At 27.7% G+C, this 124719-nt stretch overlaps 2 protein-coding genes across 7 annotated transcripts; one reads left to right on the top strand and one right to left on the bottom strand.

Moving 5' to 3' along the window:
* The first annotated feature begins 2699 nt into the window (after positions 1 to 2699).
* LOC113555643 (kynurenine--oxoglutarate transaminase 3-like) lies at positions 2700 to 7272 on the top strand. Of its 6 annotated transcripts, none has more exons than XM_026960109.1 (9): positions 2700 to 2857; positions 2917 to 3139; positions 3892 to 4050; positions 4926 to 5076; positions 5165 to 5401; positions 5477 to 5723; positions 6164 to 6517; positions 6585 to 6748; positions 6816 to 7272. In XM_026960109.1, exons 3-9 carry the CDS (start codon positions 3998 to 4000, stop codon positions 6876 to 6878), a joined length of 1269 nt encoding a protein of 422 aa, XP_026815910.1. In that variant the 5' UTR covers positions 2700 to 2857; positions 2917 to 3139; positions 3892 to 3997; the 3' UTR covers positions 6879 to 7272. The 6 variants fall into 6 exon arrangements, with proteins under 6 accessions (XP_026815910.1, XP_026815911.1, XP_026815913.1 ...); XM_026960110.1 differs by having other exon boundaries at positions 2917 to 3156; XM_026960112.1 differs by lacking the exon at positions 2917 to 3139 and having other exon boundaries at positions 2700 to 2841.
* A 4496-nt stretch (positions 7273 to 11768) lies between these two features.
* Positions 11769 to 107833, bottom strand: LOC113555842 (adenylate cyclase type 3). Its single transcript, XM_026960405.1, has 21 exons — positions 107387 to 107833; positions 106727 to 107304; positions 38120 to 38269; positions 25289 to 25407; positions 22302 to 22413; positions 22049 to 22176; positions 21796 to 21954; positions 21569 to 21707; positions 21420 to 21482; positions 21222 to 21328; positions 19657 to 19818; positions 19499 to 19586; positions 18289 to 18405; positions 17969 to 18228; positions 16438 to 16513; positions 16138 to 16363; positions 15961 to 16043; positions 15752 to 15850; positions 15532 to 15655; positions 14073 to 14197; positions 11769 to 12661 (listed from the first exon to the last, which is right to left on the bottom strand). The coding sequence occupies exons 2-21, from the start codon at positions 107243 to 107245 to the stop codon at positions 12404 to 12406; spliced, it is 3114 nt and encodes a 1037-aa protein (XP_026816206.1). The 5' UTR covers positions 107246 to 107304; positions 107387 to 107833; the 3' UTR covers positions 11769 to 12403.
* Positions 107834 to 124719: the final 16886 nt, after the last annotated feature.

Below are 124719 nucleotides of genomic sequence, written 5' to 3'. Positions count from 1 at the left end.
ACCGTATACGAGCGTCGGCCTAATGATGAACTAAAATCGCACGCTGCTTGGAATAAAGTAATAATATATATTATATACTTATAGTAGCTACTAGCTATAGTGTTGCATTGTACATTTGTACCTAATATAGAATATCATACATCCACGTCAATTTTTGTTAAAAATATTCCCATTTACGTCAAAAGCATACGAATATAATAATATAATATAATTATTTTTTATTTGGTCACGAAAATAACAAGACATCAACCCAGTGGCGCAATTTAATAATAATAAGGGACTCATGTGAAAATTTTCGGACCGCTGCCCTTACCTAATAATAAAAATTAAAAACAGTTACGTATACCTTTTTATAACTTTCAAAAATATTGTTTTTCCACATTTCATAATTAATATAGTTATTAGTTAAATTTATTTTTTTTATAAAAATTAACTCTTTTTGTTTTCACGGTAGCAAAGTCATTAATGATTTTTTTGGTAACCAATTCATAGTTATCAGATAGTAATATAAAAATTCTATAGATAGATAGTTTTTTATGTCTTATTATCGTCAGACACATAATATTGTCAAGAGTCCTTAGTCATAACTCATGACTTACACACTACACAGTACACATACCAACATAATTATACATGAATATTAAACACATAATAAAAAAAAAAAGTTTCAAATTTTCAATTATAGTCAACTCACATCTGGTATCCTAGGTACCTGTACTGTGTTAGTGTAGATCTTGTCTCATGTCTGTACCTATTATGATACACTTAACTGCTTTCTTACATAAGTACTCGTAATTTGAATTATTCTCTAAAAGAGTAAAGACATAATTATTTATTATATTAAAACAAATAATATAATATATGTATATTATAGATTATAGTAGGAATATCGTACATGCAATTTTTAATCTAGGGGCACCTCAAAACCGGGGGCCCTTGTTAATTGCATCACACCCAAAACTCCCAATTATTGCGCCACTGCATCAACCGACTAATTAAGTTCCTACCTATATCCGTGTAAATTGTAGCTATACTTTTAAAAATATCCAAATATTTTTGTTCCTCGGAAATATAATTATATAATAAAATGATGTATTCAACGCTATCTACAAATCTATCACGGCAAACAATCTCAAATAATAAATAAGTAAAATAACGTGACAAATTCGTGTGTATGGCCGCAAATAATGTATATTTTACTCACTAGAAGACGAACAAAATATATATTGAATACTGAAAAGTTCCATTTTTTGGTAAAGGGTTAAGACTTAAGACTGTAAAGAGGATTTCAGCGTAAATGTTTGTTTTTTTTCTCTGACCTACTCGCGATACAGCGAAATTTTGTGCAGCAAAACTAGACCGTAATAATCTATTGCGTGTCGCTGTTAGCTTTGGTAAGTATAAAATAATATTATAAAAGTGAATTGACCTATTATTTGTTAAGTTGTTAAGTCAAGAAGTTCAGAACATTATCTGTGTTCATACGTTTGGTTTTTCACGGTACTTCAATTTTTACGCGACTATGTAAATTATGTCACAATTTAAAAATTATCATAACGCGACGATTAAAATAGATATTGTAAAAATCGGACGTTTGAATACAAATAAAATTCTTGACTTATTAATAGATCAATTCACTCTAAGTATACTAGTAGGTATTCTTCGCTCAATACTAAAGGCATAACGCAACACTAAGTTGGTGACTTTGTCATATCGCGCGTTGGTCAGAGACAAAACGAACGGTGTGCTGACGCCCAACATCCTCTTAAAGTCATTTTATCTATTAGTCACTTTTACAAAGAATAAAGTGCTAATTAAATAATATTTAAGTCTAAAGATTTAATAACGTCTTTCATAATAATTATGTAAGTATACGAAAAATAAAAAGCTACGTCACATTTAAAATTCCCTATTCTATAATTCAATATTTCTTAAACGTTTTGAATCTCTAAACTGATTATGTATAATTTATGGATGTTAAAACGTGTTTGGGCGAACCTAGTTTTTGGTTTCAATATTTGCGCGAGCCCTGTAAAGCGTTCGCTGGCAAGTTTTTTTCCTTAAAATGCTCATCTCTGCTGAATTAACTTCAACGAATATTCCTAAACAATTAATTTAATTGCGTTGGATCGTATTATGTGGAAGTAAGAAAAAATAAATTATATTTACTTAAATTTTAAGTTATACAATTTTACGAATCTTACGATCTCTCTGATTAGATACCAATTTTTACACGTAAACGTCAAGTGTAACCATCAAAACACAACGATCAGTTACGGCACCGCGTACGCGAACTATAGCGTAGACGTCATGTGTTATGCATAATTATATATTAGAAGTAGCTTTAGTAGGTACTTTGGTTAGTCATTAGAAATTATACTAATTTAAAATGTTTATCATTCTTACACCTATACTTATAAACATAGAAACTATTTTTTTTTTACAATTAAATTTTTTATTGAATTTTTTTTAGTACAATCATCAAGCTGTTGATAACCCACGGGTTACGACCCATTTATTTTATGGTCAACGAAACGGAATAGTATACGATAGTATAGCGGTTGAAAGGATTAACAACAGTCAATGTTATCACAGAATTTGTATATTATGATAAATAATTGATAACTCACTGATAACCCTTACCGTAAACTGTTATCTGACAATACTGTCTTATTGTTATATTTTTATTTTTTATAATATCCAATAGGTAGGTAGCTATTCGTTTTTATTTTAAATTCGTAATATTAACCGAGCTGTGAGTGGTTACAGAGTTGTTAATCATGATCTAAGCTACCAACGGACCCGTTACAAGCTTAGTCCGTGACCCTCAGGCGTCATACGGTAATTATTATAAAATGTAAGTCTGTGGTGTAAACTAGTTAAAAAATTCTTTTGAACGATATTCGTACGTAATAGTGTTCGATTTAATTGTACGCCGTACGAAGTTTACAATGACCAGTAGATAATAATGTGTTGGTTGGGATCATCAGATCGCATTTGTTGCATCAACTATGAACTAACACTGCTAATAAATTACAACAAGGAACAAATGAAGTGTCAACAAACCGTCCAGTGTCAACATAGTACAGTGTTGCGAGTGCGATATCGCCACTAAATGATAACGTTATTGTTATAACTCGTAAGCTAAATTTGCCGGTAATAAATAATAATTATTTTTGATTATCTCGACGTCGCCCTTTTAATAAATCGCAATTTATTTTATCTGAAACAAAACATTCGTCGTTATAATGTATTTTTCCTCGTGAAATTATAATGTTTGGATAATGATCCACACTTGAGTTCGCGGTACTTTGACTCATTATCGTTTTGTGACATTTAAAACTATAATTATTATTGAATTTGTGCATTATCTATTCCAACAATAATTACAATAATTACAAGCCACTCGAGTTAAAAAAAAAAAATAATATTAATAATAATAATATTTCAGTATCTAGTGTTAATATGTAAGTTTAAATGATTGTCTTAGTAAATTGGTATTTGAATCACATTAGAAAAAAAAATAGGTCGCGTATATTAAATTTGACATTTATGGCCATTTTCATATTATCAGTTACAATTACTGTTGTGAATTTAATTCACTACAGAATATTTCAGTCTTATGTACGGATAACGGTTGATCAGTCACATTTAACTAGTGGTTAATACTATGCATCACTAATTTATTGAAGTTGTATAGTTCTTAGCTGTTGCTTTGAGTAGGTAACACTTATGTTCTGTGTATAGTTAAAATAATAAAATTACTCATTTTTTGTAGTTAACATAAAGTACTGCCAAAAATATTTTTATTCCTATAATTATTTATATTAAATATTATATACTTTAATATTTGGTTTTAGTTTGTAATGCTTATTGTTGATTTTCATTTAGGGTAATACTGTGCAATAATATTAGAAGAGTTCAGTCTGTGAGAATAAATTCAAATTTTTTTCTAAAAAGAAATTTATACCAACCAGTTTATAATAATCAAAAGAAAATGGAAAAGTTTAAGTTAGCATCAAGATACGAATCTGGCAAATTCAACGTTTGGTAAGTGTTTTATTATATTATCCATTAGATATTAAAATAGTATGAGTTGAAATGATATTACATATTTTAAATTAATTTTCAATGATTCCAATAATTATATATTGCAATACAATTATTTACTTCCTAATTCCCAAGTATTTTCCCAAAACACAAAATGATATCAAATTGTTTGTGTCGGTGGTTTTGTACTTCATAGAATTAGATACAAATGTAATTATATATATTATTGTGTATAATATGGTATATATATATTAATTACTTAAGAATCTTGTATGTTGAAGCGAATACAATTTAGATTTCCATAATTTTGTTTGTTTAATGTCATTGAATTATTATTTCTTAAACATTTAAATATTTAAAATAGATTCTATTGTTCTACTTTAAGTGATTATTTATTTATTAGCAAGGTTATTACTAATAACTTATTATTTATTAATAATATTTCAATTTTCTGTAAAATTTAAATAATATTGAAATTAAATTAAATAATGATTTACTCTGAACAGAAAAAAAAATACCAATATTATAGGGCATATCTAAAGTTGTTTAACTTTTATTTAGTTATAATTTAGGAAGTTTATCAATTAAAAGAAATTTTTTGTATAACATTTTAAATCATTAAAAAATAATATTTTTCTGAATAATAATATTTTAACTATTTTTTTATTGTTATCATTTTTTTAGAAATTATTATTTTTATTTTTGATAACATGGATTTTTAGTTTCTTATTCCAAAGCCGAATAGTTTTTTAGAGTACTTTGATGTATAAAAATCGAAATTTTAGTACATAGGGGTATCTCCTAATATAAATAGTAATGTTACATTATATTGATTATTAAATATAAGTTCAATTTAATCCATTTTTGTTATTTAGGATTGAATATAACAATTTGGCTATGATCACTAAGCCTTTGAATTTAGGCCAAGGATTTCCAGATTATGAACCACCATCACGTTTTTCTAATTTCTTAGCTGAAGTGGCCTTGGAAAAGAATGTATATTTTCATCAATATACACGTGGATTGGTAATACTTAAATCAAAAAAAATAAAAATAAAAAAATATATGTTTACTTTTAAAAATATTAACATATATACATTTTTTTAATTAATAGGGTCATGTACGCTTGGTGAATGCATTGTCCAAACTATATTCAAACTTAATTAACCGAGAAATTGATCCACTGAATGAAATATTGATTACAGTTGGAGCATATGAAGCACTTTTTTGTACTATACAGAGTAATTTAGAGGTTGGAGATGAAGCAATTATTATTGAACCATTTTTCGATTGCTATGAACCATTAATACGTATAGCTGGAGGAACTCCCAGATTCATTGCTCTAAAGAATGTAAAAATATTTTTAAAATAATTTGAAATCACAAGAAGTTACAAAATTGATAATAATACTTTGTTATTTTTGAAGACTAAGCCTAACAGTTCAGTATCACATTCGAGCGATTGGAAACTCGACCCTGAAGAACTAACATCATTATTCAATTCTAAAACTAAGTTAATCATTGTTAACACACCACATAATCCATTGGGAAAAGTATTTGATTATGACGAGTTAACAATGATTGCAGATTTGGCCAAAAAACATAATGTACTAGTTATTTCTGACGAGGTATATGAGTGGTTGGTGTACGAACCAGCTAAGCACATAAGAATGGGTAATTTAATTTTATATAGTATTATTATTTTTGCAATCATAATATAAGTAATTACCAGGGCTTCCACAAAGGAGTGGCTATTGAAACTAAAGTATAGGAGCCCATTTAAATTAAATTGTAATTTTTGAAATTTTGATATACTAATTTTATATTTAGATTAAAATGATAAGGTTTATATAATGTCTAGCCTCTAAGCTAGATTTAATCAATATTGTGCTATATACATTGTCAGAATCATTTAAATAATAATATTGTCACAAAAATAACATTATTATTCTTGTCTTCTAATAATTTATGAAAATTATTTTAGATAGGTTCTGCAAAAATGTTTGATACTAAAACCCATAATTTGTTATGTATGTGGGGGGGAGGGGTAGTAATAAGTTATTATTAATAACATATAATAACACTTAAAGTATTAAAAAAAAATTTGTCATCAGCTTCACTTCCTGATATGTGGGAAAGAACAATTACAATTGGATCTGCTGGAAAAACATTTAGCATGACTGGTTGGAAACTTGGATGGGCATATGGTCCGGCTAACCTTATAAAAAATCTAGTTGTTGTTCATCAGACTGCAATTTATACATGTGCAACACCAGTTCAAGAAGCTATTGCAAGAGGATTTGAACATGAAATCAGTGTCCTTGATACACCAGAAAGTTATTTTCAAAATTTATGCAAAGAGTTAAAACCAAAAATGAATTTTCTTTCTAATGTGTTAAAAGAAACTGGATTCAAACCTATTATACCCGATGGTGGATACTTTTTAATTTCCAATTGGACATCACTTGGTTTGTTAATACATGTTTTTAATAATTATATCTTAAAATAAATTATGGTTATTATTTGTTTATTTAGAAAATAAAATAGATTTAAGCCAGGAAATGGATAAGTACAAGGACTTGCAGTTTACAAAATGGCTTTCAAAAAATGTCAAACTTCAAAGTATACCATTTTCAATCTTTTATTCCGAAAAAAATAAAACATTGGCCGAAGACTATATGCGTCTTTGTTTTTTTAAAGTAATATTTTTAATTAGTTCTTTCATTTAATGAAAACATTAAATTAAAATTTTTTTTTTGTTTATAGAAAGATGAAACATTAAAGGAAGCTGAAAAAATTTTAACTGCATGGACAAGCAAATTATCCTAAAACCCTGATAACTTACTAAGCCTTAAAATTATTTGTGGCAATGATTAATCATTTTTTATACAATGATTATTCTTGCATAAATTATATTCTATACGTTATCGTTTTATAAAATGAATTATACCTTATAAATGAAAATGTATTATTATAAATTAATTGAAATTATTCTATACATATATTTTAAAGTTTGTATTAAAAAAAAAAAAATAATTAAACTTAATGTTTACATCTTTGATATTCAACAACACTGCTTTTATTTTCTTCCAGCATGTAAGATAGAGGCACCAGTTAGTGTGTGAAGATTCAAAAGTAATAAATACAAACAATTAATTATTTAAAAACACTTGTCAAATGCAAATATATTTTGACATTTTGAATAAAAATTATGTTAATCTTATATAATTATTTAATAAGTTATTTGAATGTTAAACATCACTGTATCTAAAATTAACATCATTTTTAATTTATATAAAATAAAATTCCAATGAAGTGTAAATTTTGAATTATCCGTTTAATTTAATAAAATCAACTAAAAAAAGGACTCTCCATCAAATGATTCACCATATAGTTTTTTCTATCTATGTTTTAAGTCTCATAAATAATGGCATAAACTACTTTTTTTTTTAATCCTGAGCAAAGCGATACATATTATGTTGATTTAGTAATAGTACGTTGTATTTATGTGTGTGCGTTTGTATACTGTATACATGACATTAATAAAGTTGAAAAATGTTTCAATCTTCAGCTTTGAAGATGGATTTTGATAGAAAATTAGGTATTATTGAAAGGTCAATTACTCAAAGCTAAAAATGTCCATTAATTTCAAAAATAATTGGATAAATAAATAAAATAGAAATGAAAAATAGAAATTTTTATACAAAACCGTTTGACAAAAAATTTTTTTTTCTTTTGTTGTAATTCAAAAATGAATAGCTGTAAATACTTGAGATTTTCATCATTTATCTGTATTGGCATTTTAAGTAACATTTTAAAAATATTTTCTATTCACAAATTTTGGACATGTTTGTAAAAAAATAAAAATAATTTGTATAGTATTATTCTATTATTATATTTATATATATTATTTCCATACATGCTTTATATTACATATTATATTATAAAACTAGTTGTATAATACTACTAGTATTACTTGTATTATTCTATTGGTACTATAATATTTAGTAGGTTAACCTAATCTAACTATTATTTTTGAATTTTTGAAATATTTTTATCAATGATAGTCACGCACACTGCACAGGTGTATAATATAAGTACATATTTGTATTTTAATTTAAAATCGTAGACACCTATGATGCACCTTTTTTCGCAAATTTTTAACCTAAATATCTCAAAAAGTAATTTGCCAAAACAATAGTTTCCAAACCGTTATGACTGTTATGAGTTTATAATGGTATAACTATAGTTTATGAGACTAAATTAGGTATGTACATATATCTAATCTTGAAGTATATTAAATGTTTATTTATTAAAATTGCTAATTTCAACTATATTACAGGACTACTCAGTGGATTTGTGGGGATATTTTAAATCTGTGGTAAAAAATTATGCTAGTGATTTACATGATTAATTTATATATCCTAGTACCTAGTGACATTCGATACTAACCGTTTTTAAGGGGTACAATATAGGCAATTTTCTAAGTGTGTGCGAGTCGTATAAATGCGTGCGTAGTAAGTGAATATTTCTATTAGTGTAACTGTGTCTAGATTGGACAGGTAGGTAGGTATATATCGTACTATATGAAAATATATAACTGTGCATTCTCCGGACGTGTATGCTCGTATGTCATTACGGCTACACGAATATTAATTTTTTTTTTTTGTTTTTGTAAAACTTATCAATCTATTGCCAATTGTTGTAATTGTATTGTTAGTTATTCAAAAACATTTTGAATTTGCTATGAATTTTTAGTATTAAAAATTTTAAAAATGTAATTTTGAAGTGTGTAAGAGTTCAATTTCAAAAAAGTGCTGAAAATAAATTAGGTACTTTAATAGCAATACCAAAAACCATATAAAGACATGTACATAATATAGTGATATAGGCTGACAGACTGTCTTACTCTTCCCTCATAATTCATATTCATTTTTCGTATTCAATGATATATTATTGAATTTTAATTTAACCCACCACAACGACCCAATTGACATTTATAACAATTATAACTACTGTACTTACAGCAAATCGGTACCTACTTGCCTATCACCTTATTTTTATTATAAAAAAAATTATATAAGGTATCTATTACGCACTAGTTTTGGCCATTTAAAATATTTATACAACGATTAATTTAGTTATAGATATTAGACAGTTAATATAGATTTGCAGTTTATATTTGCTCAACTCAAATATTAGCGTGCATTTAAAAGAAAAATTAGTTTATTATTTTTAAAATTATAAAAGTGCTTTAATATAAGTAGGTAATAAGCAAACAACAAACAGAATCCGTACAATTATAAACGGAAATTACTTACTTTCAAAAATAGCACTCAACATCCAAGAGTTATTGATAATATACAAATAATAATTTTAATAGGTATTAATGTTAATTCTTAATAAAACATTTTTGTTTTATTTCTTATACATATATGAATGGACCCCGCAAGAGAACCCTATGAAAAGACTCGTGTATAGCCGTGTTTCACGTGGGACCTTGTTTTATGTATGATTATCAATAAGTCTAGCACAATATAAACTTATTTATGTGAATCATAAGTAGGAAAGATAACGTAAACGTCATTTTTAATATTATAAGCCACATATAAAATTTATTATACCTGAAATTCAACCGTATGCTATGGCCAAGAATCAAGACAAAACTCTAATAAACGCTATTGAATGTACCTATACTTATGATTTTGTTGGCAAAATATACTTCTGAAGTTGAGTCTTAAAACTTAAAATCCAACTATTATTTGTAATTTATTTATTTTATATTGAATAATCATTTAGTTTATAAAATTGCTTTTTGATTCTGCTTACATGACTTATCATGAGCATGGCACAGCACACAGACAATCAAATTAAAATCTGTCGTATTTTGTATTTTCGTGTCCTATAAGTATATTATTATATCGAAAAACTGTGTCAATGATGGTTGTAGGGGGTAAAGCCTCAAGCTATTAATGAAATTATTTATATAGATACAAATTTTGGTTGGAGTGGTATAGACTGCTCCGAATTAAAATTCCCGTTTTGTCTATGCACCAAGACGGCAAGACTTATATAGACTATAGTTTATATTTTGGGAATTGGGATAAAGATAAGTGACGAAATAAAGTCGAATACACATTCATCAAACTATCAATATTTATTTTATTGAGATAAAAAAAGTAAGTGTACATTGTACATATTGTACATATTATATAGAATCTATATAGATTTTGTACACCGAGAATCTCAATCATTGTCTAAAATGCATTATCTTATTATAAATAAGGATACACTAATAAGTAATAATAATAATATTTATAAGGTAACGTTAAAACCATCTTAATAACCATAAAAAATTTGATTTGGTTTTCTTATAAATTATGTTTAGGTATTATATTATAGCTATAATGATATATTATACACGACTATTAAAAACAAAAAAACAAAAAAAAACAAAAACAAAATATGTATTAAAAATTAATATAATAATATATGCTTCTTAAGAGTCATTAAAATTTTAAAAGCAACATTCTTACGATTAATAAATTGTCTAAACATTCAATTAAAATTACATTATACCAATAATAAGTAATTTGTGAACAAATGCAACTATTTATTAAACACGATTAAAAAAAAAAAAACAAAAAAAAAAACCATGAAAGTTTTAAATGAGTGCAACAGTATTTTTATTTTTATTATTTATTATTGTATAGACTTTAGTAGTTCTGTAGTTTAAATCGTTGATTGAAAAGTAAAATTTAAAATAAAATATTAACCTCATCTATTGGTTTTAAAAAATTCAAAAACCAACGTTAGTAGTTTGATTTATTCAGTATAATTGGTCATATTAACCATTAAGCAGAGTTGTACACTATTAAGTGTTCAAAAAGTTGAATAGAATAATTTGAAATGAAGTCGTCTATTGTATTTAAATGTTAATAACACGAATGCATAAAAACTATTCATAAAAAGTACCTATTTATGAATGATAGATCATTCGGGTCAGATGTAGATAGGTATAGGATACTAATTAGGTACCAACTATTGAGCCTATACACTAGTGAACATTATACAAAAAAAAAAACAAAAACATAAACAAAATGAATTACTAAAATATAATAACGATATTATGATGAACGATCATTCTTACGGCGTAAAAATGCATAATATTATGTAGGTACTCAATAACTATAGATTTGTGTATTTATTACTTATTAGGTATTGGACTATTTTGGGATAAAACGAAATTGTTTAACTTTATTGTTTAACGTGTTATTTAGTTGAACTGACAACAAATTACAAAATTTAAGAGTGGGTTTTATTTTTTTTACGATAAGCAGTTCAATTCTCATTGTCTGTTATAAAAATAATAGTAAACAAATCTACCGGCAAAAAAAATGTATAACAACTCTATATTATTATGATCATAAATTAGCAATAATGTTATACTAATCAATATAATATTATGTCTAGTGTATATTATGCATGTGAATCGCACTCATTCTATTATAGTTGCGGTAACAGTTAATAACTTCAATATATTGGTAGTAAATACAGTAGATAATAATAATAATAATAATAATAATAATTAAATAAAAAAAATCAACTCAAAATAATTCTAAATACAATGATGGTGATAATGACGATGATAATAATAGAAATTAAAATAATAAAATAATAATAATAGTAATAGTAATAATACACACATTACTTATATATTAATATAAACAAAAACAAAAAAAAAAAAAAACAAAGTTTGAACAAAATCACAACATTACTGTTGTGTTTATATATTAATCATTTGTTTTCGTGTTCAATATGAACAAATAAAATCAAGTCAGAGGGTTTTATCAAACGATTGCCTTGGTATGATTAACATCAATGGTGGTATTATCGATAGAAAAGAACAAAAAAATAGAAAGAAAACGTAAGTAAACAGAAACAGAATATCTAAGAAATAATAAAAATTATAAAAAAAGCTTGTTTAGCGAATAGATCAGTATAAGTGCACGACCGTAAGCGGCGTAAACACATATGACAAACATAACAATAAATTACACTTATATCGTAGTAATAGGTTATCGCAGGTAATAATAATATGACTTAATATTGTACAGGTATTTTATTGTAGAAAGTTATTATTTTTCGGCACATGGCGTGTAGATGAAATGGCCGGCGTTGTCACGTGACGTCTCCTCGTATGGCCTTTGCGACGGAAATGGGTAATTTAAATAATAATATTATTTATAATAATATATGTATTGTTGTACATTGATCGATGTCATGTTGACCTCGTCATCGTTATAATATAATAATAAATATAAAATAATAATTAAACTCATTGTCGTTGTTCATCAACCGGAAGCGGTTGCCGACCCGTTGTGATCGGTCCGGGGCAACAGCGCCTGCCGGACCAACATACACTCGTCGGTGTCTTCTTCCTCCACTTCCGGCAGCGTCTCCATGATCGGCGGCGGTGCCTGGCTGGGTTGGAGCCCTTTGCCCACCAAATAATAGGTCATCAGCTGCCCCTTTCCCTTGACGGCCACTAGACCACGCTGTTCGAACTTGAACCCGAAATGTTGCAGGATATTACACGTTTCTTCCGTTACCTATTAGGTACAATAAAGTTTAGTATAAAATTATTATTATTATTATTATTATTATTATTATTGTCAGTGTTGTGCTATAACATAATATATAGCAGTGGTCTTCAACCTTTTTAAACTCACGACCCACTTTTTGGGGCCTATATTTTTCGCGACCCACGAAAGCTTTGTAAAAATGCTAAAATTACTTTATGCTTTGCAGTAGTACTATTAAAACATTTAAAACTGAATCAATAAAAATTACATTTTAGTAGGTATTTTCATTTATTAATTTTCTAAGTTTAATAATTAAAAAATTATTTTTTTACCTTATATAATTTTATTTTTATTTTAAAAAGAAGACTTATCGTGACCAAAAAATGGGTCGCGACACACCGGTTGAAGACTACTGATATATAGTATAATCAAATGAAAATCGACAACATCTTTCGACTAAAGTAATAGCGTTACGTTTTGTTTTTTATACGGTAATTGATAGTAAACATACACATACGGGCAGAATATACGCATTATCATAATAATGGACTTATATTTAGGAAAACACGGGAAAAGTAAGTAACCGTTCGGCCGTATGTCTGTGTAGTATAGGAACTGACGAGTTATGGTACGTCATTGAGATGTAATGGATGTGTTAAATTTGAATTCAATGGTAAATCATTGCATAGGAAAAATGGTTCTGAGCTGAAATTTTCTGTAGGTAAGTCTATTTTATCATATAAATATAAAACTTTATAATATTATTACTGTATAATTTATTTCATTGTTTATAGTATAATACGGTACATACTATGAACAGGCAATAGCAATATAGCATAATATCAATATAAATGTTTTAAAAATACCATTGTGTACCTAAACAATAAAATATACCTAAGAATTTTTATATTCCCACTAACAATAGTTTTGAAATACAACAAAATTGTTTAAATATAGAATTTCGTCTAAATTTGAACTTAAATTGTCTATTAAAAAAAAAAAAATTAATACAATTTTTTGGATCCAGTATAAGCTCATCACGAGGAACTGTACTAAATGTTAAAGCTTCAATAAATTGTTACTACGAAATAATTTGTAAATGTTTGTGATTTTGAATTTTTTAATATTAGAACTTCAAAAACTTATAAAAAAGTATTATCTATCTTTAATTTTTTAAGTTTCTGAAATAAAAACTTATAAGGAACCTAATATTTAATTTTGAATTGTTTTGAGTGAGCAAAATATTGTTTTTGAAAATTTCTCATGTCTATAGAAGTATAGATGTTCAGAATCTAAAATAAAAATACATTATACCAATTTAGAAACATAAGCCATATAAACATGTTGAATATGCAATTTAATATCATGTTATATCGTTATTATTGTAAAAGATTAAAAATTTTAAGTTAAAATTAATTTTGAGAAAAATTGGCCATACTTGTATACACCCAGCCTTTCCAGTGCTCTCCATCCTCGACGCCACGTTCACAGAATTTCCCCAAATATCGTAATGAGGTTTTCTCGCTCCAATAACACCTGCGGTTATTGGACCATGATTGATTCCTAAAAAAATTAAAAAATTAATTTTCAATTTTTGATACATAAGAAATAAAAATTTATCTTTGATAAAGGATACAGATTGTTAAATTGGGTTTAACTATAATTTCGCGTTAAATTGATATCACTATTAAAGTACTAATATACAGTAAACATTTAGATTAAAGTTAATTGTAGTAGGTATCTACTGATTAGTTAGTTAACACTTAACAGTAATATGTAATATATAATTGTACTTTAAAATACAAAAATATCGATCGCTATTAAAATATTAAAAGAAATTCAGCATAGGTAATTAGATAGTCTATTTTGACAAATAGCCAAGAAGAATGAAAATTGAAATACATTGTATGCCTAGGTGTTCATTTAAAAATATTCTTTAAGTAAAATATATGATTGGCAAGTATGAATTTTGTGTATAGTATAAGACGTTTTTTTCTCCAAAACATTTTTTTTTTTACATTTTGCCAGTACAGATGATATTTTTAGAATAAATATAAATCTAAATGTTTTTATTTTATAGAATAATCTTTGTATATATTTTATATGATTGATCTAACATTTTACATTTTTATTATTGTTGTTAATAAAATATTTTTTTTTTCAAACGACACACAAATAAAATAAAACTGTTAACGAAAACAAATCGTTTTTCAATCACTTAACGAGTCTACAATAAAATATACAATACATATTTAATAACTTAATTCAAGTACTATTATGATCTAACAGAGGCCTTTAAAATTATATGACAATTTATATAAGTTAATTTTTTTTTAGTTATATGTAACTGTTTGCTAATTCATACCAAGGCGTAATATTTTAAGTTTTAATATCATGTTATTTTTAACCATCAAAGTATCCACGAATAAAAATAATACCAATTTATGCATTTATGTAAATATAGGTCGGCGAACTGGAAACATTTTCCCTAATCTGACATTTAATAAATTTAAGACTACTCTTGTTCTATCACACGGTGCTGTAGAGTTCCTATTGCGTGTATTAGGCTGTAAGTTGAATTTGTTTCATTTTTTTTTTTTATTATTAAGAAACATGTTTGGTTACATTGGCCATTGGAGTAATATCATTCAACAAATTATAAGCTTAAATTAAATATGTACGATAGATAAACAGTACAGACAATTGTTTTTAAATTGTAAATCTTGTATTTAAAGGTATTTTAAAAACACAATTGTAGAAATGGGTTTGGAATAATGTATAATATATTTTTTATTTGTATTGTTGTTAACAAAATATTTTTGGATTTCATAAGATGAGTTATGAAAAGGACCAAATCACATTCAAAATATGTGTCAAATAAAATAATCTTTACATACCCATTTTCAATACAAAGTGGTTAAAGCTTTGTTCATTTATTCCCTGGAGTGCTTTTTTGAGATCAAAAGCAAAGTCCACCAGCAATGCGAGGTGTGCCCATCTGACTTCAATGGGGTCTTCGGGCTAAAATATTAGATTTATATACCAACAAAATATTAAATAAAACGAGTGGAATTAAATATTATATGAATAATAATTACAATAATAAATCAATATTACCTTTACGACACGCGAAGGGTTTAATCCACTAGCAGCCATATAAGTTGAACCGATTGTTTTAATCTTAATAATATCCTGGTAGCGCGGTTGTTCCAGAAGCTGTAAATAAAATATATGCAATTTACGAATTAGTTTATATTGTTTAATATTTGTGTGTATAGTTATAATAGTAATATTGTGCAATTATGGTGTGTTTAGCGTTTACATACCGCATCAAAATCAGATATAACTTCGTTGAGAAATCTTAAGCACTCCAGGCCTTGGTTGTTAACCGTCTCCTCCGAATAGAAATCTAAAACAATTTTGTTTACGTACACATGATCATAATGTAGTTATTTAATAGTTAATAGATGTTAATTATAATACATAGCAAACATTTAACTTACCTGAAAAGTTTGGCATTGATGCAAACAAAACTCCAACTTCGGCATAACTCTGACTGTATAGTTCTTCGTGCTGACGTTTATAACTACCTAAGAAATGTTTGGCTACGTGCGGAGGTAAAATATTGTATACTAATGCTTCATTTCTTCTCCGTATGTCTGAAGCCCTTTCTCTCTGTTCTTCAACTTCCGTCCGCCATAGATAAAGAACTCTTGATGATTTGTCCATCTGAATAAACCGCAAATATTTCGTACAGTAAACAGGTATTGTGCTACTTTTATTTTTAAAAAGTAAAAGCTTACATTTCTAGCCAAAAACACCAGTGCCATTGTAACGGCTATGAGTAGAAACGACAATGCATACTTCGATGGCAAAACTCTGAAACGATTATAATTTCCCATGTTTATACATCTTAATAACTATATTTTAATTGTTTATGCGTTATATATGGTGTTCTGAGGTTAGGTTAGGTCTGAGACAGAAATTTGACTTTTTAGGGCGAATAATAATAAATTAAGCAGTAAACAGTTTTTATTAGAAAAATAATAGGTAAACACCAACTGAAAAATTTATTTTTATTATTGAATCGGAATATAAAGCCCAATTTTATTTGTTCTATAGGTATATTTCATGGAAAAATATTTTAAAAAGTTTTAAGTTTCCCGTTTTTAATTTGCAATTTTTAAAATTAATTTTTTATTGTCCACTTTTATTGTATCTATATAATGTATACTATCTTTTGTATTTTATATTCAGAGCGGAGCAATGAATATATTGATTTTACAATGCTGTGTCTGTTTTTTCTGTTTGTCATTACTTTTGATATGAAAAGTATCCATTATCTTTTGTTTGTATCATATTAACTTACTAGAATACTAATATTACTATGTTCAATAATAATGATCAAATTTTTTAGTTTTTGACCAAAACATTGGATGTTTAATGAAAGACTATAAAAATAGTGATTCTGAATAGACAGAACACACTGTAATAACAATGATTATAATTTATTTTCAGTTAAGATTACAGATGTGTTGTTTGTTTCTCGATTAAGGACAAATGCTTCAAAATTCGAGTTTTCCGATCAAAATTTCGAAAAATGCGATCGAATCATGGGATAGTGTTTATTATTGGACTCAAGAAAACGATTATTAAAAATAAGTAAGTTGAATTCAACTAATATTTGTGAAATCGGTAAGATCGCAGCTGTTACGTTATAGGTAATCAAATTAATTTTGATAAAATACTTATCAAAAAGAAAAATCAGAAGATAATGTTTACAAGGTAATAAGTGTAAATAAAGAAAAAATTAAACTAAAAATAAATTTATTTAAAAAAGGTAATACAAATATAAAAATGCTTGTTTTCGATTTAGAACGTGAAAGGTTATAACCTTCGAGTAAGACGAAGTGAGTCAGACGAATTTTTTTCATATATCAAATAGAAAAGAAGAAACAGCCAGTTTTCTAAGCTTACTGACATATGTGATTAGGTTTATTTTTTATTTAACAAACGAAGTAAAACCTTTACGGAAATCAACTTGAAAGTTTACCTAGGAAAATGAGCAAGATGTAGCATTTGAGAAATTAAAAAAAAAGTCCTTAAAATCAAGTAGTGTTCAAAGTTATAAATATTATGTATGTAAATAATATTATAATTTATATTATTTTTAGTAAGTATGCATCTTTATGGCCCCAAATAAATGTTAAAAATTTGAAATAGAATATTAAAAATCTTTTAAAAAACGGACTAATAAATGGCTTGCACAGAGATTATTATTAAAACTATTTTAGTATATTAAAAAACGTTATTATGTATTATTAATATATATACTTGAATGGCTTGTAAATTATTGAATCTTCGCAGTCAATAGCTGTGCCTACTGTAACAATGTTGACAACGCAATGCATCAGAGTAATGACGAACAGTATAGTTGCTTTGGTGAAATGAGATAATTGAGTCAGCATGGACGTAGCTATTAACGCCAACACCATGAAGTAAGTGAAATATGATGGATACATACAGTAAGTCGATGGATCGTTTTGGCCATGCGTGCAGTTGGTTAGTATTTGCTTGTCAGACCAACACGATACCTTTAAAAAGAATTAAAAAATCATAATTTTTGATCAAACTAGTACAATTGTTTAACTTACCAGTCCCACAAGATTGGTAGATGCTAGCAATGACGCGGCAGTGATGCCAAGTATACGTCGAATCCATAAAGAGTCATTTATGGTCTCACTGAACCATACAATTTTTGATGGCAGAATCTAATAATAATAACATTTTATGTATGAATTTTGATTTTAATGATTTTTGAAATTGTTCAATACATTAGGTAGATCTTTTAACATATGAAAAGTTTATTCATTTAGTTTGGACATATGAAATATTATGGATTAATATTTTTTTTATTTTTTTTCGTAAATTTATTTTGAATTGAAAATATAATTATAAATTTAAATGTTATTATACATGGTGATTGACCAGGCATGATTATATCTATTATAATTTTAATAATAAATATAATCAAATTTTGTTTTTTAAATGTATGAAGTATACTTAGAAAAACATATTTATAATATGTAAGTTTGTAGTTTTTGTACACTATTTAAGAAGTGTTCATTATTAGCGACACAAATATATTTTTTATTTTTTTTTTTTTTTAAATAAGACTCAACTTTTTTATTGTAAAATATAAATGATTCAGCAGCGAATGTTTTTAAAACGTTTAAAAATTGATGCAGCAGTAGTTGAGTTATAAGAATTCTGGTAAAAGTAAAATACCGGCATTGGTAGGATTTGAAAAAGTTTAACGTGATTTATAAATGTATTTATCTCTAATTCTATTCTACAAGCAGATGATACTGAATTGAAAAAAAAATTCTTTATCAGTAATTTAAAGGCATAAAAATGGTTGGTCTGATTGGTTTAATATTGTCTATACACAAATCAATTTAGAGTATTTTCATTATAGCATTTTTTTAAACAATTAATAAGGGAAAAGGTGACCTTACAGGAAAACCTAACTATCACTCTTTAAATGGTACAAAAACATTTGAGCATTTAAAAAAATATGATTTTCAAGTTTAGTTAAAAATTCCAAGACCCAATCATAGGAATAAGTATGATTGTTGAATCACATATAAGTATCTTATGTCAAATACAAATAATTATTACTTCATAGCATTAGAGATATTTTAATATTTAATTATATGAATAAGTTAAAACCCTACTTCAATTAATTAATATTAATGGTACTTATATACTGTCTACATTACGGCTGAACATATATTTTTATTATATAATAATCGATTATTTGAAATCATAATGTTTAAAAATTACAATGTTTAGTTTACTTACTCTTGGAAAAATGTCAGCGACTGATACTACTACAATAATCAATAGTAATACTAATGCAAGACAACTGGACATGTAGCTTAAAATATCTCTACAAAATACAATATGAAGTCTTATTAGATTTTTATAATTTTAACATATTGATTTTATTAATTACAAACCTGGGTAACATAATAATTTGTGCGGAAGACGTCAAGAAGAGTACTAACGGACAACCTATAAGAGACACACCAGATGCAGCTTCTTTGTGGTATTTGTATTCACGTTCTTTTGCTTCGTCATTAAATGCCAAGGTGAAAAATTTTGTATGTTTGTTTAAATCCCTTCAAACAAATCATATAAATTATTATTAGTATTGAATATTGATTATATTTTAATATTTAAGTTTTTAAGCTTTCATAAATATTTATAAATTTTAGTATAAACATAATATGTGATTTATTAAATATATACATGAAAATACAAAATCGTTTACTTGAATATACCAATACGGCTGTTACACTAATGAAAGTTGCATTACTTTCATTATAGAAGAAGGATCAACAAAAATCGACGGTGAAAGGCAGTAAGCAATAATTAAAGAACTTTTAAAAATGTTCTTTGTTGCATAACTGCATAAGGAATTGAAAATGTATGTTGTTATTAAAAAAGTAAAATGATTTAAAATTACGTAATAGAAAAAAAATATAATTAAAAACATTAGTAGCTTTTAAAATAATGAATATTCATTATTTTTTAATACAATAATCAAGTTAGAAATAAGCGATAGCTATTTGAATTATACTTATAATATCACTATAAAACAACCAACACACCGCCGCAATTATTGAATTGAAATACGTTTAAATCTTTTAGATATTCAACATTGAAGGATATTTTCGCAGTCAATTAATTATAATATCTCCAAAATACATTTTGATTTATCTATATATTTTTTTCCGATAATTTATTGTAATACTTGGTTCATGGAAATAATATATTAACATACTGATATAAATAGAAAACATATTATACTTATACCTTAACGAAAGTGAAATCAATCGTAGTATTCGTGGAAAATTCAACACAAAAACATCGTGGTTCGTCAATTTAGGACGATATTGAAATAACGAATGGAATTCAATTAGTCGATAAATTGGAATATTCGAAAACAGGGCTCATATTGTTTTTATGATATGAGAAATCAACTGTACAATCAATTTGCGCCGGTATCTATTTTATTATAATCATCTGATTTAACGGAAGAATGGCTTTATGTTCCCGACATTAAGGTAACCCGTGTTTGCGAAAACACTAAAAAAACTATTCGTCTGAATAATAATATTTATATTATGTCGAGTAAAATTTATAATAATTGAACCGTATATCGCACGACGTGGTTTTATATGTAAGGGAGAGGGGCAAAACGAAAATGTTAATGTATAAAATGTTTTAAGTAATTGGTTAAAGTCATGACTATATTTATTGAATTTCAAATTGTATTTTGTGTATAACTAATAAAATATTATTGTTTCCATAGGGGATGGATAAATTCGTAGTCTTGCCCTCTCGTTCTTCAATGGATCGGTGCCCATGCCCGGGCCATACTGAAATTTCAATATTCTAAATGTTCAACATGTCATAGTTGTAATCTTTAGCCCCTCGAAAAATGTAATTGGACAAAGTAAAAATAAATCTTATACACTTGATTGGAGTACTATAGTGCACTTATATAGTCTGAAATTACCTGTGACCATCTCTGTTCATCAAGTCCTTTCTTAATCGCTTCTTAAAGTTATCAGAGTCTTCTTTGGCCTGAGCTATTAAATCGGCGTCATCAATCGGTGTCGCACACTGTACACACACACACACATATTCACGGTAAATATAACATATCAATTAAGTAAGCGTGAAAACAGTCTACAAAAATAACATAGATACTAACCACAGATTCTTTACTAGCACTGTTCTGATCAGTCAGCGATCCGTTTTGCACATCCATTTTGAACTGCCACGAGAAAAGCAAAAAGTAATTAAAAAAAAAAAAAAAAACCATTTGCAATGTGAAAAATTTGTGTAAACGACAATTATTACCGGTTTGATCGTTTTTATAATGAAGAAAGTTTTTATGCTAGCCATCTTAAGCGCTTCTTCGCGGCGTTCGCCGTAACCGGGCTCGACTTCAAACTCTCCATTTAAGAAACTCAGAGTTTTCTCGGATATATGCACTCGTCTGAATACACAAAAATTAATTAGGTTTTTTCAAAAAAAAAAAAAAATGACAATTGTATATTTTTCTTCTTTCCCACGGGGATACATACCCCGGCATTCCACTGCTTTCCATTTTATTCGCCAATTCAACATCCTTGGAGTAAACGTCAAACTGCCACTGCCTCTGGCCCAGAACACCGGCCAAAACGGCTCCCGTGTGTATGCCCACTCGCATGTCTACCGGAGAATTCGTCGTCTGCTGTACGTATCTAATGTGGCGAAGAAATTTAAAAATTTAAAAACATATCGATGTGGGCATATTGACTACGCCGTCGGAATTCGTGCTGAAATCGTAATACTTACTTGATAGCTTTGACCATCGAGAGTCCCATGTGCACGCTGAGCACGGCGTGATCGGGTCGTTCCTTGGGAGCGCCGCTAATACAATAGTAACAATCGCCCAAAATCTTGATTCTGAGTTGTTGGTATTTCTGAAAATGGTAAAACGAACGTAAAATAATATGTACGATACAGGCGTTGAAATAATAATATATAGGTAACATTATGTATTACGGGTACAGTATATCGCAACAATTGCGGAATAAAAATAATTCACCTCGGACAGTCGATCGAATCTGGCGAACAGCTCGTTGAGAATTTTTACCAGGTCCGAAGCCGAGTATGTAGACGATATTGCCGTGAATCCAACGATGTCAGCATACAATATACTATAATAAATATAAACGATGACGTATAAATCAGAGTTATTAAAGAAAAAAACACGGCATCAAAATTGACGAAATTGATAGGTACGAAAAATAAAAAAAAAAAGTTTAATACTTTTTACAACAAAGGGAAAACAACTAAAACACAATGTAACGTAAGAAAATTCAATATGAACGCTTGTTCACGAATATGAGTTTTTTTTTTTTAACTTAACGAAAGAATATGAAAAATGAATATATTATATTATGTTGTATCGTGCGCGCATGTGGATAATTTAGGACAAGAGTTACATAATATACCTATAGCTAAACACGAATAGCTGTATATTTCCAAGTTATTATTTATTTGAAATAAATACTAGTTTTTTGAATAACTTTAGACGAAGGTTATACTATATTGGGTTTCTATAAAAAATAAACAAAAGCAAAGGTGAAAACAGAAGCAATTTCCTCTGCCGTGCTCTCTTTAAAAGTTGGGTTTACGTATTATAACACTCAACAGAACACAAAAAGTAACAATGAAATTAACCAGCGTACCGTTTAATTAATTTGTTTGTTATAGTTTGTGTTATATTATTATAATACAAAGTATTATACTTAAATTAAAAATCCATTGTTTTCATTTGATTAGCACTATAACTTGAGGTAAGAAAATATTTGCAGTACTAATTAATAAAATCACTTCATTAATAACGATCACGGGGAACGGCAAACATAGTATTTAAATCGAAACATTAATGTTGTATAGGGTCAAACAATATGCCTATTACAAATTTACAAAGTACATACATGTGCCACGTATCATATATAAGTAATAGTCGTGTATTTTAATTGATTTAATCATCGTGGCTGTGAGAGTTTAATGTTTTAGTTTTTAAGTTAAATTTTATCAAAATCCAATACGATAGAAGATAATGTCACAAGCCATATGGTATAAGTACGATTTGGGACTTTGAGAGACTGTGGGGATAGGGAGCTTAGTCTTCTCAACTATGGCACGATAATCGTGACAAATAAAATCATATTTTATTGCCTAATGGTCATTAACTATTTAAAATGTTATAATGTATGCAATTTTTAAAATAGATAAGAATTTTTTTCTTATTTATAATTATTAAAATCTAATAGTTGCTTCTGAAAGTTTATACTATCATCCAATAGTTATAAGCTGCTAACGATTTATATTTTTGATATGGCTTAAAATTATTACAATGCATCAAAACATATTTTAAATATTTCTCTAAATATATAGATAATAAAAAGGGATATTTCCAATAATATTTTTTCAGAATGTATTTTAAACGAATTTTTTAAAAAATATCGTAAGTTCTATTTTATAAATAAAAAAAAGATTTATTAATTTTGTTATTTTAATTGTTTAAACAGATTAATAATGTATTTTGTTTTTATTATGGATGAGTGTGTAGAGTGACAACCTTTATATTTTTTTATTTGGTTCAATAAAAAAGCCTATGATACAAAATTTAGCTAGATTTCAAAAGGTTTGAGACAAATATCGCCACTAGTTTCTCTGGCATATACATTTGTCCAGCTTCTTCAAGTTAAAGGTTGAAATTGTTTCTATCCAATCTCAATAGTTTAAATTATCCCAGAATCCATATCAGATTAACTGCAATATTATAATATTGCAATTGGTACTTAGATACAGAACTTTATTTTCTAATAAAATAAAGACATGTAGCAATTAAATTTATTTTTGAAGTAAGTATAAAAATATAATTATAATAAGTAGATAGTTATAATATTATTGAATTGTGTAGCATTTTCTCATTCCGGTATTCTAAATCACAAACATTAATGGATAATATTGCTATCGTATGTATGTCGCAATATATTGAACAAAATGTTATGTCCGAATATAACAAAACGTGAAAAATATCAAAGAAAATATATTGCCTTCGTATGAAGAACATTGCAAGTATGGAATTCCATTTGAATGAAACTCATTTAGTATAAAACGTTTGTGTGTTTGATATGTATAATTGAGTTGGGCTCAAATTGTAATTTGTAAGCTTCGTAATTGTTTTCCTGGTTCCGGAACTGGCGGAATATGTTATTTTTATTTCGTCAATGATAAACAATAAATGTTATTGATGGTATGCAATCTGTGTACATATTTCACAGTTATAAATATACAAAATTATAAATGTTCGCGCCACAACGGCGTGTAAATGTGTTGATATAAAACTATACCTATAACATTTATTAAATTATGTTTTGTGAACCGATCGAATTAATCGATCGCTCGTTACACCTTGTACAACGAATTATATTAATGTTCTAGCAGAGCTATACTGTTGATAAACGTAAATAATTGTGTAATATTAAAAAATAATAATAATAATAATTCAACAATCTACGCGTAGGTTAGGACTTTGGGCCGATCCGAGAGTGGTTCAGCAATACGCACGCGTATTCGTATTCAATTTGCCGTATATAAATATATTACAATATTTTATCATCCAATTAAAATAAAACCTCGACATTTAAAAGTATTATTACGAATACAAGGCGCGCGTTTGTGTTTTCGTCATTTTAATTTTTCGTATATTAAATATATACGATATATATATAGGAGACGGTGGCGTACATTTTAGTAATTGAATTTTCCGACAAAAGTCATAAGGTCATCACTTCTCTTGATAGTGATTTTCTTTTAACGAAATTCGACTTTCGTTAGGTATTTCATTATTAATATAACCAATAAACAAATAATATACTACCTATACATATACGTATACATATACAACGTATATACGCGTATAAAAACGTTCGTAGGCAAGACGGTATAGTCACCGCAGCGGTGCACTGTACATATATATTTATATATAAATAAAATATGTACAGGTATACGCACCTAACGTTTTCGTGCCTGCTCATGTATATCTTTTTGAATTGACTGTCCAACGCCTCACCCAAATCCTGGCGCATTTTGACGGCAACGTGTTCCGGTAACACGGACAACAACAGCCGTTCCTGATAAAAAATAAATAAAAATAAAACATCAATTATTAAACACATTATTATACCTATTATTATGAGCGAACCCACGCACGCGCATGAGACGGCAATTAATAGGGTTTTGTTGTTGTATCTTGTGTGCCTACTCAGTGCGCGTGCCTGCTATTAATTTTGCGCGCCGCCAGGTCAAACAATGCGGCCCGCAATGACCGTTTCTATTCAATTTATTCACTTTGTGTAACATCGTTGTCATCGTCATTATGCCGATCATCGAAACACGAAGAGTCACGAGTAAGTCGTAATGAAAACCGCCGGCGGAGGGATTGGAATACAAAGGCCAAAGGGTGCGAGGTGCTATTATATTACATAGTATCGTATTATTACATCCATATTTTTTGGCGTTGCAACGACTTCCCGAGAAAATTGTGATTGATTATTATAGAATCAGATGTGCGGAATACTGTTATATCGAGCAACAAAACTGGACAACTAAACGATTCCCTTTAATTCGGTTAAATTAAAAAGGGAAAAATTTTAAGTTAAAGTTGATTTAATATTTTAAATTTTAAATTACGTCGAAAAGAGTTTTATTTTTTGTTTTTAACACTAGAACGCTTTATTTTTACTTACTCAAAACTGTATGTGATTAATTGAAGTAGTTTTTCGTTATTAAACCAATTCACACCAATCAAAATCCAAAATATTTTTAAGATGAAAACCAAATCAATTGAAATTTAATAAAATAAAATCGAAAAAAAAAACAAATAAAGTCAAAAGAAAATTATTTTATTTCGTATTATTTCAAACAAAAATTAAGTCAAGTTAGTAATTAAGTTATCAGAAACCTGAAAGTAACTAGTGAAGTTAAAAAGTTAAAATAAAATCATATTTTTAACATAATCTTTACACACTTAACATTTCAATTCATTAATGCTCAGCTTTGCCATATGGTACATTACCATAAACTAAATTTAAATTTTATTGATACGCATGGTTTTGCAATGAAATTCTATTCTAGAAAAATTGTATTTGACTCGGTTCTCAGCGAATTCACAATTTTGCAGCGTTATAAACGAATGTTTTACTGTGAGACACTTAAGTTCCTATAATATAAATGTCTAATCAAATTGTATTATAGAGTCATAGGAGTCATAGGATGTATATTATTTTAAAAATTTAATATAGAATTTTTAGATTTTTAAGTAACTTACTTCTTTTCTAAAGTACTTCTATATTTTTTTTAAGAATAATTGTCAATTGTTATAGTTTTAAAGTACTGTGTCCACTGTTCACACTGTATTAATGTATGTATTATATTGAACTGACCTGTATGTAATTTAATATTAAGATTTATTTGAATATTTTGTGTGCATATTATAGTAGTGTATAAAATTATTATTTGTATATTAATTCACTGTAAAATATGTATAATAAATACATTTATTGATATTTATTAATACTTAACCTGTTCTTAATTTATTTTCGATATATTTTATGCGAAACAGTTGTATAAAAGTGAAATATTAAATGCATTAGTAATGTATTTTATTCGCAACTCAAAGTAAATTGTGTATAATAAGTAATTATCTTTACATGGCTATGTATCATATAGAATTTAAAAAAATTAAATACTAGCCCACGGATATGACGTAACGAGCGCAGTATAAGTTAATAATAATTATAATAGTTAAATTTCGAAAGTCAAACTGACAACATTTTTCTAGTACCGTCTATGATATCACAGGTGCGTATCTAATATTGTCTTAATGTTTTTATTTACGCGGCTTAAAAGAAAAATGTAACCAGGTATAACAACTAAAATGTTTTTATGTGTCTTTGAGTGTGATAATAAAAAATAATAACTTATGTTATAGTTCACGGTTAACAAACAGTTATGATTTTAGAGAACACAATAGGTATAGGTATTTTTTTTTATGCTTTAGTACTTTACGCGCGTTTTATAGTAATAAAAAAATCTCTAAAACCAAAACGGACGACTTTATGACGATGGGATATTATATTGTGCTGCATCGTCGTCTTTGACAAACATTCGCGTTAGGAGTTATTAAACAGACGAGTTTTATATTTGGAACACAAGTTTTCTTGATTTTTTTCGATGATTGTATAACTAATATTAATATTCGGTCGGCCGAGACATAAATCCAAAAATGTCGCAGATTACGCGTTACGTATAACTATACATTAAACTAGATTACAGGGTTTGGCGGTCGCGCCGTCGGTCGGTCATTCTCCGCTACCTCAATCTGGTATCCGTTTGAGCTTTCGGTTTACGACCACTCTCGCGAAACACACACACGCGTATATATTAAACTATGTGGCGGAGGAATTCGAAGCGCAATTATTTAGCATTACGTCCGAACCCGGCACGACAAGTATTATTATTATTACTACGTGATCGAATGGGCCGCAGACGCCGTCGATTTGATATCACACGCGGTCCGGGTCGTCCGGGAAGGGTCTCGTCGGGGTGGCCGACAGTAAAAAGTCGATGATTCCACTCGCAATGACACCGTCGTAATGGCGACGCGACAAATGACCGACGTTTAAATCCCATCGCAACTTTATGCTCGATAAGTGTATAAGGCACTGATATGCTATTTTATACACCGCATAACGCAGTATAATATGTTATTGTACTCGGCTGTTTGCGAAACAATAAAATGGGATGACCGACGGATCGAAAGGAACAGTATAATGTTATTGTGAGCCGAAATTTGCACCCGAAAACGACTAAAATCATAAGCGGTGGTAACGCGTGACGTATAATTTGCATCAAAATATTTGAAATACGTCCGAAATTCGCGCACAAATAAAGAGATAGGTATGCAATTTGCACCGTCTAAGGTAAGAATAAAATATGATTTGCAGTTTACAATTTGCATCGAAATTCGAATCGATTTTTTTTTCTATAGTACGCACATATTTTGATATAGTAGAGCTATAAATATAGAAGCTAATAACACAGAATTTTCCATTTTAGATTTCGTGTGGTTATTTCATTATAACCTTTTTACACGCCTTTCTTTGCAATACGTTAGTATTGACTATATTGACTTTAAAGTTACCTGATAACAATAATATAATATGAAAACCGTGTATGACGTTATAAATGCATTACTATATTGCCAAAAGTGTATTAATAATAGAACGCTGTGTAATAACACGTTTAAGACCGATTTTGATGCCGAACTTTGTAACGGTTGTCAAATAAGGTGGGGATGAATAATAAGAAATTCCGTTAAATGAATATTATTGTCGTTGAATTCGTCGCATATTGACGTCGACGAGGGTAACGACGAAATAATTCAGCACATAGATACTCGTTTTGTGCAAATTATATTTCTTTATTTTGGTGAAAACGACAAAGTCCCTTATTATGTATAAAATAAATAAATATCAAAACAAAATATTTTATTGTAATCAATCCTCCGACGTCTCCCCATCCCCTAGCTTAAACGAGCACTAAAATTACCGACTGTCTATATAAAATGTATAAATATTATCGCTATAGATTCTTAGCGGGGGCTTATAGGTTTTTGTGAGGCTTTTTATTTTTCGAGTAACACGCCTTTCTATTATATATAATATATAAAAATAGTTTCTATATATATATTGTTAATTGAACGTGGACGTAGTTTTTAGAGGTCAATTATCGAATTTTTCTGAAATAAATAATAAACTAGTAGGTATATTGCTCCATTATAAGGTCGGTTCAAAAAAATAAAAAAAGTAATCACAAAAGTGTTCAATCTATAATACGCGTGGTTGAAATATAATGTGAAACGGATGACAACCTTTGTGAATTTGATACCATTTTATATAGTATAAAAACGACCATAATAAAGTCCATTTATATATGTTACGTATTCGACTACTTCATTATTGACTAAACGAGCGCGGTTTGGGAAAAAAATACATTATATACTGTTCGAGAAAACTTTAATTTGTTTTAGGAGGTTTTTAATCTTTTTATAAGGATATAAACTATTAATGTTTGGTTTTTAGTGTCTATATTATGTTATTTAAATAACGAAATTAATGAGTTTTGAATAAATAAAGTTTTGGCCAGAGACGTGGTGGAGCTTTGTCCGAATACTTAATGCTACTCAAGAAAACCTTAATTAGTTTTGGGAGGCTTATTATCTTTATAAAAGGATATAAACTATTAAAATTTGGTCTTTGATTTCTACATTTACGTTATTCTTACGAAACGGATAGGTTTCGAATAGGTAATAGGTCTTAGAAAGAGATGTGAGGGAGCTTTGTCCAAATACTTCTATTATTACTAATTCCATTTCATGAAAATTAGAAAAAAATACCTAATATTTTTAATAAATTATAAATTATTTTTAGTGTTGTATGATGGAAATTTTATTTTTATTTTAAAAACTTCGAAAATACAAAACATTAACAGTTCAGTCATCGTAGGAAATATGGTTTAAAAACTAATTTACCAAAGACTTTATTCCTTATTATTCTACTTTCTCTGACTTATTTTCAGAAAAGCAACTTCATATCATTTTTAGTAATCAGATGAATTATACTATACCTAATTTTCTATTACATACTTTTCAAATTATTATTCACTAAAATTTCATATCACATTATGTTGTCAGAGACTCGAGGTTCAATAACAAATAGGTCATTTGTTCGTATGAGCAATTTGTTATTTTATTAAAAGTTTTTTTTTTTTTGAAACAATTTTGGCTTTGGCCTTGAAAATTGTACAAAACTCACTATAAGTCCTTATATAAATTGGAAATTTATTGCGAACTATCATAATATTAAAGGTTTGTATTTTAGTACTTGACTTAAGTTCTTCTAATGAAAAATATAAATTATTGACTATCATATAATAAATAAATAAATAAATAACAATAATAATAACCCAACTAAAATTCATGAATTCTTTTCATAATTAGTTATTTATTTTATAATAACTATCTAATATACTATTTATACTTCATATTAATTGAGTAATGTAAATTGATTTATTTCAAACTAAATACAGGTATCAATTTATTGTTTTAAGAATTCATTATTTTCTATTATATCTATAATGTGTTGCACGTGTTTGTTAGTTACTCGTATATATCTATACCTACTCAAAAAAATATAATTAAAATTCATTAAAATGTTTATTATTATTAGTAGTAGTCTTATTGGATTTTCCATTTAAAGTTTAATCTATACTGTATAATAATATCATCCTTTAAACCATTTAATTACACCGAAACAATTAATAACATAGACTTAGCTAAGATTTGCATTAAAAAATAATTGCCTAACACAGTCACTGCGTAGTGATAATCCATTTTTTCTTTGCTTAAGAACTTGTAGATATTTTCAAATTTTTCATTAACACTTTGAAACTTGAATAATATTAACTTTGTTAATAAAGAAATGCAAGTTAATAGAAATTGTTGTTAAAACTCTTGTTTTAAACACACTACTACTTTTAATAAGTTATTAGGTTTATATGTATAAGTACATAAAACACAAACTTTTTATTTTAGTTATTGTTTCAAATATTGTTAATCAGAATATTTTTATTGCATTTTAATTTTGTAAAAATACGTAAAATTAAAAATTTATTAAAAAACTTTTTCTTACCTCTAGGTTATTGCTGTATTAATTTTTGATTAATTCGCGTTAGGTTCATATTAAAAAGTTAGGTCATAATTTAATCTGTAGACATTTGAGAAAAAATATTTGTTGTTCCATAGAAATATATTTTTTTTAAATGTATGAAAACCCGCTATGGTTAAAATTAAGTTTATATTATACACAGTTTGTCTTTTAAGTCGATATATTTTATAACTCATAAACCGTAATGTATAGTTTTTATTTTACATTTTTTGGTATACTTACCTTCGAATTCATATTTTTTGTGTGAGCCATATTTTAATATTTTAAAAAAAACTGTTTTTAATGTTTATAAAGCATTTTTGTATTATCATAGGTATTTAGTTTGTTTGGGTATTGTTTATACATAATGAATATTCGTTTTATGGTCATAATTTACACGCATGACGTATCTAATACGCATCAAATACTTCATTACTATTTTTAATACTGTCTACACCGCATATTTATACTCAATAGTATATATTGTATAATTCTATTATAATAAAAAGAACAAATCGACAAATTTGTTGATAATAAAAAATAAAACTATTATTATATATTGATTAATTAATATTATTTTTATCAATTTCTTTCTTTTTATTTAAACAATATTTAATTTTATCTTATATTAAAAACGTATCCATATAATTATATTGTCATTCACTTTCAATTAAATTATGTATGTTCTAATTGCAAAATCAGTAAAGAAAAAAGAAAAAATTGTTTCATTATGAAAAAAAAAATATTTAATTATATTATTTTATTTATTTTTCAAACGAGGTAGGTACCTAATCATGCAAAAAAGAGATTTATTCTGCAGACAATCGATTTTTATTTTATTTTATTCAATTTTATTTGTGTTAAATTATTATTTATTTATTGAAAAATAATATTGTTATACCTAATATATTCAAAATCCCTTTAAAAATATAAATTATACATTTTTATTTATTGAAAATAATGTAAAAACGTAATTTAATGTTTTAGTAGTTTTTTTGCAGGTCTCTGATAAAGTGATAAAATGTGTAAAATAAATATATATTTAAAAAAAAAACAGAAATTATTCCAATAATATCAATGAATTTAAAAAATAAAAATGAAAAGTAAACCCCTAAAATATTATAGAACATGTACCTATTATCATTATTACTTATTAGTTATTACTGATCATTTATTATTGAATATTATTTTTAAAGGTATATGCAATAATATTACTAGCTTTTCTGACTGAAGTACTTGCATTCTTTCATAAATATATAAACGTGTTTTGTTGCTCGCAAAAATGTGTCTATTTTCATTTTTTTTTTATCTTGATGGTGGATTATTAGAATACACAAAAACATATTAACAAGTTTCGAAATGCTTTTTGAAGTTAAGAGCTTTTCCATTTATTTTATATGCATAGTACTTTAATGAATTCATAATAATGTATAAGAAATATTATTTTAACATAACATGATATGCAAATAAGAAATTTATTATACGAAATATAAAATGCTGTAAGGAAGTATATGTTAATATATTTTGTTCCACATTACGAGCACATATTTACCTACTATTATTTGCGTGAATAAAAAAGACGACCTTTAAAAACTATATATTATTAATTATAAACATGTTAAAAAAAAAATTAAATTAGCTAGACTTATTGTTTTTAATTTAAAATCTCATATTATATTTCATAGATATAAGTTGTGTAAAATTAAAATTGACTCCATATAAATCATGAGTTATTGGAAATTCTGTAAACTGTATATGAGAATTAATTATTATATTATTATTAAAAGGGTGAAAATATAATTTTAATTTTTATATTCAATGATTTCACTTATAGATTAATCATTAAAATGTTATAAGTGGTATTGATTTTTCAATTTAAAAACTTAATTTTTAACAAAAACGATTTAACTTAATAAAATGTATAAAATCCCTATATCATATTTATGTAAATTAATACAGCAATAAATTAATGTTTTTTTTTTTTTTTTAATAAGGTACAATGATATCAATGAAATGCTAAATTATATTTAATAAATAATAAAGTCCATTGAGTTACCGAACTCATTTTATTTATTGTTGTATGCGTATAATTAAACTAACAGCCGAGCACGTCGTTAAATTTTTTCAGGAATAATTTCTACATTATGTCTGTTAAAAATTAAAATTATTTATAACTATGTAATTTAGAAAATCTAATGAATTTATTTTTCAGTAGAATAATATGTACATCAGCATCCTTCTACATTGATTTTCACTTTACGTGTTTACTACGGTTGCTCTTATTGCTTCATTTTACCTTTTTATTATTACTAAAATAAAATTGTAGAGTGGCTGCTGCAGAGTGAAAAATAAAAACCTTTTCCTTAATATATTTAAAGAAATAAATTATTATTACTTATGAAAATTTGATTATATTAGTTTTATAAAAAGACTACACAGAACCGATGTATATTTTGATATAAATTGTACTTATTTATTAATATTATATTGATTTAATATATGATGTAACAATCATAATAATCAATTTTAAATATTTAAACTTTTTATGTATAACATATTTTTTTATATATCATCCTATTCCAAATTATCTTTTATATAAACTATGGTGCCTGAGAATAATGGATGCTCAATTATAATTATTTTCAAAAAATGAAATAATATAAATATATTATAATATTTATACTTTTGGATTGGTATGTTGTTAAGAATAATTAAAAACAATACAACTATAGACAACGTTAACACTCTATAAGCCATACCAAAAAAATTTACCAACATATCAAAACACTAAAATTAAAGTTGTCTAAGATAAAATATAAAGTAACAAAATTAATCACAATTATCTTAACAGTTAACATTATTTTTAGTTAATTATTTGAACAAGAAATTATTAGTTAACTGTTTAGTCATTAAAAATAATTAGGTATTAAATTAGACGTGACGATGTATCATCATTATTATAAAACTTAAAAAAACCACTTTTCGTCTACTTTTATTTGGTGAAATACATTTTAACGATGCGATTTTGTAGAATTAAAAATATCTGTTTCTTAGAATGGGACTAAATATGGGAAAAACAGAATGAAAAAAATAACAATAGATAAGTGGCTCCAAATAACAAAAATAGAAAAGTCGAGACAGTTTTAAATAGATTAAGAATTGTCCAAGTAACGTTAACTCACGGTTTCTTATTGGCTATAAAGAAGATCCTCCAAAATGCATCACCTGCAGAACTAATCTCACTACATAAACATATTTTAACGAAATGTCACCGATACAAAAGCAAAAGGGAAGACAAAAATTGACCTTTAAACTATGTTTACAGGATTTTAGAACTTCATACTGTTGCAACAAATAACATTTTTAAATTTTTTAAATGAGTAGATTTATACAAACGTATATAGTAATTTATTACAAAAATACTGATTGAAAATAATACAAATTAATAGAAAGAAAAGAAGAAAAATGTAAACTTGACAAATTATAATACAACGCTAATAATCTTTAATGTTGAAGCAAAATAATCAAGAAAAAAAGAAAACACTTTATAGGTGTGATTATCATATTTTAGTAACAATAAAAAATTTAAATTTTATTTGCGTAAAATCAATTAACACTCTACATGTACAAAATTGAAAAAACGAAAGTCATCTGCAGTGATATTATGCCTGTAACAAACGGATGAGAATATTTTTTTTCTTTAAACTAAATAATATTCTTCTAATCCTTGTAAATTAAAAATGTATTTTCAGTGTAGTCTACGTAATACCCATTTTGCCATCCATTAATCCGAGCTTTGTACTACAGTAGTAAGATGTCATTTAGAGAAAGCTAAGGAAATAATTTTAATACAATTATGTTCTACGCTATCGGTTTGAAAATAGCTGCGATGTGAACTTTAGTTGTAAAGATGGAACTATCGGCTGAATGTTACTATACAGCTAAATCGAGCACATTAAATATTAATAGTATGAATAAATCTCCGTTTCATGTTTACTCATTAATTTTAAATTTTTCAAATTTCAATAAAAAATCTGCAAAATGCTGTGGCGATATTATTTTTAAAATGTCACCGTGACGAAAACAAACTAAAATGCGAAATAAAATAGCGTTTCTTTTTTTACGGACTGACGCGAAAACATAATGGCCAGAGGGAGGATCGGCCATCAAACTATACTCAGACAATATTATTTTTTTCTTGTATGCACAAACGTAACGAACGCGCATTTTTTTTGTCCTGATCTTCTCAATTTCAATTGTTGTACAATATTTGTTGTATGCCATTATTGTATACACACAATTGTGTAGGTATGCACAAGTTGGGTGGATCATCTCGGTAGATTGCCCCTGCCTGTGCTTCTTTAACGCGCTACACGAATAACGGAAAATCCTATTGAAATTGATTTATAGTTTCGTATAAGCTTACCTTAAATTAAATTATTTTTCGTACTAAGCAAATAATAAGATCAGAAACTTAGTTCGAAACTAGGAATCTTGAACAGCCGAAAGAAAATATAAACACGTGAAATACATTTGAAAATCGTTGTCGATGTTTAAACTTGTTATAAGAAATTAAACTATGTATAAATATTTATATTATTTAGATACTCCTGCCGTAATTCATAATAATCATTAGACTAAAATAAATTGTGAATTTATATTTATATTTTTTTTCTATATTTTATATTATTTACATGTAGAAAATACCCAACAGGGTATTTATTGTCATTAAACCAATCGTTTAATTTTGCTTATCCTGTAGAGAATGATGCGTAAATTCAATGTACATAGAATACTTCTATTAATTTTATATAGTAACCATAAAATATTCAATGTCAATGATAAACCATCGTATTGGAAGAACGTTTCTAAGCGCAACTCGGTTTTTACTTTATTACAGTGTTTATGTGGTTTTTCAAATAATTTTAAGTACTCATAAAAATAAGTTACTGCGGTGAATAACAAATTCAGATATAGATATATATTCAGAGTATACACAAATATAATATATTATAGTAACATTTATATGGTTTGAGTAACGTTTGTATTAAAATGTTATGATTCACTAAAAATATGAATAACTACGTTTTTAAAATAAATATTTGTATTTAAATTTAATAAAACTTATTAAAGTTTTAACATTTAACTACAAACTTTGAATTCGCCTTATATTTTTCTCTGTAAAATGAAATATTTTTATAATAATTTCAAACATTCAATATTTAAAGAAAATTAAATCTTTAGTTTTATTTTTATAAATTAGATTATTTTATTTTTATTTTATAAATAATCATACATAATGTATCCTAATATATCCCAATATACTATTATTATAATTTATTTTATTTTTATGAATTTAATATTATAACCGTGTATTTTGAAAGTTAAACTATTCAAATACATATATATTTTTAATAGCATTATTTATATATTATCAGGATAATTTCTATTGAAGAACTGTCTTTAAATTAGATACTTAATCATTTCAAATATTTTTTAAAATTAACATTAAAATATGTACTATAGCAAAAGTTGTGTCCAGTTTAATAGTGACCTATTTTATAATCGAGGTGTATTCGGGGTTTTGAAAATTAAATTTAGAGACATTCTAAATATAAACCAGAGCTAGACAGATGATTTTCTTGGAGTATATTCCCAGAAAAAAATATGTTATGTTTTCTTGTGTTCTAGAGTTCAAGCAAAGCGAGTGATTTATAATTTTTTTTTTTTAAATTAAGCTCAGAAATATGTATCATTTAATTTCTATGAATTTGATATTGTACTTATATAAAAAAATATTAGTTATTTTTTTGATAATATAATATTTATATAATATGTAGTAAGTAAACTGAATTTTACTTGAATTTCACGGATTGTTTGTATAATATAAATTGTATTACCTACCTATTGATTTTAACCATAGAAAAATAATATATTTCATCGATGGGAAAAGTATGAATAAAGCTCAATACTCAGTCATAGAATCTGGAACATTTAATTTCGGACTATGCCTGATTAGTATACTCTTTTAACTTTTTTTTAAGTATAAACATGTCTATTTGATTTTACAACAATTTAATAATTATGACGAAAGCCATATTATTCGTCCAAACATTTCTTAGTTTTTCGAGAAAATCTAAGATCGTTTACTAAAATAAAAAAAAGTCTTTATATATTATTTATTTTTTTATATCAATCAAATATTGTATATTCGTACACATACATAAAAAAGTGACGATCTAATTTAATATTTGATTGAACACCATAAAATAAATAATTATGAGCGACGAGAAAGAAAAATAATAAATCATTTTTAAAACGACCTTCGTGTAATCGTGTGTAATATTTTCCGCGTCATATTCGACTAATAAGTGTCATAAAGTGAATCGAGATCGTAGATTTAAGTCTATATAATTGCATCGACCGAATTATTGATAGTTATATGTAATTACTTTCCAGTAATAATAATTAGATCAAACATAAACTGTGTGTGGTATAGATAGAAATAATAATTGATATACATCATAATATATAGGTTATTTTTATAACTATTTAATCGAACAAATAATATTTTACAAACAATAATTATTATGTCTGAAAAATCATGAACTATAAAGTCATTCGTTATAGTGTGTCATCAAAATGTTTTTATCTCGCGTATTATTCAATGTTATTATATTATAATATACCTAAAAAGATTTATAATATATAATTACTTGTGCACAATAACGTTAATAATAATAATATAATATTTTTTACCAGTAACAATTTAATTGAGACGATATTATATCGTGTGTAGTATACACAGTTTATGACGTTTGCGTTGTAAAAAAAATGTAATAGGTACCGTCCAATTATTAATATTATATTATTATATATTACTATATCGTTTCGCCGAGAATAACATAATAATTACTTCTATAAGTTGGTATGTATGAGTACTTATATATATATATATAAAATATTAAATGTAATATTTGACCTAACCTTATACCAACGTTATAGGTCGTTCCGTCATGAAAATGTCTCGTCGGCCTTTACATTATGTAACGTATTTATGATTATTATTATTATTTACCTGCTCGGTCGATTGTTCTTCTATGACCATTTTCATCTCGAGGCATTGCCGGGTTTCCAGAAAGGCGGTCCGCTGCTGCTTGTCGGCCAGGAAATAGGACAAAAGTCCCAAACAATTGGACGCCAAGAGGAGAACGCTGTTCGTGGCCAACTGTAAAATATAAATAAAAAGACCATTCTCATGTAATACGTACACAAACGCACAATAATATGACAAAAATCATGAAAAATAAAAAATGATATTATATATTTTATACGAAATGAAATCATTGTTATTATCACGAGTTTATATTGCATTGTATCGTATTATGTTTGTGTATGTGTGTGTACTTAATATCCGCACACGGTTTATTGGTCTATTGTGATGTGTGTATAGACGTATAATACGATACCGTATATTATACACGTAGTATGACAACACCCTAGCCGCGCGCATATAATATCATAACGCCGTGCAGGGCCTGCAGCTTCCACCGGTTACCGCGGTTACCGGGGTTCGGTCGGTCGGTCGTCAAAATAAAATAATAATAATAATACAATACAACTAATAATGATAACCCGCTAATATATAATAACGGATTACGTTAGACGGGTACCTATAATAATACCTGTAAAACACGCGACGTATCGCATAAACAGACGGGTATAATAGTGTGCGCGCGGATGTGCGTATTAGGTCGACGACAATCGTCATTTCACGGCAGATTATTATACCGACGACGACGACGACGACGACGACGAATACGAAACAAAACGCGTATCTGTTATACACATTACACACACGCACGCACGCCACGTCGAGACAATAGGATGTATTGAATTACTTATACACACACACACACACACACACCACTCTGATGGGGATTTATGACCGTGTCAAGAGCGCTTTCATTTTATTCCGCAAAAGCCATAAAAACCGTAAATCGATCAATGTCAATCGGCGGAACGACGTCGCCGTGTATACGAAACAATAATATAATATAGTGTATTGTCGCGAAAACGGTCTACATAAATATATTTCACAGATGGTTATTACCGCCTGTACACACATATATAATATATATATATAGGTAGGTGGGGTACATTCGGTTATTAGATTAATATTTTATTGGCCGCCGAGCCGAGCGCCGACGCCGCTGTGGGCCTTTTATTTTGTTATCAACCTCTCTCTGTCACTCTTCCGATACGCTTTCGATACAGAGACTTGCGCCCGACTGGCCGTGTACGCAAGACCGACTGAGCTGCATATTATTATTATTATATGTTGGCGTGTCATGTATACACCTATATATACGTACACTGTAGCTATATACGTGTATATATTATAATAACGCCGTCGCATAACAACATCCGATCTTTGTGAAACGCGAACAGATCGCACCGATTCTTCCGGCTCTCGAGTATTATGTTGAATTAATCACGTCGATGTTCGAACGTGTATTATGGCGAGCGCCCATACATAATATATAATAGGCTGCGAATCGTGAAATGTATTTTCTGATCTGTGCACCTGCGGAGGTAACGTACGAGCATTGTTTTAGTCATATAATGCGTAGGTTGCATATGTATATGATGTATATACAGTATGTATAGGCAGGGTAAATGATACCATTAAGGCATTAAACCGCACGGGTGAATATAAAGTTTTGAATTATCCAAAAATCGGTTTGAATAATTTAACGTAGGTATTGTATACGTGTATATTTCGTAATATGACTGCAGCTTACTTACGATTTACGAGCATTATTTATGGACAAGGGACGTGGTAATAACTGCGAGAAAGATAAAAAGAACCGAGTTCGTCGTGTACAACTAATTATAAATCATAATTATGATATATGTCTGTTAAAGACGTATTACGCGTATTTCGCTTTTAAAAAAACATGAAAATAAAAATATTCACATTTTAAATTTTGAAAGAAAAATACTTGTGTGGGGGGGGGGGGAGAGGGAGCGGGAGAATAAATGTTTTTTATGTTTTTTGTATACACACGATATAGAAAGTACCCGATTATAATTATTGTGGTTACATGTTAGATTTTAGATTTTTTTGATAATGTCTACAAATTATTTTTAAACTTACTTCGTTGTAAAATTTAAATATATAATGACCAAAAGTCAATCTGAATAGAGGATAATATGAATAAATATAACTTGGTATTTAAACACGACAAAACGAATATTTCGAGAATAAATGGTTATTGTGGTCCCGAAACGACGGCGACAAAGTATAACAATAAGCACATAATCACTGAGCGTTGGTATTCAACAATTTTACTGGCAAGGAATGGACCAAACGATAATACCGAGCGAATTCGTGAAATCTCTTAAAGACCCTACAAAATATAAATTTTCAAAATCCACTGATTGTATCATAAAAAATAAATATGGCCGCTCCCGCCACTATATAGTGAGACGAAAATTTGCAATTTACTTTATGACACGATATTTGAACATAAAATTATAGATAATTTATAATATAAGAGTTAAAATCAAAGATCATAGAAAGTACTTAAATTTAAAACGATATAAATAACTACTGTTTTGGATTCATTTGATTATTTTTTCATGTATAATTAAAATAATAACATGTTCTGTCAAACTCGGATGGATTAAAGTTGTACTAAAAGATTAACGCATTACGCTTTTCTAACTAAACACTAATGATGTGTGCGGAAGAAATATATAATTTTCTTGAAGGGCGAAAGAGCAAACTAATGGATTCCGTTTTGTAAATGTAACACAAAGATATAAAGAAAATACTTGTTAGTTGTTACTCATCGCTTTTCAGTGAAAACAATTGTGGGATGTCTTCGGGATAGACTGCGATGTACAAGAGGTAGGTACATCGCACGTTTTTCTACTCTAAATAATATTATTTCTTTATTCATCAATTCACGGCGTTTTAAAACCGTTGATTGGCTTTCGTGTTTAAAGTAAATTGTATATTATAAAATTATAAACGTGATTACCTATTGCGTCTGTACACGAACATTTGCATGTTATTTACATAACAAATTTATTTGGAAAACCGAGGATTTGAATATGATTATTTTTTCCAAAAACGTATGCCACATTAAATAGTATGTGACTCGTTGCAGTTAACAATCTTTATCAGCGGGTTACACATATTTAGTTATAGTTTGTATAAGTATCTATATTAAACGAGCTTGACGTGTTCGTGTTATATTACGCTTTTTATATTAAGCTTTTTTTATATACTTACTGTTTTACTCTTACGCATTTGTTACATAAATTAGTTACGCTTTTATAAAAGTATTTCTTTTTTATAATGACAGTTTTTGTAAGTGCACAAGGTGGATAGCACAATGTGTAGTTTCGTGTCAGATTGCAAAAAATAGACACATCAACTGAATGATGGTATTATAACAAGTCTAGAAAAACAAAGCCATTCGCCCGATCGTCCATTCGGGTTACAAAGTATTTAAATAAAGAATAAATATCAATTAATACGTACTATTTTAATTCTACGGCTAAAATAATACGTCAATAATATTGACAATATTATTATAAATATTTTACACATATTTTGATTTTTCCTAAATATTAATTATTATTTGTTATGTTGTTCTGTACAACATTGCCTGGAATCAGTTAATACAAATATTAGGTTAAGGACGTATTAGGTACTTGAAACCGAAATATATTATTATTATACATAGTTTAGTTAATTGTAAAATGACATTATATTTCCACGTCAATCGACGGACAGACACAGATTATTAGATGTCTATATATTGTATACAATGCGTACGGGTGTTGATAGATAATAATTATAATGCATTTATTTATTTATCATGAAACTCGGTAATAATAATTATAAGAATTAAAACGTTATATTATACGTATCGTAATGTTGAATTTAATTTCAAAATACATTTTATAGTATATACCATCAGCATCGTTGACCTTTGATTTTCAGACAATACCGTACCACTCCGCGCCTGCTTAATTTTAATTGTTTTAAAATATAATTTTACTAATTTGAAGTTACTAATGTGAATTCGATATATTTTATACATCAATAACCGATTTTAGACTTTTGTCAAATTCTCAGAAATTATTATTAATAATAATAATAAAAACCTTTGTAATAAATATAATAAAATACAATACGAGACGATTGCTAATTCCTATACCGTCGGGTCCCAGACGGGGTTTGGGTGGATTAAATACCAATGACGTATATTAGCGACCGTTTCAAATTGCTGAATATTGTCAGTTTATTGTCTAATAAAATATAAAAGACGGAGCTTTGAAAAGAGCAAGCCGACACGAGATGTATTCTACGGCAGCTTAATCTTAGACAATAAATCAAAAAGTGTCGTGAAACTGTACGTCTATACGAGATACTGCAGCGCGTATATATTATATATAGATTATAGGAGAACGAATTTACAAGATTGTCTTTGAACATAATGAATTTCCTATTAGAAATAATTATATGAATCAAATAATATGTTTACGGCCGTTGATCATAAACGGGTTCGTATAGCTTTATACGCTAAAAAAAGAATGAAATACGTACGTATCTATACGTCATATGCACTTAAACATTTTTAAATATGCAATATACCATGTCATTTTTTTTTTTATAAAATATTCATTTATTTGGTAATTAACAGCAAAAAATGCATAGTAGTTATTCATACATTTTAATAATAATAACTTTGGTTTAAACAAAAATTACATTTTTTAATTAAACTTTAAGTATTACTATAAAATATGTAAATTAATATTCATTTTATAGAAAATAAAACTAAATATTGAATTTATACTATGTTATAAAATACAGATGACCATGGGGACACACGAAGAGTCTTTATTTTTTGATACATTTAAAAAAAAAAAAAGATACGTTTTAATAATATATTATTTGATGTAAAAATGTTTAAACCGATTAAATGTCTACTATAATTAATTATTATGATACAAAATTAGTATTAACTAAGTTTAAATGAACATCATACTACATTGAGCATAATACTTAATATGATTGGTAGTATTCAACTTTAAGTTAATAAAATTGTTGTTTTATTAAAAATAAGTAGTTTTAAAAAAATAATAGGTAATAATAATGCATAAAAAAATAAAGTACATATTTTAATAAAAACCTGAGACTATAATTTTGAATAAAAAAACCTTATTAAGTCTAAATAAGATTTTATTTAACACCCTTATTATTTTATTTGTTTTCTAGTATTATTAAAATTTAAAATTGTCTTCCTATCCAATCTCGACCTTCACTATTAACCTTAATACTACTAGTATCTGGTTTCATAAAATAATAACTAGATAAAATTTACATGGTAACTAAAAAACTATGTAAAGTTAAAAAATAATAATAATTTACGTATAATTATAACCAATACAATTTGCACTCTTACACGAAATGTAAATAAATTATATATCATTGAATTTAATTTTAACACATCCATTATAGTGACCCACTAGAAACATAATGTACAACAGAGCAATAGCCACTTACCTACCTTTTTTGTTATTACATTAAAACTTCCATACAACAAACTTCTATTTAACGAAATTTTCTGTTTAACCAATTATTTTTGAGCACCACGACATTCATTGATAACCATGTGTAAATTTATCTCTGTATAAAAAATCAGATGTTTCTATATATGACCAATAAACTATTTGATAACAAACCCATTTTTGTAAACGAAATCAAAGCATTTTACGAAAATAGTACAATTTATAAAAACGATAAACAAACGAAACTCATTAATTATTTTTTAATAATAAATTAAATAAATATGTAATAAGATAATAAGATTTATTATATGGTATGTAATTATTTTGATGTTTATTTTTAATAATTTTTAATTTTTTTTTTTTTTGAATATGAAATACCTATGTAATTCTATTTAAAAATTCCTCTATATTACGAATTATTTTTGTTCCTCGCCCGATTTCATTGTATAGAAGTTTTACTGTATTATTTGTATATATTTTATGTTTTGCATTAATTACATTTTCCTATGTTGTTTAAAAACCTACCCTAATATTTTAAATCTAAGTGAAATTACTAAATTGGAACGATAAAAATTATAATATCTAATTGAATATAATGAGAAACTGTTATACATATATATTATAATTAAAATCATAAAAGATTATATTCTGTTTTTTTTTCTTTTATTTTTTCATTTATTATTTGTAATTTTATTGTTGAATATATTATAAATAATTTTTGAATGCACATAACAATATAATTAATATGTAAAATACCTATCTACAAATTTGATTTACTTTGTTTGTTTTTAAATATTTACATTAAGTAATTCGGCATAAAAACTGTCCATTTACATATTAATACATTAAAATGGTGTTTATTTAGCTATTATTATAATTTAATATTGTAAATAACCGTGAAGTGAATACAAATTATTTTAATTGACTTTTGCTTGCTGAAATATATAATATTTTCTTTTTTTTAACTGAGTGGAATAAAATATAACAACTAAGTACTAATTAGTCCATTTCAAAAGTAAAATTTGGAGTTTTCAACATAGTATTAGAATTTTAGAAAATTTAAAGTTGTATTTTATTTCTTATTAGTTATTACCTATCTTTTCAGATCTTATTATTTTTATACATTATTTTTTATTTATTACAGCATTTATATTTCCCACAGAAATATGACATTTTTGTTCAAAGCTTCGAACTAATGGTCAGATAGAATAATTTAAGCATTTATACCTAACAGTAATTGATCAAGAAATTGGGAATCAGTAAAAATTTGACCGACCATTTAAGAATTTAAGATGATAACAAATAAAAATTGCAAAAATTATTTAATACCAAAACAAAATTTTAATTCATTTCCATCTTTTTTGATAATCTGTTATATTTTACTTTTCCGTTTATTATAATATATAGTTTTAAGTTATTTTTTTTTAATTAAAACATTCGGCTATAATATATTATTTTAGATATAATTGTTATAAATAAATATAAAATATCAAGTTCCTACTCCCAAAAGTAATTTTTCATTTAAACCCTCCTATAAAATACGTCACTACTACTAAAAAATGTAAAGGATTTTTATTATTAATTATTATTCCGTCATTTGTACTATTCCCCAATTAATGCGAATAAACCAGCAATATGATATCTCTTATTTTCGTGTAGGTATTAATCAATTAATATACTACAATTATTTGTTTACTAAACTGATAATATCATGATCTATTTATCGTATATTTATCATATATATACACACATTTCCTGTGGTACTTATCATGACTTAGATAAGAACCGCGATAGTATTATTTTCTACCTCAGTTGTATTGTTTATTGTCAACTATCAACAATAACAACAACAGAAAAATTATACAAAATCATCTTCATAACAATACATGGTAAGTCTCTTGGAAAACATAAGAAGAAATGGATCTGCTGTGATCTTTATCCACCCGTGGTGCCATAGGATGAATAGGAGCTGGGAAGATACTTGGTATTGATGTTACCACTCCAAAAGCATCATGATAATGGTAGTGCCCAGCTTCGTCTAAGCCATCTTTCAATCACGTTTTATCAAATACGCTCTTTATCCTCGTTCACGGACAAAATGTCCTTTATCAACTTATAGAATACTCTGTAGATTCTTCAACCTCATTCAGAGTTGTAGCCCTCTCTGTTATTTAGCTGAGAATGTTTAAAAACGAGTCCACAGAGCAAATTTTACGTATCTACCTCGGCCAGAGAGCTCTCAAAACGATTGTGTAGCTATTATTGTGTCCCATCTTTTGCCAAAAAGATCCAGTTCTCGAGATGAGAATAAATGTCGATGATTTATTTAACTGATAATGTTGAGTAAGAAAAAGTTGTATAATGTATATTATAAAAATGCACATATTTTAGAGATAACGACATCATATATGAAGAGTTTTACATATTTAAGTAGATCTTATAGAAAAGTAATTTTTTGTTCTACAACTATTTTTTTTTTTTTTTGTTAGTTTAATAAAAATAAAACATTATTTAAAACCAACAATAACAATTATTTCATATTTATTTACAAATTTATATTGTAGGAGATTTTTTTAGTAAGATGTTTATTTGAAACACAAAAACAGCTTATTTAAACAATAATAAATGTATTATTAATAGTTATAACATTAATGTACAATATGTACATTAATGCAAATTGTTTTTTAATGTCATGTTGAAATTTCAGACATTATATCAATAAACAAAAATTTAATTTATCTCATCAAAAACTAACATTCAGTTTTTAATATTTATCAAAAAAACAATATACAATATTTTGGATAAGAGCAAATTTTTTTAAATAGCATATTTTTATTATTTTTCTAAAAAAACACATAATTAGACGAATATTTCTAAGATTTTTTATGTATATTATTTTAAGCTTTTAAAACATTCAAACATTTAAAATATACTATAAACTAAAAAATCTAGAAGTATTCAGGTTATCCTAACGTGTATAATATGACTTAAGTAAAAAAAAAATAACAAACAAAATAATTTATTTATATTATGTATATTAGTTATGTATTACTAATCATATATTACGTTTTAGATTTAAATTGTCAAAAAAATAAATCTTGTATTGAATTAATTTTCAAATGTTCAAAGCAATAATATTTAAAGCTATCAGAACAAAATATACGGGTAAATTTATTATAAGTTCTCCGTTTCCTTTACTTATTTTATTAAACTATAATTATCGTCTATCAATTTATGAGGAAAATAAAACAAATTTGATTTTAAATCAAATTAAAAAAAAAAATTAAAAATACTAAAATCTCAAACGATTAAAATATGAAAAGAAACATTTTGTTTATTTAAAATTTTTGTTGGATAAAAAATAAAAAGCTTATTATTCATTTTACTTATTTATATTTGTATTGTGCAATAATTAACAAATAATATATAATTTAAGTTCTGTGGTTAAGATATGAGATTAATTTGGGAATTGTTAATTTTTAATTATATAAATAAATCAAAGTTCTTATTTACTATTTTTTTTTACATTGTATATAAAATTATACGTTCAAGCGGGTAATAAATTGTGTTTAGGGTTTGAGGTTTGCGTAAATTGGTTTTTTATAAGTAATCGCCTAAATATGAAATATATATCTGAGTATATTCAGTGGTGTATTTTGTATGTTTTTTGGGGATGTCCAGATAATATAGGTATATACTTATTTGTTAATTGGTTACAATATTTCTGTTTTACATTTACTACCACTAAGCTCATAATATACTCATCAAATATTGTAATGTAAAATGTTTTATTTATTTAATTAAAAGTAGTAATTTTTATGTAATTTAAATCATACAGGTATAAAATACCTACTGTAAACATAATTTTAATTTAAAAATAAAAGCAAATATAATATAATATACTTAATATAGTAATATAATATTATTATGACATATTAATACAATAATACACATTAGTTACCATCATCGGTCACATTACTAGTTATTACTACATATTTTGTTTGTTACATTCGATACCAGTGATACTATAAGAATAACAGCTATATAAATAATTAAAAATATAATAGGATAATAAGTACATTGTTTAAAACTAAATTTATTTTTTTTCCTAATTAGTTTATGACTTTATATAATATTAAATTAGTTAATAACGAATCACATATTATTGTTTGCCAAATTCCCTTCAAAATTTATTGACATTAAATATTGAGTTTTTTTTTTGTTTGGGAGGTATCCAGACACCATAGAACCCCCCCCCCCTAAAAAAAAAATACGCTACTGAGTATATTTACTTATTATATAGAAAATTATAGTTGTATTATATTTTTTATCATCGAAATTCTATTATAATTAACACATTATTCTAGGATTTAATTAAGAAAAGGTTCAGATATGTTTACTAGAATTGAATTGTAAGAAATTTTACCTTTATTAGCTATATCATTATTACGTGTATTTTAATAAATTATAATAGCCCAAAACAAGGGGAAAATAATATTTTATCTGTACATTATCGATTTATAAAAATAATGTTTTGTTTATATAGTTACATTTAATGGAAAATTTATAATAATATTCATATTGTAGATTGTAAAATATAAATGTATATATGTTGTGTATATTATAATATAAATTTATATTTATTCTATAGATTCACAATATAATATTAAATCAAATTAAATAAGAGGAGAGTAATATTGAGTTATGTACCTACTTATATAATATATGTAATAGTAAATTACAGACCCAAAGTATACCATATATCTAGTAAATATTTTATTGACTTATTGTGTTTATTTTATTTTGAGAGGATAGTAAATATACCTAATGAACCACATAGGTCCTACATTAGTATTGGAATCAAGACTTAAAATATTAAAAAGCGTAAATATTTTTTTTACAAAATTTTATTGCAAAATTCAGAAATATAAAATAAATGTAGAGCTTTTACAATAAATTATTGCATTAAATATAAATACAGATTAGCCAAGGAAGTGTATGATAATGTTTTTGAAATGGTTGCATAGGGGAGTTCGAGAAATTATAACAATTTCGACAGATACTGACAGGTATACTTAAGAGCGAATAGTCTTCTTGGACAACTTTTTTGTTTTGTGTTTATATTGCGCTTAAATGTCCCGTAAAAAATATCATAATTTAGATGAAATTATTTGAATCGTAATTTTTACTTTTTTCTTTAAAACCTTATTACACACTGATTAGTAGTAAAAAATAAGTATATTTAAATTTATTCAATAATAAATAAGTTTGAGATTTTTGAAAAACCCCATCATACCTGGTTGGGGCTTGTTCTTTAATTGTAGGAGTAGGGTGCGCATGTTTCTCACCCGAGTGATCATTACACTTCTTATCTTCTTGTATATAAATAACATTGCACTATTTAAGATTACGTCATGGAAACAGCAAAGTTAGAGTATTTTATACTAAAATAAATTATATGTAAATTAATTAACTCATTTTTAATGCGATTAAACAGTTTAGATTTTTCGTGAACAACTTTAACGAGTATGGTAAATGGACTGTTGACGTCATACTTATTTTTAAATACACAACGGTTTAAAACACTTTTAATCAATTAATTGTTTATTGCGTTCAATACACCTACACGAACATGCTGTTAGTCAACGAAATATTATTATTTAACTTAAAGAACTTAATCGGATAATCTACTCCATAATTTACAAAATTTAGTTTATGCACAAGAAACAATAAATAAAAAATATTTATTGTTAGACGATAAAGTTAAAAATTTTAATGACATTTATAATTAATATTCTTAATAATATATATGTATATTTCATTAAAAATACAAAAAAAAAAATGAGTTTTAATTTTTAAATATTAAACGTGTGTGGTTATAATAACTTTCAGATGAGAAGCAAAATAACATAACCAATTGCATTCGATGGATCTATTAATTTCATATTTTTATATTAGTATTACCTATTTGTCCTATTTAGTTTAAATCCTAAACGTTGACTTATACATTAAACGTAGCTACATACTTGAAAAAAAAAACCATTAATTACTGTTGATAGTTTAGATATTATAAAATAGTTTTTTTTTTTTTTTTTAATTTAATTTATTCTATAACTTTATGATTTATACAATATACACACAAGATGGACAACAAATAATAACATATTTATCTAGTGTTTTAGTTTATAATCGTGTATTATAATATATCAAATAAAACATTGTTAAAAATGCAATTATTGTAAAACTAAATGCTTATATTTTTTTAATATACGATATGATAATCAAAAGATTTAACTGTAAAAAAATGTATTTAAATTTATCTTGTTTACTGTTATCGTAATGGAAGAGAGAAATTGGTCTTGACACGAATACTAAATGTTTGTTGATTGTTTATTTTAATTTTCTTTTAATTCAAATAAACGCAAGTAGTATTTAAAATCTCTCGGTTATTTTTATTCATTGAACTTATATAGGTAGCTGTCAATACCGAAAAGTGTTTACCGCTTGAAGCAATTTTAGAACATTGTTTGCAGACGATGACGCCAACTGTAGAGGGAATTCGTTTACATTTGAAAGGGTTTTTGATTCGAGAAATAATGGGTGTATCGGTTGAGAATACGAGCACGACGGGTCAATATTTGTAATAAATAATGATTTCATTTTTATTGCTTCACTAGTTCAGTGTCCTACTGTGGGTAGTTTAATATAATGAACTTTCAGAAAGTCACAGTAAGTTCCAAATTACACTACAAAGTAGTTTGTCAACTTAAATTACTATATTGATGCATTTCTATAGTGTTCCGCATTGGTTTTCATTGTACACAATGTAATATCATTTACTCCGAGATGACTGGTTATTTGTTTAGTAATTAAGTCGAGAACAAACAAATTTACACAACACATTTTTTTCTCCCGTTATAATAATGAAATATATTCATTCCAATCAGATGCATTATTATAGAGTTAAGTTTTGTCAAAACGAAATGTTTTATTTTTGTCATGGGAATATAAGAAAACAAAATATATTATTTACATATTATGTTTTCCTCCATTATTCTCAATTTAGTATCTTCAGTGAAGTTAGAAACATATTATTGTGAGTTATTGAATAAATTTGACAAACTGCGTCAAAGAATATCAGTGGCTTCTATTTTGGTCGTTCTGCTTATGTTTAGTTAATTAACTAGAAAATTCGTAAGAAGTGACAATTATGTCAATATAAATAGTTACGACAGTATTAAGATTCGTCACTCACTCTGTTTTATCTAATTGTACCATTCATAACGTTATAAAGACTATCCAAGAAAGGGTAGGTTCAATTAAATTTCTTGACAATCGGAAGGGTAAAATCGGTGGTGGATTTAAGGAAGTGGAAGTGAGAAAGACGGATGTCAAGAAAACTTAGCTGAAACATTTTATAATTACAAACAAATGTCATCAAGAATTCCCTCAGAAGACGTCTGGTGTCAAAGCTTTTGTGATAAATGTGATAATCTCCCCGTGTGTCCTGGTCGTTTAAGCATTTGATTCGTCATAGAATTCGAACCCTTCTAAACGATAGTTTATACAATAGTCAACTGAGAAAGTGACATTTTGCCACATTATGTATGTTTGGTATATGTTTTTTCACACAAATTTCAAGTTAACACAATTAGTACTAAACTCGTATTTTCATCACGATTTTTCTTATAAATAATTAATAACCTCGTTTTTTTTTTGTGTATCGAAAAATAAGGAATAGCTTAACAAATCTTTCTTTACAGAGACTCATCGAATACTGACTGTTGATATATCGACAAATTATTTAAACAATATTATACAACTTATGATTATGATATTATTAATATTATTATTGAAGATTCGGATGGATAATGAAGTCATTTTAATCATTTTATACTCTTATAGGTGAACTGGTGACATATGCTTAGGTTCATAATATATTTTCACTCGCATCGATGATGAGCTGTAATACCAAATAGAATTATAGAAACCTATAATTTTTATTTACACATTATACTTGTAATATACATAAATATATACATATAAATCCCACACAGATAAAATTATTGGTTTTATATACAGGTGTTTTATCTACGGTAAATCAATTTTGAAAATGTAAGCACGCCGCTCCAAAAGCTTAATTTAGTAAAGCTTATATGCAAGTAACATACCGCATTAGATCAAGAGGTTTGTATAGGTTTTAGGTACTTTAGATAGGTTAAAATAGCAAAAAATGAATAAGATTCACAACTTATTTAACTTTATACAAAATTGTTTATCTAATACAATGATAATTTTATGATAGTTTCACTTCTTACAAACACAAGCGATCTTTTAACATTCCCTAGCTAATTCTCTCGTATATATAATATGATTTAATTAAAATTAAATTGTCAAAACACTAGGTCTTTGGAAGCGATACTGTTGAATATATATTACCGTGAAGTTGAAAATTGGAAATATGTATTTTATTACTTGACGTTAACCTTACCATAAAAAGTTTCAAAACGTCAATATTGCAATTTTTCTTTTTAAAATGTAACTTTACCTTTTTATGCTAATACATCATTATTCAAACATGGAGTAGGTAAATTATGTATTTTAAAAGTTAATTTTTTTTTATCCTTTTTGAGACTCTGTGATGCAATTAGTCTCGACACTTAGTAGATAAAAATGAATATTTTAAAAAGTTAAAATACTAAAAGGTCCAATGTTCAAATAAGTACCTATCATAATAAAAACCTTTTTCGGCTATTCGAAAATAAATTAGTGGGTGCATTTGAGGATTTACTATTACATTATAATGTTAAAATGAAATAGATTTGATTCGCTGACTATTTTAAATGAGTAAATATTTATGGTATACTCTGAATTTAAATCTAAGTCCTTTTGTACTTGAATTTTAAATGACGATCATACATGTACCTACCTAATACCTATATTGAGTCGGCTTCCAATTATATTCGTACGTGCATGTACAAAATCCTATACAAACTATCCTAATGGCCAAAATGTTTTTTTTTAGTTAAGGATGAAAAAAATATACGTCCTTGTTAAATCAATAGTTTCTGTTGGCAGAAATTTAAATATATATGCTTTAGTTGATTGTCTATATTTGTGAACATTATATTAACGCATTTTTTGTACCTACCCGAATGTTTATAATTATTATTAGTGAATAATGAAAGTATAGTATTATTTAAAACAATAGTAGAAGTTTATAAATTATGATTGATTCAAAACCAATTTCAAAGATAGTAACAAAGCATTCATATTTAAATTATTTTCTGGTCATAGATATCATAAAATAATATTATGTACAATAACATTAACTTAATATATAAGTTATTTTTCTTGAAAATTGGTAAAATGACAAGACGTATAATGGTTAAGTAACGCCAGTTATTTCTTGACGTTATTAGAATAAAGAAATAAATTGTCTACTGTCAATAGTTAGTGATTTTTTAATGTGAGCACGTAAAGCTATGAAAAGGTCACTGAAGAATACGTAATATGTTTCTGTAAATATGTTATATACACCTTAAAAAGTTAGATAAGCTAGGATGACAAAACCTACAATATATAACTATATTTGCAACAATAAAGGTCATAGTAATGCATTCAACTGAGGAGCTGCGTACAAAATGATAAAACGGTAAAAATGTAATGTAAAATGAATAAAATATAATAAAATTGATAAAGATTCCAAAAGGAATTTATGGTGAAAATATGAGTAAAAAGTAAATTGATTCCAGGCGTTAACCTTTAAAAAAAATACGTTTTTAGATTATCCAGGTTCATAATATTATTTAGGTATTATCAGATCCAATTTGATTAATCTGAATAAATATAAGATAAAAGTAATATGACATTATATTTCTTTAAAACGAGTGTTGAAAAAAAATGCAAAGATGAAAAAGTTAATAAAATTACATACTAATCAAGTTTAAAAATAAATTCAAATTGTTTTAAATAATCATTAACTTTTCTGCTTTTTGTTTTTTACCTAACAACGAGAAAAATAAAAATAAAAAAAAAAACAGTAAAAATAAAATATTATAGCTAATGTAAATGTATACTTAACCGAATTTATTTCAGACTTCGATTACAGGTTAAGTAAAATCGATAAAAACAAAGAATAAAAACCGATTTCACATCAATAATAATATTGGTAACTAATTATTAATATTCTTATCTTATGAATTATTATATAGTTATAACATTTAATGTCTAAACATATGTTGAAATAATTAAAGACATATTGTTTTTCTAATTTGTTTTAGTTTTGGATTAAATATTTAAATACATTATTATTGTTGTTGGTATAAAAATTAATTAGCTTATGCAAAAACTAGTCGCTACAAGTAATTTTATTAAATTACAATAATTGTAATTAATTGTATTTTCCAGATAGAGTACTAATGCATATAATTAAAATATTTTATCACGAGAGAACGTCGATCCATTATAACTTATAATAAAATAGATAATCGAGAAAAATTTGTTTGTAAAAAAACATTAGATATTATTTTTATACTGAATTAATTTTATTGGTGTAAGTACACAAACGTATTTACGAATTTATTATGATGGTGACATAAATTAAATTATTTGCATATTGTAAGTATCTATTCTTAAGAAATTAAATATGTAATCGTGTATGCGTTGTTAATATGTGTATAATGAAGTATAATTTTAATATGATATAATACAAAACAGATTTTTGTTTTCACGGATATTGAAGACATAATATTATATATACATCATATAGAGGTACGCATTTCAGATATTTTACTTCTTAGATTAAAATTTATTCTAAAAGTTTTGGTTTAATTTCCTTTTTGTTTGAAACTAAAAATGATGTGTTAATATTTACAGAAATTTTATATTAACTATTCGGTATTGAAAACTCAGTAATAAACTTATAAACCGAGTTTTAATTATAATATTTATCTGATGATATGCACAGAAATACAGAATATTGTTTTTATTCAGCGGTAAATAGATACCTTCCATAGAATAAAACGTAATTAAAATTGACGTGACTCAAAAACTTTAAATAGGGAATAACTTGCTTACAATCTTTAGTATTTAGATATTCAATTTTAAATAAATGAACTTATATGAGATGAATAAATTTATGTGGTGCCAGCCTAATATGATTTATGATAGGCATTATTGTGAAATTTAATTTAATTTTAAACCAAAAGATTTTAGGAATTTACTGGAATGTTCCTATATTGACTACATTACCTATCATTTATCATGATATCATTATTGACATTATTGGATTTTGTTATTCAAGTACAATTTATCTGAAATAAAGTATTATATTAGTATTACAATATTACGTTAGTATGTCTATACAATTTTATTATATTATGTCATCTCAATCAATAAAATATTTTAATTCCAATTTATTCTTGGAAATACGCGTTATACATTTTAATCCTCAAAATTGTAATTCCCAATTTATTTCTAACAATGATATTATGATACTTTCGCTAAAATTCTATTCAATTTAGGTTGTAATGACCAACCATATAGGTAGTAATTATTATAATACATCTGATAATAAATATGCCATAATTTTTAGATTCGACTGTTAATCCTGTATTGAAATAACTTTGTTAATTAAATAATTAGGAACATAATTATATTAAATTTGATAAATTAACCAAAAACTTGTGTTTTTTTTATGCTTTAAACATAGTGTGTCAATTTAAAAAAAAATTATTTATTGTTTAACCTAATAAATATCTAATTTTTGATTTTAAAATTTAAAAACAAAAAATATGATAACATTTATTCAGAACATTTTTAGATTCTAGGTGGTGCAATTATAAATGTATAGGTATTAAGCAGCGAGATCAATAAGGTTGAGCTGGTTGAGTAGTATGGTAATTTTTTCCTAAGAGCTTAGAGTATTATGTAATTAAAGTACTGTTTAATACGTAATCTTTTTAAATCCGTTTTTTTATTTTTGTAACAATATATCCTAATTTTCATTCAAACTACTATAAAGACTATTATTATAATAACATAGAAAGTCTTTCTAATAGAGATGGATCAAAGACCAATTATTAGCAATCAATCTTTTGTTAATAAACAATAATTGTATAATATATATTTTTTAAGTATTGAATTTTTTTATGCTGTAATATAATACTCAATTTAATGAGGTTAGTTTTAAAAAAAATATAGCATTTAATTTATCAATATTAATTATATAAATGTATATAAGTCTTCATTTTGTATTTGTGATATCAAACTGTTCAAGTTAGACGTTCGTCGCTAATTATAGTGGTGGTTAGATGTAATTAAACTCTACAATTCATCACTTATACAGCGCTTTCTGTTTCAAACTCTCAAGATGTTGTTTATCGAATTGTCAATCGTTCTGAAATTGTCACCGTCTCCGAAAATCCAATCGAATTGGTTTCAGAGCTTCAGGCATATTCTATTACTTTATTGTAATCCTATTCCTTAAAATATATTGTTAGTTGCCACCTATCATTCATCGCCTCATCGGTTACTTAAATAATTTATGCATCTACTTTGCCATTTTTCAAATATTTTTTTTTCAATAAATTAAATATGATGGTTACATAAAATAATTAATTGTTATGAAGTATAAATATCTACATACATGATAAATATTATACTAAATTATTTTTTACTATTCTCGAAAATATTTGTTTATTATTATCATTAAATTTAAAAATTAGGTAATAATAAAAAATATTGCTTTATAGAAATACAAATTTTAAATAAGTCCAAAAATGTATAGCAAAATAATCCTATATTTTTATCTGGGTTATTATTTTTTACTAAGTTTCAATTATTAAGAAAAAATGTCGACGTTTTTATGAAATGTAATGTATAGATAATAATATATTATGTATATTATTTATAAATATAAATTAAATGAGCATTAAGCATTTTCCTAAGAACTTTATGAGCTTAGTATAACAGTTAAGGTAAATAAATACATATTGAATTTGCAAGTTAATATTTTATATACATTATATTTTCTTTCTGAACGATAATATGGCTCTTTATTTTGGTTCTTTTAAAAAATATACATATTATTCAGTAATGACTGTTATATTTAACAAACGAAACTCTCACCTGGCCCCGTGATAAAAACTATAAAGAATAAACCCATAATAAAGGAAGCCATTACAATAAGCAAACCATGTTTTATCTTAGTATTTTTATTTTATGAATATTTTTAAGCTTTTCTTCTATATAAATAATTGCGTGGCTATAAATTGGATGGAATATTCATATTGTAAATAATATAATTACCGAACGATAAAAAAGGTTTAATAGTCATTAATACAATATGTAAAAAATAAATGTTATACCTATATAATATTATATATTTTACTTCTGGTTCAAAACTAGGCTGCAGTTTGCTTTATTATAAGTATGCAGACATAATATTTTTTCATTACTTACTACTTACATAATATAATGAACTCATTATTTTAAGTGTACATAGAACACAGTTAAATGCACTAATTATATAAAATATTTATTACACAATTATATTTACGTATTGATATTATCTATTAATTAATAATTGTGTAGTTACTATATTTTTGTTATCACATACAAACTATAATTCATGTTTTTTAAATTATCTGATTAATGCCAATAAACATTTTACTAAGAACTCTTTTGTACATGGGATAATTTAAAATTCGAGTTTATTTTTTAATATTAGGTATCATAATATCATATAATACCATAGTTTTATGAATAAATGTATCCTATTACGAAAATAAATATAAATGATAACTATTGACTCAGTTGTATTTATTCTTAGAACGCCGATTTATGGCAGTTTAACTATCTCCAAAACTGTAATTAAAAAATGAACTAATTGCTCAACATCATTGGTATTAAGTATTAAATCATTTTTTTTTTCTAAAGAATTATCACATTATAATAGAAAGGTAAATATGAAAAAATATGATTTATAAAAATTTAATTTTAATATATTATGTAGGTACAATATGAATAAAAAGATATATATTATGTAATTTAAAATTTGCATTATCTGTATATATTTCATGAAAAAAAACTCATTCTATTATGTAGAATTACCTATGTAAGGTACTAAAGTGTCAAGTGTACATTGTATATATCATTATTGAGTAGGTAACTGTAATATAAAATAATAATAGAAAGTATAGCTTAAAACTTATTTAAATATTTTAAATAAAATATAACAATATACACGTAAGTTTTAAATAAATATAAATATAAAATATATATATATATATTTAAATATCAAATTACGTCGAAATATAAACTTTTATTATTAATATAAATTGTATAATACAAGAACTATTGTGTAATATATATTTTCTATATTTCAGGTGTCCATAAGAGCTACTTATGAGGAATCTTGTATTAAATTCTCAAACTTTGACTTTTAAAATTGAAAATTTTATACATTTTTTTCGAAAGACATTTTGATAATGATTAAATATAAATGTGAATATTTGATTAACATTTCACATCCCTAAAATTATCAATTTTTTGTTAAAAAAAAAACTAAATTGATTTTGTTTGAACTGGTTTTGCTTAAAAATAATCGTTTTTTCGTGATTTTTATTTTTTCCTGATGTTGTTTTAAAAAGTATTGCGATTTTTTACTAACAACTTACCCTTCACTACCAAATTGTCAACTAAATTCGACTCTATACCAAAAACCACTCTAAAGGTTTAAAATCGAAGGATTTTTATTACTTTTAAAGATGAAGTTTAAAACGAAAAAAAAATCAGCATTAGAAAATTAATACATACAAGTATTGCGATGTCTATGCTTAGAATCTAAAAGTTAAAATTTTTCTTCATTTAAATCAAATTATCAAAGTCAACATTTCGATTGAAAATAAATAAAATTATTTAATAAAAACTGTACTAAAAATAATATGTAATACAGTTTTTGGTTAATTTGGTATTCAGAATAAAGTGTCAGTACATTTATTAATTAATACTAAAAAACCAAATATACAACTAGTTATGCGTTATCCTGAAATAGTTGTGATAATTATAATTTATAACTACGTATATTTCAGAGAATTTGTTGGTAACATTCAAGTACAGTTTTGATATCAATATTTGCTCTAAAAAAATACGATGACATTTGACATTTATTAAAATATATTGACGTTTTTGGTCTTAATACCTATTGGTTATTGATAAAAGAATATAAAATAACAAGAGTTCATATTATAACAATATGACGTATTTTCCCCTTAATTGCTCAAAGTTTACATTTAGTGTTTGTATGCAACTCGATCCATAAATAAATATATTTTCAATACTCAAAGCATGTGTGAAGTAAATAAACAAAATACGAAGGGAAATGGCTGTGACAGAGAATAAAATCCTGTCAACAATACCACGGGGTTGTTTGAAAAGAGGGATCGTATTTTATAAAGATAGAAAATTCATTTTTCTGCTTGAAAGATTTGTCTGTGTATATCAATCAATCGTTTTGTAATATTTTTTTTCATGTGATTTTTCGTTTCTCATGTAAATTGTTCAAATAACTCCATGCACGTGCATTGTAAATATTATATATATATATATATATATATAGATACATTTTTTGTCACATTCATTTTCGTTTTAGATTTGAATATTATTTGATATTTACTCTACAGAATGTCAAAAACTACAATACGATTGGTTTAGAAAATGTAAATTTGTAACACTATCAAGTTACAAAATATTATATTTTTGAAAATATACTCTAGTGAAAATAATTAATTTGTTTTATTATCACACAATCCAAAATATTTTACATATTTCAAAACTTTCGTTTCGAATTAATTTACATTATGAATGTGTGGTAAATAGAAGTAATAATGCAAACAATAATTGAAGTGAGAAATTGCGATATCAATTTAAATAACTTATTAAACAATTTACATAATACTTATTTTCAATGATAACTTTTATTTGGTAAATTGAAAAAAATAACTAACAGAAAAATTAATATACATTTCTTGTATTTTTTAAGCATAGAATTGTATTATTACATTACTGCATAAAAGGGTTTGAAAAATAAATGAAAATTTCTTTACTAGTTAGTTTATACACAATGTATTCATTAAAAGCGAAAAAACTATATAAGTACCTATATACCATTAATAATTTATCAATATAACAATTATTACAGAATATTTTTGAATTCGTAGCAATTGGATTTCATACAAGAATTTACTACAAAATTACAAAAAACTTAAAATTATTTATTTTCACTAGAGTATTGCGTAAGTTCCATGCCACTGTTATCAAAAAAAAAAAAAAAAATGTTGATGAGTAAAAGAATAAGTAAAGTTATCAAAATAAAGTTATTTAATTTGGCTGTAGCGTAGAGAAAAAAATGTTCAATAATACTACGATATTACAAAAGTTAACGAAGCATTTTAAATTTAAATTATTAATATAAAATGTAAATTATAATATAACGTGTAATATTATTATGTTATTATCTTTAGTCGTAAAAAATTTTCTCAGCAGTGACAAGAAATTAAATCTTTAAGGTTTATATCGTTTTTAGATGTTTTTTATTTCTTAAAAAATAAGGCTTTATATATCTAACATAAGACTAGATTTTATGATGAAAAATTGTTTAAATGACTAATAAGCAACACCGTAAAATTAAACTCTTCCTAATATATAATATTACATTTTAATGTCAATAAAAATACATCTATAAGTATTCTCATCAAACTTTATTATATGTTTAATTATTGGGTTTTTTTACATAATTAACTTATGAAAACAAAAATGTAATAAGTCAGTTATTAGTTATCGGAACATAATATATGTATTATTTTAGTTTTCCCGATGTTTCCTTTCGTTTTAAGCCAATCAAAATAACATTAATAATTAATTTTCTTGTATATATTTAGTATGCTCACTGTTGATGCATGCCTCAGGAATTTTAAGTGAACAAAAATCTGAACAATTTACGAGGCACGGTAATAGTGCTTCGGTACTTAAACGTGAATAATTACGGACACGGTTCCATAGAAACCTCACGTTTTTAAATATCAATTCAACCTGAAGCAAGAATATTAACATTATTCCTGGGTATTATTGTCCCATTTTAAACACTAATAACAACCAATATTAACACGACACAAAGATAAATAATAGACGAGGTTTACGCGGTGGAATACATAATAATCTACGTTATAATATATAGGCATATTACATATACCAACCGTTTGTTTGAATACCTCTCTACGTCTTATGGTTTAATTAAATTTGCCCTAAACGCGGTATAGTTTTTAGCATATCCTCCGGTTATAATTTCAATAATCAAGTTAAAAACTTTAGCTTGTATGCAAGGGACATTTCGATTTGATAAAGGGAAAAGTTACTTTTTATGTTGAATTAGTTTATGGTACACTGAATACCCAAATAAAAATAAAAAAAAAACATCATGTATTATTATTTTTTATTAATAAAAAAAATGTTCAATAATATATAATATATATTATTCTTACGGTAGGTATAGGCACAGCTATGTACACAAGTACAGTTCAGAAATACATTTGTGAATAATTGAAGTAGATGGTATTTAGAAACTATACGAGTTTGATTTAATTTTATTTCACGAGTATATATCGTATTATAACGTTTAAGTCTGGACTGACTATATATATATATATATTGCGTTACGGTGAACCCGAGATAAAAGAAAAAATAAATTATTAAAGAATTCACCAAGCAAAAATATAATATATACACAAGCGCATTTTATAATAGCATTTAATTTCAGGAAAAAATAACTTTGTTTTTGTTTAAACATCCAAACATACGTTTTGTGAAAAGCGTAACATTTTTTTTTTCATTTTCAAGTGAGTAAAATTATGTACGCAGTATGAACAAATAAATTATGTTATAGCGATACATAGGTAACTATATATGATTTATTATATTCATCCGGTTGAATTGTTTTTAAGTAATCGGGAATTGCCGTTTTTTTATTTTTAATATATATATTATATAATATACCTAAATATAAATCGTTCAAAGAAACCATTAAAAATCTTATTATCCCATATATTATAATCAATGCGTTTTATCGCACGCTGAATCCTTAAAAGTTTTTTTCCCCGATAAAAAGGCATGTCTCCTGTAATTCCGAAAAGCAGATTTATCGCCGTGTTCCGCTGCGTCGTTATATTGCGTGTACACTGTACATGTATACCTAGGTAGGTCCCCGTCTTTCGGATAGTAAAATACTGCTGAGTGTCTTTTTTGTCACGAAATAAAATATGTCTCACGCGTGCGCATTGATCCGTGTTCGAAACTTGCGGTCGTTTTAAAATCGTCGCCATCACAGCAACACAACGATGATTGCCCCAAAAACGTGATTATAATAATATAGACAATACAGTTTTTGCATTTTTTATAACACTGAAATATAACTGAAGCTAAGCAGAGTCCAAAGAAGTAAATATAATGTCGAATACAGAGTGATGGGGAGGAAGTGAGGTGTCAGATTCTGTGACCGTATTTTTTAAGTGTATAATATTTAATGAGAAATGTTATACCTACTATCTATATACATAGTATTTATTAATTAATAAAACGATATTGTAAAAAATACGGAATTTAACAGAGTTTAATTATGGCCTCACTGTAATTTTAACTCATTTAAAATTAAAACTATAATAAACATCAAACGAGTATTAAATTACGTACGTATTAATAATTTATTCTACGCTAATGTTTTGTTTATACCAGTTAAACCAACTCAACTGCAGTCATATTTTATTATTTTAAATAGGCCGTGTTCTATTAAAATTTTGAATTTCATAGATGTAATAATATTATTGAGCATTTTTAATAAGCTGCTCGTATGTATGGGTTTATCTATTTTGATAACAGCCTTGTAAGTTATTATTATTGAATATTAAATCTACCTATACGGCTATATCGGTATTATTATTATTTTTGTTACACCTATGATTATTTCTCAATCAATATCCTTAAGTATACAATTCGGGCTTATTATTTTTTTTTTAGAAAGTACTTTGGTATCTTAAAGTTGGAAGTTATTTAAATTTGTATTTTCTAGTTTATAAGATAACTAATAAGCATGCGTAAACTGCATCCAAGACGACATCCAATATATTATTAATAATCATAGTACGCTACAGTATACTTTATTTTATTAATTTTCAATTTTTATTATTTTTATTTAACAAATGTATATTGTTATTTATTTGTGCAAGTTATTCATATCGTTTATTTATTTATTTTTAAAAAATATCTATAAAAAAAAACGACCAGACAGTATGAGTAAGCTTATACAATACTTTATTATAGTAGCAGGGAGCTATCGAATATACTAGAAAAATATATTAATATAAAACAAAGTTAGAGATGAATGAGTTTTGACAGACAATTTAACAAACGGGGCGTAGTTCGTTTTATACATTTTTAACAGAGATAAAATTTTGAGCATAAAATACAATACATACCTTTTTACCCAAATCAAACAAAAATGTTCAATTACTTGACATGTTCAGAAATCAAACTAGGAGGGGTCGTTAAATTTGTGCAATTATTTTTTTTTAAAAAAGGGACATATGCAGTTGCCAGAAACTTTTATTGAAACCAATATAATATGTTTGGCTTTAAAAAGGGACTTTAGAAGTATACACATGTTTATACCGTCTGTACCCATACATTTTGAATAACATGGTATTTTTTGAAATGGTCTATAATCGATTTTATATTTAAATCATCACATATTAGATTTTTAAAACTGTCAAATGCCGAGGAAAAATTATATTTCGGAACTCGACATTTTTATTACATGTTTTATAGTTACGTACGTGGTACGCGCATGTATCATTATTACGGCACACGTTTATATAACTTTCGTTATATTTGTTGTCAATATTATGATAATGATATCATACGAAAATCGGTAAATTTTTTTTTTTATTACTATTATTCAACGTCCCATCGCACACGCAGTATTACGATGTAATATTGTTTATTTGGTTTTTTATTCATCAATGTTGCTCACCCTTCCCCCCCTCCCGCCCGCCCGCCCGCCGCAAGACGATTAAAAATAATGTCTACGCCGCCGACACTCACACGACGCGCACATGTCGTCCGTGTGTACACATTACAATAATATTATAATTTACACACATTCGCGCGTTATGGCGACGACGATGATAGTGAGTAGTAATAATATACATAATAATAATGCATACATATTTTATAGAGCCAACAGTAGCAAGCAGCAGCGGCGGCGGCGTATATTATAATATTATATTCTCTACGGCGCAGACGTTAATTTGTCCGGTAATCGTTCGTGTGTTTCGTACGCGCCGTTTCTATTTTCGCCCGAGTCGTCGGCTGGCTGAACGCGCGCGCGCGCGCTAGCGAACACACAAACAAATTAAATTCGTACGATACAAATAATAATAGTAATAACGGCAATAATATTACACAGTTGTTGTACTACGCTATTATGTGCGCCATATTATATTATTATATATTATTATACACGCCGTACACACATATATATTATATACATATTATTATTTTATACGCACTTACACTACACATACGATATAATGTAACGCATTATAAACTGTACATCATAATATTCTACACGACTGCCGCGCACACAATAATAATACAATAGTACGAGTGTACCATCGTCTTATTATTATATTATAATATTATATATTAAATCGTTGTAATGTACCGAGGCGTACTGCATACACCGCGTGCACTGTGCAGCTCGTCCGCGTGTCGCGTGTCGAAATATTATGTGCATTACAAATGAATTCGGAATTATACGCGTACGAATACGTATTATAATATATATGCGCATAACAATATTATATGTACACGTCCGTCGGAATTCCACGAGAGATTCGCCCGGCACTTTATTGCGAAACGACGGCCATGCGACGACCATCGTTATATTATTAGTATTACATTTTTTTTTAGTTTTTTTGACGTACATTTTTGTTTTTGGAATTTCGTCTCCGAGTATCCGATTTTCCCGGACTGTCGTCAGATATTTCATGTACCGAAACGCCGAATAATATCACGAATCCCGTGTCTCTGGCACTCTGCTCGTATAATATTATTGTTGTTATTATTATTATTATTGTAATTATAATCTATACCGAACTCAATGTCATCGCCGTTATTATATTATTATAAAATAATACATGTAGACGTGCGTAGGATCGTCCCAAAGCCGCACGCGACTGCGGATAAAGCCAGTGGCGTTTTTAAAGCGTAGTGATGTACGGTGGCGAGGGGGTGAGGATTGTCGTCCTCGTATCCACGCTGGGAATTAAGCTTTGATTTTTCCATATAGATTTATAATTAAAATTGTCATTTTGGTATATAAATTAAATAAAAATGAATACTATTTCGAACAAAAAAAAAAAAATGTATTAATGTGGCAAGTTAATGGGATTTCTGTGATGACAATTTTATTCACATCCCCACCACCACTCACCCAAATGGTTGAGCTTCGGATACGCCACTGACAAAACCCAACAAAAAATCACGGAGTCCGACATGGGTTAAGTATGATTTTGACTTGTGGTATTCTGGTATATCCCCGGAGGCGTACAATTATGTGGCACTGCAGACTTGATGAGTTTATGACGGTGAGTCGGACGTGGAAGAGGTACGACGATGGCCGGCACGTCGCCTTTAGGCTCGTCGCCGTTGCATTTCGGTTTGAAGAGAACGACAATACACCTAAACCTATGGCTGATATTATTATTTACATCACGATATGCTGCTGACTGAGTTTATCCGTAAATACGAGATAATAATACTGCGACGACATATCAATTCAGCAGCCATTCAGTACGACCTGCAGTATCAGATTAAGGATGAGTTATTTCAATGCAAATTTAACTCCACACATGTATGAATGCGTGCACTTGTAGATGGTTTGATATGAATTTATACTACAACTGTGAATATAGTTTTGTTGTTGGTAGTTTCAATGTAAATATTATAGTCATGAAAATTGATTTTTTTCAGCGAAGGGAGAGGTTTGCACGCTTTTATTTTACCCGGAAAAAGCGATAGAAAAAGTCCACGCATACAACTCATCCATATTTTGTATAGTTTGTAATTGCTCAAACTTATAATTGAATAATATATTATCATTGTGATATCATCGAGATAATATATCGACCTACGGATCGTGGTTTTTATTTATTTCGTTTCCCACGCCGGAACACGGTTTTTTTGGCGATCTCGTCCGCTGGTGTCCGATCATATTATTATCGTAATCCTAACTGTTTATTTTTAATTTCACGACACGCAACTGCTGCACAAGCGGTGACCATCGCAAACGATAGATCTTACGTGCAGATGCGCGCGGTAATAGTTGTTGCGGAGTATAGCCCACGGGTGACGCGCGTACCTATATTTATATAAATATATGTATTATGCATTTCGCGTATAATATTATAAGGTTAGGCGTACACTCAAAAATGCACTTCGTTCCGTTTCGGGCGTTCGAGATACGGACATACGCATAAATATTTATTAAAATATACATTTCAATCATACGCGAAGTGCCGCGTGTGTATACTTAACTGTTTTATTATTCTTTTATTTTTTTCGAAATGCATTGGAAATGTTGTATACCTGCAACACCTAATATATTCCATATGATTTTAGTTATTTTTTAAGATTTTTTAGATTAGGAACTACATAAATAATTGGGTTTTTTTACAAGTAAAATGTTTGAATAAGATCTATCTAAATCTAATTTTATTTTGTATGTTATGCGGGTTACTATCGTGTTAATACGCCTTAATACCTATGATACTGTTCTGATTTTATGTAAAAAGATTGTAATATTCATATCGGAGCGAAAATATGATCGTTTTCTCTTTCGATGATCAAAGTTTAAGTTACCCACCTGTATTGAATTCTGAAACGGTAATATACATCAATATGACGGGCAAATTGTCCGAATGTCACAAACTACGTTGCTTAGAATGCTCAGATAATAAAATATAGTGTAAAATCGTTACGGCATTCACACGAATAGATACATAAGTATTATATATTTCGCAGACACGGGCGTGTATGCAATACGCGTTCATCGGATGAGCGAAATTAATCGTTGCCAATGCATAACCGATGCGTGTTTGCATCTGACGACGACGTACATCAATATATAGTGAAAATTCCACTTACGGACACCTCTAAATATTGGGTCAAATACCGGAAAAAATATCATCGACCGCGAGTGCGCAGTATGTTTTTTTTAAAGTTTTCACTTAGTCGTGATATATTATAGTATAGGCCCTTACAAACATCATAGTTGACACGTACACGGCAAACAACGAGATTATTAGTCCGTTGCCCGACTATTGGACGATTTTTAATATAGGTAATATGTAATAACTATATGAGATAATCGCTATTGCAATCAAACGAACCGTTAAAGATGCCAATTATAAAACAATATATCAATATCGAGTGACTAAATCATTAATATTCGGAAAACGTTCGGACGTGGGTGCCACGACACGGTAGAACAACAAAATAATATATAGTAATACCTAAAATGTATGGTGTAATCGATAACGTCAACACACTACACGGTATAGAAATATAGAATATTATGTTGATTTGTTTCCGAAAATATTGCATTTATTATATTATTAGTATTTAATTATAATAATATGTATTTACGCACCATAAAATTATAGTTATATTATTGTTATTAACTTTTGAATCAATAGCACCTTTACCGTAAAACAGTATATACTGGTACAAAAAAACGAAAAACGAAAAATGTATTATGTAAAAGTTGTAAGTCACCGCGAATATTGTTTTTTATTTATAGAAAAATAATTAACATCGTTATTCAGCATTAAATACCATATTATTTTATCTAATTTCGTATAAATTTAAACTAAGAATAACTATATAAAAATTGTGTTTCTATATTTTTAAATGCCAATGTGAAATATTTATGAAGAACATTGTGTTCAATTGTCAAACTTATATGTTATACCAATTGAAGATTTTATAACTTTTTTATAACAAAACATTTGTAGTTTGTAAATTTTTGTAATTTTGTAAACAATATATTTAAGGCGATAAACAATTCAGAGAAAAGGAATTCAAAAATTAAAACGGTTTTTTGACAAAATTCTCAAAGACTTTTGACTTATTTGACCGGAAAGAAATTTTTAAATCAGTGTATTTTATCTAACTGAGAATGCAAGAATTTTACAAGAAATGCCATGTTTAAAACGGTTTCAGTTATTCAACTGTATCTACTCATTGATGCATTTGATTGAAAAATAAATGTATGACTCCGCTAATAAATTATTAGAATATTATGATCCTAATTTATCTATTGCTTTCGCTGGTTAACTTTTAGAATTGAGGTATTGCTTTAATGAAAAAATTACAAAACGAATCTAGGTAAAGTAATTACTAAATTACTGGTTATAGAAACGCTATAGGTACATTAACAATTACGTTTCCTGAAATATGTATGCGTGTGTTCTATTTTTGACATTCATAAATGTAAATTTTGTCAAACAATAGAACTTTATTTTCGAAATTGAAGTTGATTAAAAATGTAATAATTATTCACGAATTACAATGTGTGAAAATAGATGAAGCAGTTTTGGAATTTTATCATTATCGGTAAAATTTATTGAGAAAGTCAATTGAATTCATTAAAATTAATAATTTTGTATAAAAGAGTAAGCGAACGAAATTTTAATTAAATTTTGTATCATTCATAATTTGTATTTAATTCAAATCTATTTTGAACGTTTTTCGTTTTCATTTTATGAGTAATTAAATTATTTTTAAAAATCGAATAAGACTGATTTATATAAAATTCAATTATTTTGATTTTCAGAATTCGTACCTACTTATTTAGTAGCGTTGAATATAATCAATGAGTATTTATTACTCAAAATTAAAACGTATTAAAGGAGCAATTTGTTTGGTGCACACATGCTCATGTATGGAATGAACCACTAGTTTGTGTAGTGCACTGGACATGCCTCCGCATGTAATATAGCTATTTCACTATAATATATTATCGTGTTGTGAATGCATTAGTTCGGACATTGAACATTTTGTATATAACATGTAATATCTAATAATATATTAATATGTAATAGAATATAGAATCAAATCAAATTAATTACCCGTTGTTTTTTTTTTTTTTTTTTTATCAAGTAAAAAATAAAACACTTGTATTTCAAAATTACTATCGCGCGTCTCATATCAGCGATATGTATACAAACGGGATTATTTTTTTCAACCACACAAATCGTAACACCGAGATATTTTCTTACATAATATAATACGTATAGAGGTACTTGTCTGCCGAGCTTGCTATGTATACAACGAGATCGTGTCTATACGTATATACAATATTTTATATACATGACGATGATCTCTTTCAATATAATCGGTTTTACGTACGTAGTAAATTATTAGTTATTTTAAATCTACCATAGTCCATAACATAATACATTTGTATGTCTTAATCCTGTGATACTTACATATCTAAATATATAATAATACTATACAGTATATATTGTTATATAACGTGCTCTTGCAAATCACACTTTTCAACATATTTTTGTGATAATATTTTAAAGTAGGTAATCTATATTTGTGACAGGTGTCACACGACGGTCCAGACCTATAACATGGAAATATTTATAACTGGATGAGTATAGAAAAATAAAAAAATTTTTTTATAAATATATAAATCACTCATTAGCAATCGTCGGTATTCAAAAATATAAAATATAAATAGATAGGTACTTGGTTTTGAACACCATATTATAATATAGTTTATATACGTACCTAACAGAAACATTTTCTTAATTCTTATATAATCAATAGTTCATTGAATCGAACCAATAATTGGCATCATTGGTTCAGACGTATATTATATATATGTAGGTAGTGTAGTATTCTTGTTGATATACATCATAGAACAGTAGTTTTTAGCCTGGTGAAGGGGTTGTTCTCCAAGTACGAATTTAAGTATTGTACGGGGTTAACATAGTAAATATATAATGATAAAGAATTTATTTCACGCGTAGGCCTATCTATCAAATAGGTTGAATCTAAATTCTTTACACTAAATAAACACTGCGGTATCATTATTCGATTATCGTTTATTATAGCGACGGTCGTTAAACCGTAGTAGCATATAATCGTGAACCTGACCTGTAGTAACAAAATGTAAAAAATTAATATATATATATAAATATATATTGCTTTAACAGTTAATAAATAAACAACGTTGGACTATATAGACGTTCAAATCAATACCAGAATATAAAAAAAAAAATCGTTTATTTTCCGGATGAAAGGGGCAGTACCGGTATGATTTCAGTGCTATTTCCGGCCAAAGAAAATGTAAGCAAGCCTTCGGTGTATATACATATATAATATCATATCTATGCTATTATAATAGGAACAATGAGGTGTCACGTCACCCTGCGGAAATGCAACGTTTGCACAACGTGTTCGAGGACGCGATCATATCGGTGGGGAGGTTGACGAGTAAATGATGTCCATCACGAGCACTCTCGCCTGCAGACCGAGATCGATACTATAATAATATAGATGTACACAAAATGTATTATATAAATTGAATTTAGATGGGGTACAGCCACTCATCGGATTATCATATTCTGACTTATAAAGTTTGGGACTATTGTAATTAAAACCGAATAATAATTGCTCGATAGACCCGGGCCGAGAACTGCGAACATTTGAATACGCAAGAAAAAAAAATCAATAATTGACACGCAACGGTGTTTCCTTTGAAATATAGACGGTTTGGTGTGTTTAATATACCTACGTATGCGAGTTTTCAGTGGTGGTAAATACAATCGATTAGGAGGTATACAAACATAATATTTTATATAATTTGTTTTGTTGTTTTGAGGCCAAAATACACTTAACCGATAGTATTACGTGTGTGCGTGTGTGTATGTAATATGTATTAAAAAACCTCCAAAGGTTAGGTATTGTATGGGTAAAAGCACTTAGATGGGATTTAAAACAAAAGAAAAATAAACTAAAAGTACCTATCATGAAATTAAAAATGTTTATCGCCAACAGTCGAGTTTTTTACCCCAATCTTATTGACATTTCAATAATATAACACAAATGGAATATGTTTATCATTTGGTTGATATTATAAATGAATAATATAACAATTCTTATTGTCTATTTATGCAGTGCATAAATAATAAATAATATGCGTTTTACACGACGTTACACTTGAATTGCTTATTACATATTGTATAATATATATATATATATATTATATTAAGGCGATTTAGTAATGTAAATAATATATGTTTGTAAATTATAATTAATATTTATGTAGGTATTGATGACAAATAATAATAAAAAAAAAAGAAAACCGAAAAAATGTAAATACAAAATCTTTTAAATTATTTTAAATCGTATCCAATAAGCCGGTGAGTTGCCCAATAATGTCCAAGTATTAAAAATATAAAATTAAACAAGCGGAATCAAGCGTGGACAATTTATTCCAATTTGTAATATAAATCATGTATTCATGTATACTCCAATTTTAAAGCTGTTCTATATCATGATTTATTTACACACCCAGACTGATATTTATTTTTATGTTATACGTCACGATGTCTTTGAACATCTTTTTTAATATTCAATACATATTCTATGTGATTTATTATCATCTATAAGCATTGGTTATTCGAAATTCCTATAAGAATTTTATCAAATGTACGCATAGTATCGGTGTATATTGTATATATCACCCAACCTACATCACACATAAATACATTCACACTCATACATACGAGTATTCAATAATAATACAAAATTTATAAATTCTTTGATCTCCAGTTGCTTATTGATCATGTCTTAAGTTAGACCAAATACATAGTTAAAACCTCTGTCAAATACATATTTTTTTTTATATATAAGACGTAATCCTAAGCTTCAATACTAACAAATATAAAAAAGCACATTCTACCTTCCGTATAATATTATTATTCGTTTTTTTTTACTCTGGTAAAGTTTCAAAGGTTAAAGGGTTTTTTAAAGATAAAAAACGTATAGACAATAAAAATACAGTTAATAAAAACTAAAATTTTATTTCGAATCATTTTTTTTTTTTATTTAAGAATTATATTATAGTTATGATAAATATTTTAAACTATTATAGACATATTTGGTCGATACTACGTGGATGATATATTTGTACTCATTTAATATGCATGGCAATAATTATTATTTATAAACGATTTAACGTATGTCCACTAACCAAATACCATTTTAATTAGTTTTTGTGATATTCTAATAGGTAGTTAAATGTAAATTTTATGTCCCATCTGTTAATGCTAATTAATGTTTTATTATTAAGTTTAAAATATTCCTGACTTAAAACGTCGTTTTATAAATCTTTTTAAAAGACACGCGTATTATTGAACGTGTTTAAATCTTTAATGTTTATAATTAATTATTATTTTAATAACAACTATGCAAAAATTATTTATAAAGTATAATATCGTTTTCGGTGTCTTTTAAGACTATTATTAAATCATTAGACATCCAATATTTTATAGGATTATTAGTCTTTAACCTATTTAGTATTTTACAAATAGGAATTCAGTGAACAATTCTATTACTAATTAGAAACTATAATATGTCGTCCAAATACTCAAAATATATACTATAGTATAACGATAATTAATAAGATGTATTCATTGTGTTACTAATTATTCATTGTTTAAATAAAATAATGAACTATAGGATTTATATTATGAAATTATTCTTATTAACTATAATAATTTAAATATGTTAATCTAAAGTATACGAAATAATCTGCATTTGATATACTATATGATATTTATGTAAAAGCTTTTAGTATAGGAGCTTTTAAACTTAATTGAAATTCAATTTAGCTTTTAGTTAGGTATATGTACTTATACCATTGTAACTACATGAATACGAGCATTTACAGACTATAAAATATAATATGTATGAACATGTTAATTATGATAATGCGTATAGATTGAAAAAATAAAAATAAAACAAGAAAAGATTTCAATAATAAAAATAAAAATAATATTTCCACGGGTATGACATAAAGGTCATCATGGGGGATAGGTGAATAATGTATTGAACCATATCAAATGGTTCGAATAAATAGAGTTGGTAATCAATAGGTTCGTTAATAAATATCTCATATACGAAATGGATTCACAAAATAAGTGTAATTCTAAACAGTTTATTATTTTTTTTTGCACATTTCCACTTATCTTATTTATATTTGAGAAACATTTTTAATATTTATCATATTAATATCTATATCGCATCGTATAATATAATAGTTCATACTATGTAGGTCATAGGCGCATATACAGAGATGTACTAAGGATTATGATGCCTCGTAGAACAAAAGCCATCTAACATTTTCATCGTGATCGTTACGTAGTTCTATTTAATATTTAATATTCATTATTTCAATAAAAATAGTTATTCTGATTTAATTATTAAAATATAAATATTTTGTTATGAGTTATTACTTTTTATTTTTGTTTACCGTGGAGTGGTTTTAAGTCAATAAATAAATACAATCGTAATAATTTACATCGGGCCAATAATATAATAATATAATATACATTCAATTTAACCTGCCTTAATTTATGAGCATTAAATTAGCTTAGGAACTTGGAAAAGAATATAAAAAACAGCAATATTTTAACAGACATTAAAACAACAAAAAACAAATTAAAATATTTGTTATTATCAACCTGCTGCATCTCATGTCAGCTCGTTATATTTTGATATAAGTTGTTTAACAAAAAAAAAAAATTACGTTTGGTAATGAAATAAAACAATTTTATAAGCACAGGTTTGTAAAAAAATCGTATGAATCAATATAAATAACGCGACAATGGTAATGGTGACCATTTTTTCACACCAACGTTTACTTTCATATACTGCATACACTTATAATATTAACGATAACGTTATTGCTATATAATTTGATAAAACTTTGAATTTAAATGAAGTTAATGCTGAAGATGGGAAAATATTAAGTGCAGCTTTTATAAATGTGTGTGATTTAACTTTTTTATTGACACTGAAATGTTTTTGTATCAACGATTTCGGTACATTTTCAAGTGATAGCTGTACGATGTGCAAGACGATGATTATCGATAATGCCTTTAAGGCCAAGGGCTAAAACTCCAATTACTTCGGATTCAATCGACGAGACCCGAGAGAATAAGAATATTAGTAACCCAGGTGTTCCTATTTATGTCTATTTATTGTAAGGACAAAATTCGAATGGAAATTATTAATGAGGAAATTATTAAACCGTGTAACGAGGCAATATACAAACCCGCTATATCTCTGGCCGTCTGTTAATTTGAAACTACCCCTCCATTAATCCCTAATCCATGCCCTATCTCCGACTACTACTCGTATAAAAAATACTCCGCTGGACCACGCGTATAATAAATAAACGATACATGTTAAATACACTGAATATATTATTTGAATCCTATATAATCTGTGCGATGCGTTTATTATCCGAAAATTTTATTGAATCGTTTAACCTAATTTTACTCGTTGTTATTCAAATTCCGAATATTTTATGTGTTCCTTAGTTTATGAAATGAAAAAGAATTTCAGCGTTAATGTCTTATTAACAGCAATAATTATCGATTTGCAAACATTTAAATGTTATCACGAATTATTAGCGTTTAATTAATTCATACAAATAGTAATAATATATCTGTTATGTGGAATTTGAATTACATTGGACCTAGTTCTATAGTTGATGAATATGAACTATGTAGCCTGGGTGTTCTTTAATACATTGTGCCAGTTCAAAGCCTAATAGATGTATAATTTAAAGCGGAATAAAAAAAAACATAAAAGCGTAGGTAATTTTATCTTAGTGAATTGTAATTAAATACGATGAATAATTGTGTTTTTTGATGAATCGATATAATTAATAATTTAGGTATTAGACTTAGAGGAAGTTAAATGGCATACAACCAGCTATTTGGCATATTAAAATTAATAGAAAAAAGTAGTTGTCTATTAAGTGAAGTTGATACACAGAGCAGATCTGCCGATAAATTTGATATTCAGACATTTCAATATAACTTTTAGTAACTTTTACAAATAATTATATTATTACTATAGGTATAACATTATTAAGGTTTTACAGAATACAAAGGCATTTTTAAAAGTATTTTTAGCGTTACTACATCAATTTATAAATACTATCAGACAGTTATTTATGTATTAATGAAAATAGTTTGAAAAACCAATTAGTATTTTACATGTCAAAGTATCAAATCGTTAATTTAATCCCCGTAGCATTATATTGTATAGAATAAAAATAAGACTAGAAAGTTTAAATCACCATGTTTACGTTAAACAAATTTATAATTTTTTTAATTTATAAATTATAATTCTATTGGGTATGGATTTTTTTTTTTGTTTGATATACTAAAAAATATTTTGATTATGCATAATTACCATGTTTAACATAAAAATAATAATGTTTATTTGTATAGTTTATGAAGCCAATGGATTTTTTTTTCGCAAAGTATTTCAAATTTCAATCAATATACATAATTGTTATTGTATAAAAATAAATAATTGTATACAAATATCAGAGTATCCATTATAAATAATTGTTGAGTAACTAATAGACAAATTTAATTTACGCTAATTACCACAATGATTTGATATTTATTATTAATTATTCGTCAAATTCGTGTTCTCTAATATTATACATATACATATAATGATATGTATAATAATATAAACATTTCCTTTTTGTGAATTCACAAGAAAGTGAAAATATTTTCTTTAATTTAAAAAAGAAAATGTTGATTTCAGAAGATAAAAGGATCATTCATTTATATTAATGATGAAAGTAAAATAAAATAAGCGAATTAATTAACACGGAATAAATTAGATGAACACAATTAAATTGTTTTTTGTAATTAATCGTTTGTTTAAATAATTATAAAACAAACAAAATATTTTAAACTATTCTAGTTGTTGATAAATTATGTGATATTAAAAAAAAAATTAAACTCGCAGTATTTATGGATAAAGATTTAATATATTTAAGATAAAATAAAGTAACTTTTATATGCATTATAATTAGAGTTTGTCAAACTCAGTTTGAGCATAAAAAATAATGATATTTTTCATGACAAACCTTGGAAAATGTGTATTATCCAATTTCCTATATATTTAAATAATCGTAGAAGCCAATAATTTGTATTCTGGAATTGACGAGTTGATTCTGTGGCAATAGCGTAACTAAAATTATACTTAAAATAATAATAAAATAATTATTAAAAAAAAACTACTAATAGGTATAATTTATCGTTGTGTATATACATTATATACAAATACATCTAAATATAGCAAATGCATCTGTATAGGTAGTCACAGGCATGTTTACAGGAGGGGGGTTCAACCCTCTCCTCCCGAAATAATTTCGATTAACGAGGAAAAAACTGTTTTATTATGTTGCGGCACAATTTGTATTGCTAAATTTTGTAAACCCTTCCCCGAAAATTGTTTTTTGTCTACATGCTTTGGTAGTCATTTGTTACACGATGAGCACACATAGCTATTCATGTACGAAAATAACGCTCAGTAGCGCACATTTTAGTACATATACCGTATATAATATAATAGTAAATTCGCGTATTTTATACGAAATGTACATTTGCTTGCTATTATTTATTATATAATTATAATATTGAGCTTTTATAGTATCGAAAAATTATAGAAATCCGTACTCATCACGAGCTACCGTCTTGCAGGTTAATAACGATTAACGAACGACATAATACAATAATAATATGAACACGACCGCGATCAGATTAGCTATTATATAGTATCTGTGTTGAAGAGAAAATCTGGGAAACTGTTTTTTAAGTATTTTTTTTTTTATTATTGGTGTTATTTTTTATTTAATAAAATTTTATTAAAGCTTCGCTTTAATAACGCGCGATCCACACTCGTGTTGTGCAAATGAAGTGTAATGACGACGTTTGGGAAAGCGATGGCCAATTATCAATGAAGTGGTTCGTTAACGTCCATAGCCATAATACGCCTCGCGTATTCCCCACACTTTTCAGCCGTAGGTCTCACAGCCGACTGGATGTTATTCAAAACCGACGAAATTTACACCATTTTTATTATACGTACACTCGTATAATGGGTAGTGGGTACCTATAGGTAATACTTATAATATATTGAATATAAAACGTGTTTTTTTTTCTATACATTTTTTCGTCAGAACATGAAACATGACCTATCGATTTCCGCTCCATAAAAGAATATTATAGAATAGTGGAGATTCTGCTGTTGATGGTGAGTGGGTGAAAGAAGAAGTGCAAGTATAACTTTCGTGTTCACGAGGAAAAGTAATTAAAGCCGAATAATGATGAAAAGAAAATAATAACGTTTTGGATTAATCAAATTTGCAAAATTAATCAGTAACAAGAAAATACAAATACACGGAAATTCGCATTGCATTCAAAGTAACTTATAATAAACGATCGAATATTATTTTTCTGTCATTAATATAGTTATATATGCTATAATTTCTATAGTCGTCCTATACCGACTTATGCCTCCCGAGATAACGAAATATTAATTATATATAATTATAATTAGTCATAACTCATAGTTAGAGCTAATAGTATATATGAAACGTTACAACTTTTACGGGTATGTTTGTATAATATCGCGCATTCAATGTTGTTTATGAAAACACTTTAATGTTTTGTCTATATATAATGCATATATATATATATATATATACTAATTGGATTCAATGTTTTTGATCAAGAATTACTTTTAGGCACTTGAAGATAAATAGAATGAAATCCGGTTAAAATTTATGTACAATACAATATATTATTATAAATATACACTTCTTTAAAGCTAAACAAATATATTATACTCATTGTTTTATTATTATATTATATTGGTATGCATTTATTTAGGCTTTGAAAGTATTGTTTACAAAAATACATAAAAGACATCACTGAAATTTATGTTTATTTTTATATTTATAAAGCCATTAAATTATCAAAATAAATACTGCATTATTTGATAATTATCTTGACATATTTGAGGTTTATATTTTATTGTTATTTATTGGTGAATGGTAAACTGGATACTTCCAATTTATAAATCATTAAGTCATAAGAAAAGCTTTTCATCGCAATTTATTTTCATTTAATTTATTTATTATTTAGTTAAATGCTAATAGTACTAGGTACCACTACCTAATTTTCGTTTTTTGATTTTAAATATTTATTAAAATATCTTATAGTTTATACATAATATAGCTCTTTTATTAAAGTGAATATTGTTGTTATTGTTATTGTTGTTGTTGTTTTTTTTTGTTTTTCAATAATTTCTAATTTATTGACCGTTTCTTTGAAATTTTACTAAATATTTGTATTCCAACCATGAATTATTCACTATCTATTTATTATTATAATAAATCTGCATATAGTTTTCATTTTTTTTTAATATTAGGTATATTAATATTACTATGGTTATGCTAATACGTTTTTGTATTTTATTTTTTATAGTCTTCTCGTAAATGATTAAATGTTAATATTAACAGAGTATATATTTGTTTTTATTCAGAGTACTTTTTTTTACATACATTATAAGTAAACGTAAGGATTTAATAAACTTAAATAGGTTAGGTTAGGTTAAACTATATCATATAATATTGATTTTTAGATAAGAGTTTTTGATGTTATGAAATTTAATTCGTAATAATATAGCCAATATATGGCACTACAATATTATACATAAACAATATACCGATTACCGAGTACCAGCTATATTTATATATACTAATATAATATGGACACTAGGTAAACTTAATAATCATAAATTAAAATGTTAGCATTATTATCTTGTCGATTCAATTGATCTAAAAAGAAACTTCCAACCAATTTCGATGATAAAAATAATACGCCTATAACTTGAATAATATGCGACCACACTTAAGTTACACAACCATGGGTTAAATTGCATAATGAAAACTTGATGTTTCGCGTTTAAATAATGGCATTGTACAAAAGGGTCAGTAGCAATATACGTTTTAATGACAAAAAAAAAAAATCTACCCTTATTAGTAATGATATCCCAAGGGGAGAAGCAAAAACAACATAATCGCTAAGAAAAGTGACCTCTCGTTTATAAAACCCATGTTTGTTTAAATCGAATATTAATTGAACAAAACAAACATGACGTATAATAATTAACGCTAGGCCAATCACTATTTTATTTAGTTTTTCAATAGAGTTCATACATTATTTATAATGATGTGTATGTACATCCTTAAAATTTGTATTTTTCAAGTTTTATTTATCACTAGAATATGTGCGGGATGCAAAAATAAAAACACAAAGTAAGATATTGGGGTTTTATAATATTGTTGGTATTTAAATGGTTAAAGTTTAAATTAAAAATACATAAAAAATAATTTTAATGATTTTTTTTAAGTGTATTTTTATTAGTAATATTACCTATACCTACCAAGTATACTTGATCCTCATTATTCAAAATCTACGTTTACAAGAATTTTCACCATTTTCGACATAATAGTGTCATAGACTCGCAGTGCTAATATATCAATTCTTTAATACTTTGATTTTCAACCAGCTCGTTTTTGAAACTTTAATAAGGTAACAAAACAATTAGATAAGTTGAAATTTCCTATTAACAAGACAAACTTGGATTTTTTTAGTCCATGGTTCACAAATACTATTAAGATTAAATGATAAGCTCTTTTATACATTTTAATTAAGCTTTGACCGTTTTTTTACCGTTTTACTAAATAAATATTCATAGAATACCCACAATTGTATAGTTAATAAGCATATACATGTGTTAATAAACGTGTGCATTAAAACGTGAACCTGACAGCTTATTCAGCAAATCACCATGTATGAGTAGTTTTTCACAGAGTTTAAAATATACTTAAAAACATTACAAATATTATTAATTATAAAGTGAATGTAAAATTAAGGTTATTTTGCAAACTTTAAAAATATTACAGGACAGTCACCATGTTATATGTATTAGGTATATTTCATTATATATTTAATTTAAGCTTATAGGTTTATGATATGAAGTTCTAACGAATACGTTGTTATTTAATGTATTATAATCCCTTATAATTTCAGTTTAACTACCAAAATATTGAACTGGTATTATAAACATGTATTTAATATGACATATTATTACATTATCAACAAAAATATGCACATTATATAAACTATAGACACAACTTTAGTATAGTTTATTTAAAAAATTGTGTAAAACGATTACCTATATCAATAGTTCATAATTAAAAATAAAATATCATATCATATCAAACAACACCGTTAAAGATATAATTTTTACTAGAGAACTAGAGAATGCCTATAATATATTATCATAATATACATATTATGGGATTAATATTTAAAAACATATTTCAGATAACATGTGAAGTCACACAGATTTTACTACACATGTCATGTTTATTTACAACGTATCAAACGAAGTTCTATAAATACGGTTCAGAAATTGCATGGATTGTTAGATAGTCTATAACAGCGGTCGCCTACCTTTTGGACCTTGGGGACCATTAAAACCATATTCTAAATTCTACTGACCACATATAGCTTAAAATAGTTTTTTTAATTAAATACCGTTTCACTACTGATACATTTTACACCAAATTAATATAAAAAATACATATGTAAAATAATAAAAAAGGTTTTATTTTTATTTATGATGAAATTTTTAAGTTTTTATTAAATTTTAATGTGATATTTGTTTCTGTTTGTTTTGAAGAATTTCGTGCAATTTTGGCTCCAATGTAGTCACTGCAAGTCGTAAAGCTTTACTTATTTCTAGCTAAGACCGGTACCGTGTCTTTATAGCTGTGACAGACGAAAATGTTTTTTCACATAAATACGTTATTGAAAATTGAATTAAAATTTTCATTGCTTTTTCACTCAACAATGGGTATTATTTTTTAACGTACAGCCAAAAATGGCATTTTGATAATTTCAGGAATTTAGTTTTGAGTAAGGAGTCGGATGATAAATCGATGAGGCTTTCTTTTTCGCTCATACTTAACTTGTTATTTTCATTGTTTGCTGCAAATGGATCTATTATCTACATATTACCACGTCTAAGGTCTTCTTTTTTTGGAAAATAACGACAAAAAGATTCTGTAAGTGATTCTAAATGGTCTTGAACAATAGCCACCACTCGTTGGTTAACGTCCTTCTCTTTCATATATTTATTAAAATTTTGAAACATTTGTAGATCTTCTTCAGCCAACCACGTTTGCCAAAGTAATATTTTTTTTTTTGAAAAGCATCCATTTTATCTCGTACTGTAAACACGTTCTTAAATTGTCCTTCCACTGATATATTTAATTCATTTAACAGCGAAAAATATCTGCCAGATATGCAAGCTTGGCTACCCACTCATCATCGAATAAAAGTTCTTGAAATTTGAGATTATTTTGACGTTGGAAAAATAATTTAACTTTTTCACATAGAGTAAACAGTCGGGTTAAAATCTTCACTCTCGACAGCCATCTTACCTCTGCATGAAGAAGAAGGTGTGTATATTGGGAACCCATTTCTTCACAAAGTGACTCAAATAACCTTGAATTAAGTGCTTTGTGTAAAATATTATTTACAATTTTAATAACATCGGATAATACTTCATGTAGTTCTAGGGACATTTTTTTTTGACGCAAGTTGCTCACGATGCAAAATGTAATGGGTAGACAAAATATCTGGATGACCGACATTTTTCACTTTTGCGACAATGCCTGAAAGATGTTCAACCATGTTTGCAGCACCATTTATACATATCCCAATATACTTTTTCCACTCAATTCCGTGTTTCTGAGAATGACTATCAAGTGCTTAGAAAATCTCAGAGCTAGTTGTTCTACCCGATTTTCAATAACATCAGCCATTTCTTCAATTCTGCGTTTGATAATGCTAGCAGCCATGGGAATCTCTTTGAGTTTCTTGACAGCCTGCTTTCCCAAAACTACTTCACCAGCTTGTAACATGCAAAGCTTAATTAAGTTTTCTCCAATCGAATACGGTTTTTTATTTTTTGCTATCTGAAGTGCTACCAAATAAGAAGCCTTTAACAAGGATTTATCTTTGATTGTAATTTTTTTAATAGTAATTACTTGCTTTCGCATGTCATCACGCATTCTTTCAAAATATTCAATTGGTTTATTTGCTAATTCCTTTTGTTTTGATTGGAAGTGTCTTTCAAGTTTCGAAGGTTTATAGCATCATTGGATAATATGTTAGAACACACAACACAAAGTGGTCGTGGATGCAGATCACTATCAGGTTCTTGAATAAATCCAAATTTTAAGTAGTTTGAATTATATTTGCTTAATATTTTAATTTTTTTTTCTCTCCTCCCTCAGTCTGAATGTTTTTTCTAATGACATCTTAAAGTTTCTTCATAATTATTACTATTTTTGTAATTATCTTTTTTATTTATAAAGAAATTATAAATATGACTTTTTTTTTTTCACTCATTATACAATGTATGTAAATAATAAAACAAAAAAAAAAACAATTTAAAAAAAAACCACGCGTCGTTAACAACACAATATTACGACAACGCGACCAAATGTCAACTAAATATTTCAATAAAAATAAAAGATAAAATGAAGATTTGATATTTAAATCGAATATTTTCGAAGAATACTCATTTTACCAAGCCCGCATGTAACGACGTATGTGTAGATAATCTCATCCGTTCTGCAATAATATATATATGTATAGTCATTATTCGCTGAGTATAAGGTCTCTTAATATTTTATAGTTATATAACACACGATAATGATGATTGTATTATTATTTGCCGTTTACAATAGCGACCCTACACAGCAACATTATACAATTATACTTTGTCATATAGTGATTTTACGACACACGCTAGCTAAAAGGCAATAAAATAATATTGTAAGTTAAATTCAAATTTTTCCACGCACCACTTAAATTTTCACGCGGACCACCAGTGGTCCACGGACCACCGGTTGACGACCGCTGGTCTATAATAAACGTCCACTATAGGTGAATTTATGTTATTTTCATCAGGTGGTTAGTGTTTACCTATATAAAATAAACGGATATAAAACTGTTTATATCTACAATAGGGATACCCCTTGACAATCATGGTATTGATCATTCATAAATAATATTTTATAGCAGGTATTTTTATTCGAAATGAATTAGTATTTTTAAATATTTTAAACGTTTAAACAGCATAAATAATAAAACGGTGAATATTTTATCAATTGTTTATTTATATGTATATTTTTACATTCTAAGCGAAAAGATGGATATATTGGTTTTACAATGATGTGTTATTTTATTAAATTTAAAGGATTTAATTTTTGCATTTGCATTAATTTTTGTGGTAATAAAAATGCTTTAATTTTCCATATCGAGAATGGGTTCTGATTACAAATTTGATCTAGTTGGTACTTTTTTCGGAGAGGGGAAGGTCAAAAGTAAAAATAACGCTTTGAAAAATATTTGGGAGGAACAAACATATTCAGGAAAAATCCTGACTATAGGTTTTATATAAGAATATAAGTTTTTTAATATTCAATAAAATCGATTTTGTTTTTTTTTCTAGTTAGATATTCAAAGCCGTGTATGTAGAGTTTACTTATAAAATAAAATAAATTATTTATATAACTTAGTTAAAAGTAACTTTTAAAGTCCGTAATAACTAATAGCTATATAAAATATTACAACTTTAGAATGTCCATAACTCACTTTAAAATGATGATATTTTTTAGACAATATTCTTAGCTTAAAATTTGATATTAGGTAAATTTACTCTAATATTAAAACTAACATCACAAAAGATATGCTGCTGAACGCAAATTTGCTATAATGTGCATTAGTAAGACAGAGAAAAAAAATGTGGGTATAACGTAATCTTAATGAATAGTTTTAATACAAATTGTAATGAATTGTAATTTTTCAAAAAATCTGTTGTTATAGTTTAAGTTTATTTATCATAAATTTTCAAAGCAAATTACAGTGAAATCTCCATTAATGGATACATTCTAATAGCAATCCCTTTATTACTGGATTAATTTTAATTCCTCGGCAAAAATATACGTGTAATGTAGTTAATACACGCACAGGGTAGCTAACCTATATAGAACGTTCCCACTCTCGACAACAGACTATATACCATTAGTTACACGATTAGTAGTTTTTAACCTTGCCACTGCAATTTGCATTAATGTTGGCCTCAATATGGGATAATATTTAAAAACAAATCATTTTTTTTTTCATGTGTATAAATCATATTTTTTTTTACCTCGTGGTTTTATTAGCTTAAATATTAATACAAATAAATAAAAATAAATACATCAAATATGCATTTGATAAAATGTAAAATAAATAGTGTAGGTTTACTGTGGCCAATAGTAGACTAGAACTACACGTGGCATCTATCTCGGTATTTATATTGTATAAATAATTTAAACTTAGTCTGAATAATATATCACTATCAAAATAATGTTGAGGGGTTTGACATTCGTGAGTTTAATATTCCCATTCAACTTAATTTACTTATTATATTTCCGTTATATATACTTACATAATATTATATTATGATTTATGTGGATTGGTAAGTATAATAAGTTAGTGATTCAAAATCTATGACGGCCGTTAGCGGCGTTAGGTTAATAAATAAAAAAATATCTATCTCCAGCACGAAAATTCTATTACATAATTTATGTATACAATCAAAGCATAATGAATAACGGAATATAACGGATGACAACAATCGATCGAATGTGACAAATTAATAATGATTTGAACACGGCCACTGAACGACTCATTGCGTATAATATGAAAATAGACCAACCACGTCTGATTATCGATTAGGCACAATCACAATATAATGTATTGTAAGGGTACACGTAGAATTTAAATGACAGTGTACTGTACATAACATATTATATATATGTTACACAATGTGCGATAGTATAATATAATCTAAATAACGAACAGAAAAGAGGTGTGTTGAAAACTAAATACTGTTTGATCGGTAACGATGAATAATGTAAACCATTAAAGGTAATTTGAATAAGAACAAAAAAACAAAAAAACGAAACAAAACGAAACAAAACGAAACAAAAGAGAATATGGTTTGCCGCATTAATTGTAATCTGCGAAACGCATTCTGTAGAAGATGAAAACGAACAAAATAAATAGAGGTATTGAACTGAATGGTTAAACTCTCTATAACTCACTGTATTAAATATATACACAGTAGGTCATAGTCAGAGCAGCAAGACCGTATTAAAATACTATAAATAACGAAAATATAAATTATTTACTGCACTGTAGATATATATTTTTGTTTACAACAGGAAACAAAATCACAATTTAAAACTATCCGAATTTCACGGTTATTATATTTAGTTATTGTTGATTGTTACCGTCGCCGTGTTAAGAAAGGTCGATAGCCTGTGAGTCTGTGACTAGCAGTCACAACAGATTTATTATTATCATAAATCTCATAGGTACCTATAGTATATGGTGAGGTTAAGGTAATCCTTCTTAACCTAAATTTTTTTTTTACACGTTGTTGCCAAGAGCCGTAAATACCTGTTAAGTAATTCACCGGCTTCTCAGCATTGTTTATTTTGTTAAAATCAAACGTACACAACAATGTTTATAAAGCTAACCACTTGTGTGGTTTACAGATGACCAGATAGTCTTACGCCATCTAAAATTGGCATTTGGCCCATATTTTACGATAACTCAACTGACAGTTTTTATTCTGCTGCTCGTCCACCTCATATAATCCGCTTTATCTGTGTTTTGGCTTTCATTACTATGTAGCTAAAACTTTCCAGTACTGACTAGCTAGCACGGTCTTGAGTTGTACTTTTAGAGTCCAAATGCAGATCGGTTTTAGACACATTGCGCCAATTTTTTTATTATATAAAATTTTACCTACTTGTATAATACATAGCACAAAAATGTATTCAACTAAAATTGGGACGTAAGGACATACCGAGATAGATAACATAAAAACTAATATATATATATATGTTGATATGTATATAAAATAAATTCTATTAAAAATATACTATTATTTATCATGTTGTCTATAATAATATTGGTTTATGGTTATTATGAAATTAAAATCGAACTTATAGGACGTTACACCAAAATGATCTTACGGTTTATTAAATATTAATACAAATATTATAAGAATTCCATATTTCCATCGCATATTGTACGAGTATGCGTGAAAAATATACAACGCTCTTCGTACTCAGTGCACAATATCTGTTAGTATAATAATATTTATTGACGTAAGTCTCGAAAATTTAATGTCTTAGTACAAGTAAAATGTTTTTATATTTTAGTAATACTATAGAGTATTGAGAGGAGCTAAAAGCTTCAGGTTGATTAGGTATATTTATTCTGTTGGTCATCTTTTAGTATATTTTTAATCATCAGAAAATTCATTTTTTTTTTTTTGTCTCATTAGTAGTATTATTTAGTAGTATTCTCGACCCCCACAAATCCGGCGAGTCTGAGTACTTCCATGGACAGCAGAGAAGAAGGGGAGCGCTCACTCACCTCAATGATAGGACGGGCGGGGTACCCGGACTCTCCGGATTTGTGGTGGTCGAAAATACTACTAAATAATACTACTCTCGTTTATTGGTCTAAAAATACACACTAAGTATAAAATGTATATAGATCATCATTAATTTATAAGTGTTTGGAATTGGTGGTTTTGGCTTTTCCACTCATGTTGATATAACGCGCTATTTACAATTGTGACGATCACACTTGTTACACTTAGGAAATTACCGTCACGCGGTTATTCAAATGTCATTCCGATGGTACATCGATATTATATAATGTTTCCTTCGGTCTATTTGATTTATTTTCGAGCGTTTAGTCTGTAAGGATGCGTGTGTAGTTATATCATTTGCATAACTTGTATATACACCACGTAAAAATTACCTGTTGGGCGTAAACTACAAATATAAATAAATAAATAAATATAATTATATGTCTTAGATCATCAGTTGATTTTTTCCTGTCTTTTTGTTCAACTTACTTTTTTATGTTTTCGCTCTCCGAAAACGAACTCCTTTCAAAACATTATTTTTTTAGTTGTCATATTTGTCGAAATTGATTAATAGCGACCATACAATTTATTAGATATCATATATCTATTGTGGACAGTATTATTAAAAATAAATATATCAATCGTTTAACGGATAATAATAATTACTCTACTGTTATTACTTTTAAGAAGTTTCTCGTTTACGTTTGATAGTTTTAAAAAATTTGCTGGTCAACATATACATTACGGTTAAACGCGATTTCGTTATAGTTTTGTATGCACGTATACAATATTAAATAATAATAGACAATAGTACCTATATATTATATACACGCATCGATGGCAGTGCGCATATTCTATTGTCATCGTGATTAATAACCCCAAATCATCACATCAACTATATCGGGATGACTATACGCAAGTTCAACTACGCGTACTGTCATTATTCATTACCCGTGGTCGTTGGAACCAACGTTTTTGAGATTTTTCACCGCGGTCCATATGACAAGCTGCAAAGATTTACAGCAAAACTGCAAAATCTGCATATTATTTTTACACATATATATTATAATAAAATATGATGTATACAGTTGGCAACGGCACGCGAGGCCACCACGACTTCGACACGTTTTAATTGGCCGTCTTGAAAAGCAAAAGCATACAGCGGTATATATTATATCGTATGTCGTTGTTATTATCATGTTTTATATGACATTATGTTGCCAGTGATCACACGAGTAATTACGGACGACAACGGAAATCATAAAAAAAAATAAAGACCAAGCTTCGGGTGAATAATAATTGTAGTCGAAATGATTTGTAAACACCGACCGATGAGGGTACTTCGAATACGCGTATATAAGCCGAACAGCGAATACACGAGCTCAAGTTTCCTCTTGATTTAGTGTCACTGTGTGTTTACAACAAACTCAAAACCGTTTAGCGCACACATTTGCACATTCTATACCTACATAACTCGTACATTGTTACCAATTTTTATCACCCTTCACGTTGTCCATTACATAATAGTATTGCTCTCTTTACGGGAATCTTAATTATTAGCCTTTTTTTTTTTTCTTACCTGACGTCTTACTATATAATTTATTGCGTAATTAGATACCTTTGTATAATTTGCCGTCTGCACACTGGCCTTGCCACGCCATGTTAATATATTATTATAATACGTACAATATAACTAAAAATAAACGTCATTTGTTATATTATTTTAACGTATATATTATATCTATATAGTTAGCGGTGCAACCAGCTAGGGTTCCTCGGCTCCAACACATTTCCATCAACTACCCATATTAACCATGTTATAAAATTATTCGTTAAATCCAGAAAAAAAATCATAACGCGGATATACCCACATTATCATTCATCAACTAATTACACTAATTACAGTTGTATGGTAGTTTTACATTAGGATAACAAAAATTATTACACAACAACGAATAACGTTCTGAACGTTTCTTGTTAAACCGGAAAAATTCTGGTTACGACACTGCCTGTGGTTGATTTCAATTTATCTATGATATATATTTTCGTCCTTTCAAAGTTATTTCTAACGAAAAGTGACGTTTTATATATTATATATGGTCTAAAAAAAAAAAAGGTAATCATGTAGCGAAAAAAAAAACGTATCCGACAAACTTCCAGGCAGTGCAAAAAGAGTCAACGAAAAAAAAAAATCACTTTATAGACGAAAATTTCACTTAGTCCCTTCTTGTCGCCATCACACCGCCGTAGTTACAATAATATATGTAAGGTAGAAAATATATATAGTATATTATATATATATAACACATCACGATAGACGCGTGATGTTATACCGCAAAAGTAACCCCAACGCGCATCGTAACAATACGATTTATTATATATATATAAACTTATACATGTAACACGTACATGTGTATGTGTGTGTATTTCGAGAACGTAAAAACGTTAACGCGTGAAGCCTCGTCGACACTACATACACTTTACCGTCACTCTGCAGTATATAGGTACCTATATACCACAACCAGCTATATAATACATATATAATATTATATTGTATACGCGCAGCTGTGCCGGTCGCATTAGAATAGTTGCTCTCGGGAGATGACCGTAAAGTGCATACAATATGAGAGCAGTACCTCTGTATACACGCGTATATACACCATATCCTATACATGTATAAATATTCGAAATGTCTTAACACTCGCCGAATACGTTGTTATGTACCGACTCATGATTGTTGTTTTTGTTAAATTCATAATATCGTGTACGACAGCTTCAGTCGTCGTGTCTCTAGAAGATAATAATACAACTATATGTATTATACGCGGGATCGAGTGTGTGTGTGTGTGTGTGTGTGCTTTGCTCACAGTCGAATGTGTCGCGTGAATAATCGTACGCGCCGTGTGAATGTATACACATACAATACGGTATACGTGATGATAATATACATGCAAGGAAATGGCTAAATAAGGAGCAACGAGATCATTGAGAGGAAGAAATACAAAAATAACGAGTGGGATGAACGTGCCGCGTGTGGTCGGACATCGTTATGGCTCTGATTGGACGAAAATCTCGAGAGACGTTGTGATAATAATTGTATACGATTAAAAACGGTAAAAATGGTTATTGAATCCTGTGAACGGATATTAAAAATGAATATAGTACGATATATAATAATATGTAGTAAATTGTGGTCGATTCACACGTAATATTAATAACTGAAATAGGTATGTAGGTAATTCATTATTATTATATAAGTTATAAATTTATAAGCATAACATATACCTACTTACTACTATATAAGTAATATGTAATAAATTATTAGTCAACCCACTCAACGTTGTTATAGATATATATTAGCGTGTATTACTATCCCAATATTATGTAAGACACGAGCAACCATTATTTTAGAAGGAAAAATTTAATTTAATTATCTAGGTAATATGAATACGATTGGGTATGATTAAGACATGTACCTAAATATTCATATATTATATTATATGTATGTACATTATGTATTCATATAACAAGGATTTTATGAACTACAGTTAAGTACTTTACAATATTACAAAATGAACATGCTATTTTGTATTATAATGTGTATAATATATTGAGTTATATCATAATAAATCATAAATGTGCAATCGGTCGCTTAACTAACTCCTTCCTCAAAGTTTTCCATCGATTCGCGTCTGCGAATATTTTCCACTGGTATTATGAGAACTTAGTATCTAATTTAAAATAAAAAAATACAATGTTAAACATGTATATATATATTATGTACGTTTTAAAAATATATAATGCATTAAACTTTATTATTATTATACCGACTTGTTGCTTTTAAATGATTGACATCACAAAATAAAAAGTTTAAGTTCACGTAACATGTGTTTTTTCTATATTTTTAATGCGTGAATTATTATTATTATCTTTTTTTTTTGTTTTGCAATATAGTGGTCGGAAAAATAAACAAAATTGAAAACAACATTAAACTAACGGGTAGCAAAAATTACACGTCATATTATTGTGCTCCGTCTATCGCTGTCTAAGTATAAAATATACGCGTGTTACGTGTATAATATTACGCTTGCCGCTTAAATGTATTATAGGGTTGTATTATAATAATACGTATAATGTATATAGTGATGTAATACATTTAAGTCGCAACTGCCTACTATAGGATAAAGGTACATGTGCGTTACTTGATACACAATTTTCTTTTCTTATTAAGAAGAAAAAAAAGAACTTACGGTATTTGACAAAATAAATGATGGATAGCGTTTACTAACACAATAACTTTTCTAACGATACGCGATAAAACCATACAAAAAAAAAGATAACGTTGAATGATCTTTTCCGCACACCGCAAGCTTTAATATTATGTAAAAATCAACTTAAAATAGGTTTAATAAGACTTTATAAATGTATTATGATAAGTTGTATAGTCGCTTGGAACAGGTAAACCAAAATTTAATATTCATAATACTAATGGTTTTTTTAATGTGAAAAATATATAATTTGATTTATAGGTGAGCATATTATTATGACAATATCTTATATTATTATTATTATTATTAAACGGAGTAACTGAAATGTACAGCTACCTAAAGTCAACGGTTTTTTTTCTATTTATTTGTTTCACAGCCATAATAGTTCATATTTATAGTTACAAAAACAATATTTGCAGCTAAGGAAATGAGAATACAATAGAACTTCCTTGAATTGTTTTTATTGTCCTTTGATATTTATTTGAGCTCACCAGGGTAAACATTTATACTGCCTGCACTACGTATAATTAATATACGACAGTTAAAATAATAGCAGCATGACCGCAACACGCAGATCAACGAATATTATTATACAGTATATACAGTTAGACCAAATAATAAAACGAATAAAATCGACAAAAAATGCTGAAAATAATACAAATTTCCTAGTGTTCAAGGAAAACAAAACGCAGATGTGATGACATAAGACAAGTGGAAAATAATTTTTAATTTTAAACAATTATTAATTAAATAAATAAAAAACAAAACCACAAACATATTGCAGCATGCGTCATATTTTAAAAATAATTTATACTATCCATGCGAAAAGCATATTACGGATTATAATAATTTTCAATAAACTCAATTAATGGACCAAATGTTCAGTCATAATATAGAAAGCGTCAATAACCATGGTCAAAATATATAGTATTTTTCGAAACCAATGACTGAAAAATAAAACACTTATGTGATTATTAATTATATAATCAGTGTTGAAAATGGAGGATGCTAAACCAACAATATAAGCCACTTATTCCTCTACGACCTATCTATAGCTTACCTATCCTTCTGTTTCCGATAGAACTTTTAACTGCTTCTCTAGACTCGCTTTTCAGAAGTTTTTCATAAACCCTAGATTTTTTTTGGTGATATTAACTCTTAGACCAACACAACAGCCGGCAATTAGATATATGTATTAGATTCTGTACAAAATAAATTTAATTTTTCTAATATATACTCGTGTTAACAGAAAAAAGTCAAATCTCCTGTTAACTAATGATTTTTGAAGAGCGAAACAACAACATTGTCAAACAAAAAGATTAATTATATCAGAGAAAGAAAGTCAACTAAGAGTGTAAGATGTAATGTTATTTAATACAATCTGTGCTGCTCAGTGCTCGCAATGTCTAGTAACAAATCATATTATTTTGTGAAGTTTTATTTTTATTTTTTGAACTCAATCGAGTCAGAGAAATTGGACGATCACAGGCAATTCTGTCTTAGCGGGATGTCCTTTCCACGTGTAACATCTTACACACGTTCTGAAATCCGAATTATTTCCTATACCTTATAGAGTATAGGAATATAACTTTAATAATAATCTCTATCGACTTACTACACATTATTATATTTCGTACGTGTGCTGAACTATATTTTGTCTAGTCTTGTTTTATCATGCACTATGTATATTAATACCATTTTACCAATCATCATCGGTAAATTAAATTATATATATTCATTTTATTTCAATATGAGGTATACAATTAATACATTTTTGTTTATTTGTACGAATAAAAATGTTTTATACAATTTTGAAACGAAATACAAGTTAAAAAATTCAGAGCTACACCGAGTTTTGAACTCATTACTACACATAAATAGTATTAGAATTATTATAAATTATTAACATTATGTGTGTATGTATGAACGTATATAATTGTTATAACTTATAACTTATAGCGATTGCATTGCCAGTACATACATTTTCACTTTATCCTTGATGTGTTTGATTTCAATAAAGATAAATGTGAGTATTCAAGTATTGATCCACATGTCAATAGAAACAACATGATTAAATAGAATATAATAGATGGTAATGTTTTAAAATTACGTCAATACCGTTGTAGAACCAAACAACTTGGGTACAATATTCGCAAAACAACGGAAATATTTTGTACTATTTTACGGACCATTACAATAAATCCATTGAACGATAAAATTAAGTACAATGTTTCATTGTGCGTATAACATGAACAAATAAAGATATATTTTTTTCACCTACAACTATGCACAATTATTAACATACAATATTAATAAAAAATAGACCAATTTAAATAGAATAAAATAAAAATTATATATTAATATTATAGCTAGTATAGATATTATGCAAATTGATGTACATTATAATTACTACCTCTTCGGTTAGGTTAGGTAATTTCTAGTATAATATTTGTAATAAACCAAATATTTAAAAAAAATATTAATTCAAAGATTTCATGATACAATTTAAGAACTTTTAATATAGATAAAGAGGTCAGAAATATTCAATTTAAGTATTAATTAATAATACTCTTAAATAATCGAAACTCATTCAAGAATTTTAATATAAAAATAATAATAAATAGTTAAAATAGAAAACTAGGTTTGTATGAAGATATTAGATGAATAACTCAAATGTGAAAATGTTCATATTAAAAGTATGTACCTTTGACTCATAGTTATAACTGTAAACACAAAATTTTGAATTAAGTTTCACCATAAAACTTAATAATTATTAATATTATCCCATACAAATTCCTTCTCACGGTTTTTCATCTCCTTAACACCTATTAAAAATTTACATAAAGCGACTCTGATAAGAACCATCTGTGACGAATTTTAAATCAATACAAAGGATAGAGTTTTTGCATCCCATAGTGCTGTTTTCTGCAAAAATAACAGTTTTATTAAACATTTAAGAGCAGCCAAGTTTTGAATAATTTACTTTAAAATACAATTCTTGGTATATTAATGATTCCGGATTCGTTAATATTTGATTCGAGATTGATTTTAATTTGTTGATTAGTGATTTTAATAATATTTAATATAATATTTGAGATTGTATACTGAGTGAATCTATTTTTCACATATTTTCTTCTGAAAATACTACATTATAAATATTTTCAAATAAGAAATAAAATATGAATTATTTATCACATCTAAATTATATCACTTGTTTTCATCATCATAAATATTAAACCATTTCGCATGCTACAATTTATAGTCATCTATAACCGACAACTTACGTGGAGACACAAACGGTCATCGTATATAGGTACATCATAAAATGTTACGGTGATGGTGTAAAATCATGCGCTTTGGTCCGTAAATCAAAATTATATAAATCGAATTAAATCGTTAAATCGATAAGCTGATGAAAGTTGTACAGTTACAGCGAAATGTTATCGTGCGGTTTTAACGTCAAGTGTTTTATCGGTTTCGGCAGATATAACGCTTTTTCGTGAAACGATATAACTCTATGAACGCGTTTAGCGTCGCGAACAGTATACAAAAATAATAGTAATAGATCACTATCGGACAACTAACACTCGTCGACGACAATACGGCGTTATCTCATTCGGTTTGCAGCATCGGTTTTGCAATTACAGACACGAGATTTTCGGTAGGCACCAAATAATACTGTGCAGGGACTGTACTGTATATATGAAAAAGCGGTGCGCACAGTTCGGAAGATGTAATCCCGTCCGAAAAAAAAAACCGTACGCCGCAGACGGTGTAGCTTAATCTTATCCTTAAATCGAACTGTCGGGTATAGCGGAGGGGAAAAAGAAGTCCGTGTCTTTGGACGCGGTGCGTAAGGTTAACTCTGTAGGGTTAGTTCTTCAGAATGACCCCGAAATAAGTATATATAAGGAACGTCTTATGATGTGTATATATAGGGTCTTTATATGTGACTCTCATCGTTGTCATATATATTATATTGTTCAGCCGAATGAATGGCGGAAACATAATTTAAATTTTTTCCATCCCATTGAAACGCGATGACCCGTGACCTAGAAAACAGAATAAAATTCGGTTTGCGTAGCTCGCCTGCAGTAAATTACCTGCGACGAATATTATTATTATTATACAGTACTGTTTTGTGTGATACAGATGGTCGGTAAAATACGCGAACAGCGTTTACCTAATAATATGTCGCATTGAGCGCCTTATTTAATTAGGCGGGTGATGCTTATATTATCTCTCGCCGTTTCGGGATCGCAAATACGCGCGTCACGCACCGGAAGTCTCAGAATTTCGTGACTTTCGCCGTTTTCGAAAAGAAAAAAAATACGACAGATGGTTTTCATTTAATGACGTTAAATGTAGGTAGGTATCGGTATGTATGATACGTATGTATACCGTATACGCAATCTACGCGGTGACGTTATTATTTTTCCACCCGTATCCGAAGCTTTGTGGATTTACTGTAGGCACACAAAAACGTTTGTTTATTTAAACGAAATAGCTGCGCACCTTAATTATTATAGTATCCGTTTTACTCGCGCGTATAAAATAGTTTTTTTTTTCTCGTTTTTGTTGCTGAAGCAGGTACACGTAAAGTGTTTGACACGAAGAGATTTACGAGATATGCGTCAAAGCGCTTTGGCGATTTTCAATTATATAGAGAGCGCATTTCGTACAAAGGCTCTCTTTTGCTTTCAAACGAAAAATACGAGTGTTTATAGGTTAACGAAATCAAACATAATTACACTGATCGTATTAAACTTTCATTTACTCTTTACGTAAATGTAAACGTTGATATTTTCCATTGCTTTAATGTGACGACTGGCCTAAAATTTCATAAATGTTGATTGAGTTGACAGTATTTTATTTTATACATATTATAATCGTTCAATAATATAATAATATAATAATATTATGTACTATTCGGACGAAGTAATTATTATGCGACTCGTGAGAATAAACCCGTATTTGTTGAACCACGAATCATATGAAATTCTACTTTCAGAGAAAATTTAATAATTCTAAATATGATTGATGTTGTAAATAAACCATCTATCAACATTAATCTGGCACTACTGCAAAGTACTAATAAATGTAATAATTTTAGTACTCTACTCATCGATGTTATAGCGTGTTACCATGTCAAATGGCTGTCTAAATTTCAGTTTTGCTATCTTTTAAATTCCAAATATTGATGTATCCCCATACTTAATTATATTAAATACTTATTAAACGATTATTGAAGTTTTTAATAGATTAATTATAGATAGGATTAACATAAATCACGCAGCAGTTGTACAATACTCTTAATATTTTCAAACGTTTATTGTTTTTCATCTAGTCGAATTATAATTAAGAAGAAATTGTTTGTAATGGTTTAGTTAGAGTTAATCATAAGTCAAAAACCATATAAATCTTGTTCGAAGTTAAAATTTTAGCTGTACACTTGTAATATCTTCTTTACCGGGAATACTCTGACGGAAGTAAATTCCACGAAAGTATTTCCTGGCGAAAAAGGAAATAGTTAATTACTGGATAGAATTACTATATCGTCTCAATAATAAACTAATTTTAATGTTTTCTATATTTTAAGATTAAATGAATAATATTTACTTTTAGATTTTGAGCAGAATAATGAACGTGTTGGTTTTATAATGAAGTGTTTTTATGTTGTGTTACTGCAGATACTTTTTATAGTAACAAAAAAAATACTCAGATCTTCAATTTCGAGGGTAGTTTCTTGTGACGAATTGGGTCTAGTTGGTACTTTAGTAGGTCAAAACTCGAAAGTAAAAAATTCCCCGTACATTTTTTAACCACAAGCAAAACGAAAATATTTATTTAACACCAATTTTTTGACAAAATCGATTTTATTATTTTAACGTAATTGAAAAAAAAACATTTTTGAACTGGAAAAGAAAAAAATTACAAATTATTTTTAGTTGATAATTAATTGTCAGATACTGTCATAGTTATTTTCTATTTTATTTGCAATATATTAGTGTTATTTCTTCAAAAATAATTATTTACTTGATTCAAATTAACAAGAGAAATACAAATATTGGTCTCTTAAGTGAATCAATTTATTTATAATATATTATTCAGTTAAGTATTATGCGTATAATTGGTTTTTGAACTAAAACTAAAATAACATTAGATATTGACTTAAATAAAAATTGATAATAGTATAATCGATTTTTTTTATAGCGACCGGAAAATTAGCGTCGTGGAGAGAGAAATAATTGGCCATGAACCACAAAAAAAATTTCAGCAGGCATCTCATATAGTTGACCCATTAGTAACTAATCATTAATTCATTACATATTGAATCCCAATTCTCCAAAAAATATACAAGTTTCAATAGATTTTAAAAACGTTTCTATAGTTTATAGACATCTTATTTAGCAAATGAAAATATCAACAATAATTAATATAAAATTTTTCAAAATTGTATTTGTGACAGTAGGTAATAATTAATATTTTGTACACTAGAAAAAGTTCAATTTCTTTTTTCTTCGGGATTCAATTTTTTTATAAGCAATTTAATTTAATACTGTATACAGTATATAAGGTACCTATCTAATTGAAATTTGTATAGGTAATAGATCTCTCTAGTAGTCTAGTCTTTAAAGTAACCTGATAGGACGCTCTGTTCAAAGGTAATTCAGAGAAAAAAGGAGAGACGAGTTAGGTTATACAAAATAAAACTAATGTATAGAGTATTGCAAAGAGCTATTTTAAAAAATAACACTGACGTAGAATAATTTATAATTCTGAGCACATCAAGCAGAGCTTAATAGCCGTGGCGTTTGAAATAAAATCTATCATTTTTCAGTAACATATCAATTTGATTTTTAATTACAGCTAATTAGTTTAATTTTCGTTAGATAAAATTTGTCATTATATTTTTATAGATCAACAGTGTTAAAATAACATAATGTAATACTGCTGTGTATAGTTAACTATGATGACGTAAATAATTATTAAAAATTTAACTATATAATTAAGTTATTGCATTATTATTTATTGTAAACTGTTGGAATATTATAGGAGTCTGTATCGATCGTGACCACGAGCCCACGAATACATTTGCAAGTAGACTCACTTTGATAATTGTCATAGGTTATATAAATTTACGTTTCAGTTATTTATGTAAAGTTAGTATAAATTATGCACATATATCGATTATAATTAATAAATATATTTAGTAAAAATGTAAAAACCTGGAGATTTGTTTGTTTATAGAGATCAATTGTTTAGTCATAGAGATCAAATACGATGTAATGTATGAATTATTATATTTTATACGTATTGGTTATACTTTGGGCTAGTAAATAAATATTAAATCATCTCTTAAAACGATAACTTTACTATGACGAGTAACAAGTCATGGCGCTACCACTGTGAACAATTTATTGTACATAATATAAATGGCACACACCAGGGGTGTCGACTGATACCCCTCATAAAGTTGATTGGTGGGCGAGTGCCCGGTTGGCTTTGGATGCTATATATATACATATATATATATATATATATATTTATATATGTTTAATATTAATTAAATATGGGTTGGATAATTTAATGATATTGTCTTGTAAAACTGACATTCCCATTGACAAAAATAATGTCATCGATCAATTTGCCAAGTAAAGTAGACATAATATAGTTAAGAAAACCATTGCTCTACTAAATAAAAAATATATTACGCTGCGTGATGCATTTATTAATTATTCAGTGTATAATAATATCTTTTTCAACATTCATTTTGTTTAAAATAGAAATATCCTGAAAATTGAAAAACATTTATTATCTAAACGACCTTTCTAGTATTTTTGTGTGGTAAAAAAAAAAACAACAACTAAAAAACCTAAAGCAAAGAGTTTTTCTATGCCTATAGAGATTAATATTTTCAACACCCTTGTGAAAATGTACCGACTGCCTCTGCATGATATCTTGGTCCGGAATACGTTCAATCAAACTGTCTTTTCTAACCGATATAAACTACTGGCGTATATTTTACTATAGGCAGGTAACATATACACTGTAATAAATACATAATGTAATATTGTGTACGCAAAAAATAATAATGTTTAAGAAGAAAATTTACAGGCTTATTGAAATCGAGTGTATATTTAAACGAAAATACGGAGTCTTTGAAGTAAGAAAAGCTTTAGTATCTACAGGTATATACACACACACATGAGAAAATTTGTGCCTTTCAACACATCTACGAAACACTTAATAAATATTTTCAAATAGAGTAGTTAGTAAGTATATTATATATGTCACTGAGTACCTACCATACGTTTTTGTTAAATTTGGTTATTTTAATAAAGAAAAAGTAAGTCATCGTTTTTTTTCTATGTTAAGATCAAAAATTGAAAAGTCCATTAAACATGAATAACATATTCAACTACAAAAAACAAACTCGCATAAATACAATTATCACGTGTTTATAGACAACAACAATGTCTTCATTTTTGTTGTTTGTGGGCACACAAAAGTTATTTTTTTGTTTTTCATTTCTATGTTTTAAATAAGTGTAAAATAAAATATTTTATAAATGAAAAACGTTAGTAAAATTATGACATTATATTCTATTGTATTATTCAGTGCTATAATATTGGTATTGTAAATGTGGATTATGCATAAATTGCACAAACACAGGTAAAAATGATTTAAAATTGTATAGTTAAAAAGAATAATGTTCTATTTAAAAATATTGTTTATTATTATTACTGAATAAAATATATTGGTTAGGTGGTAAAATATATACTAGTTGTTTATAATTGTCACTTTTACTATCGTATGCCCCTTAAAGTTAAAATATTTTTACAGTTAAGCTTAAGCATATCAATAACTGTGTAAATATATCCCAAACTGAGGTGAGTGACAAAAAAAAAAAAAATAATAATAATAATTTCGGTATTATTTTTGTCCTAATTTAACTCAATTATATAATTTTTTTGTAATTTAAAGACACCATCACAATGGCCCATAAAATTTTTAAACTTCATAGAAACATTTAACTGTTTTTTTTTTTTTTTTTATTTGAACTTCTTTTAACCGATAAAAATAATTATTACCCACCTCATCAAACACACCAGGAAACACTCAAATAATGAAATATGTAAGTTTTTTTTATTCTTTAATATTATACATGTGATAAAAATACAGAACCAATAATAAACTATTATAATGTGTAGGTACGGAATATTATTAACACATTTATTTTACTTGGATGATTTAATTTGTTGTAAGTGTTCCATTAAAAAGGCTTATTATATCCTGTTAAAATATTTAAGTACCTACCTACGTTGAATTTTCCCTGAAAGATATATTGCAGTTAACATTTGTATATTAAATGAGTATCACACCATAAATATGTGGGATCAACACTTACAGCTTAAACTTTTACACATTTGGTATTTAACTATTTTAACGTTATATAAATTACATTTAATTACCACTTTTGTACGTACATCTATCAGCCAGCTGCTAAAAATGGTGCAATTATGCAATAACTATAACGCAAGAACTTTAGATCATTACCTACCAACATTATAAATTTAATTTGGCTTGAAATCCTTTAATACTATTTAACATAAATTGTTGACCTCATACTTTAAAGTCTTTTATTAGACAAAGTTGTATAATGTATATATTGTTGACTTGTTGTATAGAAATAATTATTCAGGTGAAAAATGTCAAACTCGATTATTATGCATGAAATTGTAATATGATTGAGAGTAATTTTGAATAATGGGCCGCCCTATACTAAGGTACCTATATATCTATAATTACCATTTTTATTATGAAAATTTTAATTATAAATAATCAAAAGTGATTTTAGTACAATATTTTAATATTCAACGAATCCAATATAATTAAGTATTTATGATTTCAGTCATAATTTTAAAACGTTATGTTAATTTAACTAATTTATATGTATATATCTACCTACCCCCATTAATAATAATAATAATATTGTATATTTTAAAAATTATTTTTAAAACTTAGAAATTTTAAAAATACCACTTGGAAGTCAATGAATAATTTAATAAGATGTCTGAATGTCTGTCTCTAAATTTTAAACTTGAAACTAAATGTATATTTATGTTTATTTTGTATTAAAAATAAATCAAACTTGAATACATAATTGTTTATTATACTAAATTATATAACAATAATATTATTATTATAATACAGCGGTTATTATACTCGTAGGTATTACAACCAAACACTAATCACATGAAATATTGTTTGATATTTTATTATTAATAATTTTATTTGAATTTATTTTCAATGGATTTAACAAAACAAGTATATTGATATAATTAATTATAAATAGGTAACAATCAATATTTATTGATTTTAAATCGCTAAAAATATACATCTCGTATCTTAAAGTTATAACCTATATTTATTATAATGATTATTTAAGGTTATTTAAATAACTAAATTAAATGAACGCGTAAAATATATTTTGTAGATGGAATTTTTAATATAAAATCATCTATTATTATATGGAAACTTTTAGTAAAATTACAGTTTAGCTACCTAGTTATTCAATTATGCCCCTGCTGAATTCTATAATAGTTTGTTAATGAATCGACCATGGAATTCAATGCCACACGAATGTTGCTGGGAAAAGTTTTGCGTCTATCAGGACAAAATAAAATATTTGACTTTTGCTAAAATACGAAACGATTTATAAACTTATAAATTAAGTTGGGGTTTTTTTTAAACTTTAATTATGTATGTCAGGTATTAAATAATGCCAGAATGATAGTTTTATTAAAATCAAATGACATTATAAAATAAGAAAAATAATAAAAAGTCGGTTAAGTCCTTCTGTTTTATCTATAGTATATTTGTCGAGCTTACCTCATAATATTGGGGTCATTGCAATAGACGTAATAAATTTTAATCCAATTATATGTTAAATCATTACATACGAAAAACGATTCTGAGCAGATACAGATCGAAAAGTGTAAGTCAACAACAACGTAGTAGTGTTAAACGATTGATTCGTAAATTATAAATAGATTAAAATTAATATAAATATTTTAAAAATAATTGAAAATTACAATATTTACAGTAAAAAGTAATTTATGTAGTGGTGAAAAGTTTCAAATGTCGCGAATAATATTTTTTGAATTACAATAAAATAACTAAACTAGTTATTTTTCGTTAAAAAATCCAATTTAGTCGGATTTTTAACTTGATATTTTAAAACTTTGAATTATTATTTTAATGTCTATTTACATGTTATAATGTCATAGTATATGAAATATCATCTATTTTGTAATGTACCTACCTATTTACATTTTGAACACAAAATATAACATTATTGTTACACAAATAACTATATTACCCAGAATATTACCTTTATATTACATATATATTATTTTTTAGTATATTTATTTGAATTCATTATTGTTGTGTTGATTTTTTTTTCGTAAACGAATTATGCCCTTCATCTAACAGTGTTAGCTTTAACAAAAAAAAAACGTTGTTTTTTTATATACACATCGAATGATCAAACATTATATACACTAAAATGATTATTAGCGTTTTGTTAAAGAATTTTTTTTGAATTCGATAAAATAACATTTATTGAAGCACTGTTATTAATATGATAACACCTGGGACGACTATAAAATGTACGTGACGTTACGACTCGGTGATAGAAAACATTTATTTTAACCTGAAAAATAATGGAAAGCGATAATAAAGTTTTGTTTTTTTACACAGACACTTTTTTTTTAAACTTTTTAATACCATATGCCTAGAAATTCTTTCGGCATACGCGAAGGTACAGTAAATATAGTAATGACACTGGAACTGTTCATTAGAAGTATTTAATAATAGCGTATTGTTTGCCTTCTGCAGAGAACATACAACGTGTGAAAACTTTGTCAATTCGAAAATTGTTTTATTTGGCTTTAAAACTATTTGCACATTTTTAGTTTAGTCTAGTAATCTATACTTTTGGAGTAATTCCTCGTCGACATCTAAGAAAGAGTGTTGAAGTGAAAAGTATTTTCACACTCAGTAATGCCGTTCACGTATAGTATACGAGTCACGAGATTAACAATTAATGTCAATAGACACATTTATATTCACATTGTTTTAATTTTAATAATGTGCAGGTTTCCAATATTGTTCACTAAAACTTTTCGAATATTCTTAGTACGAAGCATAAGTGTATAACAATTAAATATAATGTATGCATACAGTTTGTGAAGGTATTAGGTCTTAGGATGTTTTTCAATTTTTCTGTAAATATAATTATACCTACGTGTTTTGAAATAATAACATTCTAATATATTTTTAATATAATACCTTAGGAAAAAAGAGTTATTTGTTCAATCAAAAAATAGAATTACCTACCTACTCAAAAAACAGACCTAAGTTATGAAGAACATTCTGAAAGAACCAGTCAACTACTTGTAATCATAAATGTATTTCAAGTATTCTCAAACCTCTAGCCAGTCGTAAAAAGGTAAAACATCTCAACAAATCAAAAAAATAATATTTCCAAAGGTGATTTTTTAGTTGCTGATTTTGTTGTAAAATATATTATATGTGAATACTTCAAAGGACATGAAGACATTTAATGTTCAGGTTTTGGATATAGATGAATTTTCCGATTTTATTAAGTTAAAACTAAAATTTATCCAGCGATAGGTTGGATTTAAAGATGTTTTGCCAATGTAACATATGTAAATACATAATAAATACAACTATCTACTATTTATATAAATATCAATCTACAAATTAGTTATCTTGACCAGTCTTTCCTCTTATAGTAATTATGTAAAAATAAAGATGGTTATAATTATTCATCGTAATCGAAAAGATGTAATTTTTTGTTTTGCTACATAAGTAAAATATTATTATGTTCACTGAAACAATATAACAAACTAGTTGATGTCGAAGTTGATGCATATAAACAACAATATTGATTATCTCAATATTTAAGTTGATTGACAGTTTATACATTTCTACGAATAATTTCAACATATTAAGTTATTTGGTAGGTATTATTAGTTTAACTGAGTCAACTAAAGTGTAATCATCAAAATGATCAAAACATAATCAAAACTCACTGACATTCGCGAGCTTTACATTTCTCAAATATTCTTTGTGCAAAGTTTAACAATTAAATTTTGGTACTTATAGTGTGTAAAGGAAGGTATAGAATACTTTTCATTTTTCCTGTAATTATCGTAATACCTAAGTATATTACGATAATAACATCCTTAGATCTTTTTCACATAATTTAATTTAATTAATATGGTATATTTATTACATTAAACTAGTAAATCTGTCATTGTTATATTTTTTATCGGTTACATACTATAATGTGATTCCCATTAAAATAGTCGACTCCCAAACTTTTTAGTAATCAGTATGCACCAGCATGTTTTGGTAAAATTTAAAAACTATTAAAAAGCTTCACACAAAGGTTTGATTTCCAAAAAAAACTTGCAAATCTCTGCGAACAAAGATTAATTGAAAAGGGTTGAAATCCATATAAAAAAAAAACTTCGACTTTTGACCACATCCAAATATTTTTATGATAGGTAGGTAATTCTATGTAAATATATAGGGTAGATACCTATATGATATTTAATTCTGTAATATTATGCGTTGATATTGTACAAATTCAGCTTGAACAGGTTTCTGGTATGTATATATATATATATTATATTACTATGTATAATATATTCAGAAAAAATATAAATATATAATAATTTGAAACGGGAAACTTTATATGTGCAATTTAATGTACATACAATACTTGCACGTTAATAAATAAAGGTATACTTGAACTTGATGTATAGCTATAAAAGTTCTTAATTATATGCATGTCATGCATGTCATACACAATTTTTGAGTATAATATGAGCACGCGCGCACTTACATGTGTGCGATGCTGCGGTGTTACTGACTAGCGATGAGACGGGCTTCAATGGGTTTTAAAGTTAAAGTTAAGTTGAATAACTGCCAACTAATAGCACATAGTCTTAGACGTGTATTCGAAAGCGGAAACAGAAAGCTGCAACAAAAGAAGAAACTTCTAATGATGGTTCAGTTCCTTCACCAGAATCTTTCTTTTGGAACAACACACGTTGAATATTGCGTTAATGAATACAATGTTTAGACGGAAACCTTTTGGATAGTTTTCACAAATCTTAATTGTGTTCATGACATTTTTTGACGTTTGGTAAATATTCATGAGCAGTGGCGAAACGTCATAGGAGACAAAGAGACAGCGTCTGCTCACTCAGAACTGGGACAAATAATTTATTTTATTTAGATAAATTTTTTTTTTAGAAATTTCTATGTAAATAGGAGTACTTATTAATCGTTATTACTTGAACTTTGAATTATCTGGTATAATAAGTTTAACTATCTATATAAATATATATATAGATAGTGCAATTATCTACAAAATGATGAAAAAAAATTATTAATAAAGTGCACCGGCATTCGTAAGGTCCACAAACACTTGAAATATACATTATTTTTATTTATTTATTTTTTTTTTTTTGGCATGGTTGAGTAAAAGTGCATATAGATGTTAATTGTTTTTGACACCATTCAAACATTTCAACATATATGTATATTATTCAGCCATATACGCGAATAATAGAAAAAAAATATGATATTTTATGTTTTTTACTTGTTATTATTTTTAGATAGAACTACGTCTTTGATATAAAATTGTATATCAATAAAATGCCATAATATAAAACACCATACAAGTATAATAACGCTTCGATACTACGCCCTATTACGTATAGGTATATTGTATCACGTCGAAAATATATATTAATTTAATAGTTATACAATTTGGGGCAATTTATTTACATTCGAACACAAAATCGCTCGTGTATACGTCGTATACGCGCATACACATAATATATATATATATATATATATATATACAAATGTTATGCTCAAATTATGGAATTCAATTTTCGTGGTTCCTTTGAGCTCGGGCTGTACAGTATTTTGGTGTCTATACAGGTAATACACGTATATTATTATTATTATTATCGTTTTTTTTTTTTCGTGCACATGTATAAACAAGTAGGTAGCAAATAGATTCCAATTCATTACCATCTATTGTTTGAATTTCGTATAACATATAGTGAACTGAAACTCAATAAAAAAAAAAAAACAACTCGTCCTTTTCATTTCGTCGGAATAATAATATAACAGTATCCACGTTCGTCCGGAAATCGTTAGATGTATAAGTTTACGATATCACATATTCTACTATGTGTACGACGTAATATAATAATTGCCGTTAAAGGATTCGAATTCGAACGCGTAAAGCCGTTCGTAATACGCGGTCGTCAGATCTCGTCTCAGAAGTTCTTTCACGCGCGTTCTTCACGATGATAACAATTATTAATATTATTATTATATGTCTTGACAATGTGAAATTATATATATATATATATATATACGTAGATACGTACTAGTATTATATATACGCGAGTGAGTTTACGCGATGCGATACGTTATATTTCCGTGGAATTTCATCAGGCACATGCACAAATCCAAAAATATAGATACGTGCTCGAGAAATTCTGAGACTGGTCCGATGTAGGAATCGTCGCGGCCGACGCGTGATAATGACATATACGCGATGTTCCATCGAATATCGCCAACGCGTTCCTGCGATGCGCTACGCGTCGTCGTGCGGAACGTCCGTCGAGTTCTCATTAAAATTGTATTATAAATCAACCTATGCCACCTTACACATGTTATTATTATTTTAATACCACATTGTGTACGACCATAATTATTATGACATACGAGTGCGCACGCGATACGATTCAATCGTGAGATATATTATCGTTGTTTTTTTACTTGTGCGGGCGAACTTCTCGTTCGAATCGGTCGTTTGACCGCCGCCGTCACCCGTTTACGATAATATGTGATCGCGCGCGATTAATAACATAATATAACATTGTCGTTACCTGTCGGGCGAGGTACGCGTGTTGACGGCCCAGCACGGCCATGGTGAGCACGTAGGTGACGCACGTGGTGGCGCTGAGGGCTATGCACAGGGCCAGCGTGAGCGGCAGGGACACGTAGGCCAGGTAATCGTAGAGCAGGATCCATCCGAGCAGGTCGGCGCCCTCGGCCGCGTTTGCCACCATGTGGAACACCACTTGGACGTCGGCTGTGAGCCAGGCCAGGTGGGCCACGGCCGTCCAGTACTGGCGCCGGCCGCCGGCCAGCCGGCACCACAGCAGCGTGACCACGTTGGTGGCCAGCAGGCACCACGTCCACGGCGACCGGGCGTCGTACACGGACAGGCAGTACACGTCGAACAGCACGGAAGCGGACACGTAGCACGCGAAGGCCGCGCGCTTCTGCTTCGCGTTGTAGCTCTGGTAAAGGCTCTCGGTGGCCTTGTCGGCGAACCGTCCGGCGTTCGGCGTCGAGGACGAGCCGCCGCCGGCTGCCGAAGTGGGCTTCGGCGTGGATTCCATCGGTCCTCCGTCCGTTTGGTCTTCCGCGTTCAGCGACGACGTCTTCGCGCTTCTCCGCGCTGTGACCGGCGATAGCGTTATGTTATATAATATTATTATTGTCTTATACTACAACGATATGGCAATCGAAACGACTCGTACCGTGTAGACGTGTGCGACGGATTGGTTGACGTCGCGCCGGCTCTTGGTCGACAGGCGAATGTAGTACGACAACGGTCGCAGCAGTTGTAATATTATGATATTGTATCGTGATAAGCGGTCCGTCGTGTGTATACGACTACGACGATAATAATAATAACATACAGATTGTCACCACAATAATAATAACGATATGATCATTATTGTCATTATCGCCTGGCTGATTTAATATTAATTATTATAAACATGTTATTTTCATTGCGATAAAAAACGTATGAGATGTAATACGACAAATAACATTCATTGCACCTTACAGCATATAACACGGACGCGGTACCGGCGCGTGTTGGGCCCCTTCCCCCCGGACGGTGCGCGAACGCGTGCGTTGGACCTGTGCTTGGGACCCGACCGATACACGACCGACACACTCGTCGCGCCCGGTGCCACTGACGCTACCGTCGCGATCGCCGCCGTTGTAGCCGTCGTGTGCTCGCCGCCGCCGCCGCCACCGTCGTCGTCGCCGTCGCCGTCGGCCGCGGTGATCGTCGTGGTCGCGGTCGCCGCCGTCGACGTCGTCCGCGTAGAATCGCGCGGCGGTAGTCACGGTCCGAGCCCGCGCGCTGGTGCCGGCCGCCGCCGCCGCGAGCGTTAGCCGTCGTCGCGGTGGTGCGAGCGGTGTGGGCACCGGTCGACGGTGGCGGTGGTGCTGCCGCTCGCTGCTCCCGCGACGCCCGCCGCCGCCGGCTGCTGCTGCTGCTGCTGCTATTAACGAGCGTACCCCGCCCCACCCCGTCGCCAAGACAGCCGTAGACCACAATCGATATCAAGCGTGCGCGCCAAATAACGTACGCCGCACACACACACACGCGAGCGCGCGCGCGCGGTGCCCACTTATACCGCGGTATATAATAGGTGTGCGAACGGCGGCGGCATAGTAATACGCGCGCGAAATTCCCTCGCACCCCCCTCTCGCCTATACGTGGGGCCGCGTTCATCCGGTCGGCAGTGCGTGCGTTTTTTTTTTTTTTTTTTTTTTGTCATTATCGTTATTTGTTTTTTCTTTTCCGGTCGCTCGCGCGGCGTACCGCAACGTATGGGTGCACGCGCGGTCCTCGACGACGCACTCGTCCTCTCGCGCGCGCGGCTCATCGCATCTCCCCGACCTCGCGCGAAGACGGCTATTGCCGTTGTTGTTGTTTCAGAGGATAAACTTGGCGTTGGGTGTACGGTTTTTTCCATCCATTTCCGCAAAATTATTAAAATCAAACTCTGTTTTCCACGTCCCGGGTGGGTGATTGCCGGTCCGGCGTACACGATCGGACGACGTGTTCGTGTCGTTAGCCACCGATAAACTACACGTTGTTATGAATATGTTCAGACACACGAGTCCGTCGATTCGTACCGATTTTAAAAAAACAAGATCATAATACAACACTCGCGGATAGACGCGTGCCGAATATAATGCGAAAAACATGATGAAATGCCAACGACCGTACAACTATATGGTCTGTAATATAATATAACAAGCTCTTGCAATGCAGAAACGCCGCAGCGGCCCGGTGTATAGCCATACGGTGGTCGGTACAGTAGTTAGGAAGCTTTTTGCTTTCTTCGTCCGGCGAGCGCAAGGTATAATCGTATAACACTATCAACACCGCGGTCCGGCAACTATACCGACTATTTAATATAATATCATATAGATATAGGTAGCCCTGTCAAATATACGCGAATGGGCGATAAAAGTTCAACAGTTATCCGGTATATAAACAATAAAATGTTCTTTTGCTGTACACATGTAATAACGTAAAAACAGAAATAAAATAAATATAAAATTAAAATGGCTAATAGTAAAGTTGTAAAAGTCACTAGCCTTTGGTAATGGAGAATAACCAGACATAATGAAAGATTTATATTGCGCGACAACTCGGCGGTTGTGTAGGTATTTATTATATTTTAACTGCTATACAATTGTCAATTATAATATGTCAGCATCTCATTACATCCACTATACGCGATTTGTATTGTGACCTCATAACATCACTCACAGGTCCATAGGTGAGTGCGAGTGATACATATGTATTTAAATTGATAAGAAAAAGTTCATAGGTAGTTGAAAGTTGTAAGTTTGAATATAATTTTATTGGGTCATATTTTTACTATACAATATCATTAAGAGTTGATGATAATATTATAATTGAAGTTTACATATTGTATAGGAATAATTTATTGAAGTGTAAAGCTGAAGTTGAAATTCTCTTCAACTCCCATTCCATTGCGGCATTATTTTATATTACTATTAATATCTTTGTATTTATATATTTTCTTACCGGTGGATTGTGATGGTCGGTCTACAATTTAATAGTGATTTTTTTTTTTAGCTTAGTTTCTAGTCTTATATATTGTATTATTGATTTATTCATTAATTCTTCTTATACTTAGCTTAAATTTTGTATGCACTATGCAGTGTTCCCGGTAAGGCGGTCACAGCTAGGATACATTTTATCTCTCATTACCCTGTAAATATTTTACAGTTCTGTTTATGGGATGTTAAATTAGACTAATGGATCATAAATTCCTATGACTTACATATACTTTTAACTCATGTGTTTTGTGCATGTACAACAATCTATATTTTTTTTTTTTCAATAACAACCGCTATTTTGAATATCATTTTTGAATTAATCAATTTTTTTAAGCAATTTTAATTTATCAACATGTATTCTAAACTCAAAATTAAAAAAATAAGAGCAGATATAACATTAAAAAAAAATGTATTAAATTAAACTTATTTTTTAGTTTACCTACTTTTTCGTTCTAAACACCATATGATACATTGTATATTTATTATTAGAGTAAAAAATATTTACTATCTATGAATTATTATTTTATATTAAACATTATGAAGTTACTGAAATTAGATAATTAGTTTAAAAAAATATGTATTTTCAGAAAATGCAATTCTAAATTTCTATTTATTTTTATTAATATCATATTATTAACCAGGGCTTGTAAACGTTATATTTGACAAAAAAACGATTACAATTTTTAAACGTAATTATAACAGAAAAAGATAAACATAAATAATTTAAACACACAAAACAAAACAAAACAACTAACAAAATATATGATATACATATTTTTAAACAAAACATAACGCAAAACGTTATATAATAATATATATTATATTATATTAAATTATATTATATAGTATATCATTAAACAAAATAAATTCTAAATATTAAATAGTTTTAAATAAAAATACTAGTTTCATGGAAATATTTATTCTATTCGATATAATTTTACTCAATCAAAGAATTAATTTTATTCCGTATCCGGGCCATCCCGGCATCATTAGATATTATTTAAAATTTAATAGATAGGTACAGTAGCGTTGCCAAAATCTCTAAAAGGGGGAGGGGGCAACAAAAAAGTATCATATAAAATTCACTGCTGATCGCCTAGACAAAACAACTAGTAACGTTTGTAATCGATCTAGGTACCACAAGTCCACAGCTATAGATAATCAATAACATTTCTAATTTTTTTTATACTCTATGGATGCACTGATATAAAAACAATAATAAAAACATAGCTGATGGGGGGGGGGCATGGCCACTCTGCCCACCCTGGCTACGCCACTGGATAGGTATTAATAGGATAATTTTTTTAATACCTAATAGTAAGAATTCAATTGTTATGTTAAGTTTGCTCAGAATATTGTTCAGATGTACCCTACATTTTATTGTTTGTCAAATTGCGGCACGTGTAGGTACTTTTGAAACAGGTACCTACGTAAAAGCGTTTTAAATTTTAATTCTAAATGAAGATAAACGAAAAAGTAAAATAACGTTTAAATTCTGAATAACAATAAACTAAAAATTTGTATAACGTTTTAATGTCAACATATAACTAAAATATTATTTCCAAATACAAGCCTGCTATTAACAATAATAATGATCAACAAACGCCAAACTACTAAGATCACAACGACACATGTCTTTGATAGTGAGGCTCATAAAGTCATAATATATTAATATTATATAAAAATAGGTAATCACATTTTAATCGGTAGAAACAAAAAAAAGCCCATATTTATTTTGTTTGAATTACAAAGGGTTCGTAAAAAAGTATAACAATCGACGCTGGGTGGTGCGATCACTGCCAACTAACTAAACTTAAATTCTGAAACGTTTCCATATCAAGACTTTAAAGCCAATTTTAGAAATAATACCACCAGTTTGATAATACTGAAATAACATATATTTCCACTAGTGATCCATTCGTTTATTTCTACATGCATATCATTTTTGTTGTTGATGTTCAGTGTTCACGCCCAAGTACTTAAAATTATCAACTTTTTCAAATTTATAATTATCAACTCCTATGGAATCTATATTTGGCGGTTTTCTCGATATGACCATGTACTTAGTTTTCTCTTCGTTTATATGTGATCCCATTCCTATATTTGTATTTATGAGCTTAGATGTTGTGTTGATGACTCCCTCTTTGGTTTTGCCCATTACCACAATGTCATCTGCATAAGCTAACATAACTTGTTCATTGCTTATTTTCATTCTTTTATCGTCGCTTGTGTCTCTTATTATTTTTTCAAGGGCTAAGTTGAATGATTCAAGCGACAACGCGTCTCCTTGTTTTAAACCCGATTTAATTTCAAAAGGATCTGAGAAGCCTTGCAAATAACGTACTCTGCATAAAGTTTTTTCGTAGCATGCTTTTATTAGGTTCACATACTTTTTGGGTATTTCTAGGAATACCAGTGCTTTCCAAAGCTCTCCTCTGTTTACACTATCATACGCCTGCTTGTAATCCACAAAGACTATATGCAAGTCCTTTCCAAATTCGTAGTATTTTGACATTATCTGTCAGCTGTCTCAGTGCGAAAATATGGTCTGTTGTGGATTTTCCTTTCCTAAATCCACATTGATAATTACCAACTATTTCTTCGAAATACGGGTTTATTCTTTCTAATATCAGTGTCAGAATTTTATAACATGTGTACAGTAATGAGATTTCTCTATAGCTCTCAGTCTTAGTGAGATTTCCCTTTTTAAATATTGGGCATACAGTTGCGGTTTTCCATTCTTTTGGGATAGTCTCTGTTTTCCATATTGTCTTAATAACTTCTGTAATTTTTCTCATCAATATTATACCACATTTTTAAGTAATTTCGCTACTATGATTTTCTCTCCTGAGGCTTTGTTGTCTTTAAACCTATTAATTATATTCTTAATTTTTTCATATTTGTGTGTGTCTAATGTTTATATCTATTTCTGCTATTTGATAGCCCTTCTTTGGATTTAAAACATATCCTATTGTGAGTCGATTTAGAAGGTCTTTAAAATGCTCCTTGAAATAGTTTATGACTTGTTTTTCTTCTGTTATAATAGTTTCCGTATCCTTCACTAAGATCCTTGTTTGTGGCTTAAAATTAACTTTTACTTCCCTGGTCATTTTGAAAAACTTTGTTGCGTTGTATCTATTAGTTTCTATCTCTTCTATTTTCTTCTTTTCGTGTAGACGGTTTTCTCTCCTTAATGTTTTATTTGTCAATTTTCTTTGTACTTCATATTTTCTTATGCATTCGTCTGATGTATTTTGTAGAGCTTTTTTTCTACGAAAAAACTTACGAATATATTTTTTAACGGATACAGTTACTCTGTTAAGACTGCAACTTATTGTTTAATTCTACGAGATCATAATATAACTTTATAACCCGTCTAGAGGAAATGTTAGAACATTAAAAAATATTTTCTGCGTTGTAAATATTTATTGTAAACCTTAATATTAAAAAAAGATAAAACTGTATTGAGCCGAATGGAACGCGTTATGCTATAAAGTACCTCTACTCCACACAACCAACTGAGTTTTGAAATCTATTCGGAGCTAGTGAAAGGAAAAACTATAGTCAACACTAAGGTAATAAAAGAATCGGGAGATCTATTTGACACACCGTCGGACCACAGTTCAGCACATTATATATCACGGGACCTAAAATGAACAAGGGCACGGCGCTCCTGTTCCGCAGAAAATTTGGCAACGTAACTATGCTGACCTACAAATCCACGGTTATATATATTCATCAAGAGCAACGGTAAATCATGTACATGATCACAAGGACTAAATATTGTCAAAAATCATCATTGGAGAACATGTTCCTGACAATAAATAACTTCATAGCCATCTGCATCGAACTCAATATTGAGAAGCTATCGATTTCCCAGATCGGTAGTGAAAGTGACCAACTGGACTGGTCTACGGTTAGAACCATGTTCCGGTTTGTGTTCAAAGAAACGAACATAGAAATTCATGTTTATCCACAAATGGAGTTAAAGAATTCAGAAAAGCAGCAAGTTCTGGCAGAGTATCATTCCAGCCCACTAGGAGGTCATCGCGGAATCAACCAAACTTTGTAGCGTATTCAAACGCAGTTCAATTTGGGAAGGATTAGCGGATGACATGAAAAATTACGTTTTTAAATGTCCGTCATGTCAAATACACCAAACAGGCAACAGTAATGTTAAGCAGTCCATGATTATAAGTACCACAGTAGTGGAACCTTTTGAAATGGTTTTTATCAAACATAATATACATCCTGACGATGTAGGATAACCTGACAAAATTTTTAATGGCGGTTCCTATAGTCAACCATGAGGAAAATGTGGTGGCTTATTACTTCGTAACATTTGTTAGTCAGTGATCAGGGAATAGAGTTCCTAAGTCAAGCATTAGCTGAAGTATACAAGTTTTTGAAAATAGAAAAATGCAACACCTCATCCAACATCCCCAATATAACGAAGCCCTGAAAAGGAGCTATCGGATTCTAGGGAAATACTTTCGGAATTTTGTAAGCAATGATCATATGAACTGGGATACATTCGTACCGTATGCTATGTTCGTTTTTAACTTTTCAGAACATCGTTCTACAGGGATGCAACCGTCAATCTAATGTATAGGCGCATAATAAATATGCCAAATTCTATAACAAAACCTCCAGAGTCTCATGACAATTACGAGAACTACCACGTAGAACTAAAGCAGAAACTCCTATTGTCACACCAAATAGCTAGGGATCGTCTGTTGGAACAAAAACAAAAGACGAAAGAAAATTACGACCAAAAACAGAATCCAACCACTATATATGTGTAGATCGTGTGCTGTTTAAAAAGAATCCAAGACAAGAGAAACTCAGCTCCAAATGGTTGGGACCTTACGAATTAGTCGACCTTAAAGCCAAAAAAAACGTAACCTTACAAAAAGACCGTAAAAGGGTGACAGTAATATAATACACAAGAATTTCACCAGAGTTTTTCAGAATTGAATGTTGTAAATACACTGAATAATACATGGCGTTAAATCTGGGAATGTATATACTAACATGATCTTAAGGAAAAGGAAAATATATTTTTAATATAATTTATCAACTTAATAACAATTAAAGATCAAGGTGCTGTACACAAGTCTTACTGGGAAACTAGAAATAAGTAGAAAAGAAAAATGTGAGTCTTGTTTCAGGATTTTGTGTCAACCAATCATGATCATCACCGGACCTCTTGAATACGAGACAGAAGTCTACAGTTTAGAGTCATCCACTAAGGTCTATAATATCATGTCGTTCCTGAACCATCAGGGATTATTTTTTGAACACCATGGGTCAGTAAGGATGTCGCATTTAAATTGGGACTTCGTAGCTTACGTCGACCTCATAAATACCAAAGTATAATGTCACAATACGAAGCTACGCAAAAATTTGTGAACAAATGATGCAGTGGTTCGAAAGTACAGAATTATCTAATGCATGCGAACAATTTGTACAACTATTTGCAAGAGCAACATTGCCCTACCTGAATGAAACTGAAACCAATCACCGTAACATGTTACCGTCCATTGGAGATAAAGAAACGGGAAAAGCTAGGATACGACAAGGATTGGCCCACACGGTCCAACGGGTGGTAAATTTCCTGTACGGCATTTACTGAAATATTGATACAGAGTTCATATTTATAAAAAAATAATAACCCTAAGATAAAGCAAAAGTCAGAACATCGCCCTGGTTAGGTTAGGTTAACCTAACCATGAGGATCGTACAAGTGGAAACAGACAATCAGATAAGGAAGATCTCACAACATTAGAAAAAACTTGAAGAGAATCTACAATATTTACAAAAACAGACAGAAGTAATTATACAAATGCTTGGCAGAATAGAGTTCAAGACTAGGTTGCTGGAACAGGCGTTTCTGTTTGAATTTCTACTTAATCAATACTTTTATCACACCCAGAACTTGATGGCTATAATAAATTCAGCGATGAATGCAAAATACATACCAGCATATTCACATCGGAGAGGTTTCTCATGGAAATGAGGGAGATTAAAATGAACCTACCGGTGGGTACAGCATTGAAATTAAAACGAAATCCCTAACGGAATTTGTACGAATTTCTGACCTGACAATCCTCCATAAGAAGCACTACATGGTTTTCTTGATATAAATACATTTAACATCTGTTGAGGAGTATGTATCACCTTATTTCCCTAACCTAGCCAATGCGATAAAAATACCATAGCCCTAATTCCTCCTGATGTCGGCTACTTTAGCTCTAAGTAACGATAGTAAAAATGTTATCTCATTAGGGGTGAACCAACAGGAATCTTGTCCCAAGTTAGGTTCTTATACTATCTGTAAGGGTGATCAATTGATCTACTACCAACCAGGATCCAACTTTTGTGAATTGACGCATTTAACTAACTTTCAGAGCCCTTTGAAAGACTGTGGATACAAACTCGTGACATTGGATACACCTGTTTTGGGCTATCAAAAGCTAACTTTTAGTTGTACTACACTAAATCAGATTTATGTACGATTATGTGAACAGATCTTCCGTAAACCTCTAGAGTTCTAGAGTTGAGATCCCGGATGTGGGTAGGTGGACCACCTTGCCATCTTGCGAAATTCATATGAAAAGCTCTATTCTTGTTCCATCCTTTAAAACCAATAGGGATGTAAAACTAAATGTCATACCAGGAAATCGAAAATTTGATATAAAACCAATAATAGCAGAAAGTCTTTGCTCAGTATTACCACAGAATCTCACGAATGTAAAAGTATTTAAAGATTTAAACTTTTTAGCCCATAGAGCAATCGAGTCAAGTAAACTTGAACCTAAAACCTTAGATCCATTGTTTATATTTAAAGTAGAATTTCACATTACCATTCTCTACCTAACGTTAACCGTTTCTATTTTTTTGAAAAGCTATAAGATTTAGGAGTAAAGTTGTAAAAATGTAGTCCAGAAAAAGCGGACAATCTTTCAAATAATGATTAAAATGACCCTTAAGCTTATATAAAAAAATATATATATTGTATCACATTAAAGTTAAAAGTAGAAATTAAGTTAGTTTAAACTTTGCAGACACCATGTTGCGGTATTGTAAATAGGTTTTCCCGTAGTTTAAGAAACTTGTAACTTAGGTCACAGGAACTGCTCTCGTTTAACGCCGGGGGACGGGAATATGTTGTTATATATATTATATACATGCATATATATATATATGTATGCATGTATGTATGTATGTATGTATGTATGTATGTATGTATGTATGTATGTATGTATGTATGTATGTATGTATGTATGTATGTATGTATGTATGTATGCGTGTGTTTGTTTGTGTATATGAGTAAGTTTAAAAGGCTTGTGTATTTAACGCTGGAATGTGTTGACTCGGGGAAAATGAATGTGTGACCATTTAGGTTCTCACGATGGTCTACGTGACGGAAATGACCAGGTTAGTACATTCCATAGTCCTCGGACTGACCGTTGTGACGGGCCCCATTGGGAGTCAGTCAGTCGAGTCAAGCCAAGAGGATGAGCAACACCCGTGTTTTTCAACAGAGCATCCTTTAAGTTTTAGCAGAACCTCATATTATAATCTTGATTAAAGCTTCTCAGAATATCATAATATTAGTGTTAAAATATTCAAGTATTCAGTGTTTAATTTAATACAACAGTAGTCTTAAATTTGCTCAATCCTCGAGTTACTTTATTGGATACCAATACCAAGGGTTTGAACGCTATACGTAGGTGCACTACACTTCAATAGGTAGTAAATATTTATTGTTAACCTAAATATTAATAAATGAAAAAACTTGTTTTTAAATATCACGTTTGTTTTACTTTACACAAATATTAAAAGAAATCAGATTAATAGTGTGTCGGCTTCGAATCACTGAACTATGAATATTACAATTCTCCTGCGTTGGTAGTTTTTTTTTTACTGTACCATTGTTTCCATCAAATGACTATATTCGTCGACCATAGACCTATGAATAGAATTTTTAACGAATAACTGTTATCCTGACAAGACTGCAGCTTATTGTTTAATTCTACGAGCCAGAGTATAATGTTATAACCCGTTTATAGGAGATGTTAGAAAATTGTAAAATATATTATAGCTTGTAAATATTTATTGTAAGCCTTAATATTAAAATAAAGGAAAAAACTTATTTTTAAATATTACACTTGTTTATTTCACACAAATACTAAAATAAATCAGATTAAATAGTGCGTCGGCTTCAAATCACCGAACTCTGGTTATTACAATTCTCTTACATTAGTAGTTAATAGAAATTTACTGGGCCAACGTTTTCATAAAATAGCCCTATTTGTCGACCATAGACCTACGAATAGAATTTGAAACAGATACAATAATCCTAGCAAGACTACAGCGTATTGTTTAATACTACAAGACCAGAATATAAATTATAACCCATTTAGAGGAGATGTAAGAGATGTTAGAAAATTGTAAACTATTTTATACATTGTAAATAAATTACCTATACGTAAAGTAGACGGCACTTGGGCACGCAGCTTTTTATTTTACTTTTACTAACTTAGCTTTATATATTTGATAGTTTTTTTATTATTATTATTAGTGCATAAACGTTGATTTTTGACTTGTATTACTAAAAATTTTGTTTTTTTTTTTTAATTTTTTTTTAATGCAACACTGCATAAACAATATTATGATTTAACTTAATATTAGTTTTAAAATAGATTAATTATTTTATTTAATGGATAAACATTTAATACTTAACTTATGAGTATATTAACTTCAATCAGGTTATTTTTTTAAATATATTTCTTACATTGTATGTGTGTGTTTTGCGCTTAAACTATTTATCCGATTACTTTAACTTGAGTCTTAAACTGTAATAGATATTTTTGTTACGTAGATTTCTATAAAATTGTTTCATAGTTTTGTATTAAGACTATTTTTATTTTTGCTTTAGTAACTCTAAATGCGATTCATTAATAGCATTAATAAAAAATGCACAAAGAAGCATTTCCTTTACCTTATTGGTATACATATTATGCGTTGGATGTTTGTTATCAACATATTTTTTTATTTGTTGTGCATAAATTGACAAAATCAGTTATCGATCAATTTATCAAATGCAAAATTTTCGAAAACTAAACAGTAAAGTCTAACTAATTAAAAAAATATTTAATTAATATCTATTTTTATATATAATTTAGTATATATCTATTATTAATATGCTTTCTGTATTGACCACACTACTTTACAAAAATGTATATGAGTTCACCTGTGTTAGTTGTATTTTTTTTTAAATTTTTATTTATATGTGTATACTTGATAAATTTTTTTTTTTTAGATTTAAGTTTCAGTAATTATAATTTGGATTCTTTATACTTTAACTTATTTCTTTTTAGATGATTCCGGATTTCGAATTTTTGTCTTTTATTCATATATAGTTTTGTGTTTTTGTTATCAATTTTTGTTTCTTTAAGTTTTGTATTGTGTTTCAATGAAGTAAGTATCAGCACTTTTTTATTTTAACTATAGTTTTGGGAATCGTAGAAATGTATAAGTTGTTTAAGTACTTGAAAACTAGAAAGTATTTTTGTTAACGTTATATAGTATTATATAGGCGATCTATTGCCGTTCCCATGTGTTATATCAGTATTATTGTTTTCATATTATATATATGTATAAATGTCATGGTTGTAATAATGTGTGATTGTGGCTAATTTTTCCTCAGACCATCAATAACTTGGTAATTTGTTTAATCCTAATAATTCTAAAATTGAAGTTATTTTTTCTTTTATGGTCGTTTAGACTGTTTAATGCATTAAAAACGACATGTAGTCCACTATTTCCATCACTGTATATGTTTTCATCTGATTTGTACTTAGAAAATATACCATAAACTTTTTTGTTTTTATACTGTGTGTCGTTTATTTTTATTTCATTTTTATTATTACAAGTACTATTTCCGAAAAACGGATAAATGTTATTAATTATTTCAATGCGTTCTTTTGATTCCCAATTTTGTGTTGTTTTCTTCATCACTATAGTATATATGTATTTGAATATTAATATTTTTAAATTCTGTGTATAATAATTGTTTTATTATAGACCAATTAAATTTGTGTGGCCCTAAAGCTAGAGAGGACATTGCAATTTTTAATATGTTTAGTTTTATAGCTACAAACCTTAGGTTATAAATTGAAGCTTTTAGATCCTCATATTTTAGTTTATGATAGTGTAATTCTTTTTTTATTAAGTGAAATCTAGATTTATAATTATTGTTTATGGTAGTGCCGTATCCAGGGGGGAGGGCTTTTGGGCTTAAGCCCACCCCGAAATCATTTATTTTAAATAGTATGTGTATATATATTATGTTTTTAAATTATTTCTTATTTTGCTATAGAGTTAAGTATGAATGTTTAAGCCCCCCTCCCCCCGAAAACAAATCCTGGGTACGACACTGGACTTTATGGATATGGAGTCTCTCACATTTATTTCTTCTAATGCAATTTTTAGTCTAGTGTCACTGTATACTTTGCATGTTATATGAGTATAATTTGTGATCCGCTTATTCATTTTGAGTTATAGTAAAGTTATCTGGACAATTGGATATGCTACCTTTTAATTCTATAATACTATTGGTATTATTTGTGCAATTCAATGCATTTGTGTTATTTATTTTCATTTGAATATTTATATTAGTATGCTATTTAAAATAATGTTCTTGTTTTTAAAATCAATAAACCGTTATTCATTTCCAAGTATAATTAGGTATTACGTTAGATAATTTTTTTACTACATGGATGTCAATATTGAAGTTCGATATTTAGAATTTTTGTTGTAGTTAAATCTATCGCGCGTATCAGTTTATTATCAGGTTCTATAGTTTTATTGTACTTGGCATTATTTAATATTCGTTGGGTAGTAGTTCTTGTCTAATACAGTATATTATGTTTATTCCCGTGTCAATAGTTATTGTTGATTTTTTATTATTAAACATGGCATTTATATGCAATGCTTTTGATGTGCATATGTATTTGATTTGTTTTTTTTAATTGAGTCTGCTATCGTAAATGTTGGAATATTAACAACTGAATTTAATCTATTTCTTACTTTTTTTATTTCATTTTTTTTAAATAAAAATTACAATTATTAACCGAATGTCCAGATTTGTTACAAATTTGACATACCAAGCATGGATTATCTTTGAAAAAACATTAATAATTTATATTTATTTTCATTTGCTTTCTTCTTGTTATGGAGTAACTGCAGTTAGTTATAAGGTTGATAATCAAATTGGGTTTTAATGTTAGGAGCATCGGGTATACAGTTGATTTTATTTATTATTTGTTTTGGAGACGCTACATGTAAATAAAGGTGAATATACCTAATTATTATTTGTGTTAAATTTTACATTTAGTTTTTTTAACATATTATTAGTTGGCCGACAATTTATCGTGGAATGACCAAATTTATTACATAATTGACATATTATTTAAGGTTCGTTTTCAAATTAATATGAATGTACATCATACGGTTATTCTTTGAGCATATTGATCATTGTATTATGTGAGATAGATTATAATTTGTATTGTTAATATTATAATTATTGTTATTTGTCAGTATTAACATTATTATACATAACTTATAATGTTTAAATCGTTTTTTGAAAGTGATGCTTGATTGTATGAACATAGGTTATAGTCTCAAATAAAGGTAACGATAATTTTACGACATTTTTTTAATGTTGGTTATCATTGTTTCTCTGATATATACCCATTAGAATTGTAGTCATTTAATTATGTGGCTAGAGGACTGAACGTAAATTGAGTAATTTAGGGACAATACTGTTAGAAAAAGGTAACAATAAACATGATACACTATTTGCTATTCCTTATATCTTTTTTTACAATGTCACCATTGTTACCATTATGCAACTCTTTGCAGTGATATTGGCCAGGGACCTGTCGCAGTCCATATATTAGTAGGTTTAAGACAGAAATATTTGATCTTTAATAACTTTAATATTTATACGTGTTGGTATTACTAATTTATACACTACACATATACAATAGTCTTTAAGTAGTTATTAATCAATTTTTAGTCTTTTTATGTATACTATTCAATTGTTGTTGTTCTTATTATTCGTGTTTATATTTTTCTATTCACATAAAAAAAACAAAGACATTTAAAGTTTAACTAAAACAGTATACTTGTAATTAGTACCTGTACAAAATATGATTAAACTAGCTTGTTTAATTTTGTGAAATTTAGTAAAAAGAAAAACTTAAAAAAAACATTTTCCAAAGTAGGTACCAATTATATGATGGCCAATGATCACTGTAAATCATTGTACCAATTTCAACTTTATATTAATATTAATATATCATTTCAACATGTTTAAAGTTGTTCACTTTATAATTTATTTATTTATTTATTTTTTTGTTAACCGTTTAAAATATTACCTCATTAATACGAGTTCACTATAAATAATATAGTACACAATGTTTATAATATGCATTGATAGAACAACATCAGTAAATTAGTTTTATTAGTTTTAAAATGTTTCGAATTAGGGTTAATAAGGGTTTAAAAGTATAATAAAATAGATTATAATTCAAATAATCCACAAATCACCGAGTGCGTTATCTTATACTTTCACAGGTATTATTATTATAAATGCTATACAAAACTTTTTTTAAGCTTATTTGACTCAACAAAGCATTTATTGAAAATATAAAAATTATATTGTTCTTCTATATACTTCTGTATATGAAACAGTTAATAAAAATAAAATTAAAACAATCTGAAAAATGGATTTTTTTAATAATATTATATTTTAATACGTCACATGATAATTATTTTGAAATATAATAAACATTAAATTATTAGAATATTTATTTATTTAGTTTATGACAATTTATTCAATTTATTTGACGTTTACATTTGTTGTTTGTTAATTTTAATTTCATCAGTTTGTTTTGTTAGGTATATGTTTAGTAAAATTAAATTGATGCATGATATTTTTCAAAAAAACAATGTTTAAAAGAATATAAATGTATTAACTTTTTATAATTATTTATTTTTTTTAATTCTTAACAGAAAATAATATTAATTTCCAAATTGAACTTCAAAACAAAATCAAACGAATTTAATAAATTATCACCATGATAAAATATAATTGAAAAATGTTTGCCCCAACTTAATTTATTAAAACGGGTATAATAAAATAGTATAGTAATAATAATAATGAGTATGAACCCTTTTTACTAACACACAATGTTTTCAACCCCTATTGAATACAATAATATGGTCTGTTATTTTACAATTATGAACAACTTTTGCATTTTGTAACAAATAAGTCATGAAAATGTAGTCAATATTTCTGTACACACACAATATAATAATTACTATAAATTATATATTAAATGTTTATACTTAATATTATAGTTTATACTTCCTGCACCAATTGCATTTTTTTTTTTTTTTAACCACTTATCAAAAATACTCACATTTTATACCCTGATGCAATGCCTAATAAACACGTCATGTTAAATAATTGAAAATGGTTTTACATTTTTATCTTACAAAAAATATCTCATACTCATGTGGGTATTATGACAATCTACACACTACGAAAATTAAGTTATGGATATGTAAATAAATTATAGAATAATTTATGCAGAGTTTAAGAACATAACAGCTTAATATTATTCTTTAAATATTACACTTGACATTTGTCTTTTTTTTATAATTTTTGAAAAAGAAATTAAGTTTTAGAAGTTAATCATACAAAATCCAGGACTACATTTTACCTACTTTAATATTATTATAAATTTCATTAAGTCCAATGTTACTATATATTATGTTGACATATTTGTATATTTTATAATATTTTATAGGTAAAAACTAAATTATACTGTATATGTCTTATAACATTTGACATAATATTGCAGGTATGTAAGCACTGTACGAAGTGAGTTATCTTACATGGTATTTTCTGTATTCTATGGTTAAATTACATATTTTATCAATAGTATCAAAAGGTCTTTATGCAGTGTATAATTTATATTGAGGTGGGAAATATCTTTTGTAAGGTCTCCAAGATTTTTGATTGAATTATTTGTACTCAGTCTATTTTTGTTTTCTATGAAGTTTTATATAATAACATTAGTATCATATAATCGTATTGACAGTTTTATTAAAAAGGTATACTAAGTTAATATCCTAAAATTTAAGTAATAACTAGTAAATTTCTAATTATTTTATTATTAGTAGTGTAATGATATATACAATATATGTTAAAGGAATATAGGAAAGTATAGTATTCAGAATAAACATAAATACAAATATTTTAATGCAATTATAGTTTATTTTATTCAGAATTTTATTTTTTTGTAAGTAAGTATTGATTTTACTGAAAATTAACTTTAACAAATAACATAGGTAACTCAGAACTTAAAATTCTTAGCATAACATGTTTCTTATTTTACTCGTGTGTTATGATTAGTTAATTTAAATTTAATGTATCATATATTATTAATTAACAAATTCTACAAAATATACTTTTACAAAGGTAATATGAGACTCGCATTACTTATATAATAATTATGGATGAGAAGATTTAGAAATTGCATATATGTATCTCCGTGTCTTCAATTTAGCTAGGTTACCTACAACTGTGTTCTATCTTCTATAACCTAAAGCGAGTTCATATTTGTAGTTTTTTTTTTTGTATATTTTGGTATTTTTCTTCAAAAATAGCATTTTAGGTACCTAATGATTTTTCGTACGAATAAATTCATTTTTAGTAAATTTGTGTGTTTATTTTTAATTTATCATATAAAACAATAATTGAATACAAAAACCTGTAGTTTTATGTGTGGATAATCGTTACAATAAAACAATAAGCTGCATGTACTTTGGAGGTATAAAAAAAAAATAATAATTAAATGTAAGTATCACAATATTTGCAAAAACAAATATATTT

The sequence above is a fragment of the Rhopalosiphum maidis genome, chromosome 3 (assembly GCF_003676215.2).
Source record: "Rhopalosiphum maidis isolate BTI-1 chromosome 3, ASM367621v3, whole genome shotgun sequence".
Taxonomy (NCBI): domain Eukaryota; kingdom Metazoa; phylum Arthropoda; class Insecta; order Hemiptera; family Aphididae; genus Rhopalosiphum; species Rhopalosiphum maidis.
This window is presented reverse-complemented; position numbering and strand designations above follow the sequence as displayed.

Bases quoted from the DNA above. Each gene is read 5' to 3' on its own strand.
- LOC113555643 (XM_026960106.1), top strand. The intron at 5,077-5,164 runs GTAATACTTAAA...TTTAATTAATAG, and splicing joins ATCAATATACACGTGGATTG to GGTCATGTACGCTTGGTGAA. The intron at 5,724-6,163 runs GTAATTTAATTT...ATTTGTCATCAG, and splicing joins AGCTAAGCACATAAGAATGG to CTTCACTTCCTGATATGTGG.
- LOC113555842 (XM_026960405.1), bottom strand. From the start codon at position 107,245: ATGGAATCCACGCCGAAGCCCACTTCGGCAGCCGGCGGCGGCTCGTCC. The intron at 14,198-15,531 runs GTATGTAAAGAT...TAATTTTTTTAG, and splicing joins CCACTTTGTATTGAAAATGG to GAATCAATCATGGTCCAATA. The intron at 12,662-14,072 runs GTATGGCCAATT...TGTACCTAATAG, and splicing joins GAAAGGCTGGGTGTATACAA to GTAACGGAAGAAACGTGTAA.